At 38.8% G+C, this 144179-nt stretch overlaps 4 protein-coding genes and 1 long non-coding RNA gene across 7 annotated transcripts in view; 4 read left to right on the plus strand and 1 right to left on the minus strand.

Moving 5' to 3' along the window:
- Positions 1–742, plus strand: part of susd2 (sushi domain containing 2) — a 32905-nt gene extending 32163 nt beyond the window's left edge. For both annotated transcript variants that reach the window (XM_053610171.1, XM_053610172.1), the window contains one exon: positions 515–742. In XM_053610171.1, the coding sequence (XP_053466146.1) occupies positions 515–575 (61 nt within the window). In that variant the 3' untranslated portion in view covers positions 576–742. The remainder of the gene's footprint in view (positions 1–514) is intronic.
- Positions 743–27851: 27109 nt separating this feature from the next.
- kremen1 (kringle containing transmembrane protein 1) lies at positions 27852–88509 on the plus strand. The gene is made up of 10 exons (XM_053653765.1): positions 27852–28263; positions 58012–58174; positions 66865–66956; positions 79444–79568; positions 80104–80257; positions 81799–81908; positions 82076–82298; positions 86878–87117; positions 87490–87574; positions 88353–88509. The coding sequence occupies exons 1-10, from the start codon at positions 28188–28190 to the stop codon at positions 88507–88509; spliced, it is 1425 nt and encodes a 474-aa protein (XP_053509740.1). The 5' UTR covers positions 27852–28187.
- A 53-nt stretch (positions 88510–88562) lies between these two features.
- On the plus strand, positions 88563–96698 carry LOC128625459 (uncharacterized). 2 transcript variants are annotated; one of them, XR_008388948.1, is made up of 3 exons: positions 88563–90500; positions 90618–94393; positions 96183–96698. It is a non-coding gene; the product is annotated as an uncharacterized LOC128625459 (long non-coding RNA). The 2 variants fall into 2 exon arrangements; XR_008388947.1 differs by having other exon boundaries at positions 88563–88870; positions 88989–94393.
- Positions 96699–101535: 4837 nt separating this feature from the next.
- Positions 101536–111293, plus strand: coq5 (coenzyme Q5, methyltransferase). Its single transcript, XM_053610573.1, has 7 exons — positions 101536–101751; positions 103973–104122; positions 104344–104565; positions 106256–106362; positions 106978–107066; positions 107320–107431; positions 109169–111293. The coding sequence occupies exons 1-7, from the start codon at positions 101553–101555 to the stop codon at positions 109268–109270; spliced, it is 981 nt and encodes a 326-aa protein (XP_053466548.1). The 5' UTR covers positions 101536–101552; the 3' UTR covers positions 109271–111293.
- A 28226-nt stretch (positions 111294–139519) lies between these two features.
- Positions 139520–144179, minus strand: part of znrf3 (zinc and ring finger 3) — a 74754-nt gene continuing 70094 nt past the window's right edge. The window contains exons 5-8 of the mRNA XM_053653781.1: positions 143660–143767; positions 143383–143550; positions 141849–141951; positions 139520–141760 (exon numbers count right to left, since the gene is read on the minus strand). Of these exons, the coding sequence (XP_053509756.1) occupies positions 140151–141760; positions 141849–141951; positions 143383–143550; positions 143660–143767 (1989 nt within the window). The 3' untranslated portion in view covers positions 139520–140150. The remainder of the gene's footprint in view (positions 141761–141848; positions 141952–143382; positions 143551–143659; positions 143768–144179) is intronic.

The raw sequence follows: 144179 nt of genomic DNA on the forward strand, positions 1-144179 counted from the left end.
TACCTGTCTACTCGCCTGTCTCCCTACCTACTTACCCGTCTACCCACCTACCTGTCTACTCGCCTGTCTCCCTATCTACTTACCCGTCTACCCACCTACCTGTCTGCTCGCCTGTCTCCCTACCTACTTACCTGTCTACCCACATACCTGTCTACCCATCTGTCTTCCTACCTATCCATATACCTGTCTACCCGCTTACTTTTCCACTTGTTTGTCTACCTACCTACACCTCTCTGTCTATAATTTAATTTACCTATGTATATAGACTTACATTTATTGACTAAATCTATTTAACTGTCTGCCCATTATGCATTTCTATGTTTATCTGTCTGTTTGTTTATATCTTGATGTTTAGGAGTGGGGGGGTTTGGAGGATGCTCAGTGATGATTTGACATTATTTCTGAATAATATTTTAAAGGCTTGTTGTCTCAAAACTTCTCTCTGTGTTTGACGACGACGATGATGACGATGATGATGATGATGATGGTGTTTTTGTGTATGTTTCTTTCACAGAGAAAGGATGAGGCAGAGAGAAAACAAGGCAGTTTATCAACACAACACTGCAAATCTGTGAAACCCCACAGCTGCTGCACTAACACTCCGTTATACTGTCAGATTTCAACGCGCCTTTTAAGCGCAGCAGTGCACTAAGTGTATTGTGAAAAGATATTTTTTTTGCAGATTGCGCTGTCGGTATCGATACCCGGCAGCCGCATGTATAAATTTGCGCTGGTTTTAATGAAACCTGTCGTGCTGTGATTCTTTTTCTCCCTGGTGCTAATTTCGTAACAGTAACACAGTAGTATAATAATAAAATGATTAGTCAATTAATAATAAATTAATACAATAAATATGTTAAATGTATGAAGGAATAATCAGGGATGGACAGAATACATTCAGGAAGTGAGGAACTCTTTATTTATTTAACCCCCCCCCACACACACACATACAACCTGCCATTTTAAGAGGGGTGTGTAGACTTTTTTCTTGTCTTTTTTCTTTTTTTTTAAAATCTGTTTTAGAACTAAAGTAGGGCAGAAAATATTTTCAAATTCTTCTTCTTCTAAAATAAATAAATAAATAAAGAAGGAATTTTAATTGAATTACTCCGGATCAGTTCATAGATTTGGTCTCCGTGGTAAATCCGGCCGAAATACAGTGCGTCAGAAACGTTTTTATCGGCCAACAGATTAAAGTCTTCCGCATTGTTTACTTCGATACGTCGCTTTGCGAAATCAGCATTTGAATGGAAAAAGACAGCATTTTAAATTGAAAGCATGACTGTTTTCTCTGACTGTGGACAACATGTGATCTCAGTATTTATAATAAATGAGTGTAAGTAAATAGTGAGTGTGTGTTCCGGTGGTTTACGATAATAATGTGTACGACTCGATGGTACTGCCATCTCGGGTAAGTGTGTAGTGGAGTAGTGTTTATAGTGGTTTGGGATGCAGAGTCCATCCATCCATCCATCCACCTTCTATACCGCTTATCCTTCCTTCAGGGTCACGGGGAACCTGGAGCCTATCCCAGGGAGCATCGGGTATGAGGCGGGGTACACCCTGGACAGGGTGCCAATCCATCGCAGGGCACAATCACACACACACTCACACACCCATTCATACACTACGGACACTTTAGACACGCCAATCAGCCTACCATGCGTGTCTTTGGACTGGGGGAGGAAACCGGAGTACCCGGAGGAAACCCCAACAGCACGGGGAGAACATGCAAACTGGAAAAATGGAAAGTGAAATAATCTTATTTGAGAAATAACATTAAATACCAAAATGTGCTGAATAATGACTGGATGAAATAAAAACAGATTTGCATGCGAGTGTATCTGTGGATCTGCAGAGTTTAAATGCACTGCCTTGGAGGGAGAAAGGAGATACGGAATGACTGAATGATGATGGAGTGATTGTGTGTGTGTGTGTGTGTGTGTGTTAGTTCTACTTCAATTAGAATAGTCTGGACTGCCGGACACTTAAAGCTGTATGGCAGAGACACAGAGGTGCCTGAAAGGCAAAGGAAAACGAGAAGAGATGAAACGAGTTTGAACAGGGGATACGTAATAAAAAGGAAAGTTTCAGCGAAGGAGAAAGCAAGAGGGATAAAGAACGGGGAAAAGAAATGCAGGCAGAGCGAAATGACTAGGGAGTGAGAGAGTGAAGCCAAATAAAAAGAGAAAGAAGAGCACAAAAGAAATGGAGAGAGAGAGAGAGGATGGAAGAATAAAAAAAAAAGGTAATACTGGGATACTAGGAAGGAAGAAAAAGGCAGGAAAAAGACAAATGAGGGAAATTAAAGGATAGAAGAAAGGTTCAAAGACGTAAGAGGGAAACAATGAAAGAGAAAAGGCTGCTCTGGGGAGAAAGAGAGAAAGAAACTGAAGAAAGATGAGAAAGACCGAAAGAAATATAGACAGAGAGGAAGGAAAGAGTGAGAAAGAAGAACAGATCAGGGAGGAAGGAGAGAGCTGCTGAGGGGAAACGTGCAGCAAAACTAAAGAGGGAAAGAAGAACACGACGGAGGAAGGGAGAGAGACGGACAAACGGAAGCTAAAACTGGAGGAGAAGAAAGAAGTGAACGAAAGCAAGAGAAGGGAGGAGATGGAGAGACAGGGAGGGGAAAAGATAAAATAATGAGGACAAGAAAGACAGATTCTAGGCTGGGGCAGAAGAAGGAACGGAAAGAAGGGGGGGGGGGGGAAGAGAAAACGAGACCGAGAGATAGACGAGAGGTGGAGGGAAAGAAGAAAGAGAGGAGAAACAGAGAGAAAATGGAGAATAACGACGAAAAAGATAGCAACTGTGGAGAAAAAAGTGAGAGCAAGAGACGAGAGTATAGGAAGGGGGAAGAAAACGGGAATATGGATGGATTGACCGAGATGAGAGATGGAAAGAGAGTGAGGGAGATACTCGGAGGAATAAAACATGAGGAGAGAGAAAGAACGAAGGAAGGAGGGTGAAAAGAAAAAAAAAAAGAGAGAGAACAGGGTGAAATGGGTTTACTGCTGCCAGCTGTGCAATCTTGTATCTATTATCAAAGCAAAAACACCCTGTGTGTGTGTGTATGCGTGTGTGCATGTGTGTGTGTGTGTGTGTGAGTGTATGAGTGAGTGAGTGAATTCCTGCTCCCAGATGTTCCTGGTGTTTTTTATCATCCTGACGCTCCATTAGTGCGCTGAGATGGAGGAGTGTGTATGTACATAAGATTAACCAACCTTTCATCTGCTGTTTTAACACACGTCCTGAAGTCAAGTGTGTGTGTGTGTGTGTTTGTGTGTGTATGTAAGTAAGCGAGTGTGTTTGGATCTAAAGCAGAGAGCAGATCAGTGAGCTGAGTCCAGCTTTACGCTGAGTGAGGGATGAAGGAGGAGTGTTTCATCTCTCTGTGTGAGCGATCTGAGCGGCTCAGCTGTAATTAGCGCCGCTGTTTCGGCCTGCAGAGGGAAAATTCCCCCTCACACACTCGTCTATCGGCTCAAACCACGATATTAAACACACAGAGCGCTGCAGGTCGGTGTGTTCAACCCTGCTGTCTGTGTCTCACCTGTCCAGGTGTTGAGCATTCTGACTTTTGGCAGGTCGATCACTTCCACACATGCCTAAAATCTATTTTTAATATAGGAAATTCGATTCATTTGAAACGGTTGAATTGTAAAAAAAAATTGCAAAGAATAATTGTAATAAATGTCTAATTATTAATACTTATTATTAAGTAAATGCTACAATTTGATCTCCGACTAGTGGAAACAGACTTTCGCAAATTTAACACCTGCCCTTCGTTTGAACTGAGTTGTGGATGCAATCGCTTCCCCGAAGGTGCTCTATTAATCTATTTGCAAAGACTTTGCTCCGTAACAGCCGAAACGACACCAAACAAACCACACACGCTCTTTCGCTCGTGTGTTAAGGTGATTTTATGCCGGACTCGGTGTGTATATCGTTTATGCAGTGAGTACGGTATTAAATTTCTAGCACTGGTTTAGTAAATATAATGTGCAAGTATTTGTAACTGCTCATGGTGGGCTATAACATTAACACACACACACACACACACACACACACACACGGCCTCCACGTGATGTAAAAGAAAATGATTCATCAGACCAGGCCACGTTCTTCCACTGCTCCACGGTCCAGTTCTGATGCTCACGTGCCCATTGTAGGAGTTTTCGGTGGTGTACAGGAGTCAGCACGGGCGCTCTGACCGGTCTGCAGCTATGCAGCTCCGTACGCAGCAAGCTGTGATGCTCTGTGTGTCCTGACTCCTTTCTATCAGAGCCAGCGTTAACTTTTTCAGCAATTTGTGCTAGAGTAGCTCTTCTGTAGGATCGGACCAGACGGACTAACCGTCGCTCCTCACGCACATCGATGAGCCTCGGGCGCACACGACCCTGTCGCCGGTTCACCGGTTGTCCTTCCATGGACCATTTTTAGTAGGTACTAACCACTGCATCCCGGGAACACCTCACAAGACCTGCAGTTTTGGAGACGCTCCGACCCAGTCGTCTAGCTGTCACAATTTGGCGCTTGTCAAAGTCGCTCAGATCCTTACGCTCGCCCATTTTTCCTGCCTTCAACACATCAACTTCGAGAACTGACTGTTCACTTGCCGCCCAATAAATACATCCCACTGTTTAACAGGTGCTACTGTAACGAGAGACTCACTCACTGTTATTCACTTCACCTGTAGGTGCTTTTAACGTAATGGCTGATAAGGCAAGATAAACTTAAAAACGAAGATTTTGGGCCATCATGTTACCTAAAATACAAGGAACAACGGCAGGAGAAAATGGTCCATCGAAATAATTGGCGCTCCTCCACGAGTCTCGGACGTTCTCATTGCTGATGGTTTTGTACACGTTTCTTCATTAGGGTCACTTTGGGAACCTATCCTGAAACAGAAAGCCCTTTCGTTGTAGGGTTCTACATGAACAATTCCCTGAAGAACACTTGTATCCAAAAAGCTGACAGAATATAACAATTTTCTTGTGGCATTTAACCGAAGTCTCTTTGAAGCCTGATAACCTCCAAACCGTCATTCTAGTCTAGTCGCCCAGACTAGACCTGTCTATAATTCGGTGCAATTTACAAGTATTAATGCTCTTGTGGCTGTTCTGTTGAGTCGGAGAAGTGTGTGTTCGCGTGTGCTTAATGATTCTTAACACGTAAGAATTCTTGTTTCCCTTGACCACGGCAGCATCCGAGGGCCGTAGCGAAGTTTCTTTTCATTTTCTCTTTTTTTCTCTCTCTCTCTCTCCATTACCGATGCAGCGTATAGAAAATGGTGGGAGCTATTAACCAGCTGAAGTGAAATGAATGAAAGAGGATATAAATTGGTTACAGGTGGAAAACACGGCTTCTATAAACACAACAGTGGAAGCGATGTGGCTAATTCAGGAAATTAAGTTATGAAACATTTTTGTCCTGAAATGAGCTGAGCGAAAGAGAGAGAGAGAGAGGAGAGAAAGGAAAGGAAAGGAAGAAAACGGATCATTTGATCATGTTTCTGTAGAAGAAAGCCCCCCAGCTCAGTGTGTTGACCTTTTAGAAACGTGTCCACGGTTATTAAAAGTGTAGCTCGGTGAAAAACAAAAAAAAAAATCCTTCTTTACCAAGCACTAAAGATAAGAGATACTAGCTTGTCAACATTTCACTTTTTGACGCATAACAAAGAACGTAATCAGGACTGTAAACCTGTCTACTATTCAGACATGATGGAAGTCTTGTGTCCTTCTCTCGTCTGGTTAACATTGTTGATCTTCCAGTTGTTGGTTTTTTTTTTGCCACCAGTGTCTGCTTTATATGAGGAATAAAACACACCAATATGCTGTTATAGGGATATATTTAAAGACAGGGTTGTGTGAGACAGTTACTGTTATCACCCTTGAGTCATACTTTTTATCTGTTTATAGTTACATTTATTGTTGTGGAAGTTAGATCTTGTTCTCGCTTACGTTATAGCAGCTATAAACGGTCGTTCCTTCACCAGGCTTTCTCTCTGTCTCTCTCTCTCTTGAAGTCAGTATGACAAAATAAATAAAAACCGCAGCTTGTCTCCTTCCAGCGGCGGAAAGCTTACTCGTACTGGAGACTCCTTCTTCCGTATATGTTAAAAAAAAGGACTCTACTGAAAAATGGTTATTTTTCTTTTGTTAAATAACAGCACAATATAACAGTCCACCATACAAGTCTCCCTGTGAACGAGTCGAGGCTGTAGAAATAAGCACGTATTATCATATAAACTACACCTACGATTTGAAGCGAGCTATAGAAAATAAATCAACACCTTCTGACCAATCAGGTTCGAGCACCAGTCTCTTTATATGTACCGCTCGATTAGCTTCTTAGCTGTAGACCATGATCGCTGTCTGTCTTCGCTTACATGAAAAACAAACAAACAAGATGGCCGCCTCCATAGGGTTTCAGTGTTTTGCTAGGCAGTGACGTTTTGTTCATGTTTATAGATGAGAGTAAGACACACCGTTTCCTAAACCACATCAGTAAGTCTGTGTGATGTCAATGTCGAACTGGATAATCTGTTGATATTGAGAAAGAAAAAAGAAAAAGATTGGTTATGAATGGAGGGGGCATGGTGGCTTAGTGGTTAGCATGTTTGTCTCGCACCTCCAAGGTTGGGGGTTCCAATCCCTTGCACGTTCTCCCCGTGCTTCGGGGGTTTCCTCCTGGCACTCCAGTTTCCTCCCCCAGTCCAAAGACATGCGCTGTTGGCTGACTGGCATTTCCAAACTGTCTGTCGTGTGGGATTGTGACCTCCGACCGGTTGGCACTCAACGAAAATGTCCCCGAACATATCATTAAAAAATGGTTTTGACAAAAGGGTAAGCTGTACTTCTTCAGATTATGATGGAAACATTTTCCTTCACAGACAGTCAACACATTGAGGATTTAAAATAAAAAAAAAATAAAAAAAGTTGTGATATTTTGTTTTATTAATGGCAACAAAGCTTAAAGAACGTGGAAATTCAAAATCTCCGAATTCTCGCGTGTGTTCATGCTCACTTCATGGTTCTGAAAGCCAAAATCAATTTCAGACCTGGTCCAGCTGTTTGTTTTTCATTTTATTCTTTAAAGAAAAAAACCTGAAGCTCCATCTCACACACACACACACACTTGTTTGAGCACTGAACTGTATCTCTCTCTCTCTCTCTCTCGCTCTCTCTCTCTCTCGTTTTTCCACATTTCTTATTGCTAACTGTGCTTGAAGTTGACATGTGATCTCTGGCTTCTTAATTCAATTAAAGCCTTATCTTATTCCTGTGCTCCCTCATGCGCCGCCCCCATCGCCGCTTTTTGTCTTAACCCTGCTGCGTCTCCACTGCCAACACAAACACTTCTCCTCTCAGAAGCTCGCCAGTGAAATCTCTGCACTTAAAACCCGTCACGCTCCAGCTCTCAGCCACAAAGCCTGCGCCTTTTGCTTTGATCACTGCTCTGGATTTGCGACACACGTTAAAATACAAACCCATAGGCCTCGTCCCGCTTGGATATGTGTAATAATCTCCAGTAAACACATTAAGCCTCGGCATGAGATGGTGGTTCGTATGTGAGTGCTGATCATCTTGAGTGATGTGGCTTCTTCCCAGAATCCCCCTGAAAATTTGCTCTGACTTTTTCTGCTCTCTTCATGCCCCCGCGCGTAACAGCACCGACCTTGAAGACGATTACGTCTAATGGGCCGCTTAAAGAACAAAAGTATCCTCAAAGTCACCTTTAACTCTGGGTTTTTCCCCTGGCTTTCATCCCCGGTGCGGGTGAGACATCTCGAGCTGCCCGTCTGATCTGAAATACGACGGTATTCCCGAGTCAGATTTGCAGATATAGATCACATACGCTGAAATTGTTTTGTAATTGTTTTTAAATCCCTAACATTTCAGATAAATATAAATAAAAGATCAGCTCAAATAGTTTGTTCTTTTTTTATTTTGGTCCACATGAAATGGGCGCCCAAGGCTCACTGATGCGCGTGAGGAGTGAAGGCTAGCCCGTGAAATTACTGAAAAAGTTAACGCTGGTTCTGATAGAAAGGAGTCAGGACACACAGAGCATCACAGCTTGCTGTGTACGGAGCTGCGTAGCTGCAGACCGGTCAGAGCGCCCGTGCTGACTCCTGTACACCACCGAAAACTCCTACAATGGGCATGTGAGCATCAGAACTGGACCGTGGAGCAGTGGAAGAAGGTGGCCTGGTCCGATGAATCATTTTCTTTTACATCACGTGGAGGCTGTGTGTGTGTGTGTGTGTGCATCACTTACCTGGGGAAGAGATGGCACCAGGATGCACTATGGGAAGAAGGCGAGCCGGCGGAGGCAGTGTGATGCTCTGGGCAATGTTCTGCTGGGAAACCTTGGGTCCTGGCGTTCATGTGGATGTACCTTTGACACATACCACCTACCTAAACATCGCTGCAGACCGAGTACACCCCTTCACGGTGACGGTATTCCCTAACGGCAGTGGTCTCTTTCAGCATGATAATGCGCCCTGACACTGCAATAATTGTTCAGGAACGGTTTGAGGAACATGACAAAGAGTTCAAGGTGTTGACTCGGCCTCCAAATTCCCCAGATTTCAATCAATCCAATCGAGCTTCTCTATGATGTTCCGGACAAACAAGTCCGATCCATGGAGGCCCGATCTCACAACTTAGAGGACTTAAAGGATCTGCTGCGAACAAGACCTTCAGAGGTCTTTTGTGGAGTCCATGCCTCGATAGGTCAGAGCTGTTTTGGTGCCAAAGTGGGGACCTACACAATATTAGGCAGGTGCTTTTAATATTATGGCTGATCGGTGTAAATAGTACTTCAGGTATTTTTAGAAGCATGGATCCAATATTGAGTATTGAAATCAGAAGCCGATACTGACCTGGAACATCACTATCATGTACATGTTGCAGTAAACACACGAGAATTGTTATAAAAAGATAAAAGTTAAAAGCCATCACACCAGGACGTCATTTTAGTTATTAACAGGATGTCAGTAGCAGCGGTATCAGTATCGGTACTGAAGATGATTTTAAAAAGAAGTACCTTCATTGATCCAGTGTAAGTATAAGGGCACAAACTTTCAACACCAAACATATTTGGGCTGATCGATTACATTTGGTTTAAGTGACACATTGTATACATTTAAAGTTTTGTCAAAGGGTTTCTTTCAAAAAAAAAAAAAAGGCCTTGGAAAAATAAACAAATAACCAAAATGGCCCAGAGCTAAAATCTCGTCCTCTTTGGTGTGGTTTGTGTTACGGTATGATCTTAGCCTTTGTACCCCATCATTTGTCCTGCAAACAGTTTTCGGATTTGGTTTTCTTTTATCCGACCTATCTGTCCATCCTCTCTGGTTTCATACGGTCATGGGCTCGGTCTTTAAGAGTGTAGCTTCACACGAGCGCTCATGTTCCTCTATAATGGAGGAAAATGGAGTAAATGGCTCTTGGCAGACTTGGGAACCTTCTGTGGTTTCCACAAAGGACCAAGAGCTACTTGGACTCTCTGTCTCTCTCTCTCTCTCTCTCTCTCTCTCTCTCTCACTCTCTCTCCCTCTCTCTCTCTCACTTCCTTTCACCTTTTGATTATCTTTCCATCCAGATGTTTTACAAACGTTAAACCAATTTATGAACACGTGTTTGTGTTATCAACTACTGTTCTGTTTGGTTTCAAACACCAACGACAAGATGACATCATCCAAAGAGTGCCAGCCAAACACACACACACACACACACACACACACACACACACACACACTGGAACACACACTTGCTACACCATCATTTATTCCAATCCACACTAATGATATCTTCCAGTCTGCAGATGCTACAGATGCTTCAGATTGAAATTATAACTTTTTTCCAGAAGATTTTTTTTCTTTTTCCCCGACACCAAAATTATCTTTGGCTGAAGTTTAGTTTATTCATCGAATCTTTTTAATTCACTACTTTTCCCACAGACTTGATGGGTGTTTTCCCAAAAAGCCAACTCTCGTATACATCAGTGTTCCGACAGGATAGGATCCATTTTCCAAGATCAAATAATTAATACATTTATATAATTTAAATATAATTTCATAATGATGTTTTACATGTAATATAATTTTTTTTTATGATGACATAACAGTAATATCAATACCCTGCATATGGAGCTGCAAAATGATATTACATAGTTATTAAAGTCACTCTTGTCTTTATATAATATAGATTATTTAACTGAGAGACAGGTGCTATATGTATAAACAAATAAACAAACAAACAAATAAATAAAGCTTTCGTAGGAATTATTTCAGGTGTTTAAAAACTAAACATGTGACAGGAAAGTGTTATTACATCATAAAATATAAGAGCCAATCAGGTTCCAACATGCAAATAAAATGGATGTAGTTCAGATTTACCAGGGAAAGAAGGTAAGGCATGTATAGGGCTTAGATCCGTTTCCAAAAGGCATATGAATAATAAAATCTGAAATTTTTGATTAGGGTAAAGGTGTAGGTGCTTCAGTGTCTTTTTCTGTTGTTTAACTGCAATCTGTTGGGTTTTTTAAAAAATTTATAATCCAATACAGAATGTGATTTTAAAATGATAAATAAAATAATGAATTTTATAACTTCAAAAGCAACTTTAAAAACTTCAACGTAAGGGCTGTTTTCCAGTATTTATGTTTCTTTTTTAAAAAAAAAACAAAAGTAGTTCAAGCATCTTGTGTGAATAATTAGGGTTTACTTTTATTTATTTATATAATTTCAGGTACCTGCAGCTGACTATCTCCTGCCGTCTGTCCTCTTTCTCAATCTCTATCTATCCCAATTTTCTTCTCTCTTCAATTTTCCTTCTCTCGGTCTTTGTTTTTCTGTTTCTTTCCCTTTACCTCTTTCTCCATCCCCTCTCATTCTGTCCTGTCTTGTTTCTTCATTTCTTTCTCTTCTGTCTCATCCTTGTTTCTCTTTTTGTCATTCTTTCTGTCTTTTTCCTCTATCTGTTTATTTCCCCCTGCACTTTATTTTTTTTAGCTCCTTTTGTTTCTGTCTTGTTTCCATTTTTCCCTCCCTCTATTCTCTCTCCTTTTGATCTGTGTTTTCCACCATTTTCCTCTTTCCTTTCTCTATCTCCCATCTAATTGACTATCTCTGGGCTCTCCTCGCATCTTCTTTATTTCTATCCTGCTGTCCTGTATTTGTCTCCTTCTCTTCCTGTCTGTGTTCTCTCACTTTTTCTGTCATCTCGTTCTCTCTCTAGTTAGCGTTAGTAGTGAATGTTTACAAACGTGACTAAAAAAAAAAATCCAGTAAGAAATACTGTTCGGCTAGAAGTAGCTGTGAACGTCTATGAATGTGACCTAAAATCCTCTGAGGTTAGCTTATATGTTAGCTAGCTGATTAGAGTCACCAGTGAGCAACTAAATCCTCTCAGAAATCATGTTGTTAGCTCAGGTTAGTTATCTGGTTTGCTTTACTAAGGAAGGATTTCCTCTCAGAAATCCTCTCAGGTTAGCTCCTATTAGCTAGCTAGTTATCTTTAACAGTAAACACATCCTCACAGAAATCCTCTCAAGTTAGCTCTTTCTAGCTTGTTATCTTTAACACTCAACACATATCCTCTCAGAAATCGTCTCAGGTTAGCTCCTATTAGCTAGCTAGTTATCTTTAACAATCAACACACATCCTCTCAGAAATCCTCTCAGGTTAGCTCCTATTAGCTAGCTAGTTATCTTTAACAGTAAACACATCCTCTCAGAAATCCTCTCAGGTTAGCTCCTATTAGCTAGCTAGTTAACTTTATCAGTAAACACATCCTCACAGAAATCCTCTCAGGTTAGCTCTTTCTAGCTAGTTATCTTTAACAATCAACACACATCCTCTCAGAAATCGTCTCAGGTTAGTTCATATAGCCAGATGTGCTGATTAAGAACAATCAACATGTCTGGATAATTCCCCTCAGAAATCCTTAGCTAGCATTGAATGGAAATGTACGAATAAAAGTCACCCCTCACCCTTCTCTGTAATTTCTCTGCCCTCATGATCGTACACAAATAAAGCAGCAGAAGCCCCGGGCTGACCTCTGCCATGCGTCATGGCTCTGTGAGTCTCGTTCGCGTGGCCGAACCCTGTCTGCCGCTGTAGCTAATATTAGAAATCGTTATTAAGAAACCTCAGAGTTCATTTAGAAATGCAGCTCAACTTGCATACACATTCATCACTCAACCGATCCAGATCTTAGTGGTTCTTCTGCAAGAGAGAGAGAGAGAGAGAGAGAGAGAGAGAGCAGCTCGCTCACACTTTCCGCACCATTACTGCAGCTGTAAACATGGGAACATGCTAAATGATGTTAAATCCAGCAGGTTTACTTTCTCCCTCTCTCTCTCTCTCTCTATCTCTCTCTCTCTCTGTCTATATCAGGCTGTCGATCTTCCTGTGGTTTATTTAGCCTACTGTGGTTTTACTGCAGTTGTGATGTAAGGACATTCGTCAGGGAGTGTTTGGCGGAGATGACTTTTTATTTAAAGGAACAAAACGACAGAGAGGGGAAAAAGAGAGATGGAGAGAGACACAACATCTGAAAGCTCCCAGGACCAGATTTATATATGACAAGAAAAGTGTTAAAAGAGACATTTTATGCTCTTGCATTAGCAATAAGGATTTTAAAAATCCTCAGAGAAATCCTGTCAGGTTAGCTTGTGTTAGCCAGCTACCTATAATGAGCTGCAAACAAATCCATTAAGAAATCCCGTCCAAAACAAACCCCCGATCAATCAATCAAACAAACAAACAAACAAAAAAAACAGGGTAAGCGTGGCATGTGTGTGGCGGTCTGTGGTGGGGATGGGGGACGGGCCTTGGGCCCTGTGTCTCACGGCATCTCTCCTTGTTGGCCCGTTGTGGCGTGACATGGGCGAGGGACTAACTTATGCCGTGATCACGGAGAGATCAGAGGCAGTCTTACTAATAATATAGAATTATTATTATTATTATTATTATTATTATTATTATTATTATTACTACTACTACTACTACTATTATTATTACTAATACTACTTCTACTATTATTATTTGTCCACTTCCTCACCCTCCAACCCCCCCCATTCCTGATGAATTGTTTATTATGATTATTATTATTTTAAAAAATTTATTTTATTATTATTATTATTGCCATTATTATTGTCATTATTATTTGTTTTTACTATTGCTATGTCTGTTATACATTTCTAGATGTTCTTTTGTTTATATGCTTCCACTCCCACCCCAGATACACTTACACACACACACACACACACACACACATATATACATAGGGAGTTATCAGAATAGCTGAATATCAGCTGTTTGTTTGCCTTGGTTATTTTGTATTTGTCACATGTAAATAGTGTCACTATCTTTGTTTGCATGATGATAATAATAATAATAATAATAATAATAATAATAATAATAATAAAAAGCAATCCTGTCAAATTAGCTTATGCTAATGAATTATGAATATTACTTAAAAATCTCTGGCTAGGTTATCTAGCTAGCTAGAGTGAGCAGCTCATGTAGGCCAGTTATTTAATACAAGCAGTTAATGTTTACAAATGCAGTCCTGTCAAATTAGCTTATGCTAGCTAACTGTCTAGAATTATCAGTGAACTTTTATGAGTATAACACAAAATCCTATCAGGTTACCACATGTTAGCTAGATAACTCAAGTTACCAATGAGCAATTATGAATATTATTTAGGGGTAATCCTGGCAGGTAATCCTGACAGGTTAGGGCCAACTAGCTAGCTAGTTAACAGTGAATATTTACAAATGTGGCTTAAAAAATCCATTAAGAAAGTCTGTCAAATTAGCTTTTGCCAGCTAACTGGCTATAATTAGCATTGACCTTTTATGAACGTGAATCCTGTCCGTTTAGCCCAGGTTAGCCAGCTGGCTAGCCTTACTAATGAAGGTCTTTTTGCACATTTATGAATATGATTTAAAAATCATCTTAGAAATTGTCAGCTTAGCTCGTGCTATCTAGATTGTTAGCATCAGCATTGAACACCCAGAAATCCTGTCAGGTTAGCTCATGTTAGCCAGTTGATGAAGAACAAGCAATATGGTTAATAACTCCCCTTACAAATCCTCAGCTTATATTAGCAAGCTAGCTAGCATTGAGTAAAATTTTATGAATATGGCTTAAAATCCTTTCTTGAATGTCAAGTTAGCTTACATTAGTTAGCTGACTTATCATAACCAAATTGGGGGGGGGGATCCTGTCAGAAATTCTGTCACGTTAACATGACCTAGCAAGTTGGCTAGCTTTACTAATGAGGATTTTGCACATTAGAATATAACTTTAAAATCCTCTAGGAAATCCTGTCAGCGGTTGTTAGCCAGCTGGTTAGCATTATGTGTAGCCATTTCTATTTCTTGTATAAAAGATCAAAGTGAATGTTAAAGTTAAGAGAATTATTTATCCAAGATTAGCTAAATTACTAATCTGATGACTACAGTCCAAACTGCAGCTTTGTGTGTTTGTTCTCACGAAGAAACATTTCAATTATAATACGTTGCGTGGAATCCAAAGCTGTCAATCCCTTATTCATAAAAGAACTGTGACTGTACTTCCTCCGGCTGTTTATTTTTGTTTCATAATGTCAAACATAAGGTTTTTTTTTTTTTTCAGGCTCCGCGGTTTGTTTCATCTAAAGTCATCAATCATTAATTAGGCAATCCAAACATCTAGTCTGTCGAGTCAAGTTAGGACCTAAATGAAAGAATTCTTCTTCCACCCAGCTTTGTGGATAAACATCAGTTTAGAAGCTTGCTTTGAAAATGTGCAAACAAAGCATTGCTGAAGCAGCTATACACATAATATTAACAACAAAGACAACTGAAACAAAATCATTTATATTTAAAAGTACTAAAAGTACTGGAAGTACTTGCCAAACTGTAGCTTACACATTTAGCAGCTCCTTTTGGAATTTTGCTAACTATGCTAGCTGTAGCTAGCAGCTACAGTGGAACGGTATTTGACTTTGGAGCAGTTGTGCATTTAAAACTTCGGATTAGCAAAACAATGTAATGTAATTCCAATTTTGTTCATAAATAATGTTAGAGTTTACAACAATGTTTTTCTAACTAGCAATCTAAGCAACCATTTCGGAAACAACTACAAATTTTCAAGTTTGAGCTAAACAACTTTTCTAATGTAGTTTAATGTAAGATAAATAACTTTACAATAATGACAAGGACAACATGATTTCGCTAATATTTGAAATTATAATTGATGATTTGTTGATTTTTACTCACAATTTTCTAGCAAATTTAGTCTTAGCATCTGCAAAATCATTTGATTTCCTTTTGTTTGAAATGTAACTGGAAAAACTACTTTTTTTTTTTGCTAACAAGTTTACTAACTATTTTTAGGGGTCAAATATTTGAAATCCCACAAACAAAACAAGAAAATTTATGAGTTTGCACTGAACAAGCACTGTTTGGAATGTGATTTACTATTTTTAAAAAAATAAAATTACAATAATTGCAGTGACAACAGCGATGATTTCACTAACCATTGAAAAGATAATCGTAGCTAGCAATGTATTTACACTTCCTGAAACTAATATAACTAAAGAAAATTAGAAATGTTAGCTAATACATTGTGTTGATTTTTACTCACAATTTACTAGCAAATTCATAATTATTTTTGCTAACACATTTAGCTAACTTCTAGCAACCTTAACACTCGACCTAAGGTCGCATATTTAAAACACATACACCTACATGCGCTCACACTCCCACACAAACCCCACATTGTTAAAACAACACTTTGTTTTGTGTCGTGTTCAGGAGAGAATGAGAGGAATTTTGTGCTGGGTGGACCAGTGGCTGTCTACACAGGCTTCAAACGGGAACCTTAATGAGTTTTTGGCCTCAAGCATTTATCATATCACAGACCTGTTTCTTTGAATTTAGGAACACTGCCAAGGCCACAAGGACACACACACAGCTACAGGCAATGTAGTCGTCCCACGCTCACATCACTATCTCTACACCATAATTTATTGAATTTGTTAGAAGTCATAACCAATTGTAAAACTTTTACTGACTGAAGGCTATGCTTTAGATGAGACTGCATAAGCTGGAAACATAAAACATCATCTTAAAGTAGTATTATGAAAATGTGCATCCAAATAATACAAAACAAAACAAAACTAAGCTAGCATTAGAGAGGATTTCATACATGAACATGCTGTAAATTGGGAAACTGTCACAAAAATTAATAAAAAAGCCCTTGAACAAAACTAGTTAGTTAGAAACTAGTTAATTAGTTACTAGATTAAAAAAAATTCCTAAACAGAAGTAAATACCATTTTAGAACATTCCCTAAACAAAAATGGCTAGCTAACGCCAAATAACCCAACCAAATCTATCCCACGCTAGATAATATTCTTCAGACAAAACTAGCTAGCTAACACCAAATATCCCAAACAAAACTAGCTAATATTAGATAATATTCCCTAGACAAAACTAGCTAGCTAACACCGAATATTCCAAACAAAACTAGCTAATATTACATAATATTCCCTAGACAAAACTAGCTAGCTAACACAGAGTATCCCAAAAAACTAGCTAATATTAGATAATATTCCCTAGACAAAACTAGCTAGCTAACACCGAATATCCCAAACAAAACTAGCTAATATTAGATAATATTCCCTAGACAAAACTAGCTAGCTAACACCGAATATCCCAAACAAAACTAGCTAATATTAGATAATATTCCCTAGACAAAACTAGCTAGCTAACACCGAGTATCCCAAAAAACTAGCTAATATTAGATAATATTCCCTAGACAAAACTAGCTAGCTAACACCGAATATCCCAAACAAAACTAGCTAATATTAGATAATATTCCCTAGACAAATCTAGCTAGCTAACACCAAAGATCCCAAACAAAACTAGCTAATATTAGATAATATTCTCCAGACAAAACTAGCTAGCTAACACCGAATATCCCAAACAAAACTAGCTAATATTAGATAATATTCAATAGACAAAACTAGCTTGCTAACATTGAATATCCCAAACAATAGCTAACATTAGAAAATATCCCCCGTACAAAACTAGTTAGCTAACACAAAATATCTCAATCAAAGCTATCTAATAATTGAGAATATTTCCTAAACAAAACTAGGTAGCTAACAAAAATATCAAAACAAGACTAGCTCACATTAGCTAACATTCCTACACTAAACTGACTAGTTAGCACAAAATATCCCAAAGAAAACTAGCTATCATTTGAGTGCATTCCCCAGTGTCAACAAGACACTTTCCTCAAACAAAGTTAGCTATGTAGGTTATGTCAGAAGCTTCTGTACGTTATTCCTTATTTACAACCATTTTTGTGATAGGAGATCATTTACGATCTAATCTAGAGCCCAGCTATAGGGTTTGCCAGCAGGACAATTTAGAGTTTTAGTGTTTTGAGAGGTTTGTGTGGTCATTTAAGCTTATTTGATAAAGCAGACCTAGTAACCCTGATGCTGTTGCTTCATGCAAAAGTGTAAACTCTAAAACAACCAGGTACTGATATCATCCATCAGTTTATTACCATATGTAGTCTTTTACATCCATAGTTCTCAAAATGGTAAATGGTCTGCACTTATATAGCACTTTTTTAACCGTAGCGGTTCTACAAAGCGCTTTACACTGGATCTCATTCATCCATTCACACTCACACTCACACACCAATGGTAGCAGAGCTCCCATGCAAGGCGCTAACTTGCCATCGGGAGCAACTTGCGGTTCAGTGTCTTGCCCAAGGACACTTCGGTATGTGGAGTCACGTGGGCCGGGAATCGAACCGCCGACCCTACGATTAGTGAACAACCAGCCCAATAGTGCAGTCTGGTGTCTGGTGATCCCCAGGGGTCCTTGAAGTGTAGCCAAGGAGTCAGTGGTTTTTAAAGGGCAGGGTGACTTGCACCTCCAGGGTTGGGGGATCAATTCCCGCCTCCACCCTGTGTGTGCAGAGTGTGCATGTTCTCCCCGTACTCCGGTTTCCTCCCCCAGTCCAAACATGTGTTGTAGGTTGACTGGCATGTCTAAATTGTCCATAGTGTGTGAATGGGTGTGTGAGTGTGTGTGTGATTGTGCCCTGCAATGGTTTGGCACACCGTCCAGGGTGTCCCCTGCCTTGTCCCCCGAATTCCCTGGGATAGACGCCAGGTTCTCCATGACCCTGTGTAGGATAAGCGGTATGGAAAATGGATGGATTGATGGATGGATTTTCTTAAAGTTGTGGAAAACTCAAACCCCATCATTGTTAAAGTTGTCATAATTATTACTGAATTCTCATAGAGTGCAGTTATTCTGAATATCAGCAAGGCTCTGGGCGAGTGCTGTAGCTAATCGCAACCGTCCCAACACTCAGTATAACCGCATGATTGAGAGTGTGATATTGCTTTTATACAACAGTTCTATAAACAAGAAATGAATATTAATAACTGACATTTCGGACACAAATATGGCCAAACGTTCTGTTTATTTTTGCTCCGCTAGTGGAAATAGATCCTGTAGAAGTCACACCCACTTTATAGCACAACAGCTACCTTCCCCGTGAAAGGTGGTTCTAGTGAAACTGGCTTCCCTTCTTTCTTTTCATCTTCATCTGACGAACTTTCATATTTACTGGAACTAAGTCAAGTATAATTAACGTTAATTTGAACTTTAATAGAAATGTGTTCTGGGAGTGGGAAGGTTTAAAACCAACATGCCTCCAATGCTTAGACCGAAATATTATTGTACACATTTAAAAGTGGATAAAATGTGGATTTAAATTTTTTTTTTTTTTTTTAAAAGGTGGTCCCTGCCTGCAAAAAGTTTGAGAACCCTTGCTTTACATCACTATTTTTGTGATATTTATGCTTAGTTTTTTTTTTTTTTTTACTTAAAAAAAAACCTGCTCAGGTTCAGAGCGAAGATCTAAACTAAGTGAGGATCATGTTAAAAAGCATTTTCAGAATTGTGTGTAAAAGGCTGCAATAAAATAAAGCATCCTTGTTGAATTACACGGCAGTGAACGGAATTAATCTGTACATGAAATAACATTGTGTCTCAGGTGTAAACTGGTGCCTCGGGTGTAAACGTGCTCTTCCTCCCACACGCTCCTCTGCCGAGAAAGAAGAAAAAGAAGAGGATGAAGATAAAGGGCGCAGTTGCAGGTGTGAACGATTGCTGCAGGTGATCTGAGCCTCGCCTGCAAGAAGATAAGAGCAGCTAATAACACACACTTGGCTGGGTGACACGGCACTCACGCTGTAATTACAGGCTGCTGGAAACACAAGGGGATCAGTGTGTGTGTGTGTCTGTGTGTGTGTGTGTGTGTGTGTGTGTGTGTGTGTGTGTGTGTTTCTGGTGGTCTGCACAGGTGGGATGGTTTGGATGTTCACTTTTATCTCTTCAGCTTTGATTGTTGTAGAAGTTCTGATGGCCTCAAGGTGGTGAGAAAGATATGTGTGTGTTCAGAACCAGAGGGGGGAAATTAGACAGAGAGTGAGAGAGAGAGAGAAAGAGAGAGAGAGAGATAGTCCACTGAGAGAAAAACAGGTTTGAAAATAAGAACACACAGATGATTCACAGACAGGAGTGGACAAGATGATAACCACACTCTAGTTCGCGTTTTGGTGTGTGTGTGTGTGTGTGTGTGTGTGTGTGTGTGAGACATAAAACTATGTGACTCTCAAATAAAACTTGAGAGAATATCATACACAGCTAGATAGCTAACATTAGATATGTACTCAAACAAAACAATTTAGCAAATGTTACATTCTCAAACAAAGCTAGCTATTTTAGAAAATACCAAACAAAACTGCCTAACTAACATTAGAGATATACTCGAATAAAACAAGTTATCTACCATTAAAATCTCAAAGCTAGTTAAGGTTATACAGCATTTAAACAAAACTACCAAACTAACATTATAGATATTCTCAAACTATTTAACAAATATTAAATTCTCAAACCAAACTAGCTAGCTTTCGAAAATATCACCAAGCAAAACTACCTAATTAACATTAGAGAATATACTTAAACAAAACCACCTAGCTAACATTAGAGAGTATCACCGAACGTAGCTAGCTAACATTAGAGAGTATCACCAAACGTAGCTAGCTAACATTAGAGAGTATCACCGAACGTAGCCAGCTAACATTACAGAGTATCACCGAACGTAGCCAGCTAACATTAGAGAGTATCACCGAACGTAGCCAGCTAACATTAGAGAGTATCAACAAACATAGCCAGCTAACATTAGAGAGTGCCACCAAATGTAGCCAGCTAACATTAGAGAGTATCACGAAACGTAGCCAGCTAACATTAGAGAGTATCACCAAACGTAGCCAGCTAACATTAGAGAGTATCAACAAACGTAGCCAGCTAACATTAGAGAGTGTCACCAAACGTAGCCAGCTAACATTAGAGAGTATCAACAAACGTAGCCAGCTAACATTAGAGAGTGTCACCAAATGTAGCCAGCTAACATTAGAGAGTATCACCAAACGTAGCCAGCTAACATTAGAGAGTATCACCAAACGTAGCCAGCTAACATTAGAGAGTATCAACAAACGTAGCCAGCTAACATTAGAGAGTGTCACCAAACGTAGCCAGCTAACATTAGAGAGTATCAACAAACGTAGCCAGCTAACATTAGTGAGTATCACCAAATGTAGCTAGCTAACATTAGAGAGTATCAACAAACGTAGCCAGCTAACTTTAGAGAGTGTCACCAAACGTAGCCAGCTAACATTAGTGAGTATCACCAAATGTAGCTAGCTAACATTAGAGAGTAACAACAAACGTAGCCAGCTAACTTTAGAGAGTATCAACAAACGTAGCCAGCTAACATTACAGATTATCACCAAACGTAGCCAGTGAACATTAGAGAGTATCACGAAACGTAGCCAGCTAACATTAGAGATTATCACCGAACGTAGCAAGCTAACTTTAGAGAATATATTCAAACAAAACAGACTAGCTAACATAGAATTCTCAAACAAAACAAACTTTAGAGAATATTCTTAAACAAAATTAGGTAACTTTAGAGAGCATTGCCAAACAAAACTACCCAGCTATCATTAGAGAATATTCTCAAATAAACAGTAAATGCTCAGACTCTGGAGAATCTCTCAAACAAAGTTGACTAGCTGTTTTTTTTTTTTTTTGATTTTTTAAAAAAAAAAAATCATGTTCCATTATGTTGTCAGTGTTAATGATTGTGGTGTGTTTATGGTTTATCAGAACTAATAGTGTAGACTAGGCCTGTTTATGCTTTTGAATAATACAGTTTAACGTAATTAAATAATTATATTATAATTAAATAATGAAAATGATTATAAATAAGTTTAATTGCTTAGTAATGAATCCATGAATCAACTATATAATATTTTAACAATATGATTAATAGTGATGAGAGAGAGAGAGAGAGAGAGAGGTGGTTCATTTCTCCAGTTTATTATTTTTTTTTCATAAAATGAACTGTTTTCCATTTCACACACTGTTAAACTGGTAGCTATTATCATCCCTTACCTGTTAGCATTATTGGTAGCCTCCTAGCTTCAGGGCAAAATGAAGGAAGTCAACCTAAAACAATTTCAAATTTAAGCGTTAGCTCTACCTATCTTTTATTTATTTATTTATTTATTTTATTTTTTGTATGTAGAGCAACTCATACTCACACTATGAATACACAAATTACACAATTTGAGACACTAAAATTATGATGTATCCAGGAGTGAGTCAATATTAGAAAGCGGAAAACTATGATTAGGAGTACAGAGATACAGAAAACACCAGGAAGACACGAGAAAGAATCAGGAAACAACCAGAAAGACGTCAGGAAAACACCAGGAAAGTTTCTGTATGAAATACCAGGAAAGCACAAGGAGAAGCCAGGAAGACAATGGGAAGACACAAGGATACACCAGGAAAGCACTAGGAAGTCACCAGAAAGTAACCAGGAAAACACTGCAAAGACACAAGGATAGACCAGATGTACCCCAAGAACATCTAGGGAAAACATCAGGAAGACACAAGGATACAGTAGGCCTGGAAATACCCAAAAGACACTGTGAAAATAGTTTGTAAAGCACGAAGAAAATACCAGGAAGAGCCAAGGATACACCAGGGGAAAAAAAACGCTAGGAACATAATAGAAACAGAAACCAAGAAACAAGGAGAACACTACAAAAATACAGCAGGGAGACACCAGAAAACACTAGGAAATGACACCATCAAAGTATTTGTAAAACACCACGATGTCCTAAGTACACACCAATTAAAAATACACTGGGAGAATGCTAATAAGAGACTATAGGAACTCTCAAAGAAGATCCAAAGATAAACCAGGAAAAAAGTAGGTTTTTACTTAAAAGATTACACCGGGAAAACTCTAGGAAGCTGCTAGGAAGACACCAGGAACATACATGTACAAGGAAAACACCAGGAAGACCAAAGTATACACATGGAACGCACTAGGAAAATACCTGAAATATACCATTAAAGTATTTGTTAGACACCAGGGAACTATCAAGAAAACACTAGGAAGATCCATGGATACTTCAGAAAAACAACAAGAAGACATCAGGAAATACCTGAAGGATATACCAGTAAAAACACTTGGAAAATGCTTGAAAGAGACCAGGAATACATGAGGAAAACCATAGGAAGACCCACGGATTAACACAAAAACACCAGGAAGACACCAGGAAAGTATTTTTATGAGGAGTCAGAAAAAAAAATCCCAGGAAAACAAGAATATACACCAGTAGAAAACACCAGGAATCCTCAATGATATGCCAGAGAAAACATTAGGAAAATTCTAGAGAGACACCAGAACATATGAGGAAAACACTAGGAAGACCCAAAAATGCACCAGGGGGAAAAACCACAAGGAAAATATTAGAAAGACACCAGGAAAACACGAGGAAGACCCACGGATTCATCAGAAAAACACCTGGAAATATTTTTTATAAGGAACCAGAAATACACCAGGATGCGCCAAGGATACAGCAAGAAGAAATTTCTAGAGAAATTCTAGGAATATACAGTACAAGGAAACCATCAGGAAGCCCTGTAGATAGTACATCGGAAAAAACACCAGAAAGACATCAGGAAAGAATTTTTCACAAGGAGCCATAAAAATATCAGGAAAACATCAGGAAGTGCCAAGGATACAGCGGGAAATCACGAAACGTTTCAGATTAGTTTCGAACCTACTGCCACCGAATCCATTATAATCCATCTGAAGCGTTGAACTCATCAACTTTAACAGTGGGTATGTATACTCTATTTATTCATCAGCGCTGTAAGGATTAAGCTGTGTTTGAAATCCAAAGAGTTGAATTGAGGTTTTGACTAACAGTAAGTATGTTCGGAGCGAACGATATCATTTAGCATGACATGATAATACTCATGTATACACTTTTGTTCAGGCTAATTATACGGTGTGCATTACATGAGACAAGGTGAGTAGAGGATCAGAGGTCAGAGATCTCGTGAGTGCAGTCAGCCATGAAGAATTGAACTCGAGGAACAAGTCCAGACCAGACCAGTGCGTGATTACCTGCATGCCTCTGTTTTGTATGAATTCCTGTCCCCCTTTTTTTGAAATTATTTTTTAAAAAAACAAAACACTTGTGTGCATCAAATCTGACCTAGCAACATGCGTAAATATTATACATTCGGAACTTTTTTGCATTTTATTTATTTTTCCCCCCCATTTACGGTCATACTGTACGTCACGAGTGGAAAACCTCTCAGACGAGCCAGAACTCGGGTTGCTTGGGATGATGGTGGTGAAAATGAGGTTTTTATGCACCGAAGACCGTCTGACCATGCTACGAATGATTCATGAGCTCATGGTCACTCTTTATTTTATTTTATTTTTTTACCCCCACCCGCCCTCTAAACTGAAATCCTTTCAGACCTTAAAATGGCAATGGGCAAGAGTGTGTTATTTTACACTAAGCGATCTAGCAGTGCTTTTCAGGGTTTCAGGCTGATTTCATTTTCATGCCCAAGGCCGGTGAGGTCACCGAAGACGCAGGCCTGCTGTTATTTACAGCCAGGGCGTGTGTAAGTGTGTGTGAGACGGCCTGGTTCAGCCCCACCAGCAGAGGGAGACAGTCTTCCCTCTTCCCTGATACTAAATAATTTTATGTTATTAAATAAAAGGCTCAAAAAGCTTCAATATAAACTATAGTACACACCTGCCTTGTCTAAGTGTACAGCTCTCTTACCCTGTTCAGGGTGTGTTCATCGTCCTCTCGACTCACCTCCTTGACTTTAAAAGGAACTTGAATATATATATATATATATATATATATATATATATATATATATATATATATATACAAAGAGTTTTTACAAAAATAATCATACAGTTTTGTGACACCTATTCGCAATAAACAATGCAAAGTGAGAAAACAAATGAAGGTTTTCGTTCGACTCACCCTTGTAAATAAATTGTCAATAAATATACATTGATTATTAGCTTTTTTTTATGATGTTAATGAGAACAATTTATTGATTATTATATGTTTATTAGTGTCTATTGATTGTTTTATATATATCTGGAGATGTCGAAAAGTTATACACCTTTGTGACACATATTTTGAACATAAATAAATAAATAAATAAATAAATAAATAAATATATGGCTTTGTATACTGTATGTTGATCAGTTATACTAGTTGAATCAAATGAAATCCTATATATATATAGGATATAAAAAAAATATATATATATATATATATATATATATTTTAAATACGTGTCGCTAAGGTGTATAACTTTTCGACATCTCCATTTCGTTCAACGCTTAACAAGTGTCCGATTTGGTTAAAAAACATGTGATGTGATTGTAAATGATGTCGCACTTTCAAGGTTTTCAGTTTCCTCACCAGTAGTGCTGTATTAGCAGCCTATATGATTAGTATATTAAGTTTCTGTAATCTGGTATAAGTTTATTGATTTTTTTTTTTTAATTGAAAGGGATATACACTGTACAATTACAACGATTGCTGATTAGCATATTAGCATAAGTACATATGTAAGAGTATTAGCATGAGCTTCAATACTGGAGTTGATTATTTTAGAGTTGTACAGATTAATAACGTACCTTAGTAACAGTTGTTTTGAAAAAGAAAGTTTTGATTAGCAAATTTCAATATAGCTTCTAATAATAATAATAATAATAATAATAATAATAATTGTATAAGTTCTAAAACTGTGTCTGTACAAGTAATGTATATGAAAATTGTGCTAAGTAACATGTTATATTTAAGAGTTTAAGAGTATGTTGTTCATATATTAGTACAAGCAGCACAGTGTTATATGAGTTATTGGATATATATGTATATATTGGTTTAGTGAAACTTGTGTACGTTTTTTCATGTATGTCGAAGTGTACAGTAGAATTTATCTTCACGTTAACTTCTGGACCAACAGCTGTAAAACAGCCCTGTAACATGGACGATTCCCCTCTGGATTTTCCGGTGTGCTTCGGGGCTTTTCCTTGAATGCAGCGCTCATATCCGCAAGCCATGATTCCAGCTGTCATTCCCAAGTCACCTGGTGACGTTCATGAGCTGTGGTTTGTAGCCTCTTTCCTGCAGCTCTTCCAAACAGTGTGGCGTTACGGAGGAAACGACATATCGTTCGAAAATTTGACCTCGATGAAGCAGAATCGATGAAATGCGCAATTCTGAAATTCCTTTGCATCCCTCTGCAAGACGATAGGTCCAATTCCTGCCACATTTTCAATATTTTCCAGACTCTTCTTTTTTTTTTTTTTTTTTTTTTGAATTTCTGGCTGTGAAAATGCCCTCATGGTGGTGGATGATGAAGAGATTTGGTTGAAGCTAATGCTGCAGGTCTTATCTCATCATTCCTGACTTCTGACCAGGAAATAAAGCTACTCGGAAAAACTCAGGATGGTCTTCCATCAAGTTCACCAAGTGACTTCAAATCAGCACAGTAACACTTCTGACCTTTAAATGAGTCATGCTGTATATACAAGTATCTGCTTTAGAGTAATCATCATACAGACATGCATGTATTCACTTGATAAATCTATAACACTGACTATACAGTTTACTGTATCTACGAGGAAATATACATCACTCTTCACAGTTAGCTGGCTAGCTTGTTACTAACAAAATTTGAACACGGATTTAGACGCTATCTGGACCTAGGACCTTTGGGCATATTCGGTCAACAATTTAATTTTGAGTTGATGGCATCTGGAACTAGGAGCTACAGTATATGTGTATCTGGGACTGGGAATTTCTGTTAGAAGATAGAATTCTAGATAGAAGATAGAGAAGATAGAAGATCTACAGGTGTACCATGATCTGGGAATTACTGGTAGATGATGTCTAGAACTAGGAATTATAGATGTCATTAGGACTGGGAACTACTAGGAACTATCCAATCAGCCATCCATCCATCTTCTATACCGCTTTATCCTTTTCAGAGTCACGTGGAACCTGGAGCCAATCCCAGGAAGCATCGGGCACAAGGCGGGGTACACCCTGGACAAGGTGCCAATCCATCGCAGGGCAACAATCACATACACACTCACACACCCATTCATACACTACGGACACTTTGGACACGCCAATCAGCCTACCATGCATGTCTTTGGACTGGGGGAGGAAACCGGAGTACCCGGAGGAAACCCCTGCAGCACTGGGAGAACATGTATACTCTGCACACACAGAGCCGCGGTGGGAATCGAACCCCGACCTACTAGGAACTACCGTTAGATAAAACAAAACTCAGTCAAATGCATGAAGGTTGAAAATGGCGTCATTCCCATGAAGTCCCATAGACTTCACATTTCCGAGTGTAAGTGTATGGATTATCAGATCTTTTTTTCCCTAGATGACAAACCATTTAAAATATTCTGTGTCAACAGTTAATAGTAGGGTCTAATTAATACTTGCAATACCATTACCACCTCACAGCTCCAGGATCCCGGGCTCGATCTTGAGTTCGGGTTACTGTCCGCATGGAGTTCCACATGTTCTCCGAGCGTCCGTGTGAGTTTCCTACGGGTTCCCCCGGTTTCCTCCCACCTCCAGAGAACATGGCAGTAGGCGAACTGACTAAGATAGATTGACTCTAGGGAACTATGAATGTGTGTGTGTGTGTGTATGTGTGTGTGCACATGGTGCCCTGTGATGGACCAGTGACCCGTCCAGGTTGTATTCCTGCCTCATGATGCCCAGTGTTCCTGAGATAGACTCCAGATTCACCATCATGCTTCCCAGGTTAAAGCGCTTATAAGTGAGTGCCTGAGAGTTTGAGAGGTCATATCATATCATGTCATGCCAATCATTATGGAGTTCACTGTATCAATACAGTTATGAATGAGTTGTATAAGTTTACAACAGCTTTAGAACAGAACCTGAACCTGCTCAGTCACGTGTGCACAGGTGTACTCAGGTGATATTAGAACCGTACCAGGAGTTTATGGATTATTATGATAATAACCTAATAATATGGATTTAATAAAATATATATATATATCATATTATGCGATTCAAAAGTTTGCAGACTCTTTCCTCAGACTCTGTTCCTCTTTGTTGTTCACTAAAACGATTAACTTTAAAACCAAAAAGGAATCTTGGCCCGGTGCGCACGAGCGCGTGTTCGGTGCAGGTATATACGATGTGAATCCTCCGCTCGCCTGCCCGCCCTCCCTGGGGTTTCCTGTCACGTGATTTGGTAATCGGATCCTCGCTCAGTTTTTTCCCCTTCTTTCTTTTTCTTCTCCTCCCTCCTCTGTGTCAGTGTGTGTGTGTGTGTGTGTGTGTGTGTGTGTGTGTGTGTGTGTATGAACAGCAGCACGAGCAGCAGCACAAGCAGCAGCAGAAGCGCGCGCCTCTCTCTCTCTCTCTCTCTCTCCCTCTCTCTCTCTCTCCCTCTCTCTGTCACACTCACTCACTCACTCACTCACTCTGTCCGGGGCTCTGGAGCGCACTGCGTTGTGCGCGCGCCGCCGTTTCGCCACACGGGAAGGTTTGCGGTTCCGCGCGCTGCAGCACGAGCAGAAGACTTTTTTTGTTTGTTTGTTTGTTTGTTTTGGTTTTAGTTTGTTTTGCAGGACATTGGCACGCGCGCTCCGCCGTTCGTTCTTCATCTCCTCATGGATTCCATGCTGCTCGTCTTCTTCTCGTCCTTCTTCTCCTCCACGGCGTCCGCGATCGGCCACTTCACCACGGGTGAGTACCGGGGATCTCTCTCTCTCTCTCTCTCTCTCTCTCTCTCTCTGTCTGTCTTTACTTCCCCTTAACTCCACTCCTGCACGAGACTCGATGGATTTCAATAACCGGTACACATCATGCAGTGTGAAGTTGTCACGTAATGTCACGCATGATTACTTTGAAACTCGTGCACATGTCCACGCGCTCTTGTACTGTCAGTTTATTTGGTGTCCAGTCCGCCTTTTCTTTTTCTTTTCCTTTTTCTTTTTCTTTAATATGCACCGCGCGCGCCTTAAGGACTCCCCGACTCAGGTGAACAGCATCCACTTGTTGTGTCACTCACTTCAACAACCTACACAGCATGGGGTGCACAAACTTTCGGCCTTCCTTCCCCAGCGTCACCCCCCACGCATTCGGATACACTTGAACGCAGCTCGGGTTCATGTTATACATATAATCGAAGGTGTTGAAATCTTAAGAACAGCATGCACAAATAATAATAATAATAATAATAATAATAATAATTATAGAGTCCAGATCATGCAAAAATCATCTAACACTATGTAAAGATTGATATAAACAGGAAATGAACTTTCCAATCAGCCAGCTGTTGCTGTGAGTAGCACTGATGATACTCAGGATACCTCAGAAAATCTCAGTTTACTCTCAGAGGTAAAGTGATCACAGTTTAAATCTCCAGCTGCGTGCCTTAGATGAGTCTTAAAGGTAATATTCCTTATTATTTTTTATAGGAAGACTCCACGCTCAAGCACGTTAAATACGATTATATCGAACGGTTTGTGATCATTCTTTAGCGATTCTGGTGCTAATTTGTTACTGGTTATTTTTGCTGTGAGAATTTAGACATCGTGGGCCGTGATGATGTCACGCGGTGACGCTGTTTTCGTTTGTTAGCGCCGTTACAGTTACACTGGCGTTTAAATATAAGAAGATCGATAGAGATGATGCTAGGGGTAAAATCCAACTGCACCACCACTACCATGAGCAGGTAGAACAGCCTTGTGGGTAATGTAGGAAACCGTTGTAACCGAATTAAAAACAGACCCGAAAAAGTCGACGAAAGAAGTTGGAATGAATCGAATCGGCTTTCTTTATAAAAAAAAAAAAAAAAAAAAAAAATCAGTCTTTTGAGATGAAGTGCATGTTTTCTGATTGTTTAAAGAGCGTATAAATCTGAGCAGGTTGTGCCGATTAGCTCGATCGTCCCTGCAACTCATCCGTTCCAAACACAACAGTCTGACTGAGTGACAGATCTGTACTTTCCATCTACAGTACAGACCATAAACAGCTCGTTCTGTGAACCGCAGTGGGGGGAATCGAGTCTCGTTTCAGTGGTCACGAGCCGCTCGAAAGTCGACAATGGATTGTTTTCCTCTCCAAACCCGCAGATCTGGCAACATTCGAGCACAATGCACCATCATTCAGACGTCTGCAGCGGACGAGCGTTCGTCTCACTGATTCCGCATTGTGCTCGGAGCTCTCTCGCCCTCCTTCGCCGCGTCCGGTCGTCCGAGCCGAGCGAGCGTTTCCGCGTTCAGAGACGAGCGGGATGCTCGCTTAGAGACCACGTAAGTCAGACGTCTCGCTACCGTAAACGGAGTCGCGTTTCAAGTAAATCCCCAAGCTTCCTTTTTCATTTTTCCTTTTCCAAGTCTCTTAATTATAGGCTTCGACTCAAATTAGAAGTTACGCCATCTGAGGCAGGACATAAACGTTGCCATCTGTACGTATGGATTAATGTCAGGTTTGATCTTTGAACAAGAGAGCGGAGATCGCGTCACGCACGGTTCGTTCGAGGAATACCGGTCCCATCCGGCGAGCGTGTTTACCACGTCTTCCGGTACAGGAGTCGAAATTTAGGATGGTATCATCCATGCTGTTTATATACAGCAGGTGGGTGAGCGCCAAACTTTTTGCAGGGTAAAAGGATCCCCTTATGAGCACGGCACAGAGTTAGTTTTAAGAACGGTACAAACGTGTACATGCTCAGAAAAAAGGTACTAAACTCGACCATTTCTTGCCGTCATTAGGCTTCACTCTAAGGCCGTCTATTGATGATCGTTTACACTACGTCTGACATTTAGGGCAATTGGCAGACACCTTTATCCAGAGTGACTTACATTCATCTTATACATTTGAGCTGTTGAGGGTTAAGGGCCAAGCAGTGTCAGCTTGACAGTGCAGGGACTTGAACTCACGACCTTCCACTGGTCCGAGCAGCTTTTTGCTTTTTCGCTCACCGCTAAGGCAGGCGTCGCTAAAGCATAACAAAGGTATTACCACAAGGTTGAAACGTCATCGTTTGAAAACATCGAACCTAGCGCATTCTGCGTGTTTCTAAATCTCAAACGGAAAAAAAAAAAAACTCTTCTGGCTTTGGTCATCCCTTGGAGAGATTGGACTCCTTACTATGTCACAAATGAGGGCTCGTCTTATTGTTTTGCGCTTTGGAAAGGTTCGCGTAAACTCAGTCAGAGTCGAATCTTCGTGAAGTTTAGTTTGCAGCGTCAGGCATCAGATCCAAAAATGTCCAAATAGTCCTAATCGACGCCTTTTCCATGCGAACGTGTACAAAAGTAAACCCTGCGTAAAATCTTACAACCACTTAATTAATTTTCGTCTCGCTTCTCTTACTTTCGTCTGCCTTCGAAACTCGACGTTTTCAGTTCTCATTATCAGTGTCACAGTCCAAATCTCTCTAATCTCTCCGTTTTATCTGGGAATTGCTGCAGGGCTTATTAAACGCACCATTAAATAGACTATAAAATACTGTGGCGTTGTGAGTTTCCCGCTGGTGAATTCTCCTGCAACCAGGAAAAGTCTGTTTTTTTTTTTTCTTTTTTCTTTTTTTTAAAAAATGAATTAAAGTTCATATTTACCTTTTATAAACATTATAAACATTACGACATCGGTTGGTAAAAATGTCAATTTCAGTTTCAACTTGGAACACTACAAAATCTGGAAAAGTTCAAGGGGGTGAAAACTTACGCACGGCCAGGGATCAGAAACGTTACAATGAAGAAAGATAAAAAGGAAAGTGGAAATTTTTGCATCGGACGTAACGGAAAACGTGAACAGAATCGCTATTAAACGTTAAGGGAGAAAAGTGCGTAACTGGTTAATATTTTGCGATCGCAGGCATGAACGCGAATTCGAGCAAACGCCGCGAAAAGGAGCTTGCAGTTTTTCGGAATTACCGCGGATTTGGGTCACGTGACGTCATCGCGACGCGCGTTCAGCCCTCTTCGATTCACGTGCGTCCAACACGTGTACAGCTGAAAGGTCTCGTTTACCGACAAACATCACTGTATCGGAACGGGACGCCCTTGTGGATAATAAAGCGGGTTTTTTTTTCATTGCCTTGTAGTTTTCCGATTAAGCGGTAATTTAAAAAAAAATTATGCTTTTCAAATGTCAAAAGAATAAAAACTAATAATATAAATAATGAGATAATATCAACTGAAATCTAAAATGCCTTCATTTTTTTTTTTTTTTAAAGAAAATAAACATGTTTGTGAAATAAATCCGTGCTGAAGGAGCCCATGATTTTAATTGAATCTAATTAATGAATTGATTTTTCTACAGTTAAACGGATCTCTGACTGCTAAAAGCTTGCGGACGCTTGATTATTTCTTTATTTTTATTCAGTTTTCATTCTTTAATTTCACCCAAGAATCCTTATTTCAGTTCATATCGGGAAGTTCTTCTCATTTGATGATAGACCATAGCTCTGATCTCGGAGTCTACCCGTAAACGACTCGGCAGGAAGACTGGGGTTGTTTTACTTCTTCCGCGTCGCTAAGAAGAAATGGCGAAGTGTTTGATTCACGTGGATATAAAACCTGTGACGTCTGTGTTTCATTTACGCGCGTGAGTGTAGGAGGAGATGAACACGCGACGCACGCAGCAGGACGGACGAGGTGGTGTTTTGATGGACGGGATATGCGTGTTTCACCAGGCTGATGGAATGATATCAGTTTCCTGAGATGTGCCACTAAAAAATGCTTAAACTCTTGGCCTTTAATGTGTATGTGTGATGTCTTAGTGTGTGTGCGTGTGTGTGTGTGTGTGTGTGGCCAGGAGACAACATGAACATGGCAAAAACTCTCGATACTTGTAAGAGTGAGAAATCATTGTAGGCAGACATTCTCTCTCTCTCTCTCTCACTCTCACTCGCTCACACACACACACACACACACACACACACACACACACACTGTTATCATCTGGTGTGGATTGAAACTGTGTGTCTCACATCAATTTTCTGCTGTTTCACAGTCATTCCACATGACTTTTGTTTGTGTGTGTGTGTGTGTGTGTGTGTGTGTGTTTGGCCTCAGTCATCTGGGAGCATTTGACGTCGCCTCTCATGTTTTAAAGGGGTCAGGGTGTTCAGAATGTGTGTTTCTTAGACACACACACACACACACACACACACACACACACACACACACACACACACACATGTACATCTGCACCTGGACGGTACATATTTCAGATCCTTTGTTATTTTGTTAAATATAATTTACCTCAGGATCATTAGGAGTTTAAATCCAGATTACACACAGCAACAGAAAATACTCCTTCCTGATTGGCTGGCAGATTTCTGTTGGGGTTTTTTTTTGTTTTGTTTTGTTTGTTTTTTAATATCAGGACGGTGCTAATGTTGATCCAGTTAAATAAAAATCTGGCTCTTCTCCGTACTATGAGTGCGTTGAATATGAAATGAACATCAAATGTGACTTCAAATTTCCCAGGCACAAGCCGGCTAACGACTGCGGCTAACAGTTTAGCAAGCTATCAAGCAGCCATAAAGTTTATTATTAAAGACAACGTGAAGGCACGGTGACCGAAGAAACAAGACAGAACAATCAAGAATATCAGCATTTCACTCAGATATGTAGATAAATTCCTAAGATAAGACTCGGTTTGATTGAAATGACACTGTAATTACACTTCGAGCGCTACCTGTTCAACCGCTAAGCTCTGTGGGCTTCGAACACACCATTCGTTACGCTGTTCGAGTGTAACCATGACAACAAGTATAAATAACAGCTGATCTTTTTTTTTTTCGATACTGAAATTAAATAAGCAGTTTTATTTACATTAAAAGGACTGAGAATTCATCATCAAGAAAACTTCAAGAATAGAGCCAGATATCGCTCTACAGGATGTTACCATAGCAACAGTCGTAGCCTAGAGATATGCATTAGATATGGATTTCTAATCTAGTTTTTTTTTTTTTCTCATTATGTTAAAATATCATTGTTTCAGAAGCCTTGTGTATCGCACAAGAGTTCAAGAGGCCGTCAGTTCAAGACCAGGTCGTCCACCCCATCCGTAATTACACCCTGTTGTGTGAGGATTTGTTGGCAGGAAGTGGGTGCAAGGACTTCTGGGAAATGTAGGAATGATGAGTAACCATCTCTAAATGCTGCACGCCCTGATGTGGGCTGTGCGTCTGCTAAATTAGCTCTCTGAACTAACCGCTAACAACTTCAGCTGAATGCTGATGTGGACGTGCGTTCGAGTTTGTAGTGGGCACAAATCACCCACACACACACACACACACACACACAGAGAAACACTAGAGCATCTTTAGCGCTGTGACTTCAAAACAAAGACAGTAGCTTTCCACTGACAGAACTTGTCATGTGATGGTTATATAAGAGAGAGAGGGAGAGAGAGAGAGTGTGTGTGTGTGTGTGTGTGTGTGTGAGACACATTGGCGTCATCGCTGTGTCATTTCAGTATAATACAGAGAGGCAGCTTAGAGATGACATAAAATTAAACTGTCAGTCATGAGTGTGTGTGTGTGTGTGTGTGTGTGTGCGCGCGCGTGCACAAAAAGGATTGTTATCATAAAACACACGTCCTGATTTGTGTGTTGTTTGTTCTAGTTGTTCTTTTTATCTCTTTGGCTCGACATGCTGTTTAGCATAAAACACTTTAATGACAATATACAATAGTTCAGCAGTATCAGCCATGCTAGCCAGCTAGCTAAATGGAGCACAGTGCTAACGTGCTAAGATACACCAGCTAAACTAGATGACGGCTAGTTAGCTAGCAAAACTTTTCCTAAGATCACCTTCACAGATAAACTTTTTAATCCCTTTTCTTTAATCCCTCTTTCCTATTTATTTGCTGAAATACCCACAAACCCCTGTGTGTTCAGTTTTCCCCTGACATTTATGCATGCTTGATGAGACAGCTTGGCGTTTTTTAATGTTATTCCCTCTCGCTCTCTCTCTCTTTCTCTCTCTCTCTTTTTCTCTCTCTCTCTCTCTGTCTCTCGCTCTCTCTCTTCGGTTGAATACGCAGTAATGAATAATGGCCTCGCAAACACTCTGTCCCTCTGCAGCGCTATCTGATGGTGAAAATAATTGTTTTTATAATCAAAATCACATCCAGGCCTCTTTTGCATGATGCTCGATTCGGCAGGAACGGCAGGCCCTCGAGGAATATGCAAAAAAAACGGGATGAAAATAATTAGTTTTTTGTGAGGCGAGGCTTTGTGAAACCGAAGCACCGAGCTAGACGGATAAATTCCGTCGGATAAAATAAATCTACATAAACGTTTTACAAATGTTTACAAGGCGTCATGTGTGTCATTGACTTTATGTAAAATTGCAAAAATTTAAACTTTGCTATTAGCTCTAGCTAGCCTGCTATTAAATGTGATACATAGCTAGCGATACGAAGAGCGGGTTTCATGCTAGCTTAACATAAATACCTAGCTAGTTTATACCAGCTAGCTACGCTGAGGTGCTGTCATTGGATTAGTTCCAAACTTACTATTCGTAGTCTCACTTCACAAAGTAGCCGAAAAAGGATAAAAAAAGGAACATGAACATGTGCTTATGTGATGGTCTTTAAGACTGACATTTAATCATCTACTCATTTCGCTACTCCCTGTGTAGTCTTCTGGCTTCTCAGCCACTGCTGACCTTTGACCTTGTGACCTCAAGGGTTTGGTTGAGTAACCTCAGATGGTTTATGCCCTTCAAAACAAGGCCTCAGTGAGTGTATGTCATCTGCTGGGAGTCTCCGTCATTCCCATGTCCACACTGGCCACATTTTAGCATTTTTAAAACGCTAACATGTACTTTTGTGGTCAGCCGTAGAACTCTGATTTCAGGCTCCATGACCAGAAACAGTGCAGTTTGACGAACTCGACCTGCGTCGTGAACTTTTTCACCGCAAGACGAAGGCTGACTTTGGTCCTCCGCCACCGGAGTGTACGCTCGACACGAACAGGGGAAGTGGGGAGGAAATATAAAAGGCCAGTGCTGAAAATATCAAACGCCAGACCGTCCCTCCCTGCCTCCTCTGGCCAGGAACACTTTGTGGGTGAGGAAGCAAATTGTCGCCTTTCCTCTTGTTTTTTTGCGACAGGTCGTGACACAGACTGGACTCAGGATTCAGTTTAATTTGAATCAGTTCAGACTTGACTCTGTTCAATTCACTTTGCACAATTTGGGACTTCACACCTGACTCGATTCAGTTCCGTTTAACTAGATCAGAATCGACTTGATTCGGTGCTGCATACTTGAGTCGGATCAGAATTTATTCATTTCAGTTCGATCAACTTGATTCAGCCCAGAACAATTTCTGATTCACTTCTATATAACTGATTCGGTACAAAATTGTCATGGGTCAGATTTATAAACTTGGTTCAGTCCACTCTGGACTTGATTCAGTTATAATATATAAATAAGATTCATTTCAGATGTTACTTGATTCATTTAAGAATCATCAGTTCAGAATTGATTCAGTTCTGTATATATGCTTAAGATCAGAATCGATTCAGTTTACAATTGACTCCGTTCACTTCTATAAATCTGAACTAGTTTAGGATTGACTCATTTCAATTCTATTCATCTGAATTAGTTTTAAATGGACTCATTTCAATTCGGTTCATCTGAGTTAGTTTAGAATTGATTCATTTCAGTTCTGTTAACCCGAATTAGTTTTTAATTGACTTGGTTCACTTCTGTAAACCCCGAACTAATTTCGAGTGAATTCAATTCGTTTTTATATAAACTTGACTCAGAATGGGATTCACTTTATTTAATTTTATAGTTGAAACTTGTCCGTTGTTAAAAGCGCTATACAAATAAAACTCAATTGAATCGAATTGAATTTAGTTCGGATGTTGCTCGAATCGTGTCAACTTGACATGACTCTTAAATCACGTCATACAAGCTGAAGGTAAGAATTAATCTGAAAACGTTCTGAACAGTTCCGTTTGAACACTTTAACAGATTTGTAATAACAATACCACACCTTTGGGAAATTCATGAGATTTAAAAAAAAAAAAAAAAAAACAACACCTTGTTGAACGTGATTCGGTTTAAACAGTTCCGTTTGTTGAGGTTCAGTGTTGCGACTCGTCTCCTCCTTTTATTGTATTGCAGACATTTATCTGGTGCTTAAACGTTGCCGCTCTCTTTCTCTCTATTGTGTTCTGCTCTCGTTGCCAACGTGTGTGTGAGTGTGCGTATGTGTATGTGTGTATTGAAATCAGCGGTTAAGAACAGGATGTAATCTAATCCGAGCTAAGCCCCGGTTTACTCTGGCCTGTGCGTGTGGGATGAATACGGGTCACTTTAGCTGCTCGTAAGGCTGCCGGTGATGTGAAACTAAATCTCACGGACATGAATAAATCCCTGAACCTGATCCTGCGCTCTGATGATACCAGGATGCCCTTTTTTCTCTCTTTCTCTCTCACTTTTTTTCTGCTCCGCCGTTCTTTCCCAGGCGGAGTGCTCGCTCTGTGTCTCTTTGTGCAACTGACCTGGAGTTGATTCGGGCCCCGGGGGCGAGAGACGTCGATCGTGCTGCGTCTTGTGCAGTTGCTTTTGTTAGCCTTTGTCCCTGTTTTGTTTCAGACTGTCTGCTTTTCTTTTCATGTATACCATCCATGGCACATGTGGTTTTTATTCCCTTTTTTTTTTTTTTTCACGCCATCGGTTAAAGTGTTGATGTGTGTGTGTGAGAGAGAGAGTGTGTGTTTGTTTGGAGTTGAAGGCTGGAGGACATTTTTGCACAAAGACCGAGAGATAGAAAGACAGAAAAAAGGACAGGATGAGGACGAGGCGTAGCATGCGCAGGCTTTTCTGTGCGTGTTTGAAAGACAGGATCAGATAAATGTGGAGTGGAGTGTGGAAAGAGATAAAGTGGGAACAGCATAGCTGACTGACAAAGCATTACATAAAAAAAGAGAGGCTACTGTTGATATCAGATCTCAGAGGAATGCAGACGGTTAGACAAACTGCTGCATGTATTTTCTTTCCATCTTTCCACTTCGTATCTTTGTTCCACCACAACCACGAAAGAAAAAAAACCAACAACTATTTTCCCAACTTTCTCCAAGAAACGGTCCGTTCATTCGTGTAAACTTGAGTCAGATAAGAATCGAATCGATTTAGTTTTCCAAAAGTCGATTCAGTGATTCAGTTGATTGTCGCTTGTCTTCTTGTTTTTTTTTTTGTTGTTGTTGTTGTTGTTTGTTTGCTTTTTTGTTCCCCACGAGAGGCCTACACACAGATATGACTCGAGGATTCAAGACTCGGTTCTGACTCGCATCCATTTTGAACCGAATCAGGTTTGTAGAACTGAATCCGTTCAGTTCAGGCTGGGTTCACGAGTTCACTCGTCACTTGATTCGGTTCTATAAACCTAAATCGAACTTACATTTACATTTATTCATTTAGCGGACGCTTTTATCCAAAGCGACTTACAAATGAGAAAATACAAGCGAACTTGATACACGATACATGATTCGGTTCTTTAAACTCGACTCAGATCAGAACTGATTTGATTCAGTTTTATAAATTTGATCTGACTCATGAATGAACTCTTATTGCGTTCTACGAATCCGATTGGTAGTCGTTCGTAAGCGGCAACGTTTACATGCACGGTTTATTCCCTTTATTTCGGGTTTATATGTCTATGAGCGTACAGGCATCGGGATATTCTTGTATACGTGGCTGTTATAAGTACGCCTGAGTTGCTAATCCTAAATACCAAGCCTACAGCTAAGCATCTGTTAGCACCCACAATTCCTTCTGAACTGAGCCTGCACGTACATCTCCTTTCAGTGGAATTTCTGTATAAGGTGTTTACATGCAACAAATTTCCGATTAAAACAAGAATATTCCAGGGGCAGGAATCAGAATTTGGGGAGTCAGAATATTGTATTAATCTGAATTGTGTATGTAAACGTAGTCACTGATGTGAGTCAGTTTTATAAACTGTGGTTCAGTTCACACTCGACTTGATTTGATTCAGTTATATGAGTCTGATAAAGTTCAGAATTCAGTTCTATGAACCCGAATTAAGTAACAGCAGCCGAAGCGCGGCAGTGTGAGCTTTGCGGCACTGTCACACCCTAGAATTTCCACACGTGATTTATTGTGATTTAAATAGGATTTGTTAACTTTGCTAATTTAATGACGCATTAAAATCGAATACTTTCTGTCCAAACTATAAATGATTATATAAATCTTGATGTGGCATGCAGTCAGACAGAAAGCTGGATTAAGATGGTATAGTTATCTTTCATTTTTATGTTCTGTTCCTGACTAGCAAGTTTCTAGCAACCAACTCAGATGGAATGAACAATAAACGTCTTATGTAACAAATCCTAAACGTAATAATACGATAATAAATGACATCAAAATCGTTCCTGTTTTTATTTTCACAGATAGATGGGTACATATCCTACTTTAACTGCAGGCAATAACCTCTAAACAGCAGATAATTAGGAGAGAAAACAAAAACTGTCACAGATCGGCTTCAGTTCATTAAAGCTGCGGTATGTAACTTTTTGGTACAAGATGTGTCTTTCTTTGTGCCTAAGGACTGTTCATTTTACAAAATAACAAAAAAAAAAGTATGTTGCTCTAATATGTGTTTAATGGGGGGAAAAAGGATCATATAGATGGATAAATCAAGTTACCTGCAAAATTATTATTGATAACAACGATTAATTTCTAAAATGAAATGTTCTATACAGTCATTAAATTTTTTATTCTAAAAATCATAATAAAAGTACAAATATATTTGCTGATTTAAACATCCAGTTTGATCCAAAAATTAGGAAATAGGAATGTTGAGCCATTAGGGAAGAAATAGTAATGATAATAGTAATTAAAAAATGGTGTTCTAGCCCTGAAAAGTGTCAAATTATTAATTCAGTCAAAGTCAGATTTGACCTAAGGTTTTATTTATTTATTTATTTATTGATTGATTGATTGATTTTGGACTTACACTTTGGACAGTTTAATTTTTGTACATAGGACATCCCTAAAAGTTACATACTGCTGCGTTAAACTAAACATTTCTCATAAAACGTCGAATAAAAGCACTGCCTTCAGCACTACCTTTTCCACCTTACCGTTTCCTGTTGCAGGGTTCTACATGGAACCATTAACCACCTGGGTTCTCCCAGGGAGAGAACCAAACCAGTGAACCCTTCTAATTCCGTACATACACATATACACACAAAGGTCTCCAAGTTTACAAGAGTTACACAAAGCTACGCATAAACCTTTAGTCCTGACCAGTAGAGTAACACACACACACACACACACACACACACCTCTTCCTCCTGCTGTGGTGTGTCCTGTAATCAGTGTCCATCAGATCTAAAGGGAAGCTAGCGCTAACACTGCGTACACATACACATGCTCTGCGATGATCGTCACACACGCCTGTTAGGACAAAACCACATATAATTAGCATTCCTGCAATACCAATAAACCTAGGTCAAAACTCAGCGATGTGAAACAGTTGTGTGTGTTTGTGTGTGTGTGTGTGTGTGTGAGGCTGTTTGAGGTTAAATGTGTACCTGTACTCGCTTGTTGTTGTACTTGTAGATGTCTTTATATGTGTTATTGTGCCCTGGGCGTCAATTCCACAGCAATTCTGAGGTGTTTGTGAGTCAATTATTTCTTATTTAATCTAATAATAATTGCTTACATTTCAATCATGAAGTCTAATTGGTGTGTCATGGTGATGATAAAACTAATAGGTGTGTCATGGTGATGAGTTGTTTGTCTTAATTTCGTTATTTCAACATCACGTTTTGGTTTTCTTGAATGATGGCTTTTCTGATTGTTAGGTCTGGTTGTTTGCGTCTCAATTCGGAGATTTTCAGACAAGTTTTGTGCTTACAAATGACAACGCTACTTGTAATGAATGTTTTCTAACACTCAGAGTAAGATTAATCTTTCTATACATTTGTAATTTATTAATAAAGTTGTTTCGAATGTTCTCCTGACTAACTAATGCTAGTTAGCGATGTACAATCTCTGTCAGTTGAAGTTTCATTAACTAGCTAAATTCCATTTTATCAACTAAGATAGCTAGCTGCCTCGCTATCAAGCGCCACTCTGTGTTTTCCAGGTCACATTTTGTTAGCTGGCTGAATTCTGTTCTGTCTATTGTGTAACATAATTAGCGGTCTCGCTACCAAGCTCCACTTAGTATCTGTCAGGTCAGATTTTGTTAGCTAGCACAATTCTATTCTATCAACTAACATAGCTAGCTGTCTAACTACCAAACTACAGTCTGTGTTTGTAAGGTTATACTACATTAGCAAACTACATTTTGTGCTGTCAAGTAACATAGCTATCTATCTAGCTGCTGAGCTACATTCTGGATCTGTCAGGTCACATTTCCTTAGCTAGCTAAATTCTGATTTTTATCATTCGATTAGCATAGCTAGCTGTCTAGCATCCAGTCGACACTCAGTGTCTTGTCAGGTCACATTACATTAGCTACCTAAATTTAAGCTAGTTAACATAATGCAGACAGACAGTAAACACATGTAACATTGTTTAGTTAGTTAGCATTAGTTAGTTAGCTCTTAATTATGGTAAAATGGGATTTATTTTTTAATTGAGTGGATTTACAGGAAAAAGGAAGTTTGGTCAAAAGTTGTTAGCTTTTTTGGTAAATGTAATAATGTGCTAACGTCATAAAGTCTAAGCAGTTATTTCAATAGGAAAATCTAATGCTAGCATGTTAGCATGAAACGGACACTGTTCGCTTGCTTGTTTAGCTAACAGTGTTCGGTTATTGGGCAATTTTTAGCTCAGCTAAACCAGTTTTCCACACAAATTGGATTGTGGAAGGTTCATGTGACAGGAACTTTGGAGCTTTTTCCTGTAATGCTAATGTTTGGGGTTTTCGGGTAGGAGGGGAGCTGCCTGTACAGGAGTCGACAGAGCTTGGCACACACTGCAAAATTATCCAACAAACAAAAATAATCTAATGTTGGCAGGAGAAAAGGGGACTGGCAAGCCTGTTGAGAAAGGGTGTGAAAACGGAGGAAACATTCCACAGACCTCTGAGCAATCCCAAACATGTAGAGCACACAATATTTGTTTGGGTTTGTTGTAGAAATTGTTGGGTTGATGGGTGTTTGGCTTGCAAGGGTGAAAGCTGAAAAACTTGGAAAACTTACACCGTGAGGTTTTAGTTCACTGGAAGTTCAGTAGAACTCTGAGGCCTCATTAATACAACCACAGTGGATTTCATGGGTTTTCTAGAATATACTTATTAACAACATCAAATCAAAACGTGAGCTTTTTTTTTTTACCTCGTTAGTTGATGTCCCTGGATATATTAAGTACGATTCATCATCAGTCAGATAAAATTCTTGCTTTTCTGTAATCTTTCTCAAATTTTATTATCACTTTATATTTTTCACTAATATCAAAGTACTTCTAGTAAAGTTTGTCCACTTGGCAGCCATCTTGGTGCCGTTCCTGGCTGGTTATTATTCCAATTTTATTCATCTACCTCATGCTTGTTTGGGAATGCACACCATTTTGACAGTCCAGTCAAATCCAGGACGATTCAAAAAACAAATCCATTTGTTATTTTCCTCCTAAGTATCACGTTTAACTCGGAAATATGTTACGATATGGAAAGAAAATAATGATTTTAGCTTGAGTTGTCAAGCCCCAGCACCTGACCTGTTCCAGACAGGGGTCATTCCTATGTTCCCAGGGTCCTGTGTTCCCCGGTTCAATATTCTGTTAACACACATTAAGTAAACTTTTCCGAAGGTTTGATGTAGTCAGGACTCATGTTCCCAGGGCCCTATTAACTTTATTACCTTTTAACTTTAAACACCACAGACACATTTAAATGTATAACAACATGCATTAGTTTTAAATCCATCCTTGATCCACACTTGAAATTTATGAAAGTTATGAATACATTCATACAGTTCACCTCCACGCATGAACAATAGTGAAATGTATACACTAAACTGAAGAAATGCCGTACTGTAGCCTATAAAACACAAAAAACCGTCATAAAAAGAACAAAATGTTAAGTATGAACACGTCCCAGCTCTGACTTATGCTTTAAATCACCATGTGTTCATTATGTGCCATATAAATCTGGGGAACATAGGAGCCTGGGAACGTAAATATGCTCCCCCACCTAAATGGCTAGCTAGCATGGTAATTAGCCAGTATCACTCATTATAAACGTAGTACCTAAATATCTAGGATATTTAGGATATTAGGTAGCTAATATGACTTGTTATTAGGTAACTACCTAAATAGTTAGCTAGAACGTTAGGTACCTAATAAAACTCGATAATGGCAGACTACCTAAATAGCTAGCATAGTAGGTAGCTAATATAACTCGAATTTGGCAGACTACCTAAATAGATAGCATACTAGGTAGCTAATATAACTCGAATTTGGCAGACTACCTAAATAGCTAGCATGGTAGGTAGCTAATATAACTCGAATTTGGCAGACTATCTAAATAGCTAGCATGGTAGGTAGCTAATATAACTCGAATTTGGCAGACTATCTAAATAGCTAGCATAGTAGGTAACTAATATAACTCGAATTTGGCAGACTAACTAAATAGCTAGCATGGTAGGTAGCTAATATAACTTGAATTTGGCAGACTATCTAAATAGCTAGCATAGTAGGTAGCTAATATAGCTCATTATTGGCAGGCTACCGAAATAGTTAGCATAGTAGGTAGCTAATATAACTCATTATTAGCTAATTACCTAAATAGCTAACTAGCATATTAGTTAATTAATATGATTTGTTATTAACTAACTACCAGGCTAGCTATTTATCAGGTGAGCTATTTATCAGGCGACTACCACTGCAGTATCTAAAATATTCAATTCAAACATTTCCAAGCATTCCACTGGGTTCCAGAAAGTTCTCAGTGTTGAGCCGTTCTTTCCGTCTGTGGGCTGTGGGATTATAATAACTGGGCGTCGAGAGCCAGTAAACCGATGACACTCTTTGAACTCAACAATGAGCCCTAGTGTGCTATCAGAAATATTTTGGAACACGACCGCAGTGATGCAGTTCCAAAAAAAAAAAAAAAGGAATGTTGTCTGAAAGGAGCCGATTAATGCGTGTTTCTTGTTCCTTATTTTGTTTTGTTTTTTGGAATCTGATGAGGCATTTTGGAGTCAGAGAAGGAGTCGTTGCAAACGGGCATGATTTCACACTTCAGCACCCACACACAGCCACTGGTTTTCCATTAGAGCGCATGATAGCACTTCAAGCTGTTAGCGTGTCAGTGACAGACACTGATCTGGGGTCAGAGATGGAAAAGCAAGCTCTTAAAGGAACAGGTCAAAAATGAAACGTTTCGAACTTTCGCACTTACCCCCGAAATGTACTCGATCTTCCGAAAAACACGTTTGTATTTAGCGCTATGAGGCTAATGTGTCTTAAAAGTAATGGAAGTCGGTCTTGGCTGACGTGGTTTAGGACACAAATAAACAAAACCTCAGGACGTGGCGTTGGAATGTCATTTGATATACAACTAATGCTGCCTGCTTCTTTCGTCGGATTCCAAGTCGGAATCCTTGGAAGTACTTGTAGCGCCATAATGTTACCTAGTTAGCGATATAACTAGCCTGACATTTTGCCTTACTGGAATCCGTTACGTATCAGTGACTTTTCCGAAGGATAAAACCATCAACGATCAAGTCCTTGTCCTCAGAAAGTCTGATGTCGATTGTTTCCAAAATAATTATGGCTCAAAATGCTTTTTTTTTTTTTCCTTCGGTGTCGGAAAATATTTACCACAGTTGTTATAGCACATAAAGGCAATAACAGACAAACTTTACACTAACATAGCTTACATCACCTAAATAACTAGCTAGGATTTTAGTTAGCTAATACAACTTGTTATTAGGTAGCTTCCTAAATAGCTAGATAGAATGGTAGGTAGCTAATATCATTCATTATTGGCAGACGACTTAAATAGCTAGCATTTTAGTTAGCTAACATAACTCATTATTAGGTAATTAGCTAATATCACTCATTATAAGCTTAGTACTTAAATAACTATAACATTTATTCTATTGGGTAGCTAGTATGAGTTGTTATTAGGTAACTACTTAAATAGCTAGCTGGAATGTTAGGTAACTAATATAACTCGATATTAGCAGACTGGATAAATAGTTAGCCTAGTAGTTAGCTAATATCACTCATTGTTGGCAGACTACTTAAACAGCTAGCGTTGTAGTTAGCTAATATAACTACTTATTAGATAACTACCTAAATGGCTAGCTAGCTAACACACGGTGCTACCAGATGGCTATGTTTATACCAGGGATGGACAAATGATAAATTTATTAGCTAGCCCACTGGGCCCGTGTTCTGCCCGGTATCGTGTTGTGGTTTCGCTGGAAGCCCAATCGACGTGGTTTAAAAGTGGTAGGTAACATAACGTAGTAGTGCATGACGAGCTCGGTAGCTAGTTCTCCTCTATGAACTCTGTGATTGTTAACGAGTCGTTACGCAATGTTTCGGCTACGAGCTGTCATCCTCTCGCGTAAAGAGTCCGGTTGGTGTCGTTATTTTCTCTTGGTATGACTAACTCGGGATGAGGTCACATGCCGTGCGTCCGTAATCTGTGCACGCTGATTAGTCCACAGAGTAAAGATCATTCAGCCAGTCGCCTTGTGTTTAGTCTGAAATGAAATGACGCAGCTTAATGATGTCATTCAAGGCAAAGCGTATACAGACGTGGGTGTGTCCTTAACGTGAGGTAGACTTCCTTTACTTTGAAGCGGTTCCAGATCAACTAAAGAAGCAAATATCAGACAGTGATATAACAACGTCTTGGTTGATCGACTACATGTGGGCTTCCAGTTGTACTTCGAGTATTTTTGTGAGACTGTTCCTTTAAATGGACTGATCCCAGACTTGGCCGACGTCCATCAACACTTCTTCGCAATGCTGACAGGCTAGACAGCATACATAACCCTTACACACACACACATACACACACACACACACACACACACACACGTTTCTCAGACCTATCAGATTTCCTCAGTGTGTGTATGCAGGCTTGTTTGGTCTCTCTGGAGCACATTTGGACATTAAACGTGACTCCTGGTGGGCGTGACCTATCTTTGTTCTGCTGTTATTTTTATATGGTTTGGCTTCTTGACCCCAACCATGACAAAGGAAATGTAAATCACAGCGAGTGTTACTTCACTGAGGGGAGAAGAAGTGCACTTAAAGAGGGAATCAGGAGAGTGACAGGTCCTCTACTTTTGTCTTTGATCTCCTCTTTTTCCTCTCGCTAGTCTATTCTATCCTTTTTATCTCCTCTCTGTATCTTTTTATCTTTATCTCCTCTTTTCTGCTGTCATCATTTATCTCTTTTATCATCCCTCCCTCTCCTCTCCTCACCTCTCCTGTCCTCTCTACATGTCTCCTCAGTTCATCTCTCCTCTCCTCATCTCTCTTCTCCTGTCCTCTCTTCATCTGTCCTGTCCTGTCTTTATCTCTCCTCTCTGCTCTTCGTCTCTCCACTCCTCTCCTCATCTCTCCACTCCTCTCTTTATCTCTCCCCTCCGCTCTTCATCTGTCCTCTCCTCCCTTCATCTCTCCTCCCTTCATCTCTCCTCTCTTTATCTCTCCTCTCCACTCTTCATCTCTCCTCTCTGCTCTTCATCTCTCTTCTCCACTCTTCATCTCTCCACTCCTCTCCTTATGTCTCCTCTCATCTCTCCACTCCTCTCCTTATCTCTCCTCTCTTCATCTCTCCTCTCCTCTTCTTATCTCTCCACTCCTCTTATCTCTCCTCTCTTCATCTTTCCTCTCCTCTCCTTATCTCTCCTCTCTTCATCTCTCCACTCCTCTCCTCTTCTCTCTTCATCTCTCCTCTCTTCTCTCTTCATCTCTCTTCTCCTCTCTTTATCTCCCCTCACCTCTCCTTTCTTTATCTCTCCTCTCCTGTCCTCTCATCTCTCCTCTCCTCTCTTAATCTCTCCCTTCTTCTTCTCTTCTCTCTTCTCCTCTCTTCATCTATCCTCTCCTCTGCTTACATTATCTCTCCTTTCCTCATATCTCCCCTCCTCTCTTCATCTCTCCTCTCCTCATCTCGCCTGTCCTTTCCTTGCTTCATCTCTCCTCTCCTCTCTTTATCTCTGCTCTCCTTTCCTCCTCTCTTCTCTTCTCCTCTCCTCTCTTGTCCTCCGCTCAGCATGTTCTCTGTTGTTTACCCTCCCGTCACAGCCGGTTTGAGTGAGTTTAGTGGTGTGTGTAGCACTAGCCTGTGATTAGCGTGCTATTTATTTAACCTCGTAACCTCCCAGAGCTCATCTCTCGCGGTGCGATGCTTTAATCACGCTTTCCAGACTCACAGAACCACAATAAAAAAGAAAATCCCGCAGGCCTCGGAACCGTAGTGCAATCTGAAAACGAGCTTTTTGAACCCGGGCTTCTGAAGCCGTGCCTGATGGGCTCTGTGGCTCTGGCTGTAGCTGCGTCCTTCTACGCTTGAATTTGAAGCATGAAATCATCTTAGTGTGTGACACGAGCCAAAACGCTTCAGGTTTCCCATTCAAAATATTAGAAACATCAGAAAAACCAACATAAAACATTCAAATATAACTACATCTGTTTGTTTTTAAGAATTTACAAGCGGTTATTCAACATACACAGCACCACTCTTACTTTTAGAACATCATCCTTGATTTTTGACAAAAATTAGAAGAACATAACATTTCTGACAGGACTTTTTATTTATTTATTTATTTACCGTGGACAAGTGCTAAAATCCTCTCAAAAATCCTGTCTGGTTAGCCCATGTTAGCTATGTTTATAATTTACACCGCAAATGCTAGCTAGCAGGCTAACACAGGAGCTCAGTGATGGAATTCCTGAGAGGATTTTTAATCATAGTCATAAAGGTTAATAATCTTCACTGCTAGCTGGCTAACATGCACTAACGTAACACTAACTTTGACAGGATTTCCGAGAGGATTCTTTGTTCATATTCACAAACGTTCACTGTTAACGCCAGCCAGAGAAATAACATGAGAAAACCTGACAGGATTTCCAAGAGAAATGTCTATAATTGTCTATAATTGTCTACATATATATAATGTAGTCAGGTGTTTAAATAAAAAAAAAAAGATCTTCACTGCTAATGCTAACTATAGCTGGCATGATCTGACAGGATTCCTGGAAGGATTCTTAGTCGTAAATGGTCAAAATGCTAACTACTTGAGCTAGCTAATTAGCTAAAATAGGCTAACCTGACAGGATTTCTGAGAAGATTTTTGTTATATTCAGAAATGTTTAATAATCGCTGCTAATGCAAATTTGCTTCCTGAAATAAGACAAAGTGTTTTGATTTTGTGAATGGATTTTTAAATCAAATTCATTGATACATACAGTGTTCACTACTAATGCTAGCCAGCTAGAAAGAATGAGCAAACAGACACTGCTAACACTAGCTAGCTGGCTAACATGAGGTAACTTGACAGCATTTCTTAGGAAATCTTACGTTTTTAAGTGAAACCAAAAACAACATTTTAGGACTGGATGGTAGCTAGATAGATAGAGAGATAGATAGATAGAGAGATAGATAGATAGATAATAGATAGATAATAGATAGATCAAATGCATAACCAGACAAACAAATAAATAAACATAAACTTGAATATATATCCTTCTTGATTTTTTCCCCCACTTTTATTTACCACTAGGTATAGGTAAATAATTTCATTTTAATGTGAATTTTTTTGTAAACTATCTTTTAATATAAATATATTTCATGTATGCCCAACCTCCAACCATGGATGGAAAAAATGTGTAAAAGTGTATATGTAGAAATAAATATATACAGACATAAATATTTATTTGTTTGTTTGGTTGGTTGGTCGATTACTTGGTTAAATGTTTTTCTAATTTTCCTTCATTGTGGTGTTTTTCTTTGTTGTTTTTTTTTGGGAAACTATGATCATATTGTAAGCCATTAAAGAAAGGTTGTAAACAATTATATATATCCAACACTGGTGGCTGCAGGCCTTTTTACTTCTTTTATATATATATATATATATATATATATATATATATATATATATATATATATATATAAATTACACATCAAAGAAGCAGGCTTCTGGCAGCACACTTTGGCTAAATGGCCATTTTGGTCTCTCTCCATGAAAAGCGCCGCATGAACGAGAAGCGGAAGAGAGCGGGAGAGAAAGTGGGATGGAGGAGAGTCAAGAGGTGAAAACGCCAATGGGCCAGCGACCGCTTCGTGTGTTGGAGTTTTACACTGAGGCGAGACCAGCTTTTACGGTTTCTCTTTTGATGGTCAGCCTGTGTGTTTGGATAAACCCGGAGTTACGCCTTCTACAGGAAGCCCGGGTCTGTGGCTGGCGTGGTTAGCCGTGCCGCTATTCTTAGACTAGAGTAAGTGGGTATTAGCTTGAGGTAAATGTGATACGCTGCTCAAGCTGGGGTAGGAGTCCAAGAAAATGAGACAGGAACAGGGGTAATTATGTTTTTTGTTTTTTTTTTCCTTCGGCTTGGCTCAGGTTTTTGTCGGGGAATACCGAATTTAGAACACAAAAGTGGTCCCAAATGACGGTTCGGATTTATTAAACCTTGAAAGGATCACCGTTTGTAGGAATAATCTCTTCAAACCGTGTCTTTAACTTACAGTATTGTTCATCGACCCAACATTTATGCTTAAACAGCGTCAGTTTGTCTTCCCTCGTGTGGAAGGAACTTCCTCCAGGGACTGATGGGCTGAATGCTGGATGAGTGTGTCAAAGTTTGATGTGGTTCTGGAGTTGAGGGAATGGTTTGGCATGAGATTTCTCACATCGAAAACGGAATAATTTGTTCTACTAGCGTTGTCTCACGCTTCCCCTCTCAGCCACAGCTGCTGGAACAGCCCGATTATTTCCTGTGCTTTATAATGTAGCTTAACAAATGATTTGGACGCATTTTAACGGCGGTTTAGGGTGATAATAGGCTTTCATTATTTACAATACATTACAGCATTTGGCAGACGCACTTATCCAGAGCGACCTAGAATTATCTCATTTATACAACTGAGCAGTTGAGGGTTAAGGGCCTTGCTCAAGGGCCCAACAGTGGCATCTTGGCAGAACTCGCAACCTTTCGACCAGAAGTCCAACATCTTAACCGTTTAGCTACCACTTCCCTATTTGTATGGTACAGTACATTACAAATGTGGCTCTAGAAGCAAAACTAGTACACCAAACATGTCTTAACTGATCAGCAACATTTCACACACACAAAAAAAAACTATGTTGGTTTGTTTTTTTCTTTTTCTTTTCGGTGAACCGTTCTTTCAAGCCATGCCTCAGTGCCATCAAAACCACAAGGATGTGTTCAGGTGAGAGTGCTACAAATTGTCATATCCAGTTAAGGGGAGTAAATCACGTATTTCCTGCTCTTGCTGTTTTGAAATGCCACCAACCAACCCTAAGAAAGTAGACACGATTCGGTCGATTTACCTCGGTCCCTTCGTCAGACCTTTTATCATTAGCATCTCCTGCGATGTTCTGCTTCAGACGTTCTTTACAGAAACATCTTCAAGGAAGTACTGGTTTGATGTGCAAATGAAATTAGAATTAGAAACGTGGTATGCGCGCTAACGATCACATAAACAGCCACTGCAAAACCTGGATTAGCATGTAGCGCCACTTTAAAACTTTACATCCTGCCGTCGATGAGACTTAGCTGTCCCTGCGTTAACAAGGGTGTACTTAAATCTGATCAACTACTCATAAACTTGATGTTACCACAGTAGCTTCGGCTACGTAATATTTGCTAGCTTGCTAGTAGGTTTGCTATGAGTTTAGTTACACAATATCATTTACAACAATGTCTGCCAACTTGTATATAAACTAGATTGAAATAAATACTAAAAAAAAAAATAAAAAATGTACCTAGCATGCTAGGGAACTTTAATACTTAGGTACCTAACAGTAGCGAGCTTACAGTTGCTGCAGAAATGGTGAGGACATATTACCAAGTTTGTTTTTAAACTGAAACCACTGGGGACGCTGGGTTTGTACCTCTTTCCTGACTCTAGAATGAAGTGCTTGGATTTGAAAATGAATGTGAACTCATCAGTTTGAGTTTTATAGTTTTAAACTCTCACCAACAGCGTCTAGACTCGGTGTCCTCTTTATATAACATCTAAGGCAACAGCCATGCTAACGACCACGCAAAGCCTGGATTAGCATGTAGCACCTCTACTCTGGCCTCAGAGTCCATTTTCTAGGAACTCAGTTGTGTTATTTATGGCACATCTGTCCGCACGAGTGTTCACATGAACGTCAGCATGCGTGTAACTCAATCTCATCCCATCTCAAAGCAGTTTTTTTGGGTAAACACAAGATGGCATGACCTGCGTTCCCTGCTGGAGGGGATGCCTTTGTTTCTTGTTTATTTTGATATCGATCACCTAACCGTGAAGCTGCTCTTTTTTTTTTTCTTCTTTTTTTTTTTGCACCCCTTTCTCTGTCTCTTACGCAGATACGACAGCATCTGGATGCTCAATGTGCAAGCAATTAGCTTCAAATCCTTGCAAACATAATAACAGGGTGATCAACCCTTCACGTTTGAGGAGTGCTCTTAGGACCCTCTTGTTTTTGACTATAAGGCCTGCGCTGGGTCTCCCTGTCTTCCTTGTCATTCTGGGCTTCTTCTTTTTTTCCATAAGTGGTCGTGTTTTATAGCTTTTTTTTTTCCCCCACTTCGACCTTTAATGCGGTCAGAGCTCTGTTTCCCATCAAAGTCTGTAATCCAACCACAACAAAGACGTCACATGGCGATACAGGGGAAGCAGTTGCTTCGTGACAGAGCGAGATGGTGGTTCTGCAACTGGAATGGAAGCCATCACCTTCTTCTCCCCGGCCTTAAACTCACTCCGGCGCATGCAACTTGTGAGTTCTTGTCCCAAAACAGCAGCGCTTTGAACGATGTCGGTTTTTAACTCCCTATTCATCATGGACGGACCTTCTTATCTCGTTCCTCTTATTCCTGCTTCCCCTGGTCGCCGCAGAGTAATGGTGCCTCTCGACCACATCAAACCAAACTGCTGCTAATTACTACCCTTTCCTTGAGCCCTGCTTATTTCAGTCCAGTCAGTCTGAGAAAGCTTTTTCAGAGAGGTTAGCCACAGAAGCAAGATGGCTGAGTGGTACCAATCTCCGTACCCACACGGAGTGTTCTCAAAGTCACAGTTGTTCTTCCTCTTCTTGCCATTCCGCTTTCTTTCCGCCTTTATTCTCCTTCGTGCGCAGGACTCTTAATGCGAGCGGCTCCGAAGGGCATCCTCCCCGCTCGCCTTGTGGCTTGGCCGGAGATTACAAAAAGAATATGGTAATTACTCCAGAGGACATGCGGTATGACTCATGGAGCGCTTCTGAGTCCCAGGCCTCGAAATGTTTCCCAGCTTGCATGAGGACTTTTTGCAGAACTTTGCAGAATAATAGAGCCACCTAGCAGAGCTTTACGATCCACAAGTCCTTAATCTAGCAGTTAATGTCCGCTAACCCTGCGTTATAAGAATCGGTTGTAGCTAAATGATTCGGGTTACGTAATAATTTCCTTTAGACAAGCGCTATTTTTGCAAGCTGATGAAACCCGAGGTCATGCGATGTGCAACCTGCAGCATACCATTGGTCTGAGGCAGTTTACTGCACCCGGTTCACATCATGTTAACTAATTTGCATAAAATTGTGAATATCTCAATTTGACTGGTCGATTATGCCTCGGATTTGCATACCTCTATAACAAATTACAGTTCGGCTGTTGCTCGCTGGTGTGAATCTAGGTTACGCAATGTTTCTCAACACATCTGCGGTAATCAGCAATTTTTCAAACCAGACCCTTCGAAACGTAAACTAATATACCGGCTACCGTGCCAAGCGTCGATTAATTATCAGAACAGCTTTCTCGACTATGGTAATTATAATTACAGAAAGCAAGCTGCTGTCATGTTACAACAGCGCAGGGGCTTTTCATTAAAATCTTCATCACCCCCCCACCCCCCACCCCAAAAAAAGACAGTGAGTTTACTCCTCATTTACTCCTCTTCTTTTTATCTATCACAGGAAAACAGACTGTTTCTCATTTGCAAAGTTAAAATAAGGGAAATGACAGAATTTAAAAAAAACAACAACAAACGTCCAGACTTCTGTAGGTCAGTCGCGCTGTTCAGGTACTATTCAAATGTTCATAGTATTTACATATTCAAAGGTGAAAAATCCGCATTTTAATGTTTAAGAACTCAGCGCATGAAAGATGTGCGGACTTGAGCGCATTTGGAAAACACACGTAACCTGATTTACTAGCAGGGTCTAAGGAGGCTTGCGTCTTTCGAATGAGCGAAATAGCAATAGTGTGTATGTTTACCGGTTAAGCATGTGTATACCAGAAGGTGTGAAAAACAGGGTGGAGTCAGTGCCAAATGGATCAGTTTTGCACTTGATGTTCCTTTCTGGAATGGTAATTGCATGTGCGGATTAGTACTACTGAAAAGCAGGTATTAAACGTGCGCAAGTCCATTTACGCCTGTTGAACACAAAGTGACACATTCATTAGAGGTTAATAAGGTAAAAGCTTTTCAGATTCATGCCTCGCCGTCACGTAATGATTAGAAAGTTTCTTAAAATGACGACTTAATATTCCAGTTTCATATTCGATGTTCATCACACAATGCGACGTTAAACCGAGCCTTTGAAAACGTTTCCTTTACATATACCTCATTAACATCGTTTTGCATATCCTCACGTCTTTAATTGCCGATATGCTGGAGAATGCTTGTGAGAAGGTTTTAGTTTCTCAAATTTACATATTGTTTTCTACCATGACCTTGCACATTAGCGCGTGTTATTTGCTATATTAGTAAATAGAGTTTTGTTGAAATCTATAGCTGTGTGTTTTTCTAAACATTGTTGGCCCAGTGACACGTTAATGTAGAAAAATGTCTTTGAATACATCCGTGCTGAAAAAACAATAGAAACCATCACAGACGTTCTAATGGTTTCCACTACGAATACCATTACAAGCCATCAGCTAACCATTAAAAGCATTACCATTATTTATCCTTAATGGTATCCGCTAAACATAACATGTCACCAATAGAAAGCAACAAATTACCAGTAGGGACCCACAGGGACTATTATAGTTTCCATTAAAATCAATACAATTCCCATTATAACCATTTAAACCATTACGCATACACATGCTGTCAGGTTTTCTATTGTTTTTTTTTCAGCAGGGATGTCATGTATGGTGTTAAAAAATTGCATGGATTTTCCCTAAAATTAAGCTAAATATCACTGACAATAAAAATGAGTGTGGGTAAATATACAGAGACGAGTCTAAATCATTGGCGGTTATAACTAAATGATGTTGCATTCTTGCACTTTCCTTCTTGTGTTCTCGATAGCAGGGTTTGTTCAAAGGTGAGCACCGCTCTGGCACACTCTGGGCTTTAATTATATCTCCTCAAAGGCCTTTTGACATGTCTGTGTCATTTTCATTTGTCAGTTTGCAGATTGACAGGTGAATAGGTGGAAGCTAAAAGCCGTGACTGAATAATGACTTTAATGACGGGGTGAAATTTCCTGATCTGGCCACTCAAAGGGGTTGGTAGGTGAGGAACGGAAAACCGCACAACCAGATAATACAGTTTTGAGTCATTCCATGAATGGTGTGCCATGTAAGATTATTATATTTAATGAGACGGATAACATGTATTCATCTGATAAACACTTCTCAGGCATGATACTGAGAATCAAATACAGCATGATACTATGAATCAAATACAGCATGATACTATGAATCGAATAAAGCAGGATACTGTGAATCGAATACAGCGTGACACTATGAATCAAAAACAGCATGGTACTATGAATCAAATACAGCATGCTATTATGAATCAAATACAGCATGATACTGTGAATCAAATACAGCAGGATACTATGAATCAAATACAGCAGGATACTGTGAATCAAATACAGCATGAAAGTATGAATCAAATACAGCAGGATACTGTGAATCATATACAGCAGGATACTGTGAATCGGATACAGCAGGATACTGTGAATCAAATACAGCATGATACTGTGAATCAAATACAGCAGGATACTGTGAATCAAATACAGCATGATACTGTGAATCAAATACAGCATGATACTGTGAATCAAATACAGCAGGATACTGTGAATCAAATACAGCAGGATACTGTGAATCAAATACAGCAGGATACTGTGAATCAAATACAGCATGAAACTATGAATCAAATACAGCAGGATACTGTGAATCGAATACAGCAGGAAACTATTAATCAAATACAGCAGGAAACTGTGAATCGAATACAGCAGGAAACTATGAATCAAATACAGCAGGAAACTGTGAATCAAATACACCAGTATACCGTAACACTTCCTCCACCATGTTTGACAGATGATGTGGTATGCTTTGGAACATGCGCCTTTCCTTTCCTTCTCCATACTCTTCTGTTCCCATCATTCTGGTCCAAGTTAATCTTTCGTCAAAAATGTTCAGGATTTTTTAGAGGTTGCCAGTCTAATCTGGCAAATCCAAAATCCAAAAACGTACGAACAAAGCTAGATCAAAAGCCAGAACAGCGAGACATAATATGCAAGACTTGGTATTTCAGGTAAATGTATACGTGAGTGATACTTCACAAAGAGTCTTGGTGAGAGTCTGTACGTATATATATGGTGCGAGTTAGCATTAATGCGAGCGTACATGCCAGTGGAGTATCGTTCTGGGGATTGTAGTCCGTGGCGGCCATGTTTGTAGGCCGTGATGTGTTCTGGGAAGTGGATTCCAGCACTGGTGTGACAAATGTCCCATTATTACACACCATGTTGTTGTAATCCAGCCCATCACATGAGTTTTCACCCCAACACAGGATATTAACAGATGTCTTGACAAACTTACAGACATTTTTATTGGTTGGATTTTTATTATTTTATTATTTCGTCAACAATAAAAAAAAAAATATATATATATATATATATATATATAGGAGGAAGTCACTGGGGAGGTTATTCTTTAAACAAAAATAAAGACATACTCTCCACACAAATCTATTTTAAAGGCATTTTATATGTAATACTTGTACTGATCCAAGAGAACATGGTTATTTTTGGAAATAAAGAGGTGAAAATATATCATTCGGGGGAAAATTTATATCCATTCAAACTGTTAAATATGTATTTGTTTTTTTAATGATCAAAATCACACCCCTCCCCCCCCCAGCCCATTTTTTTAAATTGAATCATTTAATCTTTGATGACAAATATCTGCTTAAAATGGGGGAAAAAGGATAATCATTTAATAGTTTAAATAATTAAGGCATAATGATAATCATTTCAGATACCATCATTATCACCACACCTTTTCTTATGATTTTTCTGCCTGATTACTGAGACTCACGAACCTGAAAGGGAATTGTCTAATAATTGCGAAAGACGCCGGACGGTTTGGAAGACGCTAACGCACCACATTCCAGCTCCTTCACTCGGAGCAGAAGTCTAAATGACGTGCTTTGAAGTCTTCACGTTTACAGAGTCCACGCTTTGAAGGAACAATTACCTTATTGTTTGTTTTGACTCAGAACGAGGCCTCTCATTTCTCCTCAGCTTTTCGCGAAAAGGTTACGGTGGTTGCTCACAGGGTGGCCGTGCACGATCTCGTTTCGTTCCTTCTACACCACTTCATAAAGGGGTTTTTTTTTTTTTTAATATCTCGTGGAAGATTAATAGCTGCAATCCTCATTCATCTCGCCTCACAAGAGTGCAGACACGCAGATGGACAAAAACGTCCTAATGTAATTTCTGAAATCTTATTTATATCTGATTCACCCTCCGTCCGCTAGCTCCATGCCCTCCGCGATGACTCACGGCACAGCGTCAGACTAGCACGCTAACACAAGCGGAATAACAGCGGTAACGTAGCTCGATTCATTTGCGCAAGCAGCTCAAATCTGGTTACACAAATGGAAACTTACCACCCTCAGCCAATCCCCCTCGAGGCATTTCACATAATGATATTTTATTTGTACAACCGCCACTGTTTGTGATGAATGGCTAAGGCAGAAAACGAGGTTAAATGTTAATGCTAACACGCTTAGAAAGCGGGTCATGCTAGGTGAAGCTTCTTCGGAGCGCACGAACAGATATAAACAGCTATACCCTCACCATCCACTTTATTAGGAACACCTGCACATTCATGCAGCTATCTCCTCAGCCAATCATATGGCCTCAGCGCAATGCAAAAAAAAACTCCAAGAACAAGAGTCTGAGGCTATCATGGGCACAGACTCACCCAAACTGGACAGTTAAAGACTGGAAAAAGATCTCAGATAGTCTCAGACTCCTGTTCTTGACCGACAGGGGTGGAACCCGGTGTGGTCTTCTGCTCTTGGAGGACATCCACCTTAAGTTTTGACGTGTTGTGCATCCTGAGATGCTTTTCTGCTCACCACGGTTGTACATTTGTGCTTATTGGAGTTACGATAGACTTCCTGTCAGCTCAGACCAGTCTGGTCATTCTCCTCTGATCATATCTCTCTCATCAACCAGGTGTTTCACACACACACCACTCTGTGTAAACTCTAGAGACTGTTGTAGCCTCTGTACTCTTTGCAGACTATAAACCGAACCACGTACATATGACTATATGCATCATTTCTCCGTTTTATCCAAACGTTTGCCATTTGTAGTGATGATTTGCTAAAACGGGAAATAAACACCAACACGCTAGCATACTTAGCAAGTTCAGCACCTTCCGACTGCTACTACGCTTGTTACAGAATATGAACATGATCCTAAATATGAACGTTTCGAGGTGTAATATTTTCTGGCTCGCATAGAAAATGCGATGAAATTGCTACGCTACTTAGCAAAAGATCGTTAGATATTAATTGCTAACGCGGGAAATTAAATACAGTGCAAAATATTCGCTTACTCGGCTAGTTAGGTCCCGCTAACTGCTAGCAGCAGTGTAAATATGAAGAGCTGAAAGTATTTTTTTTTTGTAAGTAGAGCTTGTGTCTAGACAGAAAAAGAAGTAAGCATGCAGGTCATTCTTAGCACAGTTAGCAAAGAGGCCTCGCTAAGTAAATTTGCCCATGTATACATACTTTTACATAATATGAGCATATTAGCATACGTTGCTAACTGCTTTTTTGAAAGGATGTTTTTAAAAATGAACACATGTCCTACGTGAGGCTAAGCTGCTCAGCAAAAGGTCTTGCTAGGTGCTGTAGAGTAAAATATGACTATCGAGACGTTTATATTTTTCGTAATTAGGTCGCATTTGAACAGAATGACTGGCATATGCGCTGTATATAAATATTTAAATGTGTGTGTGTGTGTGTGTTTGTGTGTTGTAGAATGCTACACGGTGAACGGCGAGGACTACCGAGGTCGGCAGAACCAGACGAGTTTACACGGAGGGAAGCCGTGTCTTTTTTGGAACGAAACCTTCCAGCATCCGTACAACACGCTGAAATATCCGAACGGAGAAGGAGGACTGGGAGCTCACAACTTCTGCAGGTCAGTGTTACATCTCCCTGCTGGAAAAAAAACCCAACAAAAAACCCAATAGAAACCGTCATAGAATTTGTAATGGTTTTAATGGTTATAATGGGAGTTGTATTGGTTTTTAATGGAAATTGTAATGGTCCCTGTGGGTCTCTAGTGGTAATTTGTTGCATTCCATTGGTGGCATTTTATGTCTAGTGGATATCATTAGGGACCAATAGTGGTAATGGTTTTAATGGTTAGGGGATGGTTTGTAATGGTATTTGTAGTGGAAACCATTAGAATTTCGGTGATGGTTTCTATTGTTTTTATCAGCAGGGCTGTTACTGAGGCTGCGTCACGCAGTGTTCCGGTTCATTCTCTCCTGATTAATTGATTTATTTCTTTATTTTTATTTAATTCAATCTTGGGAAATCTCTCGCTTTCTGTCTTTCATTCTTTTCATTCTCTCTCTCCATCTTTCTGTCTGTCTTTCACTGTCAGTTATTTTTGCATCGGTTTCTTTCCCCTTGTCCTCTCTCTCCCTCTCTCTCTCTCTCTCTCTCTCTCTTTGTCTTTCATGCCATCTCTCTGTTTTTCTTTCACCTTCTTGTCCTCTGTCTCTAATTTATTTGATCTTTCACTCCATCCGTCTGTTTTTCTCTCCTCCACTTTCTCGCTCACTCATTTCGTCGCCGCGTTCTAGTGCTTCTGTCTGTTTTCTGTCGTTTTCTTTCGCTAGATCTTGTCACTCTCGCTCTCTGTCTCTCCGATTTTCCTGTTTTTCTTGTTTTCATTCGTGCCATCTGTCTGTCTTTTCCTTCACAAGTCCTCATGTGTTTCTCTCTCACTCCTTGGCTTTTTCAGTTTTTATTGCCCTTGTTCAACATCTGTGTCTTTCAGCATTCTCTCTCTATCCTAATTCTTTCTCTGTATCTGTCTTGTTCACTGTCTGTCTGTCTCTCATCCACTCTTTCTGTATATCTGTCTTTCAGCTTTTCTCTCTCCTTTTTTTGCCTCTTGGATGTATGTCTGTCTTTCTATTTGTCTCTCTGTCTCATAGTCTTTCGCTCCTTCTGTCCTATCTCTTTCTCTCCACGTCTCACTCCTTCTGGCTCGCGCTTTCTCATCCCTGGTTTTCTTTTCTGTCGTTCTGTGTCTCTTCTTCTTTTCTTCTTTTTCTTCTTCTACTACTTCTTATTATTTTCTTCTTCTTTTCTTCTTTTACTTCCTGTTATTTTCTTCTTCTATTTTTCTTCTTTTCTTCTTCTTCTACTTCCTCTACTTATTATCTTTTTCTTCCCTTTCTTTTCTTCTTCTTCTTCTATTCTTCTTCGTCCACTTCCGCTTTTTTTGTCTTCTTCTTTTTCTACTTATTTTCGTTTTCTTCCTCTTCTTTTCTTCTTCTTCTTCTTCTACTTATTATTATCTTTTTCTTCTTCCTCCTCTTTTTCTTCTTCTTCTTTTTCTTCTTCTACTTTTTTCTTCTTTTCTTCTTCTAATTTCAGCCCGTCTCTATGTTTCATGCTCTCACTCTCTTTTACTCTCCCCTCTTTCTCTCATTCTTATAGTCTCCTTCTTTCTCATTCCTTCTGTCTCTCATTCTTTTCTTTTTTCCCCATTTTCCCCCTCTAACTCTATAACTCATCATTTGGTTTTCCCTGTTTTTTTGGTCTAGTTTCTTGGCTGTATGTCTCTCTACACAGCAATCTTTCTTGATCAGTCTCTCACTCTTTTTATTTGTCTCTTCCTCATGCTCTGTTTATCCCTCACTTCTGTCTGTTTTCCCCTCCCTTTTTGTCTCTGTCCATATTTCTGTCTCTCTCTCTCTCTCTCTCTCTCTCTGAATGCTGTAGTGTGTGTGTATGTGTGTAGCCAGCAGACTGTATGATGTGTGAACAGAGAGAGGGATTGCAGAGTCCGACACTGAGATTAAGTGAAGAGAAAAACACACAAGAAACAACAAAACCCAGAAAGACACACCGTGGTCGACTCTCCACATGCAGCCTGTACTCTCTCTCTCTGTGTGTGTGTGTGTGTGTGTGTGTGTGTGTGTTGACTCGGTGTCAAAACAATCTTTAGGAGACCTCTGGCTCCATGTGATTGCGCCAGGACCACGTGCAAAAGTGCAGCGCTCTCATTTTGTTCACTCTGGGATTCTCTCTGGAAGGTTCCGTCTCACCAAGGCCACACACACACACACACACACACACACACACACACACAGAGAGGTGATGCAGGTGATGAACAGGATACAAAGTGAGCATGTCTGTGAGAGAGTGTATATATAAAGTGCACAGAGAGGTCAAAGTGTCCGTAGAGAAATCGCTTTAACGTCACAGCAGTACCTCTGACACTGGAGACTCCTTCCATAAACATTAAATAAACATCTTCTTTCAGAAAACTTCGCCATATCAACGTTTACACACCTTTTTTTTGTTTTGTTTTTGAAAGAAAATCTGGAGCGTCCGCCGTACGAGTCCTTGTGGAAGTTGTTACTATAGAAACGCTAAGGTATTAGAATGAGTGCGTTAATGCAGTATGAACATGTGATTTGCAGCTGCGCTACTGTCAGAGCTGCTGTTCTAGAAAATTCATCAATCAGTGGAATTATTATTATTATTATTATCGTTTTGTCTCCCGGAGTGATGTTTGTCGGTAAACGAAACCTTTTAGGTGTACTCGTGTTGGACGCACGTGATTCAGAGAGGGCTTTGGTTGAAAGCACGTCGTGATGACGTCACGAAATCGGCGGTCATTTTGAAAAATTGCAAGCGCCTCCGAATATTACGCCATTTGCTTGGCTTTTGCGTTCGTTTCCTGGCGTGAATCCTGGCGTGACTGATCACTTCGCTTTAATACCACAAATGCTTCACTGTTTAAAACCGTTTAAATGTTTGTTTGTATTTTTTTTTTCTTTCTTTTCAAGTTGATGTTTCGACGGGTTTTTGTTATGATCGAAGGTGAAGCGCTTTCACTCGTGGTTTTGAAGCACCGCGCGCTCTCGAGTCTCGCTCGGACGGAGGAAGAACGCGGCCGATCGAGCGATTTCGCTTTGCCTATATGCAAACGTGCGAAAGCGGGCGCTGTGAGTAAAAGCGACAGGGTGAGTCCGAGTTCTGAGGAAAATCCGGTAACGAGTTACAGATCGTAAATGTAAAGCAGCGATAAAGGTTTATTTGACACGTGGAAAGAGAAGTATTTATCAGTCGTCCTGTTCCGAGTCCGTAGAGATTAGTGTGTTCGCCGCTCTAATAGAACCGGCTCAGCTCATCCGCTCATTAACACGAGAATTAAAGTGCAGAAGCGTCTTACACAAAACCTATCGATGAACGCGTCCCCGAACGTTGTTAAGCTCAGCAGTTTCATTCGAAACCCTCGAATTAAACCCACCGTGTCATGGTGTTCTAGGAAAATATCGTGAATATTATTATATTCATTATAGAAAGAAATATATTGTCTCGCGCTGAGGTGGGAGTGTAAATACGAGACCGAGGAAATGTCACGGACACTAGCGTTACATTTCTACTTTAATAAACGGTTATTTCAGCTTGTTGTTAAAATGAGATAAATTGATGGTTAAAATGATATTTAAAAAAAAAAAAACGAGAAACACGAAGCTTCATGCCGGAACAATCTTTTGTCGTTGTACTAGCTGTTTTATTTAAAAACTTTACGCAGGTCATTTGAACCCAAACAGAAGTAAAATGACTGTTTCGCGCTTTTTTTTCTTCTTTTTTTTCTCAGCGCACAACTTGACGCACAACTTTTGCTATTTCATGGGGTTTGTTTTTCCTTCTTTCTTTATGAATCCCCCAGGTGCTGGAATTTTAAAGGTTTTTCATAAACCTTTAAGAGTTGGAAAGTGGCTGTTAAATAAAAAAAAAGCTTTTTGAACGTAGTCCAGAGCGGCCGGTTCGGATACAGCGCCGAAACACGTTAGCCAGAGATGCTAAGAAAGAAAAGAAAAGAGAGAGAGAGAGTGAGAGAGAGGGAGAGAGAGAAAGAGAAATGCAAGATTCTTAAAGCTTGTAAACCTTCTAGTGTGGTTTATTGTTTTATTTTTAGTCTCCTCGCCGAAAAGTATCGCTTGGCGGAGTTTAGATGTGCAGCTTTTGATAACGGTGAAATCAGGCACGCGGCAGTAATCAGGTTTACGATATAGGAGAGGGGAAAAAACCACAAATGAAGCGTTCTGATGTCAGAAAATCACGAGGTGAAAGATGATGCCACGCCCCCTGGCCAGTGTTTAAATAACGGAATAATATGCATTTTCAACACATTCATTAGTATGGTACCAGTATGGTTATGATTGTGAATCAGTCTCCCTTCATCGTAAATATATATTTTAATATACGTGAAAAGAACGACAATATTTTCACAATCCTAACCAAATACGTTATTTATATCGCAATAGATTCAAAATGTGTGTTTTTCATTTTTTTTTAAAAAAGGGTCAAGTTCAAATATTTCAATGTTTTCTAAACATAGATTTTTAAATATTTTTGCTTTTCCATAAGAGTAAGTTTTTATACACTTATATACAGCGTGTGAAGGTTTCGAGTAAAAGTTCTAAGAACAGAGCAAGATAGCAAGATGCCCTTACCATTGTTGTTACCATAGCGACAGTCGTATTACATAACGATAGCAGCCACGTCGTGCGTTTTCCTTATTTTTGTTTAATGGGGGAATACAGATAGTGAAACAGAAAAAATAATAATAAACAAGGGCGGGTCAACATCGTCACAAAAGCAATGTCAGGACGCTTTTTTCCTGAGATGTTGTGATCATTTTTATCGCATTTGCACCTATTATGATTTTTCAGATATTACCCTTCATGTAGTGTGTTATATACGTAGCGGTTTGTGAATGTAAAAAGTCTGCAATGTTTAAAACATCAAAGCGCACGAGAAACGGAGTTGTCGACTCCCAAAAGAAGGAATCGATTCTGAACAGCTGAAACGACTCGTTAGTGATTCCAGTCTCACTTCCTGTACTAACCTACGTAGGTTTGTAACAACAAACCCCGCCTCTGGTCTTCATCGGCTGCTCGCTGACAGCGGTAGACCGATCACGACAGACTGGGACATCTGACCAATCAGAGCAGAGTATGCTCTCTGAAAGGAGGCGTTTAGAATGAATCATTTAGAACGGATCACTTAACGAGTCGTTCGTGACACTGCGGAGAAAAGGTAATGCTGCAATTTAAATTATGAGCACGTTAAAGTGTTTTTGACTTTGGATGCACGTAAATCCATCGTATGAGAGCTTGAAAACAAAATTAGGCACGTTTTAAAACCATAATAGGTGCACTTTAATTAATTTATTTATCTTATAAAAACTAAATGCGCCTGAGTAGAAGCCGGTTGTTTGATGAAAAATTTTGTACTGAATCTTTCAAATTTGTTCTTTTTTTTTTTTTTTTTACAGTTAGATTTCTACACAATTTTCCGGTCGAAATAATTTTTTAGATAATTTAAAATTTTTTTTTTAAATAAATGTATCATTGCCGCTAGTTTTTCCACACTACTGTTACACTGAGAGTTTTGTGATACATCATAGTATGTCATAGTAATGTCTTCCTGCCTCATATACAGTGATAAATATCGCGATGTGATATTTATTGTCGTATCATCCACCCCTAACCTAAAGCACATTTAAATTTGCTTACTCACTATATGAAACTGGTTATTTTTGACCGTAATTCTGACAACTCGTCCTAATTTATATGTTAATAGCATATGTTAATAGCCAACACACACACACACACACGTTAATACTAAACACTCTGAGGAATAAATAACATTTTAAGTCACATTAATCATCAAAAACATAAATACTAAACAAAGATCTGTTTAAAACCTGAAACTTGGACGCGTGCACAGAAAGCATCACCGACAGCCAATCAGAATCCTGTATTTTCCACGGCTGCGGTCTAAACTGAGACATTATGCGTACTCAGTTTATTATGGTTTTGAAGTTTTGCCCTGAGCAAAGATGATGAACATGTTCAAACACTCTCCAAACACGAAACGTCCAAGGTTTATCCTATCCCATAATTCTGGCCAATCAGATCAGAGGACTGAACTGCACTGTTGTTTAATAAACATGAAACAATTACAAACTGTTGACATGTTTGGAACAAGTTGACGACAGTTACATGACACTCTGTAAATGGTTTGTTGACTGTTGACGGTATCCAAATAATCGTAATTTTCTTATACACACACACACACACACACACACATATTCAAGGTATGAACACACACTTTATTTACTCTTTCCCAACCACACCAGCTCAGATCATGGTGTGATAACCTGCCGTCTGTTCCTTCGTGTGTATATCACTCAGTCGTGTCCCGGAGGCCAGCGTTCACCTTTACGCCACACCTTTACACCGTTTACTCTCCATTAATATACGTTTGAAGTGGAGGGCAGATCCGTCGTTCCCGTTAACCCTTCCAGCATTTTTACTGGTCTTACGGTTACACACATGAAAGGATTCGAAACTCTTCACTTGCTTACTGCAGGCTTGAACTCATCACACACACACACACACACACACACACACACGCGCACGCGCTAACTAGAGGCTGAGCCTTAGTGATCAAAGCCTGTCAGGGTCTTGGGTAGGGGACAGAGGCCTCTGTGTTGTCGTCGGTGTGTATTGTTTTTGCCCTCAGGCCGGTGATTAGAGGGCAAGAGCAGGAAGATGATCACCATCTGACCCTCACTGTACTGATATGAAGTCATGAAAAGACCTACTGAAGTGTGTGTGTGTGTGTGTGAGGTTGTGACGATACAGTTGCATATCATGACAAGAAAAAGCTACAATAGTCTCGCGAATCGAAGAGGGCTTTGGCTGTCTCGTCCCAAGTCTGCGCAACATCTGCGTTAATTTTGAAAAATCGCAAGCTCCTCCGAATATTGCGGATTTTGCGTTCATTTCTGTTTGTAAGGATTTGAGAATTTATTTAACGTTTATGGAAGGAGTCTCCAGTGCCAGCGCTGTGTAACGCTCAGAGGTGAGGTGGACGCTTTGCGGTGTCTGTTCATTCCGTTAAATGGATCTTATTCCCTAAAAGGAGGGCAATGCAGTGATAACATCATCAACCATGATAACTATTTAGGAAAAAGTATCGCGATACGTAAATATAACAGCACACAAACGCGGATACCATGATGTAGTGAAAGCCGCCATGTTGGTTTGGCTGATTATCATGGTGGGAGAGGATCCTGCCGTTCCTCTTCCTGTGTGTGTGTGTGTGTGTGATGTTCTGTGAATGTTCAGCTTGCATGCCCCAGGGTCCGATGTGCTCGAACAGGTGTGCATGTGGGAATACGTCATTCAAAATAGCATGCAAAGCAGCCATTGTGCTTCACGTAGTCAAAATCGAAGTCAAATGAGACTGCGCAGAAAAAGAAAATACGGCTTTTACCAAAAATACCCCCAAAACTTTCCTGTAGAAACACCAATTAAACAACAGCAACAACTACGAAACGAAACAGGAAATAAAAACAAAGATGAAAAGCCAGTCTGTGACCGGAGGTTCGATTTCCTCCCAGAAGGAAAAAAAAAAGCAGCCAGTGAGGAGATAAAGAGCCGTGGCCTCTCTGAAAGCTCCTTTCTGTAGCGAGGAGAATCTGGGAAGCGGGTTTTTTTGATTGGGGAAGAAAAGAGACGGAGACACCCTTCAGGATTCCCCTCACAATGGCTGAAACCAGATCGGCATCGCCTCGGGCTCGAGGATCTCCCATTGTGTGCGCTGAAAGGTGCGGAGAACTCGTAATTACGCCTTTATCCTGCGAGCGCTCGGCTCCGGTTCTCTAATGCTCCGTTTTAAACATCAGAGTTTCACTACACAGACCGGCTCGTTTTCTCAGCTCATTTACACCCTAAGAGCTTACACCTACATCGCCACGGAAACACACAACTTTAACATGATAGTAATATGACATATATCTGTCTGTCTCTCAGCCTATCTCTCTGTCTGTCTCTCAGTCTGTCTCTATGTCTCTCAGTCTGTCTATCTATCTATCGATCGATCTATCTATGTGTGTGACTATCTATCTATCTATCTATCTATTTATCTATCTATCCATCTATGTGACTATCTATCTATCTGTCTATCTATCTATCTATCTATCTATCCATCTATGTGACTATCTATTTATCTATCTATCTATCTGTGACTATCTATTTATCTATCTATCTATTTATCTATCTATCCATCTATGTGACTATCTATCTATCTATCTATCTGTCTATCTATCTATCTGTCTGTCTATCTGCCTGTCTCTCAGTCTGTCTATCTGTCTGTCTGTCTCTCAGTCTATCTATCTATCTATCTATCTGTCTGTCTGTCTGTCTGTCTGTCTATCTGCCTGTCTCTCAGTCTATCTATCTATCTATGTGACTATCTATCTATCTATCTATCTGTCTATCAATCTGTGACTATCTATCTATCTATGTGACTGTCTATCTATCTATCTATCAATCTATGTGACTATCTATCTATCTATCTATCTATCTATCTATGTGACTTTCTATCTATCTATCTATGTCTGCCTTTTTTGTCTGTCTATCTGACTGTCTGTCTGTGGGGTTTGAATGATTGGCACCAAATGAAGATGCTTTCATTTCTAAGATGAAGTTGATGATCTCTCTCTCTCTCTCTCTCTCTCTCTCTCTCTCTCTCTCTCTGTCTCTCTGTCTCTCTCAGGAACCCAGATGGAGATGTTCAGCCGTGGTGCTACATTGCAGACCAAGAAGACGGGACGTACTGGAAGTTCTGTGAGATTCCAAGCTGTCAGAGTGAGTGTGAGGGCAGAGGGAGGGGAAGAGTGCGCTGATGGAGTGATTATGAACAGAAAAATGCCTCTAATTGCCCCATCAATCACAAATAAGTTACGACATGTCAGCACACTGACTGATGCACTGTGCTCTCCACCCAAGGCCTGTGTGTGTGTGTGTGTGTGTGTGTGTGTGTGTTTTCATGTGCATGGGCGTCGCATCTACACAAAAGTATGTTCAAGCATTAGTTGGTATGTGTGTTTAAACATTTACCCATCAATCAACGAGACTGTGTTGCAGCGATGGCTGATGACTGGGTGTGTGTTTGTGTGTGTGTGTGTGTGTGTGTGTGTGTGTGTGTGTACTGTATGTGTGCGTAGATAGATGGAGTTGGGACTTGTGCCTGTCAGTCTCAGTGAAGGAGGTGTGGCCTCTACTTGTCAGTCCCACTGAAAGAGGTGTGGCCTCTACGTGTCAGTTCCAGTGAAGAAGGTGTGGCCTCTCTACTTGTCACTCTCAGTGAAGGAGGTGTGGCCTCTCTATTTGTCGGTCTCAGTGAAGGAGGTGTGGCCTCTCTATTTGTCGGTCTCAGTGAAGGAGGTGTGGCCTCTCTACTTGTTGTTCCAGTGAAGGAGGTGTGGCCTCTCTACTTGTCAGTCTCAGTGAAGAAGGTGTGGCCTCTCTACTTGTCAGTCTCAGTGAAGGAGGTGTGGCCTCTACCTGTCAGTTCCAGTGAAGGAGGTGTGGCCTCTATGTGTCAGTCTCAGTGAAGAAGGTGTGGCCTCTCTACTTGTCAGTCTCAGTGAAGGAGGTGTGGCCTCTCTACTTGTCAGTCTCAGTGAAGAAGGTGTGGCCTCTCTACTTGTCAGTCTCAGTGAAGGAGGTGTGGCCTCTACGTGTCAGTCTCAGTAAAGGAGGTGTGGCCTCTCTACTTGTCAGACTCAGTGAAGGAGGTGTGGCCTCTCTACTTGTCAGTCTTTGTAAAGGAGGTGTGGCCTCTCTACTTGTCAGTCTCAGTGAAGGAGGTGTGGCCTCTCTACTTGTCAGTCTCAGTGAAGGAGGTGTGGCCTCTCTACTTGTCAGTCTCAGTGAAGGAGGTGTGGCCTCTCTACTTGTCAGTCTCAGTGAAGGAGGTGTGGCCTCTCTACTTGTCACTCTCAGTGAAGGAGGTGTGGCCTCTCTACTTGTCAGTCTCAGTGAAGGAGGTGTGGCCTCTCTACTTGTCAGTTCCAGTGAAGGAGGTGTGGCCTCTCTACTTGTCAGTCTCAGTGAAGGAGGTGTGGCCTCTCTACTTGTCAGTTCCAATAAAGGAGGTGTGGCCTCCCTAACTGTCAGTTCCAGTAAAGGAGAATAGACACGTTGTTTGATAAACACACAGCTCTAAAGCCTTTGTAAATATTAATATTAATATTACGTTGATGCAGAAACGTTAGTAAAAATGGCAGCACCTGCTCGAAGGTAAAAGCAGAATGCTATGTTGAGGACGGTGCAGTAATCTCTCTGTACAGACGCTGTAAGGCTATAAAACGCAGCTGCAGGGCTGTTTTTCCTTTTTTTTCTGCACTTATTATACAGCTTTTCGTTTTTACGAGCGCCAAGTGTGTGTGAGGTTCAATATTAATGCGACGGCTCGCTCGATGCTCAGCATCACATCATCCATTACAAAACCAAACGCGCTCCCTTTTATGATTTTACATCACGTTCCGAAAATACTTTTCACCTCAAATGACGTAGCGCGGCTCTTACTGTCCAGCTCTGTTTTCTAATATTGTTTTCACACATTTGTAATATTTATTTATTTTTTTAAATTTCAGTGTGTCCAGCTGTCACATTGTTTGAATGAGAGCGTGTGTGGGTGTTGAGTCTGTTCCAGTCTCCAGTGGCTTCACTCCAAAACACACACACACACACGTTTTCACTATACAATATGACAGCAAACATCAATCATTTTATTTTTATTTAACAATTAAAAAAATAAATAAAACAATAGGTAATGAAGTTGTTGCTTTTATCAGCTAATTGTTACTAATAGTAACTAATAGTGATGGAAGCCAGTGGTATGCCTATCATTTCACAAGTTATTTTTAAATCTTGAAATTGTTTCTACTGTAGTTTTTTTTCACACTTTAACATAATATCAATGTAAAACATCTTGAAAGTAGGCAAATGTATGTAATATTTCTCATTTTGAGATTATGATCAAACAAACTATCAAGGCTATTTCTCGACATTGTACTAAGCAGAATTTCTGGCCATTATTGACATATCTTGACATATTAATAAGCTTAATAATCGTATATTTGTTTTAAACTAATATCATAGTGAGGAAAATTTGATTTATTTTCTCTCCCTAAGTTTTTTTCTTTTGTATTTGTCAAATTTGACCCATTGCGGTTATTCTATTACACCATCTTTTTTTATTATTATTATTATTATTATTATTATTATTATTATTATTATTTAATCACCTATTAGCAGATCTTCTTTTTAGCTCTACACCACTTTCGGAGCTCACATGAAAAAAAAAATGAGTGTAAAAGCAGGTGAAAGCCGGACCCGGGTATGTTTTTAGCCTCACGCTGCACATTTAGGCCGTGCATTGTCTCGCCTGCAGTCACCCGTGGTCCTATAGGCATGACTGAGTTTCGTCTGGTCTCCGTTAATATGTGTGTCTGTCCCAGTTTTGACTCTGCTCGTGGGCATCGCCCGTATCAAATCCACACACTCCCTGTTTTAGACCAAGTATTATGGGATGGATCTCATATGGCTCCATACAATACAAGTGATAAAAACTGCTAATTTGTTGGACTTTTCTACTCGATGCGAGTGTAGTCCTACTTAAAGAATACAACAACACCCAAAAAAACCCAGAAAAGCAGTCGAGTGCCAGAGTTTGTGCATTCTGACCTGCAGCTGTTTTTGTTTCTGATAGAGGAAGAACCCACGGTTCTGCTGTAAACGTTTTTGCGCTACAGTTTGTGCGTTGTTTAATCAGCTTTGTTGTCGTTAGGTTTACGTCAGGTAACTTGGCTCAGGTGTGGCATGTGAACACATTCCTTTACCACTATCACATTAACCTTTTACTCATAAATTAACCCCTTAGATACTCTTAGATAAAAAGCACAGCTAGGTTTTGAAACTCGGAGAGTAATGGAGTAGGTAGATATGTAAAGAATAAAACATACGAGGTGTGCTGTGACAGGAAAATAATCAACCAGGTGTCGAAGAAGAGTTAGCAAAGTCCTGAAGTGTTTTATTCCTCTTACACCATGGCAACATTCCATCGATTACTATTTAAAAAAAAAAATTATTATTCATTAAAAATAGCATGTTGTATTTTTTTTTTATCCATTTCTAGTTACATTTAAGGTTGTCCATGTCCATGAACCCTACATACGTTCTCACCTACATACGTCATAGCAGCTATAAACAGTCGTTCCTTCACCTTTTTAATAAGACAAATAAATAAATAAACATTGAGCAAATTTATACTTTCCTCTGAAAAAGTTATGCAACTCTCATCTTTATCTTTGATTAACACAAAGCGCTGACCCTGGAGACTCCGTCCATGTTACCATATCAGTCACACCAATTAACCACTTTTTTTTAATGATCCATTTATTCTCACCTTCACCATACAAATCCATTGTAAGTTGTTACTATGGAAACCATAACGTATTAGAACGAGTGCATTAATATAAACCTGCAATTTGGAGCTGCGCTACAGTCGGAGCCGCTGTTCTAGAAAATGACTCAACACCTTGCAGTCCATCTTAAAGGGTACAGTGAGAAGGAGGTCGGGGTGAATCACCTTGCTAGCCTGTTCAATTATTTACACATCAATTTAAAAATGATTACTTTTCAGTTGTTTGACCTTTTTTTTAAAAAAAAAAAACAAAAAAAAAATCAGTGTAGAATAAATTATAATCCATAATTGATTATTTATGAATGATTTAAATGTTTAGAATTTTAGTCATTGCCTTGTCAATCGATGCATTGCTCCGGAATGTTCCCGATCGTTACACCCGTACTACCCAGCTAGTACGTATTACTTATTTATAAGAACCTGCGAGTTAACGCAGGTAAATGACCACATGTTTGAAAGCTAGGTTTTGGAGTAGTGCTAGACACCAACATGTTTGTCTGAAACTGTTCCTGTTGTGTTTGTTTTCAAGTCTGGGGACGACGCACACACTTATATACACACACACTATCACTCACACACACTTTGGGGGGATTTTTGGCAGCACACACGGGCTACGTGAGGCTTCTTCAGGTGAAACAACAGCAGCCAGACGACAGCGAGATTACCGTTTCATTCATACGGACAAACACACACACACACACACACAAACACACAAACACACACTCTCACCATAGAACACAAACTGACACGTACATTCTCTCTTTCAAACAAACACTGACTCTCTCGTTCTCTCAAGTACACACACGTCCACACGGAAAAACACACACTTTCATTCTCAAAAAACACACACATCCCAAACACACACACTCTCTCTCTCTCTCTCTCTCTCTCTGTCTCTCTCTCTCACACACACACACCCTCTCTCTCTTCCTCATTATATTCAGTGAGAGGTATTTGGGCAGGCAACCACAGGAGGCAGCCACACTCATTGTGTTGTAATGTAATGCCTCAGAGGGTAAACAGAGGGAGTACGCTGATGTTAAAGACACACATGTGAATGTCGGGTTGAATTAACGTTCTTTTACACAGCACATACTTTCATTAACACAGCATGAGAAAATCAGAAAAACTTGGGAATGTCATTCTAAGGTGAACATGCACCAGCATTCACCACAAAACACCAACATTCTCCATCAAACACCAACATTCTCCATCACACACCAACACTCACCATCAAACACCAACACTCACCATCAAACACCAGCATTCACCATCAAACACCAACACTCACCATCAAACACCAACATTCACCATCAAACACCAACACCCACCATCAAACACCAACACTCACCATCAAACACCAACATTCACCATCAAACATCAGCATTCTCCATCAAACACCAACATTCACCATCAAACACCAACATTCACCATCAAACACCAACACTCACCATCAAACACCAACATTCTCCATCAAACACCAACATTCACCATCAAACACCAGCATTCTCCATCAAACACCAACATTCACCATCAAACACCAACACCCACCATCAAACACCAACACTCACCATCAAACACCAACACTCACCATCAAACACCAACATTCACCATCAAACACCAACACCCACCATCAAACACCAACACTCACCATCAAACACTAGCATTCTCCATCAAACACCAACATTCACCATCAAACACCAACATTCACCATCAAACATCAGCATTCTCCATCAAACACCAACATTCACCATCAAACACCAACATTCACCATCAAACACCATCAAGCCCCAACATTCACCATCAAACACCAACACCCACCATCAAACACCAACGCTCACCATCAAACACCAGCATTCTCCATCAAACACCAACATTCACCATCAAACACCAACATTCACCATCAAACACCAACATTCACCATCAAACACCAGCATTCACCATCAAACACCAACATTCTCCATCAAACACCAACATTCACCATCAAACACCAACACTCACCATCAAACACCAACATTCACCATCAAACACCATCAAGCCCCAACATTCACCATCAAACTCCATCATTCACCATCAAACACCAACACTCACCATCAAACACTAACATTCACCATCAAACTCCATCAAGCCCCAACATTCACCATCAAACTCCATCATTCACCATCAAACTCCATCATTCACCATCAAACACCAACACTCACCATCAAACACCAGCATTCTCCATCAAACACCAACATTCACCATCAAACACCAACACTCACCATCAAACACCAACACTCACCATCAAACACCAACATTCTCCATCAAACACCAACACTCACCATCAAACACCAGCATTCTCCATCAAACACCAACATTCACCATCAAACACCAACATTCTCCATCAAACACCAACACCCACCATCAAACACCAACGCTCACCATGAAACACCAGCATTCTCCATCAAACACCAACATTCACCATCAAACACCAACACTCACCATCAAACACCAACATTTACCATCAAACACCAACACTCACCATCAAACACCAGCATTCTCCATCAAACACCAACATTCACCATCAAACACCAACACTCACCATCAAACACCAACATTCACCATCAAACACCAACATTCTCCATCAAACACCAACACCCACCATCAAACACCAACGCTCACCATCAAACACCATCAAGCCCCAACATTCACCATCAAACTCCATCATTCACCATCAAACACCAACACTCACCATCAAACACCAGCATTCTCCATCAAACACCAACATTCACCATCAAACACCAACACTCACCATCAAACACCCACACTCACCATCAAACACCAACACTCACCATCAAACACCAACACTCACCATCAAACACCAGCATTCTCCATCAAACACCAACATTCACCATCAAACACCAACATTCTCCATCAAACACCAACACCCACCATCAAACACCAACGCTCACCATCAAACACCAGCATTCTCCATCAAACATCAATATTCACCATCAAACACCAACACTCACCATCAAACACCAACATTTACCATCAAACACCAACACTCACCATCAAACACCAGCATTCTCCATCAAACACCAACATTCACCATCAAACACCAACACTCACCATCAAACACCAACATTCACCATCAAACACCAACATTCACCATCAAACACTAACATTCACCGTCAAACTCCATCAAGCCCCAACATTCACCATCAAACACCAACATTCACCATCAAACACTAACATTCACCGTCAAACTCCATCAAGCCCCAACATTCACCATCAAACACCAACATTCACCATCAAACACTAACATTCACCATCAAACACCAACACTCACCATCAAACACCAACATTCTCCATCAAACACCAACATTCACCATCAAACACCAGCATTCTCCATCAAACACCAACATTCACCATCAAACACCAACACCCACCATCAAACACCAACACTCACCATCAAACACCAACACTCACCATCAAACACCAACATTCACCATCAAACACCAACACCCACCATCAAACACCAACACTCACCATCAAACACTAGCATTCTCCATCAAACACCAACATTCACCATCAAACACCAACATTCACCATCAAACATCAGCATTCTCCATCAAACACCAACATTCACCATCAAACACCAACATTCACCATCAAACACCATCAAGCCCCAACATTCACCATCAAACACCAACACCCACCATCAAACACCAACGCTCACCATCAAACACCAGCATTCTCCATCAAACACCAACATTCACCATCAAACACCAACATTCACCATCAAACACCAGCATTCACCATCAAACACCAACATTCTCCATCAAACACCAACATTCACCATCAAACACCAACACTCACCATCAAACACCAACATTCACCATCAAACACCATCAAGCCCCAACATTCACCATCAAACTCCATCATTCACCATCAAACACCAACACTCACCATCAAACACTAACATTCACCATCAAACTCCATCAAGCCCCAACATTCACCATCAAACTCCATCATTCACCATCAAACTCCATCATTCACCATCAAACACCAACACTCACCATCAAACACCAGCATTCTCCATCAAACACCAACATTCACCATCAAACACCAACATTCACCATCAAACACCAACACTCACCATCAAACACCCACACTCACCATCAAACACCAACATTCTCCATCAAACACCAACACTCACCATCAAACACCAGCATTCTCCATCAAACACCAACATTCACCATCAAACACCAACATTCTCCATCAAACACCAACACCCACCATCAAACACCAACGCTCACCATGAAACACCAGCATTCTCCATCAAACACCAACATTCACCATCAAACACCAACACTCACCATCAAACACCAACATTTACCATCAAACACCAACACTCACCATCAAACACCAGCATTCTCCATCAAACACCAACATTCACCATCAAACACCAACACTCACCATCAAACACCAACATTCACCATCAAACACCAACATTCTCCATCAAACACCAACACCCACCATCAAACACCAACGCTCACCATCAAACACCATCAAGCCCCAACATTCACCATCAAACTCCATCATTCACCATCAAACACCAACACTCACCATCAAACACCAGCATTCTCCATCAAACACCAACATTCACCATCAAACACCAACACTCACCATCAAACACCCACACTCACCATCAAACACCAACACTCACCATCAAACACCAACACTCACCATCAAACACCAGCATTCTCCATCAAACACCAACATTCACCATCAAACACCAACATTCTCCATCAAACACCAACACCCACCATCAAACACCAACGCTCACCATCAAACACCAACACTCACCATCAAACACCCACACTCACCATCAAACACCAACACTCACCATCAAACACCAACACTCACCATCAAACACCAGCATTCTCCATCAAACACCAACATTCACCATCAAACACCAACATTCTCCATCAAACACCAACACCCACCATCAAACACCAACGCTCACCATCAAACACCAGCATTCTCCATCAAACATCAATATTCACCATCAAACACCAACACTCACCATCAAACACCAACATTTACCATCAAACACCAACACTCACCATCAAACACCAGCATTCTCCATCAAACACCAACATTCACCATCAAACACCAACACTCACCATCAAACACCAACACTCACCCTCAAACACCAACATTCACCATCAAACACCAACATTCACCATCAAACACTAACATTCACCGTCAAACTCCATCAAGCCCCAACATTCACCATCAAACACCAACATTCACCATCAAACACTAACATTCACCGTCAAACTCCATCAAGCCCCAACATTCACCATACCAACACAACACACTGTCATTAACACAAAATCACAGCAACATTTATTCACCATCAAGCCCCAGCGTTCATGAAGCACTGAATGATTTTATTCGTTTAAAAATCAGACATTCCTTTATGTCAGCGTGTAGCTTAGAATTAGAACGAATTGATTAATGATGTATCCCTCACAGCAGCTCAGAGGTTAAACATCTGTGCTAGTGTCCACAAGGTTATGAGTTCAAATCCCAGCAGTGTCACAGGTTCACTGATTTCCTGTTGCCCCTCGACTCGTCAGCTTTGTGCTCAGAATGGATTTTCGCTGCCTCACTGCTGTATATCGCTTGACCTTCACAAATGTTCGCGAACGACTAAAGTTTAAAGCTTGTTAAGTTTCCGCCCACTACCTAGCCTAAAAAATGACCGTTCCCCCTGCGAAAATAAGCGGCGAGGAGAGAATCCGGTGTGGCTTCCGGTGTGTAAATGTATGTACTTGTGTTAAGAAAATCCCGTTTTATTGTTCGATCTGGAGCAGCGGTTGTGTTCCTCTCAGGCGACGCTCTTTTCACGTTCTTCATCCTCTCCTCAGAGGACAGCCGTAACTCATAATCCTCTCCTCCGTAAAGCCGAATCCTTCTCTCTTTCCTCCCCTCTGTTGTTCTGTCGTTCCGAGTCCGAGCGCCGAACGCCCTTCTAATTATTCCGTTTGGGTTTCGCATACCTCCTCAGCCTTTAATTAAGGAGTCGTGTTGCTCCCCGAGGTGAAGCCATTCATCTCTGCAAACTCAATCATGTCGCGACACAGCCTCAGTCACTCACACGGCACATGCTTGCGGCTTTCCCCCAGCCAGAACACACACACGCATACACGCACACACACACACTCACATGCGCGTGAACACCCGGTGGAAGTTTAGGATCAGATGTGTTTAGTAAGAAAATCTGTGACATTTTTCCTCTCAGAACTCGGTGTTCGCCGACGCAAGATTTATTTCAACATCCTTTTAATTCACAAAACATCTCTCTCTGGTTCACATTTCAGTGTCATATCCGTTATGAATCGTAAACGGCTTAACCCCTAGCACTGAAATAAAACAAATATGGATCCGGTCAGAAGCGGTCCACTAGAACCCAGAGTCCTCAGTCTGAGCTCTTCTGGACAGAATTACAGCCGATTCATATTTTCGTGGTGTTTTATATTGCGGTAAATCCTTCTCAGAAAGAACTAATTAATGTCTCTGTGAAGCGCCGCCAGCTGTCGTAACTTTAAAAAAGCGAAACACATGTAAACTGGTGCTGGTTAAAGCGTGCACGGGGAAAAGCGCCCTTAACTAAAAGAACAAAAAAATGGATTTAATGAAAGGCGACGTGCTTTCTGAAATCGGTTCATTACAGAGAAGAGCGATGGAGAAAGAAGAGAAACTCGAAGGATGGAGCGAGCGATCGAGCGAGGGATAAATGGGGGATTATTGACATGACTGAGGGAGAGGTTGAATGAGAGAGAAAGCGAGGTTTAGTGCAAAAGTGAATAATGGGCCGAAGAAGTGAGTGAGGAAGTGACGAAGTGTGCGGAAACGAATGAAGAAAGTGAATGTAGGAGCAAGGGAATGAGATAGATAGAGAATGTGTGTGTGTGTGTGTGTGTGTGTGAGTGGATTAGTGATTTGGTTAGTCAGAGAGTAAGCTGGTGAGTGAGTGAATCATTGGTGAGTGCATCAATCAGTGAGTTAGTGAGCGAGTGAAGGAATCGGTGAGTCAAGCCGTGATTGAATCAGTGAGTCAGTGAGTGAGTGAAATAATCAGTGAGTCAGTAAGTGAGTGTGCGAATCAGTGAGTCAGTAAGTGCGTGAAATAATCAGTGAGTCAGTAAGGGAGTGAAGGAATTGGCGAATCTGGCAGTGAGTGAATCAGTGAGTCAGTGAGTGAGTGAAATAATCAGTGAGTCAGTAAGTGAGTGTGCGAATCAGTGAGTCAGTAAGTGAGTGAAGGAATTGGTGAATCTGGCAGTGAGTGAATCAGTGAGTCAGTGAGTGGGTGAAATAATCAGTGAGTCAGTAAGGGAGTGAAGGAATTGGTGAGTCAAGCATTGAGTGAATCAGTGAGTCAGTGAAATAATCGGTGAGTGAAAGAATCAGTGAGTCAAGCAGTGAGTGTATCAGTGAGTGAGTGAAATAATCAGTGAGTCAGTCAGTGAGTGAAGGAATTGGTGAGTCAAGCAGTGAGTGAATCAGTGAGTCAGTCAGTGAGTGAGTAATCATTGAGTAAGTTGGTGAGTGAGTGAATCAGTGAGTCTGGCAGTGAGTGAGTTGGTCAGTGGGTTATTGAATTATTAAGTCAGTGAGTCAGTCAGTCAGTGAGTAATTCAGTGAATGAGTAATTGATTTAGTCAGTGAGTGACTGAATAACTGTGTGATTTCACTGTGATAATATTATGTACAAATCATTTTAATTGTTTTGGCAGAACATTGTGGTCTGAACACTGCTTTTCTTTCTATTTTTGTGGGAAACACACACACACACACACACACACACACACACACAGAAACTTGTGTAATTAAACAAGAACGACACAACTCGCTTTTTTATCACAAGATATTTTCCTTTTTTTAATACCTTTCTCTATTTGTGTGTGTGTGTGTGTGTGTGTGCGTGTGTGTGTATGTTTTGTGCCCTGAGCTGGTGGGTGGGGTATAGTGTGAATTTGTTTTAGAAACAAGAAACACCCAGACTCCTACACAAACAGACACACACACACACACACACCCTTCCTCTAGTAGACGTTCTGTCTGTAATTAGGTTATGTTGTTAGTGCGCGTGGTGCTGGTGAAGACAGACACGCTACTCTGTTTTTGCCAAGCGGCTCACCAAGGGCGCCAACGTTTGATGTTGTTATTTGTGATTATATTCTCTCTCTCTCTCTCTCTCTCTCTCTCTCTCACACACACACACACACACTTTATGAGAAGCGGCAGAGCATAACTGAGTTACTTTGTGGACCAGCTGCTTTAGTAACCGCAGTTTCTGCATCCGTCGAAGGTCCCTGTCTGGTCTTATGAATGGGAAATAAGTGGGAAAAAGTCCCAGTTATTTTCATTTTATGCCATTAAACACAGTCTATATAAATACGGACATTATATAATACATTAATACATTAAACACAGTCTATATAAATACGGACATTATATAATACATTAAACACAGTCTATATAAATACAAACATTATATAATACATTAATACATTAAACACAGTCTATATAAATACGGACATTATATAATACATTAATACATTAACGACAAATGGCCTGGAAACATCTCTATATCATCTTTATCATCTCTATATCATTATTCTTATTTATAAATTAGAAGTAATCACACCCCCCCCCCCCCCCCACTCTCTCTGTCTCACTCTGTCTCTGTCTCTGTCTCTCTCTCTCTGTCTCTCTCTCTTTCTTACTCTCTCTCTCTCTGTCTCTGTCTCTCTCACTCTCTCTCTCTCTTTCCGCCTCTCTCTCTCTGTCTCGCTCTCTCAGTGCCTGGGATTCTCGGATGTTTTAAGGATAACGGTGATCCTCCTCCTCTCTCTAAGAGCTACCAGACGTCTCAGAAGCTCACCGTGCAGAGCTGCATCAGCCTGTGCCGCAATCAGAGATACAAGGTGAGCAATGCATCATGGGAAACCTGACCATTCCTGGGTCCAGGCCGGACAGGATCAAATTAATGCAGTTTACTTGATGAAGACACTACAACCCTGTTTACACCCGGTCTTTTGATGCAGTTCAAGTATCATGTAACTCGGGCTGTGTCACATCTCCCTGTCGCTGATTAATTTCTTATAACAACATAACACGTAGAGTTTTAGTGCGGTTTGGGGTTTCATTTAAACATGAGGGAAGCTAAAGTGGACTTGTTAAGAGAGTCCACTCTTAAGAGTGACCACTTTCTGCACAAATCACTGCACGCTTTTAGCCAATCAGAACTCAGCGTCCTGGATTCATATCACCGCAGAATAATGGTTTTATTTAGAAATGATCACTGATGATGTTCTAACTGATGGAATAAACACAGATCTCGGTAAAGCACTCAGATTTTATTATTTTTTTTAGGAAGTCTCTCCAGTAGCTGAGTAACACAAAGACATTATTATATTTGCCGCTCAAAGTGTGATGTCATCGTCCCCGTGTTTTTCCCAGCTTGCCGGAATGGAGGCGGGGTACGCTTGTTTCTGCGGCAACGAACTTGACTACCATCTCCATGGCAACGCCCCCAGTTTGGAGTGTAGTCACGGGTGCTTCGGGGACCAGCAGCAGCCGTGCGGAGGAGACGGACACGTCATCGTCTTCGACAGTGAGTTTAGCCAGTCGGGTCGCGTCGGGTCTGGCCTGGATCACAATAACGCAGCTGCAAATCGGAACGTTTTCTTAAAAATGACTACAAGTAACTGCACTCAGTCGACATTAAACAGGATCGGAGGAGTAAAACGGGATAAAAACATTAATGCTGGAAAATACCTGCAACATTTTAAGTCCAAATTATAAAAAAAAAATCCTTCTTTTTAAAAAAACAAACAAAAAAAAACAACCAAATACAGCAGTTTAAGTGTGACAGTCTTATTAAGTGGGATGTCTTATTTGCAAAAGTTAATGTTTCTAAAAGTCTCACAGGTTTTTCTACTCTACCTTTTTATGTAGAGGGTTTAGCGACATGCTGCGTCTGTCACCGTCAGCCATGTTGGATTGGGAGGAGCAACACTTATTGGCGTAATAATCATCAGGATAATGGTGTATGTCTCATTGGAGAGGTTTGGAGTTGATTTGAATATCATTTGTTTCTTTAAACGAGCGGTCTGTGAAGGTGAACACCGTACGTGAAAGGGTTAAGGAAATTAAAGGCGGTTAGCATCTTTTGCCTAAGAACTGAGAACGAGGAACAATCCAGGAAGCTGCCGGTTAAGTGTAATGAGCCGGTTTGCATATTCGTTTCACAGCATTCGGATTTCAGTCCGGTTAACCAGAGACTACCGGATTGGACTACGGGTGTGGTTCAGATCTAACCAATGTAGATACAAGACACACAGAATGATGCGCTGTAAAGGCCGCAAGCCAGGCTGTTTGTCGTAGGCAAATTTACTTAAAAAAATTTTAAGCAAATGCCAAAAAATTTCAGCTCTAGGGCAATTCAAATGTGCCAGTGGGTACAAAAGTGATGCCGATCATTCAGAATGAGATTTTTGGAAACGTGATGATACATCATGGAAAACCTGCCATATTGAAATGAACCGATAACTAATAACTAATTACGTGCTACGATCAAATTAGCTAGCGTCAGACGTCACGTGTCATGTAAAGGAGGTGCTGACAGAAGCAAATGCAGGTATGGCAGTTTAACGAGACAACAACAAGTCCAAAGGATAAAGCAGAAGACAATAATCATTAACAGGAAGAGGTCAGGTGATCAGGCAAACAGCATAAAACGTAAGCAAAGTCAAAATACCAGAATAAACAGACACGATAAGGCTTGATAACGACGGCGACAAGGCAACTGAGCGTATACTTCACAAAGAGTGAACGCATAGAAAGTCCTTTTAACCTGTGGTTGTGATTGTGCTGTGAATTGGATGCAGGAGTGCGTGATTAGAATGAAGGCGAGTGTTCTGGGAGTTGCGGTCCATGGCGGCCATGTTTGTAGGCCACTGTGCCGAACGGAAAATGTAGTCAGTGGTTCGCTGTGATATGACATCATGAGGGAAAAGCTACTGCTGTGTAGTTATCTGTAAAACCAGATTTCATGACCATCAAGGGGAAAATTAGAGAATGGAATGTGTAATATTGAAGTTCTCCAGTAGTTTGAGTTTGGCGTGTAAATGGATTGTGCCTTTGTGTTTTTAGCCAAAGTGGGAGCATGTGGTGGAAACTACACGGCTGAATCAGCTGTAATCTACTCGCCGGACTTTCCAGATAAATACGCACCCGGCCGTGTCTGCTACTGGACCATCCAGGTAAAAAAAAACAAAAAAAAAACTGTTGAGGTTTTTCAAGAACATTCTATTAAAGGATATGGTCCATTTTGAACATGAACTTAAAAATATAAGAAATGTTTATTTGGAGTTCTCTTTTACCGTATTTTTTTTCAAATCGCTGTCCTCTCAATTCTCTGCTTTTCCAGGTCCCGGGTGCGTCGGTCATCCTGTTTAACTTCACTTTCTTCAACATCATGGACCAGGCGGATATGGTCGAGCTGCTGGAGGGTTACACCAGTCAGGTGGTGGCGAGGTTTGATGGGCGTAACCCACCGCGGGAAATCGTTAACATCAGCGCAGACTTTGTTATCCTGTATTTCTACTCAGACAGGACGAACGAGGCCCAGGGGTTCTCCATGATCTATCAAGGTACAGATCACACTATTATGTTGAAAAGCTATGTTCCATCCTGTCTTTCTTATTGCTGGAAATGTTCAGCTTTTATAACACGGTATAACATTTTCTTTTTAATTATAATGAGGTATAATTGTAATGAAACATTGTCTTTATTGTTTAACCTTTTGATCTTTTGCTCAAATAAATTCACAAAAAGGTGGTTTTGGTGCACACAGAGAGGTAGCCATATGGAAAAGTACCTCATGGCCACGGTTAAATATGGAGGTGGATCTTTAATGTTTTGGGGCTGTTTTTCTGCCAGAGGACCTGGACATTTTGTTAGGATACATGGCATCATGGACTCTATCAAATATCAACAGATATTAAATGAAAACCTGACCGCCTCTGACAGAAAGCTTCAAATGGGCTGTGGTTGGATCTTCCAGCAGGACAATGATCCAAAACATCATCAAAATCAACACAAAAATGGTTTACTGACCACAAAATCAAGGTCCTGCCATGACCCTCCCAGTCCCCTGACCCGAACCCCATAGAAAACCTGTGGGGTGAACTGAAGAGGAGAGTCCACCAGCGTGGACCTCGAAATGTGAAGGATCTGGAGAGGTTCTGTATGGAGGAACGGTCTCAGATCCCTCGCCATGTATTCTCCAACCTCATCAGGCGTTATAGGAGAAGACTCAGAGCTGTTATCTTGACAAAGCGAGGTAGCGCAAAGTATTGACTAAAAGGGTGCCAATAATTGTTACACACCTATATTTAACAAATATTTTTTATTTTGGATAAACCTGTATTATCTTTGCAATTGTATGATATCCATGACGGCAGAGTATTTTTGTGAATTTTTTGAACAAAAGATCAAAAGTTTAAACAATAAAGACAATTTTTTCACAGCCTTCTTTGTTCATATTTACCGAGGGTGCCAAGGCGATTCCGTACCTCAAGTTCTGAACAAATATGGAAGAAATAGCATTCTGTGTTGTTCAGTGTATGGCATGGATTAAGTATGAATGGATAGATGGATGGATTCATGCATGAGTCAATGGATGCAGATGTTGATTTACGGACATAATTTACGTTTGCATGTCGGAATACAAACTGTGAATGTGATTGAACACAACGGGAAGTGCAGTACTTTATATTGTTGTGTAACTCCAGCTCCTGAAGGGAAGGATAGATGGATGGATGGATGGATGGATGGATGGACGGATGGATGGACAGATGGATGGACAGATGCCTACAGTATGTGGTTGGATAGATAAAGTAATGGAGGCAGAAGCTGATAGTGTACGATGCTCTGTGAGGAGCCGTATTTGCATGAGTAGATGCAGTTTGGTGTTTTCTCTCTCCATTTCACATTTGCATAAAAACAAACAGCTGCTGATGCTTCACATGAGGAACTTACCTGCGGATGGACAGATGGAGGGAAGAGAAAGAGAGAGATACCACAAATACTCAGTCAGTGCACCTCATGAGCTTGCAGTGAAAGGGTTCGTCGGTTTCCGAGATGATAAAAATGACCCCACCCACCCCGTAAAAAACGATCCTGAGAGAACTGGGGCAAACATAACAGGACAAAAAGTTCCTCCATCAACTAGATTTTTTTTCTTGTTGTTGTTTTGAACCTGGAGTCCTGGGTATTAAATATTTTATTGGCACCTTGGGCCATTTCAGGAACTCCCTCCATTTCAGATATTGGACGAGTAGCGTTTTATCAATATTTAATCTGGCTTTGTTGAGGTTTATCGGGCTTCTGCATCTGAACCACAACGACCTTAATAAATGGATCACTCTCAGTATAGCTCGAACAACCGTGCCGTGATTGCTTTTTTCGACTTTGAATAATGAGTTTGAAAAGTTTGTAATGAGTTCAGAGCAATCAAAATATTTTTTTAAAAATTTTTTTTACTACCGATTAAAGTATTGGCACCTGTGGCCTTGTTTGGGTCGCTCACTGCCGTTACTGCAGGCCAACAAGCTCACTATTGTCCCACAATGCAAAGCAAAGTTGTTGTTTTTTTTTGTTGTTGATATTTTATACTGTTGCTGGCTATACAGTTCTATCAGTGTTGCTATGGTAACATCGTGATAGCATTATAATAGCAAATAATAGTAAATAAGAAAGAACTAATGGATTCCTCCCAGCCAATCAGATGCGAGTATTTACCATGGAGGGGCTGGAATAAATCTGTATATTAAGCATTTTTGCTGTCACCTGTCTAAGTTGATCAAATTTAACATTTTGATATTATCATTTTTTTGTGTTATATTTTAGTTGTTAAGATGTTATTGTTGTGCCATTTCAGCACTTTTGATTATTATTATTTTTTTTTAAAAAAGGTCTTTTGGATATACCGTAATTAAATCAAGGCACTATAGAGATTATATTGCACTATATATCTGATCTTCAAAAGTAAAATACATTTTTTTTTTTTTGGAGTATTCGTAATGAAAATATAATAACTAAAAGAATTGACTACAGATCTATGAGAGTTACTTCCAGTATTTTTAAAAGTACTGTGTATTTAACGAAATAACTCGCGATTATTATTTCGATGAACGTAACCACATTTCAGAATTGTTCAATTATTCCCTTTGAAATCTTTTGTGTATTTAGACTCACTTTCTCGAGCACACTCGGTTTATTAGTGTTGGTGTTAAAAACGAAGCCAGTACGTTGTGCCTCTGCCGGTCGACGCCAAACCAAACAGCCACGGTGCAATATTTCTGTTTTCTTATGATTTATTTGCCGGGCTGATGGAGGGGAAGGAACGAAAGAAGGAAACATGAAATAGTGGGAAACGTTCAGCCCGAATGAAAAGGTCAGAGAAATAAATTGGTTCTTTGCCGAGTCCACAAACCCACAGTGCTTTTTCACTTCGCCTCGGGCAGAGCTCCATTTAAATACACCATATAGTCGAGCGCATATTCAAATTCTGCACGTGTGTGGGGGTGTGCTGGTCAAACTGGAAGGATAGAGGGGATTTGAAATGAGGATAATAATAATAATAATAATAATAGTAATGGTAATAATTTAAAAAATGATGATGAAGAAGAAGAATGTCATGCAATTGGTTCCCCTTCTTGGTGGATATTGAAAGAACCAAACAGGGGTGAAGAGTGTGTTGAAATCCCAGCACAGCTGTGTAAATGAGATAAATGTAAAATGTGCTGTAGGTCATAAGATTCAAAATGGGTTCTTATTCACTATCTATCTGTGCATTCCTATTTTTGCCTGCATTCCTTTCTTTCTTTCTATCTATCTATCTATCTGTCTATCTATCTGTCTATTTATCCTTTTGCTAATTACTCATGCCAATTTCTTTCTATCTATCTATCTATCTATCTGTCTATCTATCTGTCTGTCTGTCTGTCTATCTATCTATATCTATCTATCCATCTATCTATCTATCTATCTATCTATCTATCTCTCTGTCTATCTATATCTATCTATCTATCTATCTATCTATCTATCTGTCTGTCTATCTATCTATCTATATCTATCTATCCATCTATCTATCTATCTCTCTATCTATCTGTCTGTCTATCTATATCTATCTATCTATCTATCTATCTATCTATCTGTCTGTCTGTCTGTCTATCTATATCTATCTATCTATCTATCTATCTGTCTGTCTATCTATATCTATCTATCTATCTATCTATCTATCTATCTATCTATCTGTCTGTCTATCTATATCTATCTATCTATCTATCTATCTATCTGTCTATCCATCTATCTATCTATCTGTCTGTCTATCTATGTATATCTATCTATCTATCTATCTATCTATCTATCTATCTATCTGTCTGTCTGTCTATCTATCTATATCTATCTATCTATCTATCTATCCATGTATCTGTCTATCTATCTATATCTATCTATCTATCTATCGATCTATCTGTCTGTCTGTCTATCTATATCTATCTGTCTATCTATCTATCTATCTGTCTATCTATCTATCTATCTATCTATCCTTTTGCTAATTACTCATGCCAATTTCTTCTATCTGTCTTGAGCATTACTCATGTCATATTTCCCATCTTCTTTCTTTCTTTCTTTCTTTCTTTCTTTCTTTCTAGTCTCTCATGCTATCTATCTATCTATCCTTGTCTGAATTACGCGTGCCAATTTCTATCTTTCGTTCTTTCTGTCTTTCTTTCTTTATTGTCTCTCACTCTATCTATCTATCTATCTATCTATCTATCTATCTATCCGTTTGCTAATTACTCATGCTAATTTCTTTCTTTCTTTCTTTCTTTCTTGTTTCTCTATCTATCTATCTGTCTGTCTGTCTGTCTGTCTGTCTGTCTGTCTGTTTATCTATCTGTCTCTGTCTGTCTTGCGAATTACTCATGTCACTTTCCCATTATATAACTTCGGCAGTATATAACTGTGTATGTGATGAATAAAAATCTGTGACTTCTTGGATTTGAAGTAGTATTCTATACACTGCTTTGTTCCATGGTGAGCCGTTTTTGTGTCTAAGTCTGAAGACTCGAGAATCAGATAAAGAGTTAAAGAAACGAATCTTTGTCATTGGAGTTCTTGTTGTGCGTGTAAACCTCGCTAACGCCACCCTCTTCGTTCCAGCTTACAGAGGATCGAGCAGCAGATCTGCCGAACATGGCTTTATCAGTGATGACGACGATAGCGAAGAGGCCACCAGTACGGTAGACCCGCGTTCCGGCAGCGTCACCGAGAGATCAAACACCAGCAAGAACAACAAATCGTCTCAGATCCTCTATCTGATCACGTCCAGTCCCAAAAAGTCCGATAAGGAAATGCCAGGTCAGTGGCTCGGCCGGGACCGGACCGCTGCTCATAACACCAGTATGTACACCCTTATTCTCGGGCAGCCATGTCATTATCACAGCGTGTTATGATGTCACGTGTAAATAATGTAACACCTTTATTAGTGTTATTATTAGTAAAGTTCCATGGATTTTATGCTAAGTTGTGAGGTTATTAGTGACAGTATATCTAATGAACTCAACACACAATATAAATATATTTCCATTCTTATTTCTATTCAGTTCAGTCAAATAAATGAAATATTCCCACGTTTCCTGTACACTGACTACATTTGTGTTAGGTGGAATAATCAAACGGGATTAGTGTAGAGCTAACTGTTTTTAGTTTTATTTACAACACACGTCTCTGACACAGCGAGAAGGCACACAATAAATGTGTTGTTGTTTGCAGTGTGGACCATCTATACGCTGGCTGCCTTGCTAACGCTAACCGTGATAGCCATGGTGGCAAAGCTAGTTCTTCACGTTACAGTAAAGTAAGTCCTGAACACTGAACACTGAACACTGCTGTTTTCTTCTGTCGTCATTTTAAAATGTACATTAAAGCTGAAGTGAGACATTCAGACATTAGCTCTGATTCTTAGCACATACAGCTCAGTGAAGAACGGAGTGTGTAGTGTGTGTGTGTGTGAGTGTGTGTGTGTGTGTGTGTGTGTGTGTGTGTGTGAGGAGACGGAGGATTTTCACACAGATTTATTTGTATCTCTTAATGACTAATTCTTTATTTTTCTTTCTTTCTGTCTTTCTTACATCCCTGTTTCTATCTATCTATCTATCTACCTGTCTGTCTGTCTGTCTGTCCGTCTATCTCTTGTGAATTACTCATTTCAATTTCCCCATATTTTCTTTCTTTCTTTCTCTCCTATCTATCTATCTATCTATCTATCTGTCTGTCTGTCTGTCTGTCTGACTATTTATCTGTCTGTCTGTCTATCTATGTATCTGTCTGTCTGTCTATCTATCTCTTATGAATTACTCACTTCAATTTCCCCATATTTTCTTTCTTTCTTTCTTTCTCTCCTATCTATCTATCTATCTATCTATCTATCTGTCTGTCTGTCTGTCTGTCTGTCTATCCATCTGTCTGTCTATCACTTGTGAATTACTCACTTCAATTTCCCCATATTTCATTTCTTTCTTTCTTTCTCTCCTATCCATCTATCTATCTTTTGTGAATTACTCATGACAATTTCCCCATCTTCGTTCTTTCTCATTCTCTCTCTCTCTCTCTCTCTCTCTCTCTCTCTCTCTCAGATCTCCCACCATTCCCTCGGTGAGCAGTTCAGACTCGTGCTCTCAGAGCACCACCTCAGAGCCGTGGATTATCTTCTACAGACCCTCCACCATCTCGCTCTTTAAAAAGAAGCTCAAAAACCATCACGGTGACCTCAGCCCTCTAGTGGGCAACTAACCACCACTCACACACACACACACACACACACACACACACACACACACTCACACACACACATACACGCACACACACACACACAGACACACACACAAAACCTCTACTGGACAGCAGGTAGCAAATACAATGGAGCACCTGATGAGGAACTGGACAGCTACTGACAGCCAATCATATGGTGCCATGTTAGGGGGCGTGGCTTCCGCAGGACCATGACAAAGCCGCACTCACATGTCAATATGGCCTGAGGAGTTCTGGGAAAAGAACGATTTCTTCCAGCAGGTTTTCAGGTGCACAGGTTCTGGCAGTCGCTGACAGACGAGGAGTTCAGATAAGAATCTCTTTTTAAAGAAAAAGATAGAATGTACTGTAACGTGGAGCGGCTCGCATAACCATTTAACACCAATGCAGACAATCAGCCTTTTCTACCACACCAAAACCAGATTCTGTTTCAGTCCATTTTCGCCTCACTCTTTATGTAGGTCATCTCTTGTGTGGAACAGGATTATACTTTCTCCAGCGGAGGACGAACAGGATCATGATCTGGCAAATAATACAGCAACAAACAAAAGAGAGAGAGAGAGAGAGAGAGGGAGAGTATGTAAATCTGCCATCGCTACACGGCTCGGGCCGTGCTCCAAACAAACTGCCGTTCCACGTTCCTTCTGGACCCCTGTAAACAGTTTTCCAGTATTTTTTTTTTCATTTGTTGTGGGATTTTCATCTTTGTGTTTTTTTTTGTGTGTGTGTGTGTGTGTGTGTGTGTGTGTGTGTGTAAGTGCCTTAAGGGTTGGAAAACTGTTTGTGTGTACAATTTATTTTTTCTTTACTTCCCACAGAGCTGTCTTTAAAGGCACGGAGATGAAAGATACACAAGTTTCCCATTACCACGAATGCAGTCGATCAGCCAAGACATGTTTGTTGCCTGAAGTTTACTTCTTTAGTTCTCGCACTGTAGCTACGAGGTGAATGCTAGTTTAGCATCAGCGACTCAAGCGGACGTGTTTGTGTGGTTTTTGGCGCTATGATAAATGCTTATCTGTAAAAAGAAAAGAAAAAAAAAAGAACACCACACAGCTGAAAACAATCTACAGAAGTTTACATTAGTCAGTGTGGAACTAAAAAAACATGGGTCTTTGGTTAGCGGTTGATGCTGAGGGACGTTACACTGTCATTTTTAACTTTTCCAAGTAATTTATCAACACATCTGAGGCATAAATGTTGTTATTCCCAACATTTGTGTCTCATTTCCACTGCCATTACACCTTTACATTACCTGTATAAAAGACTATTAATGGCTATATGCTAGCTAGATAAATGATTCGTCTAGCTTCGTGCTCGTATTTTCCGAGTTGCCTAGCAACACTGTTCTCACAACTTGAACACAGAACATATCATGTGTTCTGCTGAATTTCTAAATGTACAGATTAGAGATTAGCTTTCACAATGCTAAATTGGCAGAACGTTTCGTCTTTTCATAACAGCTAAGCTCAAATCTACCACAGTTCACAAGTGGTGACACATCCTATTGGACTTCAGAACCCACGAATATTTGGCTAGCGGTTGATGCTAAGTGACCTTACACTGCAATTTTACTTATACGTGGTCTTTTCTTAGTAATTTATCAACATATCTGAGGTAAATGTTGATATTCCGGACATTTGTGTCTCATTTTTCACTCTCATTACACCTTTAAAATGATTTATTGGCTTATATGCTAGCTAATTTAGATAAATGATTAGCCTCAGTCACTAGCTAGCTTCTATGCTTGGTGTGCATGTTTCCCAGTTGCCGAGCAACATTGTCTCACAAATTGAACCACTTAAACAGTGAACATATTATATGCTTGATGTTTTTTGACAGCTCCGAGTTCACAAGTTGCGACACAACGTTTACAGTTCTCTTTGTGGAGCTTCAAAATTAGTGGTTGATGCTAATTAGTGTAATATTAGTAATATTGAGTCTTTTCTTGGTAATTTACCAAAACATCTGAGGTAAATGTTGATATTCCAGACATTTTTGTCTCATTTCCAGAAAAGACTACTCGGCTTTATGCTAGCTATGTAAATGATTACCGTGTCGTTAACTCACTTCAGTGTTTGGCCTTGTAGCTCCAGTGCAGAACTTAAGACAGTAAAACACGTCTTGGCTAATCGACTACATCTGGGATAAACAGGGACATTGTGTAAGTTTCATTTTCGACCAAATGTTTTCAGCTTTGTCACTTCACTGAGACACCGCTAAGAGCTTGCGTGTGGGAGCGATGAAAAGCGCCGCATTCTTCCAAAACAATTCGCTCTTTCTCCTCCTCCTCCTCCTCCTCCTTCTTCTCTTCCACGGGCTCTCCGACGTTACAGCGATTCTCGCATTCTTCAGCTCTATTAGAATCAGTGCTGTTGTTCTTGTGTTAACTACAGTGCTGCCACCCGGAGTGTCAGGGTCACGACACAAAATTCTGTCTAGTCATGTTGAGTATTCTGAATATGAGCAACAGGGTGAAAGACAGACAGCAAAACATATCATGACTACATCCAAAACGGCATACTACTGTACTAAATAATGTCGCAAAATGTGGTTTCTGCTATTGTGAGTTGAGGGTACTGACCTTTTTTATGCAATGACATTGTGCTGAATGCCATTTCGATTATTTATTTTCCTGTAAACCGAACAGTTTGGATAGCTTAAACCCAGCAGAACACCAAAAATAGTAACATCGATAACACGAATTCGATTATTTGCGTTATGAAGTAACTTCCGCCAACAATAAAATAGTACAGCAATTTTATAGCAATTTCTAAACATTCTGAACTTAAGCTTGACGTCATAACAATAAAACGTATTCTGATTAAACTACAAATACAAGTGAACACTATAGAAATTTAAAGTCTGGGACTTTACCCAACCTCGTCATTTTGGTAATCTTATGAAATTCGCGTTGGTTTCAGTTTGCATGCTAATAACGTTAGCATTGACCAACCTGACATGTCATGAGTCGTAAGATAAGGTACGGACGCTAACCCCGCCCCTAAACCTGACATAAGTCGCCTGAATTGTTACAAATCGGCAAGTTGCTTTTGTTTCATTGTTATTCATTATTCTGTATCACTTCCGCTGCCCATTTTGGGCAACCCTGCTAGCAACCTAGCAAAGCCACGACGTAGCTTTCCCGTTTGTTGGAAATGGCTACGTCCAAAAACACATCATGCGTGTGAAAATATTCCAGAAAGCTATCAATAGTTCAATGCACTTAAATGTACTTAAACATAGTACTTTATATAGTACTGAGGCTGAATTTGGCCTACCGTGCATACTTAAAACCAAACCTCATAAAGAACATAAAGCCCTTACGGATATATTCATACGAATTTTAACTAATCGACCAAGAATTCAAACAGTAGCAAACTAATTCGACTTTACCTTGGCAATTAGCAGTAGAAAAAGATTCAGGTTGTTTTATTATTGCAGTTAAACCCTGATCAACAGCAGCAAAGAATGTGTTACATCGCACTTTAGTTAACAGCCACACACAGGCTGCAGATTACATTACATCTTTAATAACCTAACCCTAACCTTAACACTAAACCTAGGCTATGCCGTTAAAGACGAACATATGTAGGATATTACACTGTTTTAAAACTAATAGACACTTAAACATGGAACTGAACTATAAAAGTGATATGATATGAACGTCATAACATTCCATTAAACCAAAAATAAATAAACAAATAGACTTTTCCCAGCGTTGTCCCACTATATTCCACTATAATTCAGCCACCATTTTAGACAGATGAGAGACACTGTGCGTTTAATTTCTTTCTTTCTTTTTTTTTTTTTTTTTGCTTGAATTGTTTCTCAATGCACCACTTTGTGTGTACTGAAAAATTCTCAACACGCTTACAGCGATACCTCTCTGAAAACGCCCGATCCCGTCTGATCTCGGGTCGGGTTACTACTTGGACTGGGGAACGCTCGGTTCGGTATGTGTGTGAACGTTCTGTTTATTTCTACCAACGTTGCATTTTTGGTTATGTTTGATATTAATTTGTCAGGAACTGTCTTCCAACTGAAACTGTACTGTAATTTCTTTGTCATTTTTCTAAGAGAACTAAGTGTGTGCTGATATTACACATCCCACCCGTGCTCATTAGGGAAGGTTATGCGTTTTACGTCGTAGAGGTTGCGTAACGTTTTGCGGAACTCTGTGAGAAACTCGTGTTCGGTTAATACGCAACGTGTGTACTAGAAACGCTGAGGAATCAAGTGTGGAACGATGGACATTTTTAGCGTTAAAAAAATAATTTTGGGTTGTAAAACAGGTCGTTCCTGAGGGGAGGAGGTACCACGTGCCGATCTGTTATTTCCGTTTAGCTAATCTTTTAGCGTTTGATTTTAGCCGTTAGTGCCATGCGAGTATCCAGATATGAAGTGTACAGTGTTATATAGGGCAAAATTCGAGAATAAATTTCTATTTGGCAAAAAAAAAAAAGAAGAATTAAGATAATAAACACTGTATGAGTTGCTCATATTCACAAGGGGGAGCTTTTGAAGCAGTTCTGATGTCTGAAATATCCAAAGTTTTGACTTGTTCCTTATCTATATTCTTTCATAATGTTGGTGGTGATCTCAGGGGTCGCTGCTAGGTACGTTTTTATTCTTCTGATTAGGCTTACCATTGTTTCGCTGTTGGTCAAATTGTACACGTTTTCACACTATTTAAATATTAATAAGACCCCAAAAGCTACTTAGCATTAGGTTAGTTAAGTAGCTAACATTAGCTGTGCACTTGAAAAGAAAGACTTCGTGATGAGCGTCGGTGATTTGAGTGCACGCTTTAAATTTGTCCGAAATTTACGACAGACTTGATCTCAGGTTACCCCCCAAAAAATCGAATCATTCCTCATCAATTATCAGCACGTACCTAGAACACTCATCCACTTCCAGGATGAAACACTTAACACGACGACGTTTCGATTTGCGCAGCACTTATTTGACGTGTCACTTTTTCAGCACTCAGACTCTGTGGGATATTTTTTTGCTTTCTTCCTGTGGGATTTACTCCATCTGTGACTGATCGAGATGTTAGTTGCGGTTTTTGACCTCAAACTGTACATTTACATTCTTTTCAGCTTTGTTTGTTCCAGTTTTTCTAAAGATAAGCCCCCGTCATATGACCGTTCCATTTGAAACGTCCTGAGGAAACAGAATGCGAAATAGCCCAGACCATAATAGTGAATGGCGAGATGAAAAAGGGCCTTGTGTGCGACCTCAGCCTTCCAGTAAAGACCCGCTCTTCCTGCTCAGATCTCCCAGACGAGCGAACGCCGCAGTCCCGCCTGTCATAATTACCGCATGAATAAATCCGAGTCATGGAGAAACTCATGCATACAAAAACTCGGTGGGGGAGAGAGAGCGAGAGAGGAACACACACTAACAACCTCAACCCTAAAACCAGAAATGACAGCTCCAATTCATCAAGGTCACATTAACGCCGGACGATAGCGTCCTGCACCATCCTGCCTCCACACCGCTTCATCACAACACAACACTCCCACGCAGCAGATCCGGAACTTTCAGGGACGTTGGGGGAGGGGGGGGGGTGTCATTGTCGTTCAATTGTAAATAGTGAGATTTTAATTTATACAGTAAGTTATTTTGGACTTTAAAATTGGACATAATCTATCTTTTGTATAAGTGAAGTACGTTTCTAGTTTTTATTTAACGTGTTCTGACTGCCAAATAAATATGCATGTTTCTTATAAGTGCCTGTCATCTCTGGTTTGTCCTCTGTGTCCAGAATTTATTTACCAAAATGGAGAGAGAGAGAGAGAGAGAGAGATTTAAAATGCAAGGTACAGCGTGTCCTTCCGGAGAGAGTTTTATCGTTCGGGTAGGAATATAAAGTGCATGCATTTGTTGGGATTAGTTGCTTTTATTATCTGCTCTCGGAAAAGAAAGAACTACGTACTTGTACTGTAAATGTCTCTGTAATTCCTGAACGATATTCTTTAAGGTGTATAAATAATAATCAAGGAATGTATTAGGGGGTTTGTTGATTTTCAAGACATTTTAGATGTGCAGTAAATAGCTAGTTTTCATTATTATCTCTTGGGTATTTAGGGTAAATAATGAAGATAATGAATATTTAGGATCTGACAGCTTATAGAGTATTGCCTTAGTTATTTACCAACACATCTGAGGGAAATGTTGCTATTCCTGATGGTTTTGGTTCATGTTTATTGTCTCTACAGCCTTAATGTCGTCTGTATAACAGAGTTACATTATATTCTAGCTAGTTAAATCATTATCCTTGGTCAGTAGATAGTTTGTGCACAGGGTCCATACTTCCTAGTTGCCTAGCAACAGTATTCAATTTATACAATATACAATTTACCGCATACCATGTCGAAAGGACAAACGTGCCATAAGATAGTATTCGGGGGGTGTTTGTGTGTGTGTGTGTGTGTGTGTGTGTGTGTATTCATCAGTTCATGGGACTGCATCCTGTTCACACAGCTACCTCATGGGGACTAAAGGCATTGTGGGGACAAAATAATAATAATAATAATAATAATAATAATAAGCTTTATTTTATAAAGCACCTTTAAAGCAGCTTCTCAAAGCGCTGTACATAAAATCACAGTCCACAGAAAAATAAAACAAATAAAAGTTAATAAGAACAAAAACAACAACATTAGTAATAATAAAAATAATTATAAAACAATCTAAAAAGACATCAGCAGTCGAATGCAAGTTTAAAAAAAGTGTGTCTTGAGAAGAGCTTTAAAAATGCCAAAAGTCTGGGCTTCCCTGAGTTCAGGAGGAAGAGAGTTCCAAAGTGAAGGAGCGTAGACAGATAAAGCCCTGTCACCCATAGATTTTAGGTGTGTTTGTGGAACAGTTAACAGATTACACTGTGAGGAGCGCAGTCTGCGATTTGGGGTGTAAGGGATTAATAAGCCAGATAAGTATTGTGGAGCCAATCCATGTAATGCCTTGTATGTCAACATCATGATCTTGAGATCGACACGGAACCTGACCGGGAGCCAGTGTAAGGACTTCAAAACAGGAGTAATATGGTCACATTTCCTGGTTCCCGTCAGGATCCGGGCGGCAGAGTTCTGAACATATTGCAGTTTGTTTATTGCGGTTTTAGAAACTCTGGCTGAAACGGCGTTACAGTAATCCAGCCGTGTGACAACAAATGAGTTAATCAACTTTTCAGCGACAGATAAGTTTAGCATTGGGCGTAGTCTGGCTATATTTCTGAGGTGAAAAAAGGATGCCTTCACAGTGCCCTGAACAAAAAAATCAAAAGTGAGGCAGGGGTCAAAAATTACACCAAGGTTCCTCATCTCACTTTGGGTCTCTAAAACAGAGCCATCAACAAACAGAGACAGTGGAGCCACTTTGCGAATTTGATGACAGGAACCTATAAGCATAAGTTCCCGTCTTCAAATTCGCAAAGTGGCTCCACTCCAAAAGTCATGGCTCCTACAAGGAAATGCATTGAAGCATAATGGGGACATGGTAATTAGGACTCTGTGTGTGATGTGTCAGAGCTGTGTGTGTGTGTGTGTGTGTGTGTGTGTGTGTGTGTGTGTGTGTGCGCGTGTGAGAGAGAGAGAGAGACTGCATGAATGCACTTTTATTGAAACCATGGTCTCTCTCATATACAGATGCCTCGTATGAGACTGATGCATGCAAGGCCACGCCTCTTTTACTAGGCATCAGTCCAAAAGACCACACCTCAGTCAGTGGCACTGACAGGCACAGAGGCCACGCCTCCTTCACTAGGTTCAGAGGACATACCTCTCTAAATTATGACTGTAGGTACAGCGGACATGCGTCCTTCACTAGGACTGACAGGTACAGAGGACACACCTCCTTCACTACGACTGACAGGTACAGAGGACACGCCTCCTTCACTAAGACTGGCAGGTACAGAGGACACACCTCCTTCAATCGGACGGACAGATACAGAGGACACACCTCCTTCACTAGGACGGACACATACAGAGGACACGCCTCCTTCACTAGGACGGACAGATACAGAGGACACACCTTCACTAAGACTGACAGGTACAGAGGACAAACCTCCTTCAATAGGACAGACAGATACAGAGGACACACCTCCTTCACTAAGACTGACAGATACAGAGGACACACCTCCTTCACTAGGACAGACAGATACAGAGGACACACCTCCTTCACTAAGACTGACAGATACAGAGGACACACCTCCTTCACTAGGACGGACACATACAGAGGACACGCCTCCTTCACTAGGACGGACAGATACAGAGGACACACCTTCACTAAGACTGACAGGTACAGAGGGACACACCTCCTTCACTAAGACTGACAGGTACAGAGGGACACACCTCCTTCACTAAGACTGACAGATACAAAGGACACACCTCCTTCACTAAGACTGACAGATACAGAGGACACACCTCCTTCACTAAGACTGACAGGTACAGAGGACACACCTCCTTCACTATACCTGAAAGGTACAGATGACACGCCTCCTTCACTATACCTGAAAGGTACAGATGACACGCCTCCTTCACTATACCTGAAAGGTACAGAGGACACACCTCCTTCACTATACCTGAAAGGTACAGATGTTCACGCCTCCTTAACTAGGACTGACAGGTACAGAGGACATGCCTCTCTCACTTTGACTGACAGGTACAGAGGACACACCTCCTTCGCTAGGACTGACAGGTACAGACATATAGGCCACACCTCCTTCACTGTACAGGACAGCTGTAAGGCCATGCCCCCTTTTTGGGACTGACAGACATTTAGGCCCCACCTCTCTCACAGTTGACAGATATATAGACCATGCCTTTTTAAGTGGGCTGAATCTGTTTTTATACTCCTACTATAAAATGTTTGATCACCACAAGAACAATGATACAGTTTTGTTTGTGTGTGTGTGTGTGTGTGTGTGTGTGTGTGTGTTTGGGGCAGAAAGCGAATTATGAACTCATGTCTTCCTGAATGCTTGTGAAATGACTCGCAGTCACAGTGTGAATGTCTAAACAAAGAGTGTATTGATGTGTCACATGTGAGACATTTCTCTCCTCACAGCCAGTCCAGTCCATCAACTCAACAGCTCACACATGGACACACAAACACAAAAACACACAGTGTAAGGTGCGTTTCACACGAACCCACACACATTACCGGGGTGTGTATGCTGTGTATGCTGAATGCGTGATAGTGATGAGGCTAAGATGTCCACGGCATATTGTCATATTGTCTACATACATTCACTGGCCACTTTAATAGGAATACCTGTACACGTGCTCATTCATGCAATTATCCAATCAGCCAATCAGGTTCCAGCAGCACAGCGCATAAAATCATGCAGATACAGGTCACGAGGTTCACATCAAACATGGAAATGGGGAGTGCGGAGTTTGCATGTCCTCCCCGTGCTGCAGGGGTTTCCTCCGGGTTCTCCGGTTTCCTCTCCCAGTCCAAAGACATGCACGGTATGGCATGTCCAAAGTGTCCGTAGTGTATGAATGGGCGTGTGAATGTTTTTGTGATTGTGCCCTGCGATGGATTGGCACCCTGTCCAGCGTGTACCCCGCCTTGTCTTTAATATATTCAACAATGACAGACATCAGGATTCAGTTGTGCTGGCTGATTTCGATTTTAGAGTTTTTAAACATTTGCTAGTGATTTTTGAAGATGCAGATACATAAGGAAGCTTTAGGAATGATGCTGACTGTCCCACAGAGTTTGTCTAATTTTTAGATGGAGGTTTTGTTTGATAATGATAAATCCTGTAGCGCCCCCTACTGATAGCAAGATTTAAGATAATTTAGGGGACCAATGTAGAGCTTTTGCAGGAAAAATACTGAAGCAAACATAACTAACTCATTTACCACAGGTTAGTTCTCTTCACTTAGCTTGACCAAACGTGCCTTATTTATTCGTTTGTTTGTCTATCTATCTATCTATATATGTTTGTCTTTGCTTTTGCTATTGCATTTGTTCATTTGTTATACTTTTTGGGTTATTTAAAATAAAAATGTGAAAATAATTCATTAAAAAAATTGGTTTTGTCTGCTTGGGTTTTTTTTTTTTTTGTAAATTCTGTCTTACCCCAGTTTTTTTCTTCCATCTTTTATTCTTTCATCATAACAGGTGAAGAATGTGAAGTAGCAGGTGAAGTAGTCAGTCAGTCCAATTTTTATTTATTTATTTATTTATTTATTTATTTATTTATTTATTTATTTTAGTTTTGCACTGGAGCTGGCAACTGAAACCAAAGTTGCTAACAACCCAAAGCAAGCTGGTTTCGCACGTTTTCAATTCTTTGTATTAAAAATTGTACGAATGAAATTGGAATCTACGTACAATTTTAATTTGGAACTTTAGGCCACGCCCAATCCCTGAGTCTGATGCTGGAGGAGTAGAGTGACACCAAACTCATTTCTGAGCAAGAAAGTGATTCAGCTTCGACTGTTTTTAGCTTTGTAACATCTCTGACTTTTGTCCATGTTTCTAGACGACAGTCTTTGATACCGTGTCAGAAACCACAGCAACATATCTAAACTATCTGACAAAGCCGACTGAGGCATTGTGACCGTGTGATGATTTAGATGTGCAGTCTGTAATACACGCAAGCACAGTGCTAAACTGGAGGCTATAAGTTTCCCTTACTTGTTAGCTACTTTAGCCTTCAGCACAAAACTTAAAGAACTTCAGACACTGTTTTAGCTGGTTAGGTAGCCTACATTTGTGGTAAGCGGATCTTTTTTTTTTTTTTTTAAAGCTGGGTTAATTTAATCAGGTGTATCACCACTGAATGTTCAGAGTATGGTTCTCATTGCTGCAGGTTCCAGTGCCATTACATCCCTCTCAGGCTGTGTTCAAAAAGCCCTTAATGAGGGAACCAAACTCAGCACCCAGGTCCAGTTTCGATTAAAGCTGAATGGCAGTGTTTGTGGTCCTGATGAGACCTGATCCTCCTGAGGAGAAGAGAATCACAGTGTGTGAAACAACACCCTTCCCTCGGGTTTAAAGTCCTTTCAGACCAAATCTGCTCCGGCTGAAGCCTTTGTCAGGCTGTAACCCGAGACTATGGGACCTCCCTGACTCGGCCGTCTCACACCGAGGGGGCCATCTTCATCTCATATTCTTCACTACATTACACTAAAGGTTCAGGAGTGTGAGGAACTCACTGGCCTTTCAATGCTGTCTGCAGTGTGGGAAAGGAAACGTGAAAAAAGACTGTTGACTGTCTGGCATAGTAACTACAAGGGGACAAAACACACACTAAGATATATAAGATAGGTGTTAAGATGAATATGAACAAATAGGTGAGATAGTCTTGTGTGAAAGTTAGTCCATTCAAGTTAAAACCTTTTAATGAAAAATTATTTTAGAGAAAATATAAACAACTAATACGTTTAGGTTTGTTCCGAACATTACAATGTAGTTACAATTGTTGCCATTTTGTATTAGATTACAGAATATCCAGTGCAGTTATGAAATCACATAATGCAATATGCCTAGTATTCCCTAAAGGATACCCTAAATGAACTTTTGTTTCCACGAACATTAGTTCTTTCAGGTTGTCTGGGTATTGTTAATAAAAGTTTCTTTTTTTCTTTGTATGAATGATGGCATATAGGCTGTAGATTATGATAATACCTACATACATATATATATATATATATATATATATATATATATATATATATATATATATATATATATATATATATATACACACACACATATATATATATATATACATATATACACACACACACACACATACATATATATATATATATATATATATATATATATATATATATATATATATATATATATGCTTTCATATTAGTAGAATGCTTCATTTAGACACAAACTCACTGTGCTGCATTTCTCAATATTCATCTCTATCAGTATATCCTAGACCACATTGTGTTCACTACATAGTACACTATTATGGGTGCTTTATCATTATGTAGTCTATAAATACAGTTGAGAGTGTGTATGCATGTAATTATAAAATCCCACAATGCAGTGCAACGGTTTGTTGTCCAAACAGCACAACCTAGAACATATCCTAAATGCACATTGCCATATGTAGGGAATAGAGAGTAGGACATAAGGACACATCTCATAGACATGACCAAAATGTAAAACTATATAGTAAACTATATATTATTGGATTTCTTTAAGGATATGCAGTAGGGTTTTTTTTTTTTTGTCTCATTAAAAAAAGAAAAGAAAAAAAAGAGCATTGCGATGCTTAGCCGAGATTACATTAAAAGTTTTCAGACACCATAACGTCTCGTTCGTTTCCTGATTAACAAATGACATGCATATTTTGAATTATTTCTTAAAAAGCAGTAGAAAAAAAAACTGTCTAAAGAAAATGTATGCACTTTCAAGTTTACTAAGAATTACATGTGAACCGAATAGTCACGAGTAGGCTGGTTATCTGTATTCATTACTCAAATCTTAAATCTTAGCCAAGCTATTTATACATAAAGAGCAACTTTGTAAAGTATATTTCTGTTTGTTTACCTTCATTAATGAGTTAAAATTTTATTGTATTTCACTAAAAAGTATTATTAAAGAAGATTATAGACATGAAATAAGTGCTAGACTGTTATCGACTGATTGAATTTATTGTACATACATTATAATATATACGACATTTTGATTCCTCCTGTAATTTAAAGTTTTGTTTTGTTTTTCGTATTTTCAATTATTATTTATTTACCTATTTTTATTGTATTGTTTTATGTCGTATTTATTAGTTGATGCTCATTTCGCATATAACAATTTGCAATATATATATATATATATATATATATATATATATATATATATATATATATATAATACGACGGTCTTTTTTGGGTTAAAGTCTAAATAAAACAAAAGAAAATGACACGAGTGTACTAATCATTCTCTGAACTACATGCAACAGTCGTCGTTTACTGATGACAACTCGAAGCGACTGTCGCGCGTTTATGACGTAGCACTGGCGCCTTCAGAGCAAGATGGCGGCGTCCTTTAGAGTTCTCATGCGAACACTTAATTGCCCGGCTCAAAATGTCAAGTCTGTGTGTAGAACCCGAGTCAGAAGTTCACTTTATTCGGCAGAAGTGTCAATATGTCGAAGCTACGCAGGAGTTTCGGAAGGAAAAAGCGTCCATTTTGGTTTCGAGACGGTGACAGAAGAGGAGAAAGCAGAAAGAGGTGAGAGGCAATAAACACAGAGAGAGAGAGAGAGAGAGAGAATGAGACTTCTCACATTTAAAATGAACTGTTTAAATCTAAAATGTTTAAGTTTTAAATTTGACTGCACTTCCTTCTCCCAGTCAACGTAAAACATACATTTTCCCTTTCCCTAATAATAAGACGCTGTAAATGAAGAGCATTATTATTATTATTATTATTATTATTATTATTAAATGTGTTTGGTATTAGCTCGGCACATATGTTTAACACATCAGACCCTAAACACCTTAAGGTAAAGTTTTTCTATTAATTGTTAATATGACAAAACTGTCATATTATTGTCCTGTTATTCTCAACAGAATCATAGAGTAAATAAATAAGCAGAAAGTGCACTCTTAATCACAACCATGTTCAGAGTCAAGTCACCTTTATTTGTGTAGTACATTTAAAGTCGAGTATTGTCTGAAGTGCTGTACAATAAAATCAAGTGACAGCAATGAAATAAAATACGAGTAAAATGAAACAAATAATAAAGCAGATTTAAAAAAAAAAAAACCTTTAAATCCAATGATGTAAAGACAGAACAAACCAAAATCACGATACTAAAGACCTTTTCAAAAGAGTCAAACACTTGGGGTATGCCTTTATATAAGAAAAAAAAGAGAAGTCTAAGTTGTTCCATGAGTTCATTTGATGCGCTACCACTGGATGGAGCTCTCATCAACTGGAGGCTGCATTCTGCCACTGAGGACGGCCCCAAGCAGTACAGCCTGGAGATCACTGAGGACGGTACCGCTTGAAGTACCATGGAAATGGATTTGGACCTCAATTCCACATGGACGTTCTCACTGTGGTTGCTGGGACGACGGTCACTGCGATGGCCTTGGGACTGCAATGACCACATACAGTTTTACACTCAGGTCTCCTTTAGTGAACAGTGGAGTAGTTCAACAAACAGACTTCATATAAACACCATAATGAATTTTCCTTTACTCTCACACTATCCGTCGTTACCCAGATGAGGACGGGTTCCCTTCTGAGTCTGGTTCCTCTCAAGGTTTCTTCCTCATATCATCTCAGGGAGTTTTTCCTCACCACCGTCTCCACCATATCGCTCAATAGGGATAAATTCACACGCTTAAAATCTGTATCCTGTGTTTATATATTTCTGTAAATCTGCTTTGAGACAATGTCCATTGTTCAAAGCGCTATACAAATCAAATTGAATTGAATTTCAGAGCTGCAACAGAAAAACCCCAGACACAAGCCTCAGGTCACTGAATATTTAAATATGATAATATTTGAGTATTTTCCCTGCTTTCACACACCCACTGATAATTAATCAATGAATTTACAGCCCCTCCTGAGTTAAAATGTGTGTGTGTGTGAGTGAGAGAGAGAGAGAGAGAGAGCAACATACACTAAAATGTGCAGGACAGGGTCTTCTCCAAGAGGACCAGGGCTGGGGAAACAACTCTAACTTACTACTTGCAGTGATGTACTGTATGTTCGCTGTTTGAGCAGGCAGCACTGGTACTCGAAATTGTGATTTAAATCAAATAAGAGCTTTTTGAAATTTAGAGTAATATCTAAAACGTTGTGTTTAAATGGACAGTCAGTGTTTACAGAGTTCTCTTCTGATTTGTGAGTAAATGGGGCCATCTACAGGCGCGAACATGTCACTGCTTTCAGTATTCTAGTGCGTCAAAGTCTCCAGAAGAACCGTGCCTGGTTCTGCAAGATGCTCAGTAACACGTACAGCTCATTTCCTTATAAAACTGCACACATTCTACCTGAGACTGCAGATTTTTTTTTAAGCAAAGGGTCGTCACACCAAATATTGCCTTTGTTTCATTTATTAATGTTTACTGCTCTTTATAGTATATATTTTTAAAATATAGAAACATTTAATTTCATTATTTTTGAAGGCATCTTTGCGTTACAGCATTTCTTTGTATGTAAGACTTTTGCATAGTACTGTATATCATTTAAAATTATAATTTGGATATTAATTTAGAATGGGTATTTATTCTGATTCTGACCGTATGTAACATTAGTAACTTGGACACTGAACATAAGACTAGCTGTTTTCCGCAGCATACGGGTAACTTAAATGTCCCCACAGACATCTCTGTAACTCCAACATGTACAAGTCGTCATGTAAGAGAGTGAAGTTCTTGGGTCTCACACTCCTCTGTGTGTGTGTGTGTGTGTGTGTGTGTGTCTCTTCCTTCCTCAGTGTATAAGGTGTTTGAAAGCGTTGCTCAGAAGTATGACGTGATGAACGACGCGATGAGTCTGGGTATCCATCGGCTGTGGAAGGACGCGCTGCTGCGTGCGATGAATCCTCAGCCTGGGTTACGCCTGCTCGACACAGCCGGAGGCACCGGTACACACGTTCAGTCCATACAAGCACACTAAACTATAAAGAGATAAAGAGAAATAGGTGATCGTAAAATACAGAAGAAAAAAACAAGAACTGGAAAAATACTGTAACTGAAAATAGAATAAAATGAATGATAAAACACGACACATCATTAATCCTCTTATGCTTTATTTATTCATCTCTGATGAAGAAATGACGTGTGTGTGTGTGTGTGTGTTGTCTAGGTGACATCTCGTTCCGTTTCCTGAATTACACACGTTCGGTGCGTGAGAGGCAGCTGCGTCAGAGAGCGCGGGCCAATCAGACGCCTTCCTGGCAGGACATCTCCAGGAGTTACGGCTCAGAGAGGGAGGAGCTTCCAGAAACCCGAGCGGTGGTGTGTGACATCAATAAAGAAATGCTGAAGGTGGGGAAAGAGCGGGCGGAGAACGCAGGGATCACCACAGGTACTGCGTTACTGTGTTAATACACAGAACAGCATTTCCTTTATAATCTTTCATCAAACCGAAAACTCTGTAGTGTATGTGTTTGTTTATTTACTTACACACACAAACATTACTGTAGAAGAGTGGTGTTCTGTTCTATTGTTCTTCCATTCTTTGTATAACGGGCATGTAACGATACACTCGTATCACGATGCCGGGGTCACGATTCGATATTCTAATAAGGTTTTGAACAAAACTTAAACGAAGAAAAATTACGACTGAAAAGACTTACTTACTTACTTACTTACTTATTTATTTATTTATTTATTTATTTATTTATTTATTGGATCATAAGCAATAAAGAACAATGCGCATTTTTGTCTCTATAGAACTGTTCATTAAAACATTGCTATGAGCAGAGGTTTAATATTGTAAAAAAAAAAAAAAAAAAGGACTGTAGGTTTACCAATAAAATAAGTAAAGGAATAAATGTTTAAACTCTCCACAAAATTTGATTGATCGGCACCTGTGGTGTCACTTTAGCTGCAGATAGAGCTCCAAAGTCGGCTAAAATGGCCGGCTTCCACGTTCTCCTTCTCAGGCGCTGTAGATCACAGAGGTACGATGTACACTTTTTAACGGACATAACGTTGTTGTGTGACGTGTGATGGTTGTTTGCGATCCGAGATATCGGCCGATCGGTCACCTCACAAATGCAGAGTATATCCGTCTCTGCCTTGGTGCAAGCTCTCCATGAAAGAATGTGATCATGTGACCGGTGTGCTCTCTATATATTTTAACTCTACGTGTTGGGCAGATTGGGATCTCTGGTGTTCAAACGGTGCCGTTGCATCAGCTGCATAATTAATAGTATGATGATGTCACACATTTCCATAATGTTCGTTATGGAACATTGGGTCCATGAAAGGATCAGTGATGCGTCGTGGCATGAACGTGGCATGTATTGTTACATCCCTATTCAGTTGTGTTCCATTTAGTTGTTGTTGTTACAGTATATTATATTGTTGTTGTTCTGATATTCTAGTCTGTTCTACATATGTTTTATTCTGTTGTTGTTTTCTGATGTTGTTGTTCTGTTCCGTTGGTCTGTGCTTTTGTTGTCGGCTCATCAAACAAGTAGGTTACTCCGTAGGTAACAATTCCCGTAACCCGTGCGCGTATAGTCCATTTTTGTTGTTTTACTGTTGTTCTACAAGGAAAATACATACAGTGACCAAGACACAATAATACAAGATCATTAATTTGTTTACCGAGTTGTTACCAGATATGTATATCATCAATCCTGGATACCGAATTCATTGATTTTTCCCAAATGTTTTGTATTCTCACACCCTTATAACAGCAACTGTATACAAAATAACCCAGGGAGCTAATTCCTTGTAACTCCTAAAGAAAATACTCTGCAAGTCATTTTCCATTCAATAAACATATATATATTTCTGTTCAGTAAAAGTCTGATCGTATGGGTTTGACGTATTCCGTCCACTCATTCAAAAATCCGGATCTTTTAAAGAAATAAAAGATTTCCATCTTTCCATCTCGTCTATATTGCATATTCTATCAATCCATTCATCAACCGTAACCATTTTCTCGTAATTGACAGGAGAATTAACATCAGATTCTTAGCATTGTAATACAGACGTGTGCTATATTTTAATGATACATCTGTGTGTGTGTGTGTTGTGTGCAGGTTTGTCGTGGGTAGTGGGTGACGCCGAGGAGCTTCCATTCGACAATGATCGGTTTGACGTTTACACCATCGCATTCGGCATCCGGAACGTCACTCACATCGAGCAGGTAAAGACGCTCTTTATTAGTCGGTATTCAAACTCTCTATAAATCTGTAGGAGGGAAATCGTATAGAAACGATATAGAATGTTTAGTATCTATTATTTACTGAGCGAATTAAAATGACCGCATGCATAACTTTAGACATCAGCAACATTTCAAATCATAAGGGGCTCGAACGGTTCGGTGGAAAAGAAACAATTGCGTCATAATTCTATTGCTAGAGTATATTTGATCAAATATACACACGTCATACACGTCTTTTACAGTCCAGATAACACTTTCTGTTTGTGCAGCGCACTAATTTGCATAGCGAGAGCAAGTTGTTTACGTCTGTCGGACTGGTTCCCAGTAACGGGGAAGTTTTTTCCGTGAACTCTATTTAAGTTTCTGTGTGATAGGAAAATCTTTTTTTGTTCTTGTCTTAAGATCTGGAGTTTGAGTTCTTAAGTTCTTTTTCACATAGTATAAAAATAAGCAAAATACACAAAGCATTACAAAAATAAATAAATAAATAAATAGCGGGTGAGATTTAATAAGAAATGTTTAATATTTTTGTGTACTTGTACAGTAGAGGTGGATGAGGACAGTGAATCTTTAAAGTGTGTGTGTGTGTGTGTGTAGGCTCTGCAGGAAGCTCTGCGTGTGCTTAAACCAGGTGGGCGCTTCATGTGTCTAGAGTTCAGCAAAGTGTCCAACCCTCTTCTGTCCAGGTCAGTGCCTTTGTTTGACCGTAAAATAAGAGTTTGACCAGGAACAGTAAGTCCCACCATCACGCCACCCAGTCGTTGATTATTTTCCTATAACAGCATGCAAAGGAAGTGTTGTACTGTTTGTTTTACACTACAGTCGAAACGAAATGTAACGGTGTAATTCATTTCTTTTTGGGTTTCGGTGTCGGTGAGCGTGTTGGTGTGAGGGACGGGTAAGCTGTATTAATGTTGTTGGTGGTGATGTGTTCTGCAGGCTCTATGATGCCTACAGTTTCCAGATGATTCCAGTTCTAGGTGAGGTGATTGCAGGAGACTGGAAGTCGTATCAGTATCTGGTGGAGAGCATACGCAAGTTTCCGGATCAGGTAACTGTACAGGACTGGTAAAGGCTGAGTGTTGCTCTTGTCACCTTGAGTAAGAAATTTATTCTCTAGATCTGTGTTTTTCCTCAAGATGGATGGATGGATGGATGGTTTGTTTGTTTAATGGATGGCTGGCATGTTGGACTGACTGACTGACTGACTGATATATGGATGGATGGATGGTTTGTTTGATGGACGGATAGATGTTTTGTTGTATGTATGGACGGTTTGTTAGATGGATAGCTGTATTTTTTGTTTATTTGCTGGATGGATTGTTTGATGGATGAATGGATTGTTAGATGTATGGTTTGATGGGTGGATGGATGGATTGTTAGAATGAAGAATGAATGGGTGCGTGGTTTATTTGATGGATGGATGGATAAATGTTTCTTTTGGCTGGATAGGTGGTTGGTGTGTTGGATGGATGGATGGTGTGTTTGATGGTTTGTTATATGGATGGATGAATTGTTTGTTTGAGTGGATGGTTTTATGGCTGGATGGATGGAGATATTAGATGGATGGGTGGTTTATTGGATGGATGGATGGATAGATGGTTTTTTATGGCTGGATGAATGTTTTGACTGATTGATGCACGGTTTATTAGATGGATGGATACTTCTCTTTGTTTGTTGGATGGTTTGTGTGTTGAATGGGTGGATGGTTTGTTTGTTTGATGGATGGATAAATGTTTTTTTAGATGGATGGATGGTTTGTTTGGTTGATGGATGCTTTTGTTTGTTTGTTGGATGGTTTGTGTGTTGGATGGATGAATGGGTGGATGGTTTGTTGGATGGATGGATGGTTTGTAGGTTTGATGGATGGATGAATGTTTTGTTAGATGGATGAATGTTTTTTTAGATGGATGGATGGTTTGTTTGGTTGATGGATGGTTTTGTTTGTGTGTTGGATGGATGAATGGATGCATGGTTTGTTGGATGGATGGATGGATGGATGGTTTGTTTGGTTGATGAATGGTTTTGTTTGTGTGTTGGATGGGTGGATGGTTTGTTAGATGGATGGATGGATGGATGGTTTGTTGGATGGATGGATGGATGGTTTGTTTGGTTGATGGATGGTTTTGTTTGTGTGTTGGATGGATGGATGGTTTGTTTGATGGATGGATGGATGGTTTGTTGGATGTATGGATGGATGGTTTGTTTGGTTGATGGATGCTTTTGTTTGTGTGTTGGATGGATGGATGGTTTGTTGGATGGATGGATGGATGGTTTGTTGGATGGATGGATGGTTTGTTTGGTTGATGGATGGTTTTGTTTGTGTGTTGGATGGTTTGTTTGTTGGATGGATGGATGGTTTGTTAGATGGATGGATGGATGGTTTGTTGGATGGATGGATGGATGGTTTGTTTGGTTGATGGATGCTTTTGTTTGTGTGTTGGATGGATGGATGGTTGGTTTGTTTGATGGATGGATGAATGTTTTGTTAGATGGATGGGTGGTTAGTTTGATGGATGCACGGTTTGTTAGATAGATGGATGGTTTGTTTGGTTGATGGATGTTCTGTTTGATGCATGGACAGACATATTGATGAGGTGTTAAAATTCATTCACAAAGTTACTAAAAGAAATTAGAGCTGACACTAATGGACAGCCATGATTGGGCCTCCACCAGTCCCCAGAGACTTCTACCATCCTGTACAAAAAACCTGCTGCTTTACAAATTTGCACATTTTAATATAAATTCCATTCTTCCCGTGTTTTTTTTTGTTTGTTTTTTTTAACAGGAAACATTTAAAGAAATGATCGAGGACACCGGTTTCTTCCGAGTGCAGTACACTAATCTCAGTGGAGGAATCGTCGCTCTTCATTCAGGGTTCAAGCTTTGATGGATGTCTCAAACACACACGCACTTACAGATGGAGCAGGCAGTGTACACACATGGAAGAGGAGACAAGTTGATGATGTATGAGAGAAAAACTCATTGCATTCTGTGTTGAGAAGTTCTGCAGATGTAACGGACACAACGCTACGAAGCTGTGTGCAACCTCGTAATACAGAGGCTCCACTGAAATCAGGATTATTCATAAGTCATGTTTAAAGGACTAATTTGGCCAAAAGTGAAAGAGCAGTGCAGCAGAGCTTTGAGGCTGATTAATGCTTCTGTGAATGCATGTCTGTGAGCACTTCAGGGTGTTGTGTGCAGATGCTCGTATAGGTTGAACTCTTCATTCTCAAGTAATGCGAGCATGTCCACTGGGGAGCAGTGTCGCATGAGCTACACCGGAATTTAAAGAAAAAAGCCTTTCCGTGTTTCACTGTCAGAATAATAAATAGAAGGCAATATGTTGTTGAAGAAAGAAAGAAACCGTGCATCTTCATTTTCAGTTTATTCGCTTTAGGATTCTATTTTTTTTTTAATTGTGTTGCTATGGCTTGCATAAAAGAAAGTAATGCAGGGTTTAAATTGGCTCCATTAGGTATAACGTCTCACGCTTTTTTAAATTCACGTCACAAATTCATGTTTGTGGTTTTCATGCTACAATCTGGTGGATGTCTAAAATAGACATACCTTCCTGTTTATCATACAGAGATGTTACTTACACGTTCACTTTCAGGGTCTCAAGGCCCATTTTCTGGCAGTCTGAGATCGTCGCATCAGTCCGTCTATGAGTCCATCAGGGGGACATTCACGTTAGTGCAGTATCTCAAAAATAAGTGTGTAAATTGTAGGATTTGTCTGGACTTATCCTTGTTAACACCAGGTGAACTCAAAAAATAAATAAATCCATTACCCAATAATGTTATCGGCATGTATCGCCATGTTTGACCCGAACATGAGATGCAGGAGGAAAACCTGATAAAAGGGCTCGTGCTGTTTAATGATAGCTGTCAATATGAGAGTTTTATCATAAAGGAGACATTTTATTAAAGATAAAGATTATGTGATTGTGTGTGTCTATACGGACATTTTTTTGGAAAGCATGTTTCTTCTGTTTTTGTCACGAGGTTGTTGTGTACAACATTTTTCGACAGGCTACAGTTTCAGAAAGTGGTTGGTGTGCACGGCTCCAGCCTATAGAAATAGAAGAGGGAGAGTAGATGTGTAAAAGATGTGATCAGGGTCATTTCATTGTTCACACTTGAGATGTATTTGGTACAATATATATTTGTGTAATATATTAGAAATGAGAAATCATAAAATAAAAACCCATGAAAGTTTGTACTAAAAAAAATAGAGTGCCTAAATTTATTTAAATTTAAAAAAAAAAAAGAAAGAAAGAAAAAGTCTCAGGAAGAATGTGTGCAGTTTTCTAAGGAAATGAGCTGTAAGTGTTATTGAGCATCGTGCAGAACCAGACACGGTTCTTCTGGAGACTTTGACTGTCGCACTCGCTTCTCATTTCTGCAGCGAAACCCAGCAGCCTTCATTGTGTTTTTGTCTGGAAAGTGTCTCTTACCATGTAATACGCTGCTTTCTTTACTGACATTCAAACATTTCTCTGTAACATTTCATTTTGTGCTGGAAAAATAATGTTTGGGATTCTAAAGTGTTTCTGTACCGACTCGATAATGTCGAAGTCATAAAATAAAAATCCATAACATGCTTTGTACTAAAAAAAAAAAAAAAATAGGGTGCCTAAGACTTTTGCACAGCACTGTATTATCAGATAATACATTACAGTACAGTAGATAAAATAGTAATAGTATTGTGTAGTATAGTACGGTTTAGTAGATTAAAATAGGTACAGTAGATAAAATTGTTATAGTACAAAATAGCAGATAAAACAGGTATATTTCCAGCAAAACTTGTACATTGCACATGTGGTTTAACTGAAATTCACCATTAAAATATGTATAATTGTGCATGTTAAACCTGTATATTTTATTGAGTGTAATATACTGGAAATGAGAGGCTCAGATCTCAGCTCTGGAGCATGATTGGATGAAACGAATCAGACTCTTCTGTTCGTTTTGACCTCCCTAACGCACGGTATGAATTTGGTGTAAATCTGAGAACGATGAATTTTTGACCCCAAAAAAATCACAAAGGTTAACCCCCTTACCATTTTTCTATTTTGGGTGAAAAATTTGACGTTCTCAGATCTTCCCCAATTTCACAGTGTGCGTTAGGGAGATCAAGACTAACACAGGAGTGCACATAGTTTTGCTCTATCATGCTCCAAAGCTGAGATATAATATCTTTATTTTACTACAGTACAGTAGATAAAATAGTAATAGTATTGTGTAGTATAGTACGGTTTAATAGATTAAATAGGTACAGTAGATAAAATTGTTATAGTGTAGTATAATAGCTGAAATATGTCAAATATACTACATTACAGTTGATAAAATTGTTATAGTACAAAATAGCAGATAAAACCGGTATATTTCCATCAAAACTCGTACATTGCCTGTGAAGTTGAATTGAAATTGACCATTAAAATGTTTCAGTTTGTATGTCCTAAACCTGTACATTATGTTGAGTGTAATATTTGGTGCAGCCTCAGCCAGAGAAAATTGGACGCTGTAACGGATTAGCAAGACCATTGAGAACATCATCGGCTGCAGTCTGTCACCACTTGAAGACCTGTACATCACCAGGACAAAGAGGCGAGCAGGAAAAATCATCAGTGACACCTCCCACCCTGCTAATGACCTATTCCAAAAACTACCATCAGGAAAGCGAGTCCGCTCGCCTGTAACAAAAATTGCACACCATCGAAGCAGCTTCCTTCCACCGGCAATTTCTGTTATTAACCAGGCTGGCTAGGCAGCATTCAGTAATCCCTACAATGCTGTCCTGCCAGGAACAAGCAATCTGCACTAAATGTTTTTACGAAATACAGATAATTGCTATTATTTATTATATATCAATCACAATTGTTCCACTCTGTTTAATGCAACCTGAACTGCATCCAGATGCTATTTCTACCTCCACTGTAAAGTCAATTACAACCGAGCCTACCATTTCTGCACAAGGTGCAATATTTGTATATTTTAAGGTGGTAATTGTGTTGTCTGAAATTTGTGTGTTGAATGTATCGTGTTGTGACCAAACAGCAAGAAAAACTCCTAATAAATGCAAATGTATATGATGAATAAAATTATTCTGACTCCGTTTCTGATACTGGAAATGAGAGGCTCAGATCTCGGCTCTGGAGCACGATCGGACGAAACGAATCAGACTCTTCTGTTCGTTTTGACCTCCGTAACGCACGGTATGAATTTGGTGTAAATCTGAGAACGATGAATTTTTGACCCCAAAAAAATCACAAAGGTTAACCCCTTACCATTTTTCTATTTTGGGTGAAAAATTTGACGTTCTCAGATCTTCCCCAAATTCACAGTGTGCGTTAGGGAGATCAAGACTAACACATCAGTGCACATAGTGTTATTGTAACATGCTCCAAAGCTGAGATATAGTATCTTAATTATTGTGCAGTACAGTAGATAAAATCGTAATAGTATTGTATAGTATAGTACAGTTTAGTAGATTAAAAAGTTATAGTTGATAAAATAGTTATATTCTATGATAGTAAAATATAGTACAGCATGGTATCATATAGTATAGCAGTTAAAACAGGTACGTTATTGTAGATAAAATTGTTATAGTGTAGTATAATAGCTGAAATATGTCAAATGTACTACAGTACAGTTGATAAAATTATAGTACAGAATAGCAGATAAAACAGGTATATTTCCAGCAAAACTTGTACACCGCATGTGTGGTTTAACTGAAATTGATCATGAAAATGTGTATATTTGTGCATCTTAAATCTATATATTTGTGTAATATATTAGAAATGAGAAGTCATAAGATGTAGAAGTCATAAAATAAAAATCCATAAAAGTTTGTACTAAAAAAAATAGGGTACCTAAGACTTTTGCACAGAACTGTAGTACCATATAATATATTACAGTACAGTAGATAAAATATTAATAGTATTGTGTAGTATAGTACAGTTTAGTAGATTAAAATAGGTACAGTAGATAAAATTGTTATAGTAATGAATAGCAGATAAAACAGGTATATTTCCAGCAAAACAGGTATATTTCCATTAAAACTTGTACACTGCATGTGTAGTTTAACAGAAATTGACCATTAAAATGTGTACATTTGTGTATAAACCTGTATATTTTATTGAGTATAATATACTGGAAATGAGAGGCTCAGATCTCGGCTCTGGAGCATGATCGGACGAAACGAATCAGACTCTCCTGTTCGTTTTGACCTCCCTAACGCACGGTATGAATTTGGTGTAAATCTGAGAACGATGAATTTTTGACCCCCCCAAAAAATCACAAAGGTTAACCCCTTACCATTTTTCTATTTTGGGTGAAAAATTTGACGTTCTCAGATCTTCCCCAAATTCACAGTGTGCGTTAGGGAGATCAAGACTAACACAGGAGTGCACACAGTTTTGCTCTATCATGCTCCAAAGCTGAGATATAGTATCTTTATTTTACTACAGTACAGTAGATAAAATAGTAATAGTATTGTGTAGTATAGTACGGTTTAGTAGATTAAAATAGGTACAGTAGATAAAATTGTTATAGTACAGAATAGCAGATAAAACAGGTATATTTCCATCAAAACTTGTACATTGCACATGTGGTTTAACTGAAATTGACCATTAAAATATGTATAATTGTGCATGTTAAACCTGTAAATTTTATTGAGTGTAATATACTGGAAATGAGAGGCTCAGATCTCGGCTCTGGAGCATGATCGGATGAAACGAATCAGACTCTTCTGTTCGTTTTGACCTCCCTAACGCACGGTATGAATTTGGTGTAAATCTGAGAACGATGAATTTTTGACCCCCCAAACAATCACAAAGGTTTTACCATTTTTCTATTTTGGGTGAAAAATTTGACATTCTCAGATCTTCCCCAAATTCACAGTGTGCGTTAGGGAGATCAAGACTAACACATCAGTGCACATAGTGTTATTGTAACATGCTCCAAAGCTGAGATATAGTATCTTAATTATTGTGCAGTACAGTAGATAAAATAGTAATAGCATTGTGTAGTATAGTATGGTTTAATAGATTAAATAGGTACAGTAGATAAAATAGTTATAGTGTAGGATAGTAAAATATAGTACAGCATGTTATCATATAGTATAGCAGTTAAAACAGGTACGTTATAGTAGGTAAAATTGTTATAGTGTAGTATAATAGCTGAAATATATCAAATATACTACATTACAGTAGATAAAATTGCTAAAGTACAAAATAGCAGATAAAACCGGTATATTTCCATCAAAACTTGTACACTTCATGTGTAGTTTAACTGAAATTGACCATTAAAATGTGTACATTTGTGTATAAACCTGTATATTTTATTGAGTGTAATATACTGGAAATGAGAGGCTCAGATCTCGGCTCTGGAGCATGATCGGATGAAACGAATCAGACTCTTCTGTTCGTTTTGACCTCCCTAACGCACGGTATGAATTTGGTGTAAATCTGAGAATGATGAATTTTTGACCCCCAAAAAAATAACAAAGGTTAACCCCTTACCATTTTTCTATTTTGGGTGAAAAATTTGACATCCTCAGATCGTCCCCAGATTCACAGTGTGCGTTAGGGAGATCAAGAGTAACACAGGAGTGCACACAGTTTTGCTCTATCATGCTCCAAAGCTGAGATATAGTATCTTTATTTTACTACAGTACAGTAGATAAAATAGTAATAGTATTGTGTAGTATACTATGATTTAATAGATTAAATAGATACAGTAGATAAAATAGTTATAGTCTAGGATAGTAAAATATAGTACAGCATGTTATCATATAGTATAGCAGTTAAAACAGGTACGTTATTGTAGGTAAAATTGTTATAGTGTAGTATAATAGCTGAAATATGTCAAATATACTACAGTACAGTTGATAAAATTTTTAAAGTACAAAATAACAGATAAAACAGGTATATTTCCAGCAAAACTTGTACATTGCACATGTGGTTTAACTGAAATTGACCATTAAAATATGTATAATTGTGCATGTTAAACCTGTAAATTTTATTGAGTGTAATATACTGGAAATGAGAGGCTCAGATCTCGGCTCTGCAGCATGATCGGACGAAACGAATCAGACTCTTCTGTTCGTTTTGACCTCCCTAACGCACGGTATGAATTTGGTGTAAATCTGAGAACGATGAATTTTTGACCCCCCCAAAAAATCACAAAGGTTAACCCCTTACCATTTTTCTATTTTGGGTGAAAAATTTGACGTTCTCAGATCTTCCCCAAATTCACAGTGTGCGTTAGGGAGATCAAGACTAACACAGGAGTGCACACAGTTTTGCTCTATCATGCTCCAAAGCTGAGATATAATATCTTTATTTTACTACAGTACAGTAGATAAAATAGTAATAGTATTGTGTAGTATAGTACGGTTTAATAGATTAAATAGGTACAGTAGATAAAATTGTTATAGTACAGAATAGCAGATAAAACAGGTATATTTCCAGCAAAACTTGTACACTGCATGTGTGGTTTAACTGAAATTGATCATGAAAATGTGTATATTTGTGCATCTTAAATCTATATATTTGTGTAATATATTAGAAATGAGAAGTCATAAGATGTAGAAGTCATAAAATAAAAATCCATAAAAGTTTGTACTAAAAAAAATAGGGTACCTAAGACTTTTGCACAGAACTGTAGTACCATATAATATATTACAGTACAGTAGATAAAATATTAATAGTATTGTGTAGTATAGTACAGTTTAGTAGATTAAAATAGGTACAGTAGATAAAATTGTTATAGTACAGAATAGCAGATAAAACAGGTATATTTCCAGCAAAACAGGTATATTTCCATCAAAACTTGTACACTGCATGCGTAGTTTAACAGAAATTGACCATTAAAATGTGTACATTTGTGTATAAACCTGTCTATTTTATTGAGTATAATATACTGGAAATGAGAGGCTCAGATCTCGGCTCTGGAGCATGATCGGACGAAACGAATCAGACTCTCCTGTTCGTTTTGACCTCCCTAACGCACGGTATGAATTTGGTGTAAATCTGAGAACGATGAATTTTTGACCCCCCAAAAAAATCACAAAGGTTAACCCCTTACCATTTTTCTATTTTGGGTGAAAAATTTGACGTTCTCAGATCTTCCCCAAATTCACAGTGTGCGTTAGGGAGATCAAGACTAACACAGGAGTGCACACAGTTTTGCTCTATCATGCTCCAAAGCTGAGATATAGTATCTTTATTTTACTACAGTACAGTAGATAAAATAGTAATAGTATTGTGTAGTATAGTACAGTTTAGTAGATTAAAATAGGTACAGTAGATAAAATTGTTATAGTACAGAATAGCAGATAAAACAGGTATATTTCCAGCAAAACTTGTACATTGCATGTGTAATTTAACTGAAATTGACCATTAAAATATGTATAATTGTGCATGTTAAACCTGTAAATTTTATTGAGTGTAATATACTGGAAATGAACGGCTCAGATCTCGGCTCTGGAGCATGATCGGATGAAACGAATCAGACTCTTCTGTTTGTTTTGACCTCCCTAACGCACGGTATGAATTTGGTGTAAATCTGAGAACGATGAATTTTTGACCCCCCCCCAAAAAATCACAAAGGTTAACCCCTTACCATTTTTCTATTTTTGGTGAAAAATTTGACGTTCTCAGATCTTCCCCAAATTCACAGTGTGCGTTAGGGAGATCAAGACTAACACATCAGTGCACATAGTGTTATTGTAACATGCTCCAAAGCTGAGATATAGTATCTTTATTATTGTGCAGTACAGTAGATAAAATAGTAATAGTATTGTGTAGTATACTATGGTTTAATAGATTAAATAGGAACAGTAGATAAAATAGTTATAGTCTAGGATAGTAAAATATAGTACAGCATGTTATCATATAGTATAGCAGTTAAAACAGGTATGTTATAGTAGGTAAAATTGTTATAGTGTAGTATAATAGCTGAAATATGTCAAATATACTACATTACAGTTGATAAAATTGTTATAGTACAAAATAGAAGATAAAACAGGTATATTTCCATTAAAACTTGTACACTTCATGTGTAGTTTAACTGAAATTGACCATTAAAATGTGTACATTTGTGTATAAACCTGTATATTTTATTGAGTGTAATATACTGGAAATGAGAGGCTCAGATCTCGGCTCTGGAGCATGATCGGATGAAACGAATCAGACTCTTCTGTTCGTTTTGACCTCCCTAACGCATGGTATGAATTTGGTGTAAATCTGAGAACGATGAATTTTTGACCCCCAAAAAATCACAAAGGTTAACCCCTTACCATTTTTCTATTTTGGGTGAAAAATTTGACGTTCTCAGACCTTCCCCAAATTCACAGTGTGCGTTAGGGAGATCAAGACTAACACAGGAGTGCACATAGTGTTATTGTAACATGCTCCAAAGCTGAGATATAGTATCTTTATTATTGTGCAGTACAGTAGATAAAATAGTAATAGTATTGTGTAGTATACTATGGTTTAATAGGTTAAATAGGTACAGTAGATAAAATAGTTATAGTGTATGATAGTAAAATATAGTACAGCATGGTATCATATAGTATAGCAGTTAAAACAGGTACGTTATAGTAGGTAAAATTGTTATAGTGTAGTATAATAGCTGAAATATGTCAAATATACTACATTACAGTTGATAAAATTTTTAAAGTACAAAATAGCAGATAAAACCGGTATATTTCCATTAAAACTTGTACACTTTATGTGGAGTTTAACAGAAATTGACCATTAAAATGTGTACATTTGTGTATAAACCTGTATATTTTATTGAGTGTTATATACTGGAAATGAGCGGCTCAGATCTCGGCTCTGGAGCATGATCGGATGAAACGAATCAGACTCTTCTGTTCGTTTTGACCTCCCTAACGCACGGTATGAATTTGGTGTAAATCTGAGAACGATGAATTTTTGACCCCCAAAAAATCACAAAGGTTAACCCCTTACCATTTTTCTATTTTGGGTGAAAAATTTGACGTTCTCAGATCTTCCCCAAATTCACAGTGTGCGTTAGGGAGATCAAGACTAACACATCAGTGCACATAGTGTTATTGTAACATGCTCCAAAGCTGAGATATAGTATCTTTATTACTGTGCAGTACAGTAGATAAAATAGTAATAGTATTGTGTAGTATACTATGGTTTAATAGATTAAATAGGTACAGTAGATAAAATAGTTATAGTCTATGATAGTAAAATATAGTACAGCATGTTATCATATAGTATAGCAGTTAAAACAGGTACGTTATAGTAGGTAAAATTGTTATAGTGTAGTATAATAGCTGAAATATGTCAAATATACTACATTACAGTTGATAAAATTTTTAAAGTACAAAATAGCAGATAAAACAGGTATATTTCCAGCAAAACTTGTACATTGCACATGTGGTTTAACTGAAATTGACCATTAAAATATGTATAATTGTGCGTGTTAAACCTGTAAATTTTATTGAGTGTAATATACTGGAAATGAGAGGGTCAGATCTCGGCTCTGGAGCATGATCGGATGAAACGAATCAGACTCTTCTGTTCGTTTTGACCTCCCTAACGCACGGTATGAATTTGGTGTAAATCTGAGAACGATGAATTTTTGACCCCCCCAAAAAATCACAAAGGTTAACCCCTTACCATTTTTCTATATTGGGTGAAAAATTTGACGTTCTCAGATCTTCCCCAAATTCACAGTGTGCGTTAGGGAGATCAAGACTAACACAGGAGTGCACACAGTTTTGCTCTATCATGCTCCAAAGCTGAGATATAGTATCTTTATTTTACTACAGTACAGTAGATAAAATAGTAATAGTATTGTGTAGTATAGTACGGTTTAATAGATTAAATAGGTACAGTAGATAAAATTGTTATAGTACAGAATAGCAGATAAAACAGGTATATTTCCAGCAAAACTTGTACATTGCATGTGTGGTTTAACTGAAATTGATCATGAAAATGTGTACATTTGTGCGTCTTAAATCTATATATTTGTGTAATATATTAGAAATGAGAAATCATAAGATGGAGAAGTCATAAAATACAAATCCATAAAAGTTTGTAATAAAAAAAATAGGGTACCTAAGACTTTTGCACAGAACTGTAGTATCATATAATATATTACAGTACAGTAGATAAAATAGTAATAGTATTGTGTAGTATAGTACGGTTTAGTAGATTAAAATAGGTACAGTAGATAAAATTGTTATAGTACAGAATAGCAGATAAAACAGGTATATTTCCAGCAAAACTTGTACATTGCATGTGTAATTTAACTGAAATTGACCATTAAAATATGTATAATTGTGCATGTTAAACCTGTAAATTTTATTGAGTGTAATATACTGGAAATGAACGGCTCAGATCTCGGCTCTGGAGCATGATCGGATGAAACGAATCAGACTCTTCTGTTTGTTTTGACCTCCCTAACGCACGGTATGAATTTGGTGTAAATCTGAGAACGATGAATTTTTGACCCCCCCCCAAAAAATCACAAAGGTTAACCCCTTACCATTTTTCTATTTTTGGTGAAAAATTTGACGTTCTCAGATCTTCCCCAAATTCACAGTGTGCGTTAGGGAGATCAAGACTAACACATCAGTGCACATAGTGTTATTGTAACATGCTCCAAAGCTGAGATATAGTATCTTTATTATTGTGCAGTACAGTAGATAAAATAGTAATAGTATTGTGTAGTATACTATGGTTTAATAGATTAAATAGGAACAGTAGATAAAATAGTTATAGTCTAGGATAGTAAAATATAGTACAGCATGTTATCATATAGTATAGCAGTTAAAACAGGTATGTTATAGTAGGTAAAATTGTTATAGTGTAGTATAATAGCTGAAATATGTCAAATATACTACATTACAGTTGATAAAATTGTTATAGTACAAAATAGAAGATAAAACAGGTATATTTCCATTAAAACTTGTACACTTCATGTGTAGTTTAACTGAAATTGACCATTAAAATGTGTACATTTGTGTATAAACCTGTATATTTTATTGAGTGTAATATACTGGAAATGAGAGGCTCAGATCTCGGCTCTGGAGCATGATCGGATGAAACGAATCAGACTCTTCTGTTCGTTTTGACCTCCCTAACGCACGGTATGAATTTGGTGTAAATCTGAGAACGATGAATTTTTGACCCCCAAAAAATCACAAAGGTTAACCCCTTACCATTTTTCTATTTTGGGTGAAAAAATTGACGTTCTCAGACCTTCCCCAAATTCACAGTGTGCGTTAGGGAGATCAAGACTAACACAGGAGTGCACATAGTGTTATTGTAACATGCTCCAAAGCTGAGATATAGTATCTTTATTATTGTGCAGTACAGTAGATAAAATAGTAATAGTATTGTGTAGTATACTATGGTTTAATAGGTTAAATAGGTACAGTAGATAAAATAGTTATAGTGTATGATAGTAAAATATAGTACAGCATGGTATCATATAGTATAGCAGTTAAAACAGGTACGTTATAGTAGGTAAAATTGTTATAGTGTAGTATAATAGCTGAAATATGTCAAATATACTACATTACAGTTGATAAAATTTTTAAAGTACAAAATAGCAGATAAAACCGGTATATTTCCATTAAAACTTGTACACTTTATGTGGAGTTTAACAGAAATTGACCATTAAAATGTGTACATTTGTGTATAAACCTGTATATTTTATTGAGTGTAATATACTGGAAATGAGCGGCTCAGATCTCGGCTCTGGAGCATGATCGGATGAAACGAATCAGACTCTTCTGTTCGTTTTGACCTCCCTAACGCACGGTATGAATTTGGTGTAAATCTGAGAACGATGAATTTTTGACCCCCAAAAAATCACAAAGGTTAACCCCTTACCATTTTTCTATTTTGGGTGAAAAATTTGACGTTCTCAGATCTTCCCCAAATTCAGAGTGTGCGTTAGGGAGATCAAGACTAACACAGCAGTGCACATAGTTTTGCTCCACCATACTCCAAAGCGGAGATATAGTATCTTTATTTTACTACAGTACAGTAGATAAAATCGTAATAGTATTGTATAGTATAGCACAATTTAGTAGATTAAAAAGTTATAGTTGATAAAATAGTTATATTCTATGATAGTAAAATATAGTACAGCATGTTATCATATAGTATAGCAGTTAAAACAGGTACGTTATTGTACATAAAATTGTTATAGTATAGAATAATAGCTGAAATATGTCAAATATACTACATTACAGTTGATAAAATTGGTAAAGTACAAAATAGCAGATAAAACCGGTATATTTCCATCAAAACTTGTACACTTCATGTGGAGTTTAACTGAAATGGACCATTAAAATGTGTACATTTGTGTATAAACCTGTATATTTTATTGAGTGTAATATACTGGAAATGAGAGGCTCAGATCTCGGCTCTGGAGCATGATCGGATGAAACGAATCAGACTCTTCTGTTCGTTTTGACCTCCCTAACGCACGTATGAATTTGGTGTAAATCTGAGAACGATGAATTTTTGACCCCAAAAAAATCACAAAGGTTAACCCCTTACCATTTTTCTATTTTGGGTGAAAAATTTGACGTTCTCAGATCTTCCCCAAATTCACAGTGTGCGTTAGGGAGATCAAGACTAACACATCAGTGCACATAGTGTTATTGTAACATGCTCCAAAGCTGAGATATAGTATCTTTATTACTGTGCAGTACAGTAGATAAAATAGTAATAGTATTGTGTAGTATACTATGGTTTAATAGATTAAATAGGTACAGTAGATAAAATAGTTATAGTCTATGATAGTAAAATATAGTACAGCATGTTATCATATAGTATAGCAGTTAAAACAGGTACGTTATAGTAGGTAAAATTGTTATAGTGTAGTATAATAGCTGAAATATGTCAAATATACTACATTACAGTTGATAAAATTTTTAAAGTACAAAATAGCAGATAAAACAGGTATATTTCCAGCAAAACTTGTACATTGCACATGTGGTTTAACTGAAATTGACCATTAAAATATGTATAATTGTGCATGTTAAACCTGTAAATTTTATTGAGTGTAATATACTGGAAATGAGAGGGTCAGATCTCGGCTCTGGAGCATGATCGGATGAAACGAATCAGACTCTTCTGTTCGTTTTGACCTCCCTAACGCACGGTATGAATTTGGTGTAAATCTGAGAACGATGAATTTTTGACCCCCCCAAAAAATCACAAAGGTTAACCCCTTACCATTTTTCTATATTGGGTGAAAAATTTGACGTTCTCAGATCTTCCCCAAATTCACAGTGTGCGTTAGGGAGATCAAGACTAACACAGGAGTGCACACAGTTTTGCTCTATCATGCTCCAAAGCTGAGATATAGTATCTTTATTTTACTACAGTACAGTAGATAAAATAGTAATAGTATTGTGTAGTATAGTACGGTTTAATAGATTAAATAGGTACAGTAGATAAAATTGTTATAGTACAGAATAGCAGATAAAACAGGTATATTTCCAGCAAAACTTGTACATTGCATGTGTGGTTTAACTGAAATTGATCATGAAAATGTGTACATTTGTGCGTCTTAAATCTATATATTTGTGTAATATATTAGAAATGAGAAATCATAAGATGGAGAAGTCATAAAATACAAATCCATAAAAGTTTGTAATAAAAAAAATAGGGTACCTAAGACTTTTGCACAGAACTGTAGTATCATATAATATATTACAGTACAGTAGATAAAATAGTAATAGTATTGTGTAGTATAGTACGGTTTAGTAGATTAAAATAGGTACAGTAGATAAAATTGTTATAGTACAGAATAGCAGATAAAACAGGTATATTTCCAGCAAAACTTGTACATTGCATGTGTAATTTAACTGAAATTGACCATTAAAATATGTATAATTGTGCATGTTAAACCTGTAAATTTTATTGAGTGTAATATACTGGAAATGAACGGCTCAGATCTCGGCTCTGGAGCATGATCGGATGAAACGAATCAGACTCTTCTGTTTGTTTTGACCTCCCTAACGCACGGTATGAATTTGGTGTAAATCTGAGAACGATGAATTTTTGACCCCCCCCAAAAAATCACAAAGGTTAACCCCTTACCATTTTTCTATTTTTGGTGAAAAATTTGACGTTCTCAGATCTTCCCCAAATTCACAGTGTGCGTTAGGGAGATCAAGACTAACACATCAGTGCACATAGTGTTATTGTAACATGCTCCAAAGCTGAGATATAGTATCTTTATTATTGTGCAGTACAGTAGATAAAATAGTAATAGTATTGTGTAGTATACTATGGTTTAATAGATTAAATAGGAACAGTAGATAAAATAGTTATAGTCTAGGATAGTAAAATATAGTACAGCATGTTATCATATAGTATAGCAGTTAAAACAGGTATGTTATAGTAGGTAAAATTGTTATAGTGTAGTATAATAGCTGAAATATGTCAAATATACTACATTACAGTTGATAAAATTGTTATAGTAAAAAATAGAAGATAAAACAGGTATATTTCCATTAAAACTTGTACACTTCATGTGTAGTTTAACTGAAATTGACCATTAAAATGTGTACATTTGTGTATAAACCTGTATATTTTATTGAGTGTAATATACTGGAAATGAGAGGCTCAGATCTCGGCTCTGGAGCATGATCGGATGAAACGAATCAGACTCTTCTGTTCGTTTTGACCTCCCTAACGCACGGTATGAATTTGGTGTAAATCTGAGAACGATGAATTTTTGACCCCCAAAAAATCACAAAGGTTAACCCCTTACCATTTTTCTATTTTGGGTGAAAAATTTGACGTTCTCAGACCTTCCCCAAATTCACAGTGTGCGTTAGGGAGATCAAGACTAACACAGGAGTGCACATAGTGTTATTGTAACATGCTCCAAAGCTGAGATATAGTATCTTTATTATTGTGCAGTACAGTAGATAAAATAGTAATAGTATTGTGTAGTATACTATGGTTTAATAGGTTAAATAGGTACAGTAGATAAAATAGTTATAGTGTATGATAGTAAAATATAGTACAGCATGGTATCATATAGTATAGCAGTTAAAACAGGTACGTTATAGTAGGTAAAATTGTTATAGTGTAGTATAATAGCTGAAATATGTCAAATATACTACATTACAGTTGATAAAATTTTTAAAGTACAAAATAGCAGATAAAACCGGTATATTTCCATTAAAACTTGTACACTTTATGTGGAGTTTAACAGAAATTGACCATTAAAATGTGTACATTTGTGTATAAACCTGTATATTTTATTGAGTGTAATATACTGGAAATGAGCGGCTCAGATCTCGGCTCTGGAGCATGATCGGATGAAACGAATCAGACTCTTCTGTTCGTTTTGACCTCCCTAACGCACGGTATGAATTTGGTGTAAATCTGAGAACGATGAATTTTTGACCCCCAAAAAATCACAAAGGTTAACCCCTTACCATTTTTCTATTTTGGGTGAAAAATTTGACGTTCTCAGATCTTCCCCAAATTCAGAGTGTGCGTTAGGGAGATCAAGACTAACACAGCAGTGCACATAGTTTTGCTCCACCATACTCCAAAGCGGAGATATAGTATCTTTATTTTACTACAGTACAGTAGATAAAATCGTAATAGTATTGTATAGTATAGCACAATTTAGTAGATTAAAAAGTTATAGTTGATAAAATAGTTATATTCTATGATAGTAAAATATAGTACAGCATGTTATCATATAGTATAGCAGTTAAAACAGGTACGTTATTGTACATAAAATTGTTATAGTATAGAATAATAGCTGAAATATGTCAAATATACTACATTACAGTTGATAAAATTGGTAAAGTACAAAATAGCAGATAAAACCGGTATATTTCCATCAAAACTTGTACACTTCATGTGGAGTTTAACTGAAATGGACCATTAAAATGTGTACATTTGTGTATAAACCTGTATATTTTATTGAGTGTAATATACTGGAAATGAGAGGCTCAGATCTCGGCTCTGGAGCATGATCGGATGAAACGAATCAGACTCTTCTGTTCGTTTTGACCTCCCTAACGCACGTATGAATTTGGTGTAAATCTGAGAACGATGAATTTTTGACCCCAAAAAAATCACAAAGGTTAACCCCTTACCATTTTTCTATTTTGGGTGAAAAATTTGACGTTCTCAGATCTTCCCCAAATTCACAGTGTGCGTTAGGGAGATCAAGACTAACACATCAGTGCACATAGTGTTATTGTAACATGCTCCAAAGCTGAGATATAGTATCTTTATTACTGTGCAGTACAGTAGATAAAATAGTAATAGTATTGTGTAGTATACTATGGTTTAATAGATTAAATAGGTACAGTAGATAAAATAGTTATAGTCTATGATAGTAAAATATAGTACAGCATGTTATCATATAGTATAGCAGTTAAAACAGGTACGTTATAGTAGGTAAAATTGTTATAGTGTAGTATAATAGCTGAAATATGTCAAATATACTACATTACAGTTGATAAAATTTTTAAAGTACAAAATAGCAGATAAAACAGGTATATTTCCAGCAAAACTTGTACATTGCACATGTGGTTTAACTGAAATTGACCATTAAAATATGTATAATTGTGCATGTTAAACCTGTAAATTTTATTGAGTGTAATATACTGGAAATGAGAGGGTCAGATCTCGGCTCTGGAGCATGATCGGATGAAACGAATCAGACTCTTCTGTTCGTTTTGACCTCCCTAACGCACGGTATGAATTTGGTGTAAATCTGAGAACGATGAATTTTTGACCCCCCCAAAAAATCACAAAGGTTAACCCCTTACCATTTTTCTATATTGGGTGAAAAATTTGACGTTCTCAGATCTTCCCCAAATTCACAGTGTGCGTTAGGGAGATCAAGACTAACACAGGAGTGCACACAGTTTTGCTCTATCATGCTCCAAAGCTGAGATATAGTATCTTTATTTTACTACAGTACAGTAGATAAAATAGTAATAGTATTGTGTAGTATAGTACGGTTTAATAGATTAAATAGGTACAGTAGATAAAATTGTTATAGTACAGAATAGCAGATAAAACAGGTATATTTCCAGCAAAACTTGTACATTGCATGTGTGGTTTAACTGAAATTGATCATGAAAATGTGTACATTTGTGCGTCTTAAATCTATATATTTGTGTAATATATTAGAAATGAGAAATCATAAGATGGAGAAGTCATAAAATACAAATCCATAAAAGTTTGTAATAAAAAAAATAGGGTACCTAAGACTTTTGCACAGAACTGTAGTATCATATAATATATTACAGTACAGTAGATAAAATAGTAATAGTATTGTGTAGTATAGTACGGTTTAGTAGATTAAAATAGGTACAGTAGATAAAATTGTTATAGTACAGAATAGCAGATAAAACAGGTATATTTCCAGCAAAACTTGTACATTGCATGTGTAATTTAACTGAAATTGACCATTAAAATATGTATAATTGTGCATGTTAAACCTGTAAATTTTATTGAGTGTAATATACTGGAAATGAACGGCTCAGATCTCGGCTCTGGAGCATGATCGGATGAAACGAATCAGACTCTTCTGTTTGTTTTGACCTCCCTAACGCACGGTATGAATTTGGTGTAAATCTGAGAACGATGAATTTTTGACCCCCCCCAAAAAATCACAAAGGTTAACCCCTTACCATTTTTCTATTTTTGGTGAAAAATTTGACGTTCTCAGATCTTCCCCAAATTCACAGTGTGCGTTAGGGAGATCAAGACTAACACATCAGTGCACATAGTGTTATTGTAACATGCTCCAAAGCTGAGATATAGTATCTTTATTATTGTGCAGTACAGTAGATAAAATAGTAATAGTATTGTGTAGTATACTATGGTTTAATAGATTAAATAGGAACAGTAGATAAAATAGTTATAGTCTAGGATAGTAAAATATAGTACAGCATGTTATCATATAGTATAGCAGTTAAAACAGGTATGTTATAGTAGGTAAAATTGTTATAGTGTAGTATAATAGCTGAAATATGTCAAATATACTACATTACAGTTGATAAAATTGTTATAGTACAAAATAGAAGATAAAACAGGTATATTTCCATTAAAACTTGTACACTTCATGTGTAGTTTAACTGAAATTGACCATTAAAATGTGTACATTTGTGTATAAACCTGTATATTTTATTGAGTGTAATATACTGGAAATGAGAGGCTCAGATCTCGGCTCTGGAGCATGATCGGATGAAACGAATCAGACTCTTCTGTTCGTTTTGACCTCCCTAACGCACGGTATGAATTTGGTGTAAATCTGAGAACGATGAATTTTTGACCCCCAAAAAATCACAAAGGTTAACCCCTTACCATTTTTCTATTTTGGGTGAAAAATTTGACGTTCTCAGATCTTCCCCAGATTTACAGTGTGCGTTAGGGAGATCAAGACTAACACATCAGTGCACATAGTGTTATTGTAACATGCTCCAAAGCTGAGATATAGTATCTTAATTATTGTGCAGTACAGTAGATAAAATAGTAATAGTATTGTGTAGTATACTATGGTTTAATAGATTAAATAGGTACAGTAGATAAAATAGTTATAGTCTATGACAGTAAAATATAGTACAGCATGTATCATATAGTATAGCAGTTAAAACAGGTACGTTATAGCAGGTAAAATTGTTATAGTGTAGTATAATAGCTGAAATATGTCAAATATACTACATTACAGTTGATAAAATTGTTATAGTACAAAATAGCAGATAAAACCGGTATATTTCCATTAAAAGTTGCACATTGCCTGTGAAGTTGAACTGAACCTGACCATTAAAATGTTTCAGTTTGTATGTCCTAAACCTGTACATTATGTTGAGTGTAATATTTGGTGCAGCCTCAGCCAGAGAAAATTGGACGCTGTAACGGATTAGCAAGACCATTGAGAACATCATCGGCTGCAGTCTGTCACCACTTGAAGACCTGTACATCACCAGGACAAAGAGGCGAGCAGGAAAAATCATCAGTGACACCTCCCACCCTGCTAATGACCTATTCCAAAAACTACCATCAGGAAAGCGAGTCCGCTCGCCTGTAACAAAAACTGCACACCATCGAAGCAGCTTCCTTCCACCGGCAATTTCTGTTATTAACCAGGCTGGCTAGGCAGCATTCAGTAATCCCTACAATGCTGTCCTGCCAGGAACAAGCAATCTGCACTAAATGTTTTTACGAAATACAGATAATTGCTATTATTTATTATATATCAATCACAATTGTTCCACTCTGTTTAATGCAACCTGAACTCGATCCAGATGCTATTTCTACCTCCACTGTAAAGTCAATTACAACCCAGCCTACCATTTCTGCATAAGGTGCAATATTTGTAAATTTTAAGGTGGTAATTGTGTTGTCTGAAATTTGTGTGTTGAATGTATCGTGTTGTGACCAAACACCAAGAAAAACTCCAAATAGATGTAAATGTATATGATGAATAAAATTATTCTGACTCCGTTTCTGATACTGGAAATGAGAGGCTCAGATCTCGGCTCTGGAGCACGATCGGACGAAACGAATCAGACTCTTCTGTTCGTTTTGACCTCCCTAACGCACAGTATGAATTTGGTGTAAATCTGAGAACGATGAATTTTTGACCCCAAAAAAATCACAAAGGTTAACCCCTTACCATTTTTCTATTTTGGGTGAAAAATTTGACGTTCTCAGATCTTCCCCAAATTCACAGTGTGCGTTAGGGAGATCAAGACTAACACAGGAGTGCACACAGTTTTGCTCTATCATGCTCCAAAGCTGAGATATAGTATCTTTATTTTACTACAGTAGAGTAGATAAAATAGTAATAGTATTGTGTAGTAAAGTACGGTTTAGTAGATTAAAATAGGTACAGTAGATAAAATTGTTATAGTACAGAATAGCAGATAAAACAGGTATATTTCCATCAAAACTTGTACATTGCACATGTGGTTTAACTGACATTGACCATTAAAATATGTATAATTGTGCATGTTAAACCTGTAAATTTTATTGAGTGTAATATACTGGAAATGAGAGGCTCAGATCTCGGCTCTGGAGCATGATCGGATGAAACGAATCAGACTCTTCTGTTCGTTTTGACCTCCCTAACGCACGGTATGAATTTGGTGTAAATCTGAGAACGATGAATTTTTGACCCCCCAAACAATCACAAAGGTGATTTACCATTTTTCTATTTTGGGTGAAAAATTTGACATTCTCAGATCTTCCCCAGATTTACAGTGTGCGTTAGGGAGATCAAGACTAACACATCAGTGCACATAGTGTTATTGTAACATGCTCCAAAGCTGAGATATAGTATCTTAATTATTGTGCAGTACAGTAGATAAAATAGTAATAGCATTGTGTAGTATACTATGGTTTAATAGATTAAATAGGTACAGTAGATAAAATAGTTATAGTGTAGGATAGTAAAATATAGTACAGCATGTTATCATATAGTATAGCAGTTAAAACAGGTACGTTATAGTAGGTAAAATTGTTATAGTGTAGTATAATAGCTGAAATATGTCAAATATACTACAGTACAGTAGATAAAATTGCTAAAGTACAAAATAGCAGATAAAACCGGTATATTTCCATCAAAACTTGTACACTTCATGTGTAGTTTAACTGAAATTGACCATTAAAATGTGTACATTTGTGTATAAACCTGTATATTTTATTGAGTGTAATATACTGGAAATGAGAGGCTCAGATCTTGGCTCTGGAGCATGATCGGATGAAACGAATCAGACTCTTCTGTTCGTTTTGACCTCCCTAACGCACGGTATGAATTTGGTGTAAATCTGAGAACGATGAATTTTTGACCCCCAAAAAAATCACAAAGGTTAACCCCTTACCATTTTTCTATTTTGGGTGAACAATTTGACGTTCTCAGATCTTCCCCAAATTCACAGTGTGCGTTAGGGAGATCAAGACTATCACAGGAGTGCACACAGTTTTGCTCTATCATGCTCCAAAGCTGAGATATAGTATCTTTATTTTACTACAGTACAGTAGATAAAATAGTAATAGTATTGTGTAGTATACTATGATTTAATAGATTAAATAGATACAGTAGATAAAATAGTTATAGTCTAGGATAGTAAAATATAGTACAGCATGTTATCATATAGTATAGCAGTTAAAACAGGTACGTTATAGTAGGTAAAATTGTTATAGTGTAGTATAATAGCTGAAATATGTCAAATATACTACATTACAGTTGATAAAATTGTTATAGTACAAAATAGCAGATAAAACTGGTATATTTCCAGCAAACCTTGTACATTGCACGTGTCATTTAACTGAAATTGACCATTAAAATGTGTACATTTGTGTATAAACCTGTATATTTTATTGAGTGTAATATACTGGAAATGAGAGGCTCAGATCTCGGCTCTGGAGCATGATCGGACGAAACGAATCAGACTCTCCTGTTCGTTTTGACCTCCCTAACGCACAGTATGAATTTGGTGTAAATCTGAGAACGATGAATTTTTGACCCCCCAAAAAATCACAAAGGTTAACCCCTTACCATTTTTCTATTTTGGGTGAAAAATTTGACATTCTCAGATCTTCCCCAGATTCACAGTGTGCGTTAGGGAGATCAAGAGTAACACAGGAGTGCACACAGTTTTGCTCTATAATGCTCCAAAGCTGAGATATAATATCTTTATTTTACTACAGTACAGTAGATAAAATAGTAATAGTATTGTGTAGTAAAGTACGGTTTAATAGATTAAATAGATACAGTAGATAAAATAGTTATAGTCTATGATAGTAAAATATAGTACAGCATGTTATCATATAGTATAGCAGTTAAAACAGGTACGTTATTGTAGGTAAAATTGTTATAGTGTAGTATAATAGCTGAAATATGTCAAATATACTACAGTACAGTTGATAAAATTTTTAAAGTACAAAATAACAGATAAAACAGGTATATTTCCAGCAAAACTTGTACATTGCACATGTGGTTTAACTGAAATTGACCATTAAAATATGTATAATTGTGCATGTTAAACCTGTAAATTTTATTGAGTGTAATATACTGGAAATGAGCGGCTCAGATCTCGGCTCTGCAGCATGATCGGACGAAACGAATCAGACTCTTCTGTTCGTTTTGACCTCCCTAACGCACGGTATGAATTTGGTGTAAATCTGAGAACGATGAATTTTTGACCCCCCCAAAAAATCACAAAGGTTAACCCCTTACCATTTTTCTATTTTGGGTGAAAAATTTGACGTTCTCAGATCTTCCCCAAATTCACAGTGTGCGTTAGGGAGATCAAAACTAACACAGGAGTGCACACAGTTTTGCTCTATAATGCTCCAAAGCTGAGATATAATATCTTTATTTTACTACAGTACAGTAGATAAAATAGTAATAGTATTGTGTAGTATAGTACGGTTTAATAGATTAAATAGGTACAGTAGATAAAATTGTTATAGTACAGAATAGCAGATAAAACAGGTATATTTCCAGCAAAACTTGTACACCGCATGTGTGGTTTAACTGAAATTGATCATGAAAATGTGTATATTTGTGCATCTTAAATCTATATATTTGTGTAATATATTAGAAATGAGAAGTCATAAGATGTAGAAGTCATAAAATAAAAATCCATAAAAGTTTGTACTAAAAAAAATAGGGTACCTAAGACTTTTGCACAGAACTGTAGTACCATATAATATATTACAGTACAGTAGATAAAATATTAATAGTATTGTATAGTATAGTACAGTTTAGTAGATTAAAATAGGTACAGTAGATAAAATTGTTATAGTACAGAATAGCAGATAAAACAGGTATATTTCCAGCAAAACTGGTATATTTCCAGCAAACCTTGTACATTGCACGTGTAATTTAACTGAAATTGACCATTAAAATGTGTACATTTGTGTATAAACCTGTATATTTTATTGAGTGTAACATACTGGAAATGAGAGACTCAGATCTCGGCTCTGGAGCATGATCGGACGAAACGAATCAGACTCTCCTGTTCGTTTTGACCTCCCTAACGCACGGTATGAATTTGGTGTAAATCTGAGAACGATGAATTTTTGACCCCCCAAAAAAATCACAAAGGTTAACCCCTTACCATTTTTCTATTTTGGGTGAAAAATTTGACGTTCTCAGATCTTCCCCAAATTCACAGTGTGCGTTAGGGAGATCAAGACTAACACATCAGTGCACATAGTGTTATTGTAACATGCTCCAAAGCTGAGATATAGTATCTTAATTATTGTGCAGTACAGTAGATAAAATAGTAATAGTATTGTGTAGTATACTATGGTTTAATAGATTAAATAGGTACAGTAGATGAAATAGTTATAGTCTAGGATAGTAAAATATAGTACAGCATGGTATCATATAGTATAGCAGTTAAAACAGGTACGTTATAGTAGGTAAAATTGTTATAGTGTAGTATAATAGCTGAAATATGTCAAATATACTACATTACAGTAGATAAAATTGCTAAAGTACAAAATAGCAGATAAAACCGGTATATTTCCATCAAAACTTGTACACTTCATGTGTAGTTTAACTGAAATTGACCATTAAAATGTGTACATTTGTGTATAAACCTGTATATTTTATTGAGTGTAATATACTGGAAATGAGAGGCTCAGATCTCGGCTCTGGAGCATGATCGGACGAAACGAATCAGACTCTCCTGTTCGTTTTGACCTCCCTAACGCACGGTATGAATTTGGTGTAAATCTGAGAACGATGAATTTTTGACCCCCCAAAAAAATCACAAAGGTTAACCCCTTACCATTTTTCTATTTTGGGTGAAAAATTTGACGTTCTCAGATCTTCCCCAAATTCACAGTGTGCGTTAGGGAGATCAAGACTAACACAGGAGTGCACACAGTTTTGCTCTATCATGCTCCAAAGCTGAGATATAGTATCTTTATTTTACTACAGTACAGTAGATAAAATAGTAATAGTATTGTGTAGTATAGTACAGTTTAGTAGATTAAAATAGGTACAGTAGATAAAATTGTTATAGTACAGAATAGCAGATAAAACAGGTATATTTCCATCAAAACTTGTACATTGCACATGTGGTTTAACTGAAATTGACCATTAAAATATGTATAATTGTGCATGTTAAACCTGTAAATTTTATTGAGTGTAATATACTGGAAATGAGAGGCTCAGATCTCGGCTCTGGAGCATGATCGGATGAAACGAATCAGACTCTTCTGTTCGTTTTGACCTCCCTAACGCACGGTATGAATTTGGTGTAAATCTGAGAACGATGAATTTTTGACCCCCAAACAATCACAAAGGTTAACCCCTTACCATTTTTCTATTTTGGGTGAAAAATTTGACATTCTCAGATCTTCCCCAAATTCACAGTGTGCGTTAGGGAGATCAAGACTAACACAGGAGTGCACATAGTTTTGCTCCACCGTACTCCAAAGCTGAGATATAGTATCTTTATTTTACTACAGTACAGTAGATAAAATCGTAATAGTATTGTGTAGTATACTATGGTTTAATAGATTAAATAGGTACAGTAGATAAAATAGTTATAGTCTAGGATAGTAAAATATAGTACAGCATGTTATCATATAGTATAGCAGTTAAAACAGGTACGTTATAGTAGGTAAAATTGTTATAGTGTAGTATAATAGCTGAAATATGTCAAATATACTACAGTACAGTTGATAAAATTGTTATAGTACAAAATAGCAGATAAAACCGGTATATTTCCATCAAAACTTGTACACTTCATGTGGAGTTTAACAGAAATTGACCATTAAAATGTGTACATTTGTGTATAAACCTGTATATTTTATTGAGTATAATATACTGGAAATGAGAGGCTCAGATCTCGGCTCTGGAGCATGATCGGATGAAACGAATCAGACTCTTCTGTTTGTTTTGACCTCCCTAACGCACGGTATGAATTTGGTGTAAATCTGAGAACGTTGAATTTTTGACCCCCCAAACAATCACAAAGGTTAACCCCTTACCATTTTTCTATTTTGGGTGAAAAATTTGACGTTCTCAGATCTTCCCCAAATTCACAGTGTGCGTTAGGGAGATCAAGACTAACACATCAGTGCACATAGTGTTATTGTAACATGCTCCAAAGCTGAGATATAGTATCTTAATTATTGTGCAGTACAGTAGATAAAATAGTAATAGTATTGTGTAGTATACTATGGTTTAATAGATTAAATAGGTACAGTAGATAAAATAGTTATAGTCTATGACAGTAAAATATAGTACAGCATGTATCATATAGTATAGCAGTTAAAACAGGTACGTTATAGCAGGTAAAATTGTTATAGTGTAGTATAATAGCTGAAATATGTCAAATATACTACAGTACAGTTGATAAAATTGTTATAGTACAAAATAGCAGATAAAACCGGTATATTTCCATTAAAAGTTGTACATTGCCTGTGAAGTTGAACTGAACCTGACCATTAAAATGTTTCAGTTTGTATGTCCTAAACCTGTACATTATGTTGAGTGTAATATTTGGTGCAGCCTCAGCCAGAGAAAATTGGACGCTGTAACGGATTAGCAAGACCATTGAGAACATCATCGGCTGCAGTCTGTCACCACTTGAAGACCTGTACATCACCAGGACAAAGAGGCGAGCAGGAAAAATCATCAGTGACACCTCCCACCCTGCTAATGACCTATTCCAAAAACTACCATCAGGAAAGCGAGTCCGCTCGCCTGTAACAAAAACTGCACACCATCGAAGCAGCTTCCTTCCACCGGCAATTTCTGTTATTAACCAGGCTGGCTAGGCAGCATTCAGTGATCCCTACAATGCTGTCCTGCCAGGAACAAGCAATCTGCACTAAATGTTTTTACGGAATACAGATAATTGCTATTATTTATTATATATCAATCACAGTTGTTCCACTCTGTTTAATGCAACCTGAACTGCATCCAGATGCTATTTCTACCTCCACTGTAAAGTCAATTACAACCGAGCCTACCATTTCTGCACAAGGTGCAATATTTGTATATTTTAAGGTGGTAATTGTGTTGTCTGAAATTTGTGTGTTGAATGTATCGTGTTGTGACCAAACACCAAGAAAAACTCCTAATAAATGCAAATGTATATGATGAATAAAATTGTTCTGACTCCGTTTCTGATACTGGACATGAGAGGCTCAGATCTCGGCTCTGGAGCACGATCGGATGAAACGAATCAGACTCTTCTGTTCGTTTTGACCTCCCTAACGCACGGTATGAATTTGGTGTAAATCTGAGAACGATGAATTTTTGACCCCAAAACAATCACAAAGGTTAACCCCTTACCATTTTTCTATTTTGGGTGAAAAATTTGACGTTCTCAGATCTTCCCCAAATTCACAGTGTGCGTTAGGGAGATCAAGAGTAACACAGGAGTGCACACAGTTTTGCTCTATAATGCTCCAAAGCTGAGATATAATATCTTTATTTTACTACAGTACAGTAGATAAAATAGTAATAGTATTGTGTAGTATAGTACGGTTTAATAGATTAAATAGATACAGTAGATAAAATAGTTATAGTCTATGATAGTAAAATATAGTACAGCATGTTATCATATAGTATAGCAGTTAAAACAGGTACGTTATTGTAGGTAAAATTGTTATAGTGTAGTATAATAGCTGAAATATGTCAAATATACTACAGTACAGTTGATAAAATTTTTAAAGTACAAAATAACAGATAAAACAGGTATATTTCCAGCAAAACTTGTACATTGCACATGTGGTTTAACTGAAATTGACCATTAAAATATGTATAATTGTGCATGTTAAACCTGTAAATTTTATTGAGTGTAATATACTGGAAATGAGAGGCTCAGATCTCGGCTCTGGAGCATGATCGGATGAAACGAATCAGACTCTTCTGTTCGTTTTGACCTCCCTAACGCACAGTATGAATTTGGTGTAAATCTGAGAACGATGAATTTTTGACCCCCCAAAAAAATCACAAAGGTTAACCCCTTACCATTTTTCTATTTTGGGTGAAAAATTTGACGTTCTCAGATCTTCCCCAAATTCACAGTGTGCGTTAGGGAGATCAAGACTATCACAGGAGTGCACACAGTTTTGCTCTATCATGCTCCAAAGCTGAGATATAGTATCTTTATTTTACTACGGTACAGTAGATAAAATAGTAATAGTATTGTGTAGTATAGTACGGTTTAGTAGATTAAAATAGGTACAGTAGATAAAATTGTTATAGTACAGAATAGCAGATAAAACAGGTATATTTCCAGCAAAACTCGTACACTGCCTGTGAAGTTGAACTGAAATTGACCATTAAAATGTGTACATTTGTGTATAAACCTGTATATTTTATTGAGTGTAATATACTGGAAATTAGAGGCTCAGATCTCGGCTCTGGAGCATGATCGGACGAAACGAATCAGACTCTTCTGTTCGTTTTGACCTCCCTAACGCACGGTATGAATTTGGTGCAAATCTGAGAACGATGAATTTTTGACTCCAAAAAAATCACAAAGGTTAACCCCTTACCATTTTTCTATTTTGGGTGAAAAATTTGACGTTCTCAGATCTTCCCCAAATTCACAGTGTGCGTTAGGGAGATCAAGACTAACACATCAGTGCACATAGTGTTATTGTAACATGCTCCAAAGCTGAGATATAGTATCTTTATTACTGTGCAGTACAGTAGATAAAATAGTAATAGTATTGTGTAGTATAGTACAGTTTAATAGATTAAATTGGTACAGTAGATAAAATAGTTATAGTCTAGGATAGTAAAATATAGTACAGCATGGTATCATATTGTATAGCAGTTAAAACAGGTACGTTATAGTAGGTAAAATTGTTATAGTGTAGTATAATAGCTGAAATATGTCAAATATACTACATTACAGTTGATAAAATTGTTAAAGTACAAAATAACAGGTATATTTCCAGCAAAACTTGTACACTGCATGTGTAGTTTAACTGAAATTGACCATTAAAATGTGTACATTTGTGCGTCTTAGCAATTTTATCAACTGTACTGTAGTATATTTGATGTATTTCAGCTATTATACTATACTATAACAATTTTATGCATTCGCATGGTATGAATTTGGTGTAAATCTGAGAACGATTAATTTTACACCCCCCCAAAAAAATCACAAAGGTTACCCCCTTACCTAACTTTGGAACTAATCAGACTCCTGTGTTCATTTCAACACACGGCAAGAATTTGGTGAAAATTGGAGCATTATGAATTTTTCACCCCTCCCCACAATATTTTTATTTCTACTGGAAAATGGAAAGCAAGAAAAGAAGGTTTTTGTAGCGTGTTTTTTTTTTTTTTTTTGGAACAACAACAAATCCTAACCATCATCACTTAGGTTTGATATTGATTTTGTCTTTCTTTCTTATTAAAAGGTTACTCTAACTGCAACAATATTAACAATGTCCCTCCAAATATTCAATACTACACAAAGACCGTAGGGTTGGCGGTTCGATTCCCGGCCCATGTGACTCCACATACCGAAGTGTCCTTGGGCAAGCCACTGAACCGCTGCACCCGATGGGAAGTTAGCGCCTTGCATGGCAGCTCTGCTACCATTGGTGTGTGAGAGAGAGAGAGAGTGTGTGTGTGTGTGTGTGTGTGTGTGTGTGTGAGTGAATGGGTGAATGAGACACAGTGTAAAGCGCTTTGGAACCGATAAGGTTAAAAAAAAAAGCGCTACACAAGTGCAGACCATTTACCAAACATTTGAATATAAACACATGTAGTGTGATTTATGGTGGAGTTTTTCCTCTGAGCAAACCATTTTAAATATTAATATCAATGTACAAGGAAGAGGACACACACACACACACACACACACACACACACACACACACACACAGAAAGAAAGAAAGAAAGAAAGAAAGAAAGAAAGACAAGTATTTTCAATTGAATAAAACCATATAATTTTTCCAAATCTTTGTACACTTTGTTACAAAACTGTATAGTACTAAAATCTTAAAAGCGGTTTTTGGTCAGAGGATATTTAATCATCTCGTGTGCAATTACCATGTATTTACAAAAGTTTTCATATTAGTGATCTCCAAAGCAAAACACTCCAAAAACTTCTTCAGACACTCTGAACATAAGACATGGCTTACAGATAAATATATTAGTCAATAAATATTCAGAGAACATATTTCCATGTATGAAAATGTGCTGCTATACAGAAATATACACGGCTCAAGCTCTAGCCCGCTGAACATCTGAAGAATGAGAAATGATGGAGAAAATAATTATATCTTTAAAAAAAAAAAAAAAAAAAAAAAAAAAAAAAAATTACAAAATATTAATTTTTGTACATAGGTTCTTTTATACAATCTTCTTAAGTGCTACAAACAATACAAAAAAAAAAAAAATTAAATAGTGACAAGTACCCCAAAAAAATGCTATATTCATTTGCAGTACATAACTCTATGGAAGGCAAGATTAGACTCTTTTCGTGTTACAGCACTGTAATAGCCGACGTATAAATAAAGTTATTTCAAAATGTCCGCCTCAAAATGTGAAAGCCGTATGGGTACATTTCATAGAAACAGCATAAAATATTCTGTAAAAACAGAAAGGCATGAAGGTGTGTATGGGTGTGCGAGTGTGTGTGTGTGTGTGTGTGTGTGTGAAGTCATTTTATAATTATAATTTCAAAGTGTGTGAGCTTTACGAGAAAAATAAAACTGCATTTGTGTCTCCTTAAACCGTTACGCTTTGGCCTTTTCAGTCTAACAGTGAACGCGTGTGTTCTTTAAATCATGATTTAAAAAAACAAAAACAAAACAAAAAAACAAAAAAAAAAACACCCAAAACATTTCCTAAAAGGAAAAGAAAAAAAAAAACTGTTGAATAATCTGCTCATTATAATTTCTTGTTCTATAAACTGTTGAACTGCACGTCGGAGACTAGCTAAACTTTGGTGTATAGTACAGACAGCTCAGTAGTCTCCTGCTTGTATTAATAAAACAACAACAACAAAAAAAGTGTTAATCTTGGTCTGTTTCTGTACTAATGAGGCAGTGACCCTGAGAGAGAAAGGAGAGGACGAGGTGAGATGGGACGACGTGACGGACGTGTTCAAGTTCCCCCCCCCCCCCCCCCGGAAACAGCCCACGCCCAGCTTCCTCTGAAACGTTCGCTTTTGGTTTTATTTACCTAAGTGATGATGATCTAGCTAGCTGACATGTCACGCGGTCCTGACCGTAATAATTATAAACGACGAAGTACTCGTACACCTAAACCGTCAGCTGTGAAAGGTGGCCTAAAAAAAAAAATTAAATAAATACAATGTTTCCAAATTGTAGCCAGAACAAGCCACGTGCTTTCTTTAATATTAACCGTACCCTAAACGTCGATAAACCCTGTTGACGTGTGGAATTAAAACCCCTTGTGTTGCTTTTAAAAAAATTTTTTTCAAATACTTGGTGTGGCTAAGATTCTGAAGCCCACGGGAATGAAGAGCGTCGACTAAAAATGAAACCGCACTTCAAGCGAAGAGAAATGATTTCCGTTTCAGGAGTACACTTTGAGACGTGCGAGATGAATTTTTAACGGCGGCAAAGACTCTCGCGACCGAATTCGTAAGAAAAAGCTATGACTGATAACTCCGCCCCCGTCTTAAATGAATGTTGGCCGTTCACAACTCGTAATACGTGCAAATTCGTATGAACTCGGTAATCGTGAGACCGTTCTAGTCCTCCCCCCTAAACAAAACCCCCAACCCCTCACCCTTTACAATCCAGAGCCCTCGGTTGTAGATTTGCTCAATTTAAACTGAGCGGAAAACAGCGCTCTCGCTTCCTCGTCTTGTTGCTGTTGATATGTTTGACCTCTGTATTGTCCTGAGGTGAAAAACCCTTGATTAGTGTCTAAGGAAGTCCTGTTCTGTCCTGTTAGAAGGTTTGTTTGAGGCTCGGAAACGAGACCCAATTCGCAGTCCGTGTCCTCAGGGATTATGGGTATTCGCTGAGTGAGTTCGCAGCATCCTTGTCCCGAGCAGCCGTCGCTGTCCGTTTGGGCGTAGTGTACGTTTACGGAATAATCCTCGGCGTAACGTCCGACGCTTCCTCGGTGTACTTTCATTTCGGTGTAGAAGCAGCAAGGCAGTCCGTCGTAGCTAGCACGCTCGGCAGGTGACATCAGCTCGTTGCTAGCGGCGTAAAAGTTCTGCGCAGAAGCAACGGACACGCTTTGAGGCTCGGCGCCTCGGCGGCAACGTCCTACCCCGTCTGCTCCTTCTTGTCCTTTACGCTCCACATTCGGCGGAGGAACCTCAAAACAGCAGCTACATGCCGCCCCTTGTTCCACACAATGCTCCACGGTTCCCTCTAGGGCTGTGGCTGAGGTAGTGCTAGTGATTTCCCTGGTTTCCAGTGACGAGTGGCTACTACAGTTAGGCTCAACGCTGCAATTCGATAGCTGGTCCCCCGAATTGTAGCACGGTCCTACAGGAGGCGGAACGAAGTCTGTACCTCCTGAAACAGGAGCCAAAATATCGTCACTAACGGACGACGTCGCTGGTAGTCCTGAACCGGATTCTCCAGCCGCCCCCCGGCAGGGACTTTTGCTCCGATAGATGAACGGATCGTAGTCGCTGCTGAGAGAACTTCGAAAAGTCGAGCAGCTTCCATAAACGCCCTGGTTGCTCACTTCCGTGCAATCCAACATGGAATCACTGGAAGAGCAATGGCATCGTCCTGAACTGCTGCTACTGCTGCTGCTATCGCTGCCGGGACAATCCGCGAGATACCCGCTACACACGGATCGTCCGTGTCCGTGGTAACATCCGAGCCCCGAGGCGCTTCCAGAGTCCACCAGACGAGAAGAGGAAGGTGCTGCCATGTGCACCAAAGTTGGGTAAAGAAGTCCAGGTTGGAAGGATCGAGCGTGGCCCTTGTGGCTCGTGCCACCGGGCTGACCTTCCTGCTGGGGAAACGTCAAGCCTTGGAAGTAGTAGTGCTGATACATGGTCTCGTACTGCGAGAAACAAGAGGCACGAGAGAAGTTGCGAGGAAATTTGGGGCGTTTGAAGGCATGCGGTTGAGGGTAAGGAAGTGCTCGATGCTCTAGGGTGCAGTGATGAGGGTTCATACCATGGTAACTCCGAATGAAATTTGACTGCGAGGGGTAAAGGTTCTGATCCGGATGTTGGTCCACTGTTAATACAGTAATTGGGTTCCCGTGGGTATCCATGCTAGTACGAGTTGGAAACGCCGTCACTTGCCCAGCTCGATGCACTCTTCCCGGATAGTGAACAGGGAGAACCACCCTTGGCTGCCGACTGTGGAGCCCCGGGTTCCCCGGGTCCATGCACACGGGGCCAGGGTTTCCTTTCTTTTGCTCTGTGTGTGTGGGGGAGGAACAAAAGTTAATTTTTGTATACACATACGAAAAAAGTAACAGGTACAAGATTTAGATTTACAAGCTCACCGATGATGTTATGCCTGCAGTGTGGACAAGTGTGATGCTGCAGAAGCCATGGATCCACGCACTTCTTGTGGAAACGATGCGCACAAGGGATCACCCTCAATTCCTGAAGTGGACAAGAAGGTAAGAAGGAAATCAGGAGGGTCTTTTTATAATCCGCAGCCGTATTTGCCTAAATCCCGGCCTTAGACTTGGTCTCGAAATCCCACCACGGAAATCCCACATTTGATTATGTCACAACTAACTAAGCTCTAAAAATGCTGCAAAAGTCCTGAATCCTCTACGGCACACGTTCCCAACCATGGTTCTAGGGGAACCCCTCGTCCTGTACATTTCAAACGTCGATGAACTGATTTGTTGAATCAGGTGGATTGGGAGCAGGACAAGGGAGTGCTCCAGGACTAGAGCTGTGAACTTGTGCTCTACTGTAACAGTGGAGTTGTGTCTGTGGACTGCTAAGGTCATCACCAACCCCCTCCTGATGAATCATGTCTTCTCCCTTCCGCCCGGCCTTTTGTTGCTTTTATTCATCGCTGAAGCAAAAAAAAAAAACCAAAAAAAAAAAAAAAACCTCCTCTTTTGTTCCCTTTGAGTCTTTTATAAGCCCACTTCCTGTGCACTACCCAGGCGCCCTGCTTTGTGGCTTGTTTTTATTTAGTAGGACACACAACCCACAAGACCAAAAAAAACAAAACAAAAAAAAAACCAAAAAAACGGTTTGAACTCAGTGACACGTTTGTCCTCGGATGACTGGAGTGGCAAAACTGGCACGAGGACACAGTTTGTTCTTTAATATATAATTGTTATAATTGGTATAATTGTTCTTCCTGTTTGTCTGGGTCTTTCCTGTACTTTAATGCACCTTAAAACGTACAACACGTGCTGTATAAATAGTGTAAATAGATAGATGTAATATAAATAGTATAAATAGATGATGTGGAGTGCGTTTAAACGTACTGAATTACAAGAGTCAAAAGATTGACCTTTCAACCTTTACACTTTCATAATAAAAATGTTCAACTGGAATCTGCTGCACTTATAAGTTGCTTTGTATAACATCAGCCAAATCCATTAAAAAAAAAAAAAAAAAAAAAAAAGAACAGCAAAGTAGTATTACTTGCTCACAGGCCTGTTCTTTATTATTATTATTATTATTATTATTATTATTATTATTATTTTTATTTTATTTTTTAATATATGAAGCTTTTCCAAAATCGAAAATTCCTAGAACTTTCTAGAAACAGTTGGCCAAGCTTTTATCTGTGTCCTGATTGACCGAGAAGAGCAGGATATGGTGACAGATTTTATTTTTCTTTACACTATTAAAATAAAATTTAAAAAAAGGTTAGTAAATTAATACTACGTATTACTAGTATTCTAAGACAAGTTTATTTGAGTCACTAGTTCCCGGCTAGTTAATTGAGCTGCTCTCGCAAAGGAAAGAGATTAAGCGAAGCTCCGCCCTCATCGACTCCGGGACGGCTGTGACAGGGCAAAACGCGGCGCGCTCGCAGTCCTACGTGCGTAAAACCTTTACCTCTCCGTCGATGTATTTCTCGAGGCAGATGGCGCAGTCCGACGTCGAGCTGCTGCTCAGAGAATCCAACGCGCCGCAGCTGCTCTCGCGCTGACCTTTAACCTTCGCCTTAAACTTTCGGGTCTCCATTTTCTCCAGAGCCTGAATGGCCATCCTGTTCATAGAGCTCTGGATGGAAAAAGGAAGTGAGAAGATAAAGGATGTGTAAAAGAAACAGGATTTTGACTTTTATATACGCTGCGAAACCGGACTTGTGTTTTAATCGTGTCGAAGGTACCTGGCTGCGTCTCTGCTTCAGCTTGATTTTGATGAGGAGGATGAGGCACACCAGAGACACCACTACGAAGAACGCCAGGAAAATCCCCATGTCAAAATACTCAGTGGGCTGCAAGCAAAAGGACAACAACAGAATAAATAAGAACCGCTTACTGACAGAATCCTGAGTAGTTTATATATAGTTTAATATACAGTATTATGCAAAGGCCAGGGTTGAAGATTAGTTTTTGAATTATTATTATTCTGGGAAACAGAAACATGTCGAACACCGTGAACTGTACACAGAGGTGATATTAAATCTGAATCCCACTAACCCGAGTGAGCTGACTTTCAAAGTGATTGAGAATCTAATAAAGCAACTCGAGCTCTGATGCAACGAGTCTGATAAAATGATTTAGAAACTAATAGTGATTCAGATTCAAATAAAAATGATCCTGACACAATAATTAAGGATCGAATAAAATTCTGATAAACTGATTCTAATAAAGCGATTCTGACAAACTATTTACGGAAAAGGCGAT

The sequence above is a fragment of the Ictalurus furcatus genome, chromosome 22 (assembly GCF_023375685.1).
Source record: "Ictalurus furcatus strain D&B chromosome 22, Billie_1.0, whole genome shotgun sequence".
Classification (NCBI taxonomy): domain Eukaryota; kingdom Metazoa; phylum Chordata; class Actinopteri; order Siluriformes; family Ictaluridae; genus Ictalurus; species Ictalurus furcatus.

Excerpts from the sequence above, each read along its gene's own strand:
- kremen1 (XM_053653765.1), top strand. The coding sequence starts at position 28,188 with ATGGATTCCATGCTGCTCGTCTTCTTCTCGTCCTTCTTCTCCTCCACG. Across the intron at positions 66,957-79,443 it reads TGAGATTCCAAGCTGTCAGA|TGCCTGGGATTCTCGGATGT; the intron begins GTGAGTGTGAGG and ends TCGCTCTCTCAG. Across the intron at positions 82,299-86,877 it reads GTTCTCCATGATCTATCAAG|CTTACAGAGGATCGAGCAGC; the intron begins GTACAGATCACA and ends TCTTCGTTCCAG.
- coq5 (XM_053610573.1), top strand. The coding sequence starts at position 101,553 with ATGGCGGCGTCCTTTAGAGTTCTCATGCGAACACTTAATTGCCCGGCT. Across the intron at positions 104,123-104,343 it reads CGACACAGCCGGAGGCACCG|GTGACATCTCGTTCCGTTTC; the intron begins GTACACACGTTC and ends TGTGTTGTCTAG. Across the intron at positions 106,363-106,977 it reads ACGTCACTCACATCGAGCAG|GCTCTGCAGGAAGCTCTGCG; the intron begins GTAAAGACGCTC and ends GTGTGTGTGTAG.